Consider the following 135,503-nt stretch of genomic DNA (forward strand, 5'->3'; position numbering starts at 1 on the left):
AAATACAGGAGTATGTAGCACTTTAAAGACTAACAAGATGGTTTATTAGATGATGAGCTTTCGTGGGCCAGACCCACTTCCTTGGATCAAAAAAAATTGATCCGAGGAAGTGGGTCTGGCCCACTAAAGCTCATCATCTAATAAACCATCTTGCTAGTTTTTAAAGTGCTACATAGTCCTGTACTTGTAAATGAAGTTCAGTTCTAAGGCTTCCCAGTGGAGTTGGCTTGTGAAATTGGCCTGAAACAATGTGGTGACTTTCAGATCCATGAGGGCCTGGGCAAGTTAATGATTTTGTAATTATTTTTAAATGATTTTAAAAAATGGCTCCTAACATTCTATTTGCTTTTCTGACGGCTGCTGCCCGTTGCGTGGCTGTTTGCAGAGAACTCTTCACAATAACTCCAAGATCTCTCTCTTGAGTAGTTGTAGCCAAATTAGTCCCCATCATATTGTACAGATAGTTGGGATTATTTTTTCCAATGTGCATTACTTAACATTTATCCACATTCAGTTTAATTTGCCATTTTGTTGCCTAATCACATAGTTTGGTGAGATCTTTTTGAAGCTCTTCTCAGGCTGCTTTGGTCTTAACTATTTTGAGCAGTTTGGGATCATCTGCAAATTTTGCCACCTCGCTGTTTACCCCTTTCTCTAGATCATTTGTAACTAAGTTCAATAGGTTGGGTCCTAGGACAGACCCTTGGGGGACCCCACTAGTTACCGATCTCCACTCGGAAAACTGACCATTTATTCCTACTCTTGTTTCCTGATTTTTAACCAGTTACCAATCCATGAAAGGATCTTCCCTCTTATCTCATGACAACTTATTTTACTTAAGAGCCTTTGGTGAGGGACCTTGTCAAAGGCTTTCTGGAAACCTAAGTTCACTAGATCCACTGGATCCCCCTTGTCCACATGTGCGTTGACAACTTCAAAGAACTCTAGTAGATTAGTAAGGCAGGATTTCCCTTTACAGAAACCATGTTGACTTTCCCCCAACACATTATATTCTTCTATGAGTCTGACAATTTTATTCTTTACTACAGTTTCAACTAATTTGCCTGGTACCAATGTTAGACTTATTGGTCTGTAATTGCCAGGATCGCCTCCAGAGCCCTTTTAAAATATTGGCATCACGTTAGCTATCTTCCAATCATTGGGTACAGAAGCTGATTTAAAGGATCGGTTACAAACCACAGGTAACAGTGCTGCAATTTCACATGTGTGTTCTTTCAGAACTCTTGGGTGACTTGTTTCTATCAATTTGTTCCAAAACCTCCTCTAATGACACCTTAATCTGGGACAATTCCTCAGATTAAGGAATTGTCACTTAAAAAGAAAGGCTCAGGTTTGGGAATCTCCCGAACACCCGCAGCTGTGAAGACTGAAGCAAAGAATTCATATAGCTTCTCTGCAATGACTTTATCATCTTTGAGTGCTCCTTTAGCATCTCGATTGTCCAAGGGCCCCACTGGCTGTTTAGCCAGCTCCCTGCTTCTGATGTACTTAAAAACATATTTTGCTTACTTTTTGAGTTTTTGGCTAGCTGTTCTTCAGACTCCCTTTTGGCTTTTCTTATTACATTTTTACACTTAATTTGACAAAGTTTATGCTCCTTTCTATTTTCCTCACTAGGATTTGACTTCCACTTTTTAGAAGACGACTTTTTATCTCCCACTGCTTCTTTTGCTTGGCTGTTAAGCCACAGTGGCACTTTTTTGATTCTCTTACTGTATTTTTTTAATATTTAAGTTGGGCCTCCTTTATGGTGTCTTTGAAAAGTTTCCACGCAACTTGCAAGGATTTTACTTTTGTCACTGTCTGTGCCTTTCATGTCTGTTTAACTAACTTCCTCGTTTTTGTGTAGTTCCCCTTCTGAAATGAAATGCCACAGTGTTGGGCTGCTGAGGGGTTTTCCCACCACGGGGATGTTAAATGTTATTATATTATTTCCAAGTGGTCATTATATTTATCTCTTCGACCAGATCCTGCGCTCCCCTTAGGATTAAATCAAGAACTGCCTCTCCCCTTGTGGGTTCCAGACCCAGCTGCTCCAACAAGCCGTCATTTAAGGTATCAAGAAATGTTCTCTCTGCATCCCGTCCTGAGGTGACGTGGGCCCAGTCGATATGGGGACAGTTGAAATCCCCCAGTATTATCGAGTTTTTATGTTGTTAGCCTCTCTAATCTCCCTCAGCATTTCATAGTCACTAGCACCGTGCTGGTCAGGGGGTCGATAGTCACTATTACATGCTCGGGCTGGGGCCGGTGCAGACACCCATGTGTCCGGCTCAGACCCTTGTGTGCCCCCAGACCTACGTGTCCTGCTCACACCTTTGGGTGTGTCCCCCCCCCGGGCTGGGAGCCCCATGTGTCACGCTCAGACCCTTGTGTGCCCCCAGACCTACGTGTCCTGCTCACACCTTTGGGTGTGTCCCCCCCCCGGGCTGGGAGCCCCATGTGTCCTGCTCAGACCCTTGTGTGCCCCCAGACCTACGTGTCCTGCTCACACCTTTGGGTGTGTCCCCCCCCCGGGCTGGGAGCCCCATGTGTCCTGCTCAGACCCTTGTGTGCCCCCAGACCTACGTGTCCTGCTCACACCTTTGAGTGTGTCGTCCCCCCCCCCGGGCTGGGAGCCCCATGTGTCCTGCTCAGACCCTTGTGTGCCCCCAGACCTACGTGTCCTGCTCACACCTTTGAGTGTGTCCCCCCCCCCCGGGCTGGGAGCCCCATGTGTCCGGCTCAGACCCTTGTGTGCCCCCAGACCTACGTGTCCTGCTCACACCTTTGGGTGTGTCCCCCCCCCGGGCTGGGACCCCCATGTGTCCTGCTCAGACCCTTGTGTGCCCCCAGACCTACATGTCCTGCTCACACCTTTGGGTGTGTCCCCCCCCCGGGCTGGGAGCCCCATGTGTCCTGCTCAGACCCTTGTGTGCCCCCAGACCTACGTGTCCTGCTCACACCTTTGGGTGTGCCCCCCCCCCCGGGCTGGGAGCCCCATGTGTCCTGCTCAGACCCTTGTGTGCCCCCAGACCTACGTGTCCTGCTCACACCTTTGAGTGTCGTCCCCCCCCCCCGGGCTGGGAGCCCCATGTGTCCTGCTCAGACCCTTGTGTGCCCCCAGACCTATGTGTCCTGCTCACACCTTTGAGTGTCGTCCCCCCCGGGCTGGGAGCCCCATGTGTCCTGCTCAGACCCTTGTGTGCCCCCAGACCTACGTGTCCTGCTCACACCTTTGGGTGTGTCCCCCTCCCCCCCCGGGCTGGGACCCCCATGTGTCTGGCTCAGACCCTTGTGTGCCCCCAGACCTATGTGTCCTGCTCACACCTTTGAGTGTCGTCCCCCCCGGGCTGGGAGCCCCATGTGTCCTGCTCAGACCCTTGTGTGCCCCCAGACCTACGTGTCCTGCTCACACCTTTGGGTGTGTCCCCCTCCCCCCCCGGGCTGGGACCCCCATGTGTCTGGCTCAGACCCTTGTGTGCCCCCAGACCTACGTGTCCTGCTCACACCTTTGAGTGTCGTCCCCCCCGGGCTGGGAGCCCCATGTGTCCTGCTCAGACCCTTGTGTGCCCCCAGACCTACGTGTCCTGCTCACACCTTTGAGTGTGTCCCCCCCCCCCCGGGCTGGGAGCCCCATGTGTCCTGCTCAGACCCTTGTGTGCCCCCAGACCTACGTGTCCTGCTCACACCTTTGAGTGTCCCCCCCCCCTGGGCTGGGACCCCCATGTGTCCTGCTCAGACCCTTGTGTGCCCCCAGACCTACGTGTCCTGCTCACACCTTTGGGTGTGTCCCCCCCCCCCGGGCTGGGAGCCCCATGTGTCCTGCTCAGACCCTTGTGTGCCCCCAGACCTACGTGTCCTGCTCACACCTTTGGGTGTGTCCCCCCCCCCCGGGCTGGGAGCCCCATGTGTCCTGCTCAGACCCTTGTGTGCCCCCAGACCTACGTGTCCTGCTCACACCTTTGGGTGTGTCCCCCTCCCCCCCCGGGCTGGGAGCCCCATGTGTCCTGCTCAGACCCTTGTGTGCCCCCAGACCTACGTGTCCTGCTCACACCTTTGGGTGTGTCCCCCCCCCGGGCTGGGAGCCCCATGTGTCCTGCTCAGACCCTTGTGTGCCCCCAGACCTATGTGTCCTGCTCACACCTTTGGGTGTGTCCCCCCCCCGGGCTGGGAGCCCCATGTGTCCTGCTCAGACCCTTGTGTGCCCCCAGACCTACGTGTCCTGCTCACACCTTTGGGTGTGTCCCCCCCCTGGGCTGGGAGCCCCATGTGTCCTGCTCAGACCCTTGTGTGCCCCCAGACCTACGTGTCCTGCTCACACCTTTGGGTGTGTCCCCCCCCCCCGGGCTGGGAGCCCCATGTGTCCTGCTCAGACCCTTGTGTGCCCCCAGACCTACGTGTCCTGCTCACACCTTTGGGTGTGTCCCCCCCCCCCGGGCTGGGAGCCCCATGTGTCCGGCTCAGACCCTCCACTTCCCTTCCCATCCCCGCTGGGCCAGGCTGGCTGCAGAGAGAGACCTTGCAAGCAGTTGGGCTCTGACCACAGAGGGACCCCAGCCTGACTGTCCAGTTTCCTTCCAGGCAGCCCCTGGGATTCCTCAGCTCTCTCCCATTTGCCTCCCTCCTCCCCAGGACCCAATATGCAGCCCTTGGAGCTGGGCATCCCTCACCCTGCCCTGCTGGTCAGGTTTGCTGCACATGCTGCTGGCTGTCCGCCCTGCCCGGGGGGCTGAGCTCTGGCCGTGGGGAGCACGTGGGAGGAGAGGGACCTTGGGGAGCCCTGCAGTGCTCCCTCCACACCTGGGGGTCACTCCTGGCGAGGCTGCCTGGATCCCAAAGCAGAACCAGGGAAGGGCGCTCAGAGCGGGAGGCCAGCTGGCCGGGCATCAGAGAACTGACGCTGCGTGCTTGCCAGACGAGGAGCTGGACCCGCCTGGCAGGTCCTGCCGAGGGGCTGGAGGCAGCGCAGGGCCTCGCCAGAGGAGCACGTGGGGGGTGCTGGTGCCAACGGGATAAGGTGTCGTCTCATCCCTTACACAACCAGGGCTGAGCTCAAAGTCAACAAAGGTTCACTGAGTAATTGCAGGGGCACGCGCCACCCCCCAGGGGTCTAATGTCCCAGGATGACAAGGCAGAACTCTCCCCAGTTAATTATTAGAGGCGTCGCTGATTAAATCACCTGCCTTTCCCCACCCACGCTGGGCCCTTTCCACAGGGTTTTTCAATGCCTGCTCCCTGGAGCCGGGCCGGTCTCAGTCTCCCTGCCACAGGTTAGGAAGGCAGGGTGAGAAACACCCTGTGCAGGAGCCAAAGCGTTCCTGAGGGATACCCAGCAATCTGGGAGAGCTAACACAACCAGTGCAGAACCCCCACCTGGAGCACAGCCTGTGACCTCAGGGACCTGCAGCACAGCCGCCCCTGCCTGCCTCTCCCGATCACCACAGACAACTCCACCAGCCTTCCCAGAACTCCTGCCCCTAACCTGGACCCCGCATCATCTCTGACTTGGCTCTCTAGCCCTCCCAGCCAGTTTGGGTAAATCTAACCAACTCGTGCGGCAGAACTTCTGTAAGCTCTGGCCCCTGCCATCCCTCCACGCAGCGAAAGCGCTGTCCGAGCTCTCTCCTCTCCCCTCTCAATGCCCCAACCTTCTCTCCAGCCTTCTAGACCCACCCGTCCCCACTCAGCCATTCAGCATGATTGGAAAGGCTGTTTTCCTTGGCACGGCCTTGGCCCCGTCACCCCTCCACTGGCTCCCCGTTCTCCAGTTGGGCAAACACACTCGGCTTGTCCCTTTTCACAGCCCTTCACCATCGCTCATGGACTGCTGAGAGGCTGCCTCCCACGTCACTGGGCCAGTGGCTTCAGCCCCCATGCCCACCTGTCACAAGCGCCTCTGCATTCCCCCTCGCTAGGGATGAGCTTCTCCTGGGCACCTCCTCCTTGGCCCCCTCAGGCCCCTCCTTTGCTGGGGACCTACAACGCCCATGAAAACAACGTGGCAGCTGGTCTGCTGGGGCCGCAGCCCGGCCTGCTGATGGAGATTTCTTCACTTCTGAGTGCTGGCTCTCCATTGCGCAGCCAGTGAGTTGAGTTTATGGGTCACTATTGTGTGGCTGTGATGACCAGCATGCCACATGTGGTCTCTGTGTGCTCAAGAACACGAACCGGTAGGACTGTAGACGCGTGAAGAGAGAATTACATATCTGGTACCTAAGCAAGCAGGGCTGAAACGCAAGGCCAACAGGCTGAGGCCTGAGAGACGTCTGCTAAGAAATGTGTGACAGAAGTGACCACGGAACGACCCCATGCCTCAGGACTACAGGAAAAACGTGGACCAAAGAGTGGAACTGCAAGAACAAGGTCCCTGTGTCCTAACACGCCCCCGCTGCAGGGCACACAGTGTCTGCGAATGCTAATGAGGTAGTTAGAATTGCATGATAAATGGTGGGGGGCAGAGTGAGGCAACTGAGCTCCTGGTGTGAAACCCCAGCAAGAACCATCCCTCAGCTGCTCAATCCACGAGACACTCCCCAGACCCTGCCGCTATCTAGGCGGGTGGGAGTGGAAGTGCATGTGTAGCTTGTGCACAGGCCTGCAGAGACTCTCTCTGCTTGGGTGATCCCAACTGGGCTGGTAACCGTAACAAAGGGTCAGCCCCTGTACTGGCAAAGGCCTATGAGGGCCCTGCCCCTGGGCTTTCCATGGCCCTACCAACTCCAACGAAGCAAGCCGCAGAGATGACCCTGTGGCCAGCAGAGCCGATCCCATGGAGCACAGCTCGGTCTCCTCCTCTCACCCGCTGGCGCCACCGCTGAGCCGAGCTGCTAGAGAAACCCAGAGGTCACGCCAAGTTACCAAACTGCTGCAAACAAAAGGCTACAACCAGGTGTTCTTTGTATTAACTCCTGCTTTCTTAAATGAATTGCCCTGGATTTTCCTTAAGGAAAAGGATGAAACCTGAGCCTTCTTATTACAAGCCGGACCAGAGTTGTCAGCACAACCTGGGGCTGTTTCAGGCCTAGTTCCCAGCTCAGTGTCCCCCAAACACCTCTGCCAGCCTGAGCCTCAATTGCCAAATCAGCGTGCCAGTGAGTCCTGAATGCAACCCACCTGAACTCAGGATGAAATCAGCCTCGTTCCGAGGGCACGTGGCAGAGTCCCTGGCCTGAGGCACGTGCCATAGGACTCGGCAGACAGATACCAGCAAGCCCCCTCTGCCAGGAAGAGCTGCAGCCACATGGGAGCAGCTGCAGGGTTTATTTGACCATCACTGCTGGTGCACACAATTGAGCTACCCCCTAAGCTAAGGGCCCCCTTCCCAACTGCTGAATGGTTTGTGCCACCACCCCAGCCAGGAACGAGCCTGTTGGAGACGCCTGCCTCAGGGACAGTGTCCAGGTGAAGCCAAGGGAGGGGCTGCAGGTTCCATCACAGGATCTGCTTCCTTGACAGCCCAGCGTGAGCCACAGCCCGTCTGTCCAGCCTGGCCGGGAGAGTCCCAGGGCCTGCTGGCTCCAGCCCCACGCAGCCCTGCCCGCTACAGGATGTTCTTTGCAATAGCGTTCAGGGTCCTCACTGTAGCCACGTCTGCCACCTTTACGGCGTACTCGGAGGTAGAGAGCGAGGCTCCCATGGCAACGCTGCTGTTTCTGTCAGGGAAACCAAGAGGCCACCGGTTACTGTCTGGAACGTGACAGAGCTGGACACGGGCCCTGCCAGGAGACATCCGGGGGCACTGCCGGGCTCCAGCTCTGTCTCCTCTTCTCCCAGCTGCTGGCAGAGGGTCTCCTGGCACCCCTTGGAGCTCACAGAGGCTAGAGAGTGACAGCAGGAGAGAGGAGCCGCAGGGCAAGGAAAGGGTCTTAGCTCTGGGCAGGAGGCACCAGCCCAAGGAGGAAGTGGTGCAGACCTCCTAGAAACAGGCAGGGGGCAGGGGGTATGAGGTCTGTACTAGACCCCCTGGCAGCACACCATGGCACCAGTGTCAGGGCTCCATTCTCACCCTGGGGTGCTAATGCTGGAACCATGTGCCCAGTGGCTGAGCACAAGGGGTTAACATCTCCCAGGGCACCTCATCACGCACAGGACTTGCGCCCCCAAACACTGAGCCCAAACGGAGTCACTTGTCCAGCCCCCCGACGCACAATTCTCAGGATCGGGGACTGCTCTGCCTGGCCAGCGGACTCGCTTTCACAGCAGCAAAGCTGTGGGAGGACCAAGCCAGACCCCACCTCCCGACCGACTTAGTACAGAGACAACCTCTTCCTTACCTGAACTTCATCCCCGAGTCCCGGGCTGAGCGCGCAGAGCAGTGAAACTCAGGGGCACCCGAGCCCTCAAGAATCCGCTGCAGGTTCCTCTCTGTTATCCCGCCCCCTGGTGGGAAGAATAAGTTCAGACCTCACATCCAGACGGGCTCAGACCGAAGGTCCATCCAGCCCAGCATCCTGTCTGCCCACAGTGGCCAATGCCCGATGCCCACAGGGAGTGAACAGAACAGGGAATCTTCAAGCAATCCCTCCTCTGTCACCCATTCCCAGCCTCTGACAGAGGCTAGAGACACCGTCCCTACCCATCCTGGCTAATAGCCATTGAGGGACCTAACCTCCAGGAATCTATCTGGCTCTTTCTTGAACCCTGTTAAAGTCCTGGTCTTCACAACCTCCTCTGGCAAGGAGTTCCACAGGTTGACAGTTCGCTGTGTGAAGAAAAACTTCTTTTGTTTGTTTTAAACCTGCTACCTATTAATTTCATTTGGTGGCCCCTAGTTCTTATGTGATGGGAACAAGTAAATAACTTTTCCTTATTCTCTTTTCCCAGACTCATGATTTTATAGCCCTCTATCATATTCCCCCTCAGTCTCCTCTTTTCTAAGGTGAAAAGTCCCAGTCTTTTTAATCTCTCCTCATATGGGACCTGTTTCAAACCCTTCATCATTTTTGTTACCCTTCTCTGAACCCTTTCCAATGTCAAGAGGTTTGAGATGAGGCGCCCACATCTGTGCGCAGTATTCCAGATGTGCGCGTACCATGGTTTTATATAGAGGCACTAAGATATTTTCTGTCTTATTTTTTATCCCTTTTTTAATGACTCCTAACATTCTATTTGCTATTTTGACTGCCACTGCACATGGAGTGGATGTTTGCAGAGAACTCTTCACAGTGACTCCAAGATCTTTCAAGAAAGATGTGGAGAAATTGGAAAGGGTACAGAGAAGAGCGACAAGAATGATTAAAGGTTTAGAGAACATGACCTATGAAGCCAGGCTTCATGAACTGGGCTTGTTTAGTTTGGAAAAAAGAAGATTAAGGGGGGACATGATAGTGGTTTTCAAATATCTAAAAGGGTGTCACAAGGAGGAAGGCGAAAATTTGTTCCTCTTGGTTTCTGAGGACAGGACAAGGAGTAATGGGCTTAAAGTGCAGCAGGGGAGGTTTAGATTGGACATTAGGAAAAAATTCCTAACTGTCAGGGTGGTCAAATATTGGAATAAATTGCCAAGGGAGGTGGTGGAATCTCCCTCTCTGGAGATATTTAAGAACAGGTTGGATAGACATCTGTCAGGGATGGTGTAGGTGGAGCTTGGTCCTGCCTTGAGGGCGGGGGGCTGGACTCGATGACCTCTTGAGGTCCCTTCCAGTCCTATTATTCTATGATTCTATGATCTCTCTCTGGAGTAGCTGTAGCTAAATTAGCCCCCATCTAGTTGGGATTCTTTTTTCCAATGCGTATTACTTTACATTTACCAACATTCAATTTCATTTGCCACTTTGTTGCCCAGCCACTTCATTTGGTGAGATCTTTCTGAAGCTCTTCACAGTCTGCTTTGGTCTTCACTATCCATGCAGGACACTCCTGAGCTCACCCAGCGACTGGCCCCAAAAACCAGACCCAGCCCGGCCAGGAAAGGGAAACTGCCTTGGGGAGCTGCATGGTAACCCTGGTGGATCCAGTCACCCCAGACCCCCCGGAAAGTGACAGCTGTACAGAGCTTCCCTGCTTCCAGCAGGCAGCCCCTGGCGGGAGGGAGAGCCACTCCCCAGTGAGGCAGCAGCATGGCGCAAATCCAAAACACAGATCTCAAGCGCCTGGGAGCCCTGAGCCAGGGACGCATTCAGCCCCCAGTAGGTACACGGTAGCAGCTGAGTCATTACCTGGCACCACCACAATCCTGCCCTTTGCCTGAAAAGGAGCAGAGTGACAGGGGTTAATGCTCTTGCCCGTGGTACCGGCATGCACCCGTTCAGACACAGCCTTGCAGGAGAGGGATCTTGGAGCACCACGAGGGATACGCACTCACGCGGCCCAGGACATGCCCGGTTACGGAGCTCACTGCGCCCTCTCCCAGACACCTCAGAAAAAACCACTGACCTTGTGATTCTGCAGGGCTCTCACTCCTGGGCCTGGTGCCTCCACTGCCTTTCATGCTGGAAACTCATCTAGCTCTCTGAGGCAGGCTGGCTCAGGGCCTGCTACTTAACATGCTCCAGTGCGGGAACCTCGCAGACCCTGGGGCGCTGCACTCACCTCTTTCCAGAGCCCCGAACTCCGGTCACGTACAAGCCAACCACGTCTGTACATGTGTGCAGGCATACACACAGGGATACTAGTGCGAGCGCTGTGCCGAGCAGCACCAAAAGGCACACGTCTGGGTGTGTGCGTGCGTACATGTGTGCAGGCATACACACAGGGATACTAGTGCGAGCGCTGTGCCGAGCAGCACCAAAAGGCACACGTCTGGGTGTGTGCGTGCGTACATGTGTGCAGGCATACACACAGGGATACTAGTGCGAGCGCTGTGCCGAGCAGCACCAAAAGGCACACGTCTGGGTGTGTGCGTGCGTACATGTGTGCAGGCATACACACAGGGATACTAGTGCGAGCGCTGTGCCGAGCAGCACCCAAAGGCACACGTCTGGGTGCGTGCGTACATGTGTGCAGGCATACACACAGGGATACTAGTGCGAGCGCTGTGCCGAGCAGCACCCAAAGGCACACGTCTGGGTGTGTGCGTGCGTACATGTGTGCAGGCATACACACAGGGATACTAGTGCGAGCGCTGTGCCGAGCAGCACCAAAAGGCACACGTCTGGGTGTGTGCGTGCGTACATGTGTGCAGGCATACACACAGGGATACTAGTGCGAGCGCTGTGCCGAGCAGCACCAAAAGGCACACGTCTGGGTGCGTGCGTACATGTGTGCAGGCATACACACAGGGATACTAGTGCGAGCGCTGTGCCGAGCAGCACCCAAAGGCACACGTCTGGGTGTGTGCGTGCGTACATGTGTGCAGGCATACACACAGGGATACTAGTGCGAGCGCTGTGCCGAGCAGCACCAAAAGGCACACGTCTGGGTGCGTGTGTACATGTGTGCAGGCATACACACAGGGATACTAGTGCGAGCGCTGTGCCGAGCAGCACCAAAAGGCACACGTCTGGGTGCATGCGTACATGTGTGCAGGCATACACACAGGGATACTAGTGCGAGCGCTGTGCCGAGCAGCACCAAAAGGCACACGGCTGGGTGTGTGCGTGCGTACATGTGTGCAGGCATACACACAGGGATACTAGTGCGAGCGCTGTGCCGAGCAGCACCAAAAGGCACACGTCTGGGTGCGTGCGTACATATGTGCAGGCATACACACAGGGATACTAGTGCGAGCACTGTGCCGAGCAGCACCAAAAGGCACACGTCTGGGTGTGATGTGCGTACATGTGTGCAGGCATACACACAGGGATACTAGTGCAAGCGCTGTGCCGAGCAGCACCAAAAGGCACACGTCTGGGTGTGTGCGTGCGTACATGTGTGCAGGCATACACACAGGGATACTAGTGCGAGCGCTGTGCCGAGCAGCACCAAAAGGCACACGTCTGGGTGTGATGTGCGTACATGTGTGCAGGCATACACACAGGGATACTAGTGCGAGCGCTGTGCCGAGCAGCACCCAAAGGCACACGTCTGGGTGCGTGCGTACATGTGTGCAGGCATACACACAGGGATACTAGTGCGAGCGCTGTGCCGAGCAGCACCAAAAGGCACACGTCTGGGTGTGTGCGTGCGTACATGTGTGCAGGCATACACACAGGGATACTAGTGCGAGCGCTGTGCCGAGCAGCACCCAAAGGCACACGTCTGGGTGCGTGCGTACATGTGTGCAGGCATACACACAGGGATACTAGTGCAAGCGCTGTGCCGAGCAGCACCAAAGGCACACGTCTGGGTGCGTGCGTACATGTGTGCAGGCATACACACAGGGATACTAGTGCGAGCGCTGTGCCGAGCAGCACCAAAAGGAACACGTCTGGCTGTGTGCGTGCGTACATGTGTGCAGGCATACACACAGGGATACTAGTGCGAGCACTGCGCTGGACAGCACCAAAAGGCACATGTCTGGGTGTGATGTGCGTACATGTGTGCAGGCATACACACAGGGATACTAGTGTGAGCACTGCGCTGGACAGCACCAAAAGGCACATGTCTGGGTGTGATGTGCGTACATGTGTGCAGGCATATACACAGGGATACTAGTGCGAGCGCTGTGCCGAGCAGCACCAAATGGCACACGTCTGGGTGTGATGTGCGTACATGTGTGCAGGCATATACACAGGGATACTAGTGCGAGCGCTGTGCCGAGCAGCACCAAATGGCACACGTCTGGGTGTGATGTGCGTACATGTGTGCAGGCATATACACAGGGATACTAGTGCGAGCGCTGTGCCGAGCAGCACCAAAAGGCACATGTCTGGGTGTGATGTGCGTACATGTGTGCAGGCATACACACAGTGATACTAGCGCTAGCACTGCGCCAGCCAGCACCAAAAGGCATGCACACAGGGATACTAGTGCGAGCACTGCGCTGAACAGCACCCAAAGGCACATGTCTGGGTGTGATGTGCGTACATGTGTGCAGGCATATACAGGAATACTAGCGCGAGCGCTGCGCTGGCCAGCACCCAAAGGCACACGGCTGGGTGTGATGTGCGTACATGTGTGCAGGCACACACAGGGATACTAGCGCGAGCGCTGCGCTGGCCAGCACCCAAAGGCACACGGCTGGGTGTGATGTGCGTACATGTGTGCAGGCATACACACAGGGATACTAGTGCGAGCGCTGTGCCGAGCAGCACCAAAAGGCACACGTCTGGGTGCGTGCGTACATGTGTGCAGGCATATACAGGAATACTAGTGCGAGCGCTGCGCTGGCCAGCACCAAAAGGCACACGTCTGGGTGTGTGCGTGCGTACATGTGTGCAGGCATATACAGGAATACTAGTGCGAGCGCTGCGCTGGCCAGCACCAAAAGGCACACGTCTGGGTGTGTGCGTGCGTACATGTGTGCAGGCATACACACAGGGATACTAGTGCGAGCGCTGTGCCGAGCAGCACCCAAAGGCACACGTCTGGGTGCGTGCGTACATGTGTGCAGGCATACACACAGGGATACTAGTGCGAGCGCTGTGCCGAGCAGCACCCAAAGGCACACGTCTGGGTGCATGCGTACATGTGTGCAGGCATACACACAGGGATACTAGTGCGAGCGCTGTGCCGAGCAGCACCCAAAGGCACACGTCTGGGTGCATGCGTACATGTGTGCAGGTATACACACAGGGATACTAGTGCGAGCGCTGTGCCGAGCAGCACCCAAAGGCACACGTCTGGGTGCATGCGTACATGTGTGCAGGCATACACACAGGAATACTAGCGCGAGCGCTGTGCCGAGCAGCACCCAAAGGCACACGTCTGGGTGCATGCGTACATGTGTGCAGGCATACACACAGGAATACTAGCGCGAGCGCTGTGCCGAGCAGCACCCAAAGGCACACGTCTGGGTGCATGCGTACATGTGTGCAGGCATACACACAGGAATACTAGCGCGAGCGCTGTGCCGAGCAGCACCCAAAGGCACACGTCTGGGTGCATGCGTACATGTGTGCAGGCACATACAGGAATACTAGCGCGAGCGCTGCGCTGGCCAGCACCCAAAGGCACACGTCTGGGTGCATGCGTACATGTGTGCAGGCACATACAGGAATACTAGCGCGAGCGCTGCGCTGGCCAGCACCCAAAGGCACACGGCTGGGTGTGTGTGTGCGTACATGTGTGCAGGCATACACACAGGGATACTAGCGCGAGCGGTGCGCTGGCCAGCACCCAAAGGCACACGGCTGGGTGTGATGTGCGTACATGTGTGCAGGCATACACACAGGGATACTAGCGCGAGCGCTGCGCCGAGCAGCACCAAAAGGCACACGTCTGGGTGTGTGTGTGCGTACATGTGTGCAGGCATACACACAGGGATACTAGCGCGAGCGCTGCGCTGGCCTGCACCCAAAGGCACACGGCTGGGTGTGTGTGTGCGTACATGTGTGCAGGCATACACACAGGGATACTAGCGCGAGCGCTGCGCCGAGCAGCACCAAAAGGCACACGTCTGGGTGTGTGTGTGCGTACATGTGTGCAGGCATACACACAGGGATACTAGCGCGAGCGCTGCGCTGGCCTGCACCCAAAGGCACACGGCTGGGTAATGTTCCCCAACAGCTCCTTGCCATGTTGGAGTGAAGGCTGCAGATCTCCCGGAACAGACCAGCCACAAAATGAGCAATCCTGGTTCACAGCCTCACCCGCCCACTCCTAGCCCATCTTCTCACCCTGCACAATCAACGCCCGAGCACCCCAGCCAGCACCCCAACAGCAACGTTCATCAGCCACCGCCCTGCGCTGGCCTCTGGTGCCTTCCCTCTGACAGCCCCCTGCCCGGCTCTGCTCTCCGGCGAGGCACGGAGCGATTTGACAGATGTCTCACAGGGGAACGCACACAGAGGTGCTGGCCTCAGCAAAGCCACACGCCAGAGAATCTGTATCGGTGGGGTCCAGCCACCATTCTGTCCTCCACTCTCCTTGCCCTGAACCCTGCTTACTCCCGTTTGCGGCATTTCCTCTTCCATGGGACGGGGGCCGTGCCTGAGACACGAGGAGGGTGGGTGTGCTTGTGGCACCTGGCACCAGGCGCCCTGACCCCCAGGGGCTCCCAGCGTGACTGCAATAGGAATATGGTGTGAAGAACAAAGAGAGGGGCTGTCACCAGCTGGGAGAGCAAGTCAGGGACAAGGCCCCACCCCAGGGACGTCCCTCCAGCAAGAGGCCCAAAGGCAGGTCAGACCCCTGGGGCCAATGCTCCCTGCCAGCGACTCTGGAGGGGCCGCCAGCCAGTGCCAGCTCCTCCCCAGGGCAGCCCCCGGGAGCGGCGAGTGGCCAGGGCAGCTGGAAGCTGCAGCAAGGGAGAGGGGCTCACCTGCTCTGTGAGCCTCTTTATCAGGGGCAACCCCTCGAGCGCGGAGCTGTCACAGCCGCTGGTCAGCACCCGCTCGAACCCCAGGGACACCAGCGTCTCCAGGGCCACGAGGGGATCATGGACCATGTCGAAGGCTGCAAAACCAAACAAGTCCCACCCTCAGCCAGCTCGCCAGCCAGGTGGGGGCAGACCAAGGACCTACCTCGCAGCCGCCAACCCTGCACAGAGCCTGGGTCCCCCCCGCCCCCACCCAGGGACAGCAGCCCAGCCAGTGAGCCTGGGTCCCCCACCCCCACCCAGGGACAGCAGCCCAGCCAGAGAGCCTGGGTGCCCCCCGCCCCCACCCAGGGACAGCAGCCCAGCCAGAGAGCCTGGGTCCCCCGCCCCCACCCAGGGACAGCAGCCCAGCCAGTGAGCCTGGGTCCCCCGCCCCCACCCAGGGACAGCAGCCCAGCCAGTGAGCCTGGGTCCCCCGCCCCCACCCAGGGACAGCAGCCCAGCCAGAGAGCCTGGGTCCCCCGCCCCCACCCAGGGACAGCAGCCCAGCCAGAGAGCCTGGGTCCCCCGCCCCCACCCAGGGACAGCAGCCCAGCCAGAGAGCCTGGGTCCCCCCCCCACCCAGGGACAGCAGCCCAGCCAGAGAGCCTGGGTCCCCCGCCCCCACCCATGGACAGCAGCCCAGCCAGAGAGCCTGGGTCCCCCCCGCCCCCACCCATGGACAGCAGCCCAGCCAGAGAGCCTGGGTCCCCCGCCCCCACCCAGGGACAGCAGCCCAGCCAGAGAGCCTGGGTCCCCCGCCACCACCCATGGACAGCAGCCCAGCCAGAGAGCCTGGGTCCCCCGCCCCCACCCATGGACAGCAGCCCAGCCAGTGAGCCTGGGTCCCCCCCGCCCCCACCCAGGGACAGCAGCCCAGCCAGTGAGCCTGGGTGCCCCCCGCCCCCACCCAGGGACAGCAGCCCAGCCAGAGAGCCTGGGTCCCCCGCCCCCACCCATGGACAGCAGCCCAGCCAGAGAGCCTGGGTGCCCCCCGCCCCCACCCAGGGACAGCAGCCCAGCCAGAGAGCCTGGGTGCCCCCCGCCCCCACCCAGGGACAGCAGCCCAGCCAGAGAGCCTGGGTGCCCCCCGCCCCCACCCAGGGACAGCAGGCCAGTCAGTGAGCCTGGGTCCCCCCCGCCCCCACCCAGGGACAGCAGCCCAGCCAGTGAGCCTGGGTCCCCTGCCCCCACCCAGGGACAGCAGCCCAGCCAGAGAGCCTGGGTCCCCCGCCCCCACCCATGGACAGCAGCCCAGCCAGAGAGCCTGGGTCCCCCGCCCCCACCCATGGACAGCAGCCCAGCCAGTGAGCCTGGGTCCCCCGCCCCCACCCAGGGACAGCAGCCCAGCCAGTGAGCCTGGGTGCCCCCCGCCCCCACCCAGGGACAGCAGCCCAGCCAGTGAGCCTGGGTCCCCCCTGCCCCCACCCAGGGACAGCAGCCCAGCCAGTGAGCCTGGGTCCCCCGCCTCCACCCATGGACAGCAGCCCAGCCAGAGAGCCTGGGTCCCCTGCCCCCACCCAGGGACAGCAGCCCAGCCAGTGAGCCTGGGTCCCCTGCCCCCACCCAGGGACAGCAGCCCAGCCAGTGAGCCTGGGTCCCCTGCCCCCACCCAGGGACAGCAGCCCAGCCAGTGAGCCTGGGTCCCCCCCGCCCCCACCCATGGACAGCAGCCCAGCCAGTGAGCCTGGGTCCCCTGCCCCCACCCAGGGACAGCAGCCCAGCCAGTGAGCCTGGGTCCCCTGCCCCCACCCAGGGACAGCAGCCCAGCCAGTGAGCCTGGGTCCCCCGCCCCCACCCAGGGACAGCAGCCCAGCCAGTGAGCCTGGGTCCCCCGCCCCCACCCAGGGACAGCAGCCCAGCCAGTGAGCCTGGGTCCCCCGCCCCCACCCAGGGACAGCAGCCCAGCCAGTGAGCCTGGGTCCCCCGCCCCCACCCAGGGACAGCAGCCCAGCCAGTGAGCCTGGGTCCCCCGCCCCCACCCAGGGACAGCAGCCCAGCCAGTGAGCCTGGGTGCCCCCCGCCCCCACCCAGGGACAGCAGCCCAGCCAGAGAGCCTGGGTCCCCTGCCCCCACCCAGGGACAGCAGCCCAGCCAGTGAGCCTGGGTGCCCCCCGCCCCCACCCAGGGACAGCAGCCCAGCCAGTGAGCCTGGGTCCCCTGCCCCCACCCATGGACAGCAGCCCAGCCAGAGAGCCTGGGTCCCCTGCCCCCACCCAGGGACAGCAGCCCAGCCAGAGAGCCTGGGTCCCCCGCCCCCACCCAGGGACAGCAGCCCAGCCAGAGAGCCTGGGTGCCCCCCGCCCCCACCCAGGGACAGCAGCCCAGCCAGAGAGCCTGGGTCCCCCCCGCCCCCACCCAGGGACAGCAGCCCAGCCAGTGAGCCTGGGTCCCCCCCCCACCACCCAGGGACAGCAGCCCAGCCAGAGAGCCTGGGTCCCCCGCCCCCACCCAGGGACAGCAGCCCAGCCAGAGAGCCTGGGTCCCCCGCCCCCACCCAGGGACAGCAGCCCAGCCAGAGAGCCTGGGTCCCCCGCCCCCACCCATGGACAGCAGCCCAGCCAGTGAGCCTGGGTCCCCTGCCCCCACCCAGGGACAGCAGCCCAGCCAGTGAGCCTGGGTCCCCTGCCCCCACCCAGGGACAGCAGCCCAGCCAGTGAGCCTGGGTCCCCTGCCCCCACCCAGGGACAGCAGCCCAGCCAGTGAGCCTGGGTCCCCCGCCTCCACCCATGGACAGCAGCCCAGCCAGTGAGCCTGGGTCTCCCGCCCCCACCCAGGGACAGCAGCCCAGCCAGTGAGCCTGGGTCCCCTGCCCCCACCCAGGGACAGCAGCCCAGCCAGAGAGCCTGGGTCTCCCGCCCCCACCCAGGGACAGCAGGCCAGTCAGGGAGCCTGGGTCTCCCGCCCCCACCCAGGGACAGCAGGCCAGCCAGGGAGCCTGGGTCTCCCCCTCCCCGACCCAGGGACAGCAGCCCAGCCAGAGAGCCTGGGTCCCCCGCCCCCACCCAGGGACAGCAGCCCAGCCAGTGAGCCAGGGCCACATAGCACTCAGATCCAAGCCCTGGCATGGCCATAGAGCAGTGGTTCCCAACCTTTACCAGATGGGGACCCATTCTGACAAGTCAGGAAGACTTGGTGACCCAGGGCAATTCAAAAAACGTGTGAATGGCTCCTTAAGAGCCACCTGGCGACCCATATTTGGGTCCCGACCAACAGTTTGGGAAACCCTGCCATAGAGCCTGGACCCTCACAGCCCTCACTCCTGGGCAGCAGCACGGCCACAGAGCCTGGGCCAGCCCCTTCACAGCAGACTTACCTCGGTGGAAGGTGACTGGCAGGGGGCGACAAACAGCTGCGAAGAGAAAGGTCACGCGGTCAGCAAAGGCCTCACTTGTGAGAGGCTCGTGCATTGGGGTGGGAGTCCCTGAAAGATGGGCCCAAGGACAACCTCCTGCACTGTCCTGGGAGAGCCCCGCAGGAGCACAGCCACGCTGCCTGCGCTCTGCACCAGCCTGCGGAGAAACCCAGGCTACCCGGGCTCAGGTACCGTGTGTCTCCTTGTGTCTGCTGTGACAGCACTTGCGTCTGGCCTCCCCTGCGGCACTGGGGCTACTCTGGGGCAGCGGCCCCTCCGTGTGGCTGAGCACTGCGACCCTACACTCCCGGAGACCTGAGCAGGCCTGAGTCAGAGACCAGCCCGTAACCATAGCTGAAAGGCCAGCTGGACTGCCAGCTTATGGCGCCTCAGCTAATGGCCCTGAGAAAGCGGGTTTGTGTCTAGAGTCCCTCTAGCATGGTGGAGCCTGGGCACCAGGGCACAGACCGGACACTGGCTGGGGTGTTACCAGTGTCTGAAGGGAGCACCCAGCCAACAGCCTGCTCCCTTGTGGGACACAGAAAGGAAGCAGTGTCCCAGAGACGTAGCCCCGCAGACGCACAGCTCTGTCACAGGGAGTGACCCCGTTTGCCAGACGCTCTCTGGAAGAACCCAAACGACTGGCCCCCAGCTCATGGGTCTCCAGGTGCTGACTTGGCCTCCCTGTGTCTTGGCTGCAGCTCCCAGATGAGGTGCTGGAGGGTCCCTCCCTCCCTCGGCTCAGGTCTCCTACAGCCCAGCTGCCCCTCCCGCTTTCTGCATGTTTTTCATGTCTCCTTTTTTTACCTGTTTTTCTCAGCTCTTTAGAAGACACAATTTCAGAGCAAGGCCTGGGCCAGGGTGCACAGAAGGCCAACACAGGCGCTTCCTGGGCACCTCTGCCAAGGCCTGAGCGCCAGGTCTGGTCTCGCCACAAGTACAGAGGAACGGAAGGTGTGGGAGGCGTCTGAGACAAAATGCGCAGATCTCTCCTGTGTGAGCCTCACCTTCCCTTACCACCTCACTGGGCCCAAGACGGCATCCCACTGCCACTGGGGACCCCGTAGGGCAGCTGTGCTGTCAGTCTGCCAAGTGCTCACCCCTGGCACTGTGGGACAGATGGCAGCAAGAAACTGGAGAGGCTGGATGAGGTGGCCACCCGGCAGCTATCACTAGCCAGCACAGCCTACATGGTGAGACAGCACCATGCTGCCTCGCACCTTCAGAGCACAGCCCCATAGCTGGGGGACTCCTTACCCAGCAAGGCTGTGCAGAGCTCTGTGTCAATGCGCCCGTCCTCAGTCAGGGCCCCAAACACCAGCCCATCGGCTCCATGCAGCTTGGCCAGGCGAATATCAGCCTTCATCACGTCCAGCTCCCGGTCAGTGTAGAGGAAATCCCCCCCGCGGGGGCGGATCATCACGAACACTGGGATCTGCACACACTGCTTCACCACCTGCAGGAGCCCTGCTGGGGCAGACAGAGGCAGAGCTCGCCCGGGGACGAGTGGGGCAGACACCCACCCTGCCTGCCACAGAGGCCTTCTAGCCCCCTCTCTCCCCTGCAGGGAAAGACTCCCCCGGGTCAGGGTGGGAAAGGACCTTTGACTCCCTTCGCCCTGAGACAGGCAGGAGTCCTGGGCCACCTGCCAGCAGGGCAGAGAAGAATGAGGGAGAAGGCGTGTGGAGGTGAGGTGCTGAAGGGACGGGGATGCAACTTCTAAGCCTGGATTACTGAGGCGCTGGCAGGCTCCCTGCCAAGCACAGGACATGCGATGCCTGCTCCCACATGGGCAGAGGCAAAGTTTGGACCCCCTGGACAGGCCTCCAAGAGGGTAAGAACTGGCTCTGATCACCAAGCAGACAGCCTGAGTCTTCCCCTTGCAGCCCTGGCCCCGCAGGACAAGCCCAGCCCTGGCACGCACTCCAGCAGGGTAGGCGCAGTGAGCAAGGAGCCTGGGGCACTCACCGATACTGGGCGTGGTTCCTCCTTCCAGCAGGCCAGCACAGAGCTCGATCCGGCCAGCGCCTGGGCAAGAGATTGAGTAACAGTCCCTGACCTACTCAACAGGCCTAGCCGTGGGCCCAGGAAGGGAAGTGGGGCTTACAGAAAAGGGCCATTGGGGACAGCAACGAGGCGCCTGTAGAGCCAGGCCATGGGATCAAGAGCCGGGCAATACGCCAGGAGGCCAGAGGACTGTGCCAAACAGAGTCCCTGCCCTGCTCTCTACAGCACACCGCCCCCAGCACGTGCTGGGCCCCAGGGCCCAGCGTCTCTCGGATCTCTGGGCTCTACGTCCCGGTTAGCTTGTGCGGGCTGATGCACACACCGACTGCTACATCTTCGCTGCATATTGCTAGTGCTACCCAGTCATAAACTCGACGGCCAGTCTGGCCCCTGGATCACACAGGAGTTTGGAAATAGTTCCTGTGTGAACTAGAGCAGAGCCGTTAAAAACACATCCGGAGTTTAAATGGCCGGTGATGGAGAATTCACCAGGACCCCTGGCAAATTATTCCAGTGGTAAAAATGTGTCTTATTTCCCATCTAGCTTCACCTTCCAGCCCTGGCCCAGGGCACTCCTCTGTCTGCTAGCTCAAAGGGCCCATTATTAAACATGTCTTTCCAGTGCAGATACTTCCAGATGGTTATCAAGTCACCCCTAAACCTTCTCTTGGTTAAGCTACCTAGATTCAGGCACGGTTTCTAGTCCTTCAGTCATTCTTGTGGCTCTTCCCTAACCTATCTCCAATTTCTCAACATACTTCTTGAGTTGCAGGAACCAGAACTGGGCCTAGGATCCCTGCAGCAGTCACGCTTTGTATCCATATCTATTGGACTGGGAGCTCCCTGGGGCAGGAGCTGTGTCTTCCCCAAGAGTCTGTATTACAAAGCCGAAGCTCCTGAGTGCTCAGCTGAAAAGACTGGAAACCCCTCTTTCAGGAGAGGGCTTGGCACCAGACAGGCCCCTGCCAGGGTTCATCACACTCAGGAGCAGGTCACGTCCCTCTTCCCTACCTCCGCGCTCGGCATTCACAGCAGACTCCACGGAGTCGACACACACTTCCATGAGAAAGCCATCAGCCATTCCTAGGAGGGAAACACAGCAGGGAGCTCAAAGCAGCCACAGATCGGGGGCAGGGTTTGCCCTGGCAACCAACCCTTCTCTCTTAAATCTCCTGCCCCACCTGAGGTTTCCAGTTGGCCCAACCTGCCGCCTCTCGTGACCTTCTTCCATCCACATTTCCCATCTCTAACACCCATTCCTGCTGGGCTTTTCACCGCTGCCCCTGTCATTTGTTATGTCCATGTGAGGAATGAATTGTGTTACGTGCCCCACTATGGAGATGGCGTGTGACTCGGAGGGTGTCATGTTATTGGATTTTAAGGGGAGGAGACAGATCACCCGGGGGGGTGTTTGCCCCAAAGTCTATACAAAGGGGGCCATGTGAGGTGTCAAATGAAAGCTCATGCTCTACTGATTCTGTGTCTGCCACTCATGTACATGTGGGATGTTTGTACGTGGAGTTATGAATATGGGCTCTGTGCTGATACTGGCCTGCAGTGCCTGTTGTAAAGGAGGATTGTCCAGTGAATGATTATGCTAATTAGCAGGGCCAGAAGGACAATGGCTCTCAAGGTGCCCAATACACACCTGAGGACTGCATCTGGGAACATGCAAACCAGCCAGGGCATAATGGCTGCCAGCATGTGAAACACAAACAGGCCACTTGACCATGTGACCTGCTGTGGCTGGGGGGGATGCCAGGAGAGATATATAAGTGCCATGAAGTGGACTCCATCTTGTCTTCAATCTTACTACTGATCCCAGATGCAGCCTTGCGAAGGACAGAGAGCCAGGAAGGATTATGGACCCTCCTGACACAGGATGTGCACCAGAGACTTTTAAGACAGCAGTTATAGCATCTCTGCTGAAAGCCTGCATCAAGACCTTGGTGACTGGTGCATGTAATGTATTCTCCATAGCAACCTTACTCTCATGCTTTTCTTTATTAGATTTTAGATTCTAAAGGATTGGCCCAGCGTGCTCTTGTGGGTAAGATCCAAAGTGTAAACTGACCGGGGATTTGTGGCTGGTTCTTTGGAACTGGAAAGACCCGTTCGAGGTAGGTGAGATTGGATTCTATAACCCCTCACCTGTGTTAGGTCCGGGGCCGATTGTGGCACAGGGAGAGCTGGGGTGTCACAGGGGTTTTGCTCATGAGGCTTCCTGCTGGCCAGACTGGCAGCTGGCGCACTTGTGTGGGACTGCTTTGTGGCCTAATTGGGAAAGGTCTCCAGTTTGGGGCTCTAAGGAGCCCTAGTTCTGAGCAATTTGTCCTGAGTGGACACCCTAAGCGGTGCCCAGATGCAGCCTGGTCCATCCCAGAGGGGGTGTGCGACACATCACCTCCATATTGCTGCACATAAAACATTCATGGACCATCTCTGGCTGGGGTGGCAGGACGGTGTGGAGGGGTTCACGCATGGCAGTGGGTCAGGGCAAGAAGTTGGTGTGGAGACGCAGGGTCTTGCATTCTTAACCATCTTAGGGAATAGCCATTGATGGACCTAACCTCCAGGAAATGATATCATTCTTTTTTAAAACACTTTTGGCCTTTACAATATCCCCTGACAACCAATTCCAAACACAGAGGCTACGTCTACATTGGCAAGACTTTGCGCAAACACTTTTAACGCAAGAGTTTTTGCGTTAAAGTACAGTATTTGCACAAGAGAGCATCTACACTGGCATGTGCCTTTGCGCAAAAGCATCCGTGCCAGTGTAGACGCTCTCTTGCGCAAGAAATTAACGTTGCCTCTCTACACTGGCCTCTTACGCAGGAATACTTGCACAAGAGGGCTTATCCCTGAGTGGGAGCATCAGAGTATTTGCACAAGAACCACTGATTTCGTACATTAGAACGTCAGTGTTCTTGCGCAAGTACTCACAGCCAGTGTAGACAGGTGGCAAGATTTTGTGCAAAATCAGCTGCTTTTGCACAAAATCTTGCCAATGTAGACACAGCCTGACTGTGCATTGTGTGAAGTACAATGGGAGTGACAGGAAGCTCCATCTCCGCAGCTTCCATTGGCCACAATTCCCAGGCAATGGGAGATGTCAGGGTGGGGGATGGGATAGTGCCAGGAAGTAAGTGTGGGGCCATGCTAACCCATCTGTTCTCCACCCCACAATGGGACCTGCCCCAGGTAGGTGCCCTGCACCCTAACTTTGTCCTTCCTTTTGTTTAAACCTGCCGGCTGGTAATTCCATCAAGCAACACCCAGTTTTTGTATTATGTGGTAGGCTAAACAGGCTCTTAGCTGCTGTCCTGCTAGTGCCCCAAATTATGGCAAAATTACTATACCCTGACTTTCCTAAAACACCGGGGGAGGAGAGGCTCCGACTCCAAGTGGCAGCCTCCTCAGAAGCTAGGCACTTAATCTCCTCCCCGCTGGACTTTCCCAGGCAGGTGCTGTGCTGTGCTGCACTGGCTCCAGGTAATGTGCCATGGGGGAGGTGATGGACAGGGGGAGTCCAGGGGGCCAGAGCTAGGGGGCAGGTATAAGTCATCACAGGGGAGGCAGGCGGTCAGATGGAAAAGGTGTGTGCGAGGCCTCAAATCCTAAGGGTGGCCCTGATCATATCCTCCCCTTAATACCCTCTTTTCCAAGCTGAACAGTCCCAGACTACGTCTAGACTGGCACGATTTTCCGCAACAAAGACTCTGGCTATCTTACCCATTACAAAGATAGCTTCCCCAATTATCACCTCTAATACCATTAGCTCACAGACATTTACCTCCCCCCCCCCCGCGTACCCCCTTCTGTTCTGAAATTTGATTCGTCCTTTTCATATGTGTTCATTTTTTAATTGTATCCTTTGGTATATATGGTTGTGACTATTTTCTTCCACTATTTGATCTGAGGAAGTGGGTCTGGCCCACGAAAGCTCATCATCTAATAAACCATCTTGTTAGTCTTTAAAGTGCTACATAGTCCTGTATTTTGTTTCAGCTACACCAGACTAACATGGCTACATCTCTATCGCTATTCTACATTGGCACGGACGCTTTTCTGAAAAAGCACTTTTTGCGGAAAAGCGTCCGTGCCAATCTAGATGTACTTTTGTGAAAAAAAGCCCCGATCGCCATTTTCACTATCGGGGCTTTTTTGCGCAAAACAAATCTGAGCTGTCTACACTGGCCCTTTGCGCAAAAGCTTTGCACAAAAGGACTTTTGCCCGAATGGGAGCAGCATAGTATTTCCACAAGAAGCACTGATTTCAGACAGTAGGAAGTCAGTGTTCTTGCAGAAATTCAAGTGGCCAGTGTAGACAGCTGGGCTACGTCTACACTGGCATGATTTTCTGGAAATGCTTTTAATGGAAAAGTTTTCCATTAAAAGCATTTTCGGAAAAGAGCGTCTAGATTGGCACAGACGCTTTTCTGCAAAAGCACTTTTTGCGGAAAGGCGTCCGTGCCAATCTAGACGCGCTTTTGCGCAAAAAAGCCCCAATCGCCATTTTAGCCATCGGGGCTTTTTTACGCAAAACATTACTGTGCTGTCTACACTGGCCCTCTTGCGCAAATGATTTGCGCAAGAGGGCTTTTGCCCGAACGGGAGCAGCACAGTATTTCCACAAGAACACTGACGATCTTACATGAGATTGTTAGTATTCTTGCGGGAATTCAAGCAGCCAGATGGTTTTGCGGAAAAACTTGCCAGTCTAGACACAGCCCTGGCAATTTTTTCCACAAAAGCAACTAGACACAGCCCCAGTGTTTTTAATTTCTCCTTATATGGAAGCTGTTGCATACCCCTAATAATTTCTACTGCCCTTGCCTGTCTTTTCTCCAATTCTAATATCTTGCACAAGAAAAGTTCTTGCGTAAGAGTGCATCCACACTGCCATGTCCTTTTGCACAAGAGCATCCATGGCAGCGTGGCTGCTCTCTCGTGTAAGAAAGCTCTGATGGCCATTTTAGCCATAGGGTTTCTTGCACAAGAGGGCTTATTCCTCGTAGGGAAAGGAATAATTCTTGCACAAGAAGCCCTCTGTTCCAACACTTTACTGTAAATTTACTTGCACAAGAATGCATGTGCAGCCTAGACGCTTTGCAAGTTTCTGCGCAAGAACACCTGTTCTTGCGCAAAAATCTGCAATGTAGACGTAGCCTCAAAGTCTGAGTGTACCAGGGATTTATCTAGCAACATATTTGCTATTTTACTATCTATCCCTGTCCTAGCAGTTCCTAACATTTTATTGGCTTTTTTAACTGCTGATGCACTTTGACCAGCTGTTCTCCAACAGAACTATCCCCCCTCACCCAGATATTGGTTTCCTGAATGGTAACAGCTAATTTAGACCACATCGTTTTGCACGTATAATTGAGATTATTTTTCCCAACGTGCATTACTCTGCACTTATCAACACTGACTTACATCTGCCATTTTGACAAGTTTTAGTTCAGATACACCCGTTAGTCTGTATCTGCAAAAACAATGAGGAGTCCTGTGGCACCCTAGAGAGATTCATTTGGACACAAGCTTTCGTGAGTAAAAACCTGCTTTGGTAGCTGCCTCGTCTCTGACGAGCCACAGGACTCCTCGGTTTATCTGCCACTTTCTTGCTCAGTGAGCGCCCATTATAACTCTTTTCAGTCAGTCTGGACACAACTCCCGGAGTCACTGGCTGTGTCTACACTGGCTGCTTGAATTTCCGCAAAAGCCCTGACGCTCTCCTGTAAGAACTCAGCGCTTCTGGCGGCAATACCGCGCTGCTCGCTCGGGCACAAGGCCTTGAGCGCCAAAGGGCCAGCGTGGGCAGCCCGGATGTGTCTGCACAAACAAGCCCGGTGGCGAAGCGGCGAGCGGGGCTCTACTGGGACACCGCGGCTCGGGGCCTTCCCGCACAGGGTTCTCCTGCCAGGCCGGACGCGGGGACCGGACCCCCCGCCCGAGCGCTGTGGGACACGACGAGCCGGGACTCGGGCCGCGGCCCAGCACCCGGGAACCGCAGCGGCTCCGAAGCGACGTGAGCCCCGTTCACACGCAGCCACGGCGCCCCCCCGCACCAGATCCGCCCAGTATCACGATTTCCGGCGCTAGCTCCGCCCCCTCACCCGCATTTCCGGCCCCCAAGCCCCGTTTCCGGTCCCGTCTCTCCATCGCCAGTTGTCCCGCCGCCCCCGGCTCCGGTCGCCATGAACCTGACGCGCCCTGCTCACGTGTCCGGAAAGGAGCCCCGCCTCCGTACCACGTGGCCCCGCCCCTAGGCTCGGGCCCCGCCCCCGCCTCGTCCTCACCTGTCCCCCACCGCGCGCGCAGTGCTCCCTAGTCTCTGTCACGTGCTGGATTGTCATGGCGACGGCAGGGCGGGCCCGGAAATGTGGGTTTTGTTTCCGGGTCAGAGGTGAAGGGATCATTTCCTGCTGCGCTCGCCATGCTGCGGGCGGGGCTGTTGGGCGCCCGGGTCCTGCTGCCGCGGCGGGGGGGCCCCGGGACCCCGGCACAGGAGGTGTCCGGGCTGCTCGCCCCCCGCCCGGCCCGCGCCCTGCCCCCGCACCGATGGGGGGTCGCGATCGCGACGGGGGCGCCGCCCGTGCGGCTCGTGGGGCGCTGGCTCGTGGCCTGCAGCGGCGCCGTGGCCGGGGCCGTGGTGCTGGGCGGCGTGACCAGGTGAGAGCGGCCCGGGCCCCCCCGTGTGTCCGCCTCGGGGCCCCCCGGCCTCCCCCCCCCCGTGTGTCCGCCTCGGGCCCCCCCCCGGCCCCCCCCCCGTGTGTCCGCCTCGGGCCCCCCCCGTGTGTCCGCCTCAGGCCCCCCTCGGCCTCCCCCCCCCGTGTGTCCGCCTCGGGCCCCCCCCCGGCCTCCCCCGCCCTCGTGTGTCAGCCTCGGGCCCCCCCGGCCTCCCCCCCCGTGTGTCCGCCTCGGGCCCCCCCGGCCTCCCCCCCCGTGTGTCCGCCTCGGGCCCCCCCGGCCTCCCCCGCCCCCCGTGTGTCCGCCTCGGGCCCCCCGCCCCCCGTGTGTCCGCCTCGGGCCCCCCGCCCCCCGTGTGTCCGCCTCGGGCCCCCCGCCCCCCGTGTGTCCGCCTCGGGCCCCCCCCCCCCCGTGTGTCCGCCTCGGGCCCCCCCCCCCGCCCCCCGTGTGTCCGCCTGGGCCCCCCCCCCGCCCCCCGTGTGTCCGCCTCGGGCCCCCCCCCCCCGCCCCCCGTGTGTCCGCCTCGGGCCCCCCCCCCGCCCCCCGTGTGTCCGCCTCGGGCCCCCCCCCCCGCCCCCCGTGTGTCCGCCTCGGGCCCCCCCCCCGCCCCCCGTGTGTCCGCCTCGGGCCCCCCCCCCCGCCCCCCGTGTGTCCGCCTCGGGCCCCCCCCCCCGCCCCCCGTGTGTCCGCCTCGGGCGGCCTCCCCCGCCCCCCGTGTGTCCGCCTCGGGCGGCCTCCCCCGCCCCCCGTGTGTCCGCCTCGGGCGGCCTCCCCCGCCCCCCGTGTGTCCGCCTCGGGCCCCCCCGCCCCCCGTGTGTCCGCCTCGGGCCCCCCCCCCCCCCCCGGCCTCCCCCGGCCCCCGTGTGTCCGCCTCGGGCCCCCCCCCCCCCCCCGGCCTCCCCCGGCCCCCGTGTGTCCGCCTCGGGCCCCCCCCCCCCCCCCCGGCCTCCCCCGCCCCCCGTGTGTCCGCCTCGGGGCCCCCCCCCGGCCTCCCCCGCCCCCCGTGTGTCCGCCTCGGGGCCCCCCCCCGGCCTCCCCCGCCCCCCGTGTGTCCGCCTCGGGCCCCCCCCGCCGGCCTCCCCCGGCCCCCGTGTGTCCGCCTCGGGCCCCCCCCCCCGGCCTCCCCCGGCCCCCGTGTGTCCGCCTCGGGCCCCCCCCCCCCCCGGCCTCCCCCGGCCCCCGTGTGTCCGCCTCGGGCCCCCCCCCCCCCCCGGCCTCCCCCGGCCCCCGTGTGTCCGCCTCGGGCCCCCCCCCCCCCCGGCCTCCCCCGCCCCCCGTGTGTCCGCCTCGGGCCCCCCCCGCCGGCCTCCCCCGCCCCCCGTGTGTCCGCCTCGGGCCCCCCCCCCCCGGCCTCCCCCGCCCCCCGTGTGTCCGCCTCGGGCCCCCCCCCCCCCGGCCTCCCCCGCCCCCCGTGTGTCCGCCTCGGGCCCCCCCCCCCCGGCCTCCCCCGCCCCCCGTGTGTCCGCCTCGGGCCCCCCCCCCCGGCCTCCCCCGCCCCCCGTGTGTCCGCCTCGGGCCCCCCCCCCCCCGGCCTCCCCCGCCCCCCGTGTGTCCGCCTCGGGCCCCCCCCCCCCCCGGCCTCCCCCGCCCCCCGTGTGTCCGCCTCGGGCCCCCCCCCCCCGGCCTCCCCCGCCCCCCGTGTGTCCGCCTCGGGCCCCCCCCCCCCCCGGCCTCCCCCGCCCCCCGTGTGTCCGCCTCGGGCCCCCCCCCCCGGCCTCCCCCGCCCCCCGTGTGTCCGCCTCGGGGCCCCCCCCCGGCCTCCCCCGTCCCCCGTGTGTCCGCCTCGGGCCCCCCCCCCCCCCGGCCACTCCCGCCCCCCGTGTGTCCGCCTCGGGCCCCCCCCCCCCGGCCTCCCCCGCCCCCCGTGTGTCCGCCTCGGGCCCCCCCCCCCCCGGCCTCCCCCGCCCCCCGTGTGTCCGCCTCGGGCCCCCCCCCCCCCGGCCTCCCCCGCCCCCCGTGTGTCCGCCTCGGGCCCCCCCCCCCCCCGGCCTCCCCCGCCCCCCGTGTGTCCGCCTCGGGCCCCCCCCCCCCGGCCTCCCCCGCCCCCCGTGTGTCCGCCTCGGGCCCCCCCCCCCCGGCCTCCCCCGCCCCCCGTGTGTCCGCCTCGGGCCCCCCCCCCCCCCGGCCTCCCCCGCCCCCTGTGTGTCCGCCTCGGGGGCCCCCCCCCGGCCTCCCCCGCCCCCCGTGTGTCCGCCTCGGGCCCCCCCCCGGCCTCCCCCGCCCCCCGTGTGTCCGCCTCTGGCCCCCCCCCGGCCTCCCCCGCCCCCCGTGTGTCCGCCTCAGGCCCACGCCCAGCCCGGCCTCCCCTGTATGTCAGCCTCATCCCCAACCCCCTCGTGTCATCCCCTGTCCTGCGCACCCTCTCCTCCTCTCCTGCCCTCCATGTCCCTGCCCTGGTTCTTCTGCCCTGGCCCGCCTTCCACAGCTCCCTCCTCTCCTCTCCTCTCTGCCATGCCCGGGTCCCGCCTTCCCTGTATGTCTGTCCCACCCTCGCATGTTGCCCCTCCACCCTCCCCGCCCGTCCCCCATCCCCTTCCCGCTTCCCACATCTCTCTGCTCTCCTCTGGCATGCCCGGATCCTGCATTCTTGCAACACCTGCAAGACTGGTTTTATAATAGGCCATCCAGTTAATGTCTTAGTTCAGGCCTAGGGAAATATGTCTGACAACTTTTCTGGCCCGGTTCATATTAGGGTCCTTCCTCACCATAATTTGCTGCTGAGGAGTGGCTCCGGTTCATCTCGGGAAATATTGCCAACACTCGTCTCATTTTGGTCAAGCAGCTCGCTCCGAAGGAATCACACTGGTGTGTGTCTGTCCCTCCTAGGTTGACAGAGTCTGGGCTCTCCATGGTTGACTGGCACTTGGTAAGGGAAATGAAACCCCCCCGGACACAGCAGGAATGGGAATCTGAGTTCCAAAAATACCAGCAATTTCCAGAATTTAAAATGTAAGTGCTGTAGGTTCCTGGCAGAAGGCATGGAATGGGAGAGGGAATACTTCTCTCTATAGTCACAGAGGCTGGCTATGAGTCAGCTGTATAAGGCTCTTTCTATGGCAGTGGTTCTCAAATTTTTTGTCTGTGGCTCACCCCACGCAACAGAGACCTTTCCACATTAAAGGTGTTAAGGACTAGTTGACTATCCAATAAGCAAATGCTTATCAGATAGTCAGACAACTAGTCGATTTCTCCCCCTCTTTTCCCCTTGCTGCCTTTTCAGATAGAATCCCCCATTGACCCCGGGCTCCCTGCTGCGCTTCCGCTTTGAAATGCACAAGAGCCCCGCTGGGTACTCTTGGACACTTCAAAGCTGGCACACTTGCGTGCAGCCCGGAGTCAGCAGGACTTCCGGCTGGCCCCGGGTTGCATGCGGAGGCTCTTGTACATTTCAAAGGAGGAAATTCCATCGAGTACTCGACTAGTAAAATAACTGATCGTTAACATCCCTATTCCATACACTACCAGCCAATCACCCATGATGATAAAATGGGTGGGGGGTGGGACGCAAGAGCGGGCAGGAGATTGCGTCTGGCCAGGAGGTTGGGCGCAGGAGCAGGCTGAGGGGAGTGGGGTCTGGGTAGGAAGGAGGATGCAGGAGCAAGGGTAGGTATAGAGTTCCTCCAGGAGGGAGGATTCATGAGCAAAGCAGGATGCAATGTCTGGCCGGGGGGAGGTGCAGGAGTGGGCTGGGGATGTGGGGTATCTGTGAGTAGGTGTATGAGGGTGATGGGGAGCTGAGTTGAGGAACGGGGGGGGGAGGCGGCACTTATTGGTTTTAGGCCCCCCCCGTCACTCCCAGGCATCATATCCCAGGCATTGCCTCCTGCTGCTCCCATTGTCGGAGAGTCCCGCCAGTGGGAGCAGGGGAAAAGCCTCCATGCACTTCTGTTCCCCCAGCCAGAGGACAGAGAAGGCAGCAGCGTGAAGGATGGGGGTGGGCAAGCAGGAGCCAATACATGTGGGGAGCCAGCTTTCAAGCAGGATCCCCCCATATGCCGGCTCTGCAGACCACCCCCACTTCTTCCTACCGAGGCGGGGGGGGGGGGGGGGGCGCAGACAGGAGCCGGTGCTCAGGGGAGCTGGCTGATAGAGTGGGGCAGCAATGCAGGACGGCAGGGGGCTCCCTGGGAGTGGGGCCAGAGCACACTGGCTGCTGGCCCCGCCCCCGGGGACTATCCAATAGTTGTGTAACTGTTCACATTTGCTGCGGTTACAGACTATTCAATTACATGTTCTCTAACATCACTCGTGAAATTGGGAGTGTGAAGAAGAGCCACTGTTTCAGACCATGGAGTTTCTTGTTTATTCTTTTGTTCTGCCTTTTCCAACAGCCTGAATCATGACATGACATTGACAGAGTTCAAGTTCATCTGGTACATGGAGTATTCACACCGCATGTGGGGCCGGGTTGTAGGTTTGGCCTATATTCTGCCTGCTGTCTACTTTTGGAGAAAAGGCTGGCTTAGCCGCCCAATGAAAGGACGTGTCCTTGCCCTCTGTGGGCTCGTCTGCTTCCAGGTAAGGGAGTTCTGCAGCTGCTGGGATGTGTAGCATTGGTGTTGGGCACTTCTGGGGGAATGCTGATGTGTAGAGGTGATGCCTAACTGTAAGTATTTCTTGAGTGGTGGGTTGAGATTGTGGCATCTGGCTCGTGGCCTGCAGCGGCGCCGTGCCTTCCCCCGCCCCCCCCAGCAGCACTCTGCATGAGGGGGGAGAGGCTGAGGATGACTCACCCCGGATGTGTATTGGGCCCAGGCACCTGAGGATCAGACACAGAGGATAACAACTCCTGGCCCAGAAGGGAGACAAGGCTAGCCGGGGCTGACTCCAGGCTGTGGGTAGGGCCTGTGAGAAGAGTCAGTCTCCTCTGAGCTGGGATGAGAGAGGAGGCTGAGAGCCGGAAAAGGGGGGTGTGGGACCCAGGAGCCCCTTACCCCCAAGAGGAATAAAGCTGCCTGCTCTGGGTGCCTGTGTTAACATCTATCCTGTGCTTCCCTGTGAGCCAATAAACCTTTCTGTTCTACCTGCTGGCTGCAGATGGGGGGTGCAGGGTCGGGGGTCCCCTGACACACCGTGACAGTGGTAGCAGAGGGTGGTTCGATTGCACCCCATGGATGGCACAGCTGGCAGTAAGTGACTGGGGCACAGTAGAAAGAAGGGGACTTGCTAGAGCCAGGTGTGCTGGAGGCAGTGAGAAGCGCAGGAAGCCGAGGGGCAGGCAGCTTAACCCGAGCGTGGTCTCAGAGAAGGAGTGTTTCCCAGGATCTTGGGAAGTTGCCCCAGAAGGCGGAGGACTCTACATCCCCTGGGGGGGAGTGATGCTCCAAGAGGCTGGCACACTGAAGGGTTCTTCCTGGGAATTGTGGGGCACTGCAGCATTGGCCTGTGAGTCTGCACTGCGGGGAACAGCAGGGAGACAGCCTACACCCGACTTCTGAAGGCAGGCGTTGTGGCACTGTGCAAGGAGAGAGGCCTGCCCGTGGGGAAATTGACCAAGGCCCAGCTAGCTGCCCAGCCAGAAGAGGGTGATCGTTCCAGGGGACTGGATCCTGTCCCGGCCAGGAGCAGCCAGACTGCCCCAGGGAGCGTTTCAGGCTCTGAGACAGGAGAAAGGGCAGGAGACCATGGTGCCCACCAGGCTGTGCTTGAACAGCAGTGGTTTGTCCCGGGCAGGGTCCCTCTCGGCAGAGCTGCAACAGCTGGAGGTGGAGCTACAGCTAAAGGAATTGGAGGCACAAGTGAAGGATCACGAGGACCTTAGGGGATAGCGGCAGCGTGAGTGGGCCATGGCGGAGCTAAGAGAGAGTGGGACCCCAGCTGCGGTGAGTGGGTAGGAGCCCAGAGGACCTGGGACTGCAAGTCATTTTGAGAGGTTGGTGCTGTCCCAGTGTAAAGACGTGGGGGACCTGGATGGATTCCTTAATTGCTTCAAGCAAGCCTGCGAGCTGCACCAGGTCCCCCCCCAGCCAACTGGCTCCAGCAGTTCACCCCCTTACTGGATCAGAAGGCCGCAGGGGTGCTCGGCCAGCTGCAGGGGCTGCAGCCGGGGGACTACGAACGGGTCAAACAAGCCCTGCTGCACAAGTTCGGACTGACCCCTGAGGCAAACAGGAAAATGTTCCAGGGTGCACAGAAGGGCCCTGAGGAGACCTACGTAGACCTAGCCTCGCACCTGGTGCAATACTTCCGCAAGTGGGTGTTCGGGGCGGAGCCCAGATGGCAGAGGACCTGGCGCTGCTGATGGTCCTAGAACGGTTCTGTGAAGAGCGCTCGCCCGACCTGAGGCTGTGGCTGAAGCACAGGAAGCTGGAGGACCCCCACGGCGCAGGGAAGCTGGCTATGAGTTCTCAGCCGTTCGGGGGTGAAAGGGAATCCTTGAGAGACTGGTTCTTGGCTGCACAACTGCAGGAAGTGCCTACGGGGCAAGTCCAGAACAGAGGGGGTCAGCAACCCCCCTCCTCCCTCCGGGTGGCCCGAGGGGACCAATGGGACCTGACCTGCCATCGCTGTGGGCAAAGGCTCAGTGCCCCAAAACCCCGGACAGGCTCCACAATCCGAGACTTCCCAGGGTTAACTGGCTGAGGCTGGAGGAGGAGCAGACTGCCCCGGGGGCAGGGGCTGGCAGGCAGACCTCAGCTTGGGAGGTGACGCTGACCTGGCCTGAGCTAATAGCCCTGGTGACCCTGAGGGGCATAGATGGGACCCCGTTCAAGGTGCCTGTAGCCTGGGTGCATCTGAAATAGGAGACTGAGAGCCCCAAGGAAGTGGTTGTAGCAGCATCTGCCTGCGGAGGTGCTGATGGGCCAAGACCTTGAGGATTGGCCAGAAGGACCCCACAGTGCTCTGGTTGCTACCCAGAGCCAGCCAGGGGCTCGCAGCCCTGATCCTGGGGAGGGCACCCTACGGGGGGCACAGTGTCCCATCCCAGCAGTCAGGAGAGGAGGTGTCAATGGGATGAGGGAGGGGACAGGGTGATGTGAGAAGAGGGGGAGGTGTTGGGAGAAGGGATGAAAGAAGGGATGGGCATGAGCAAGGCGGGGATGGAGCAAGTCGTGTGAAGGCACAGAGGGTCATGAGAGGAACTGGGGCAGAGGATGGTGAGGGGGTGGGCATCAGGGAAAAAGGGGGGCAGGGACAGTGAGGGAAGGTGGAGGCACTAGGAGGGTGCAGGGGTACGGGAAGGTGCAGATTCCATGTGAATCTGGAGGTGAAGCAGAAGGGCAGACACCTGCAGGGGAGAGACCAGAACCAGAGGAGGGAGGTGTTAGAGGGGATGAGGAGGGGTAGCTCACGTGATCGGAGTGGGCACGGGGGGGGGGGGGGGGGGAGAAGGGCTGGTGCAGGGAGCAGGTCCCAGGAGGGCTGAGGGCAGTGAGAAGGGCAGGAGTCAGGACAGCAGAGGAGGGTGAGGGGTTGGGGGACAGCAGGCACCAGGGGAGCTGATGGAGCAAGGGGAGGAGACATGGCGGCAGAAGGAAAAGGTAGAGGTTTTTAAGGTATTTATTAATAACTTGGGTGCCACAGTGGCACATTCAAACAAGCCACATGAACTCAGTACTGGTGCACAACACAATTCATTCTGCTCATGGGAGGAAACTCTTAGAGGGAACACTTCCCCCAGCCTCTCTGCCCCCAAGTTAGTCACACACATTGGGTTAATGTAATTGCAGGATAGTTGCATGAGGCTGGTTCGGTGGGGGCCAAACTCATCCCTCTTGGTAGGAGGATGGTGGGAAAAGTTCTTAGAGGAGGTCTCATGACACCATTTACTTCTGGTCATGTGTCCCTCTTGACCCACAAGTGTTACCTCCAGAGGTGTGGCTAACGGCGGTCAGAGGCATGATTAATGGGACAGGGGTGTGCCTAAAGTATCCCTCATTTTGGTTCAGAAAATATGGTCACCATGCTGTGGGGAGGCTGCCGGGAGAGATTCCTATGGGAGAGGGGATTCCTGTACCGGGAATGGCTCCCCCCCAGGAGAAATGGAGTCGTGGGGGTCCAGCGGCAGCTGGTGGTTCCCCAAAAAGATCGCCATTCTCAGGGCACAAGGGGATCCGGTGCACACGGATGAGGCTGCTGCAGAACTTTTACTGGCTGGGGACATTTGCAGCTGTGCAGCAGTCCTGCGACTCATCCCAGAGGAAGGGGAAAGCCCGAGATAGGAAGAAAGCTGCTCTGAGACCCCTGCCCATCATAGAGAAGCTTTTCCAGAAGGTGGCGATGGATTTAGAGGGGCCCCTCCGCAAGGCGACCTGTCCGGGGAAGAAATATACCCTGATCGTGGTGATTTCGCTATTCGCCACCCCGAGACCGTGGCTCTGTCCTCTGTTGAGACAGACGCACTGCTGGCTATTTTCAGTGGGGTGGGGCTCCCCGAGGAGGTCTTTACGGACCAAGGGTTCAACTTCACATCTGCCCTGCCCCAGTGCTTGTGGTAGTGTTATACCAAATAAAAGCAAGCAAGATCTTATGAGGGGGATAAGGCAAAAGACACACTTATTGTAAAGATGATGATAAAAAAATAAAGAAAAGATAGAAGCAAACAACGTTGTTTAACTACTTATTCCTGTCACTACTTAACCCTTATATATATATATATAAAATAACATTCATTCATACATCCATTCATTCAAGTTCTGTGTATAGTTCCCAGCCTGGAAGTTGCTTGTGACCGAATACTGGCCAGGTATTCTGTACACAAGTGATGGGAGTGGGGAGCGAAGTCCTGATCAGATGCGCATCTCAAGCTCCTGATGGGCTGGCAGGAGAACCTTGGACTCTGACTCCATAGTCTTTTAGTCCAGTTCTTATAGGAATTTCTTCCTATGCCAGTCTATGGAAATTGCTGCATCATGCTGATGTCTCCAGGGTGGCTGCCAGGTGCTCGTCAGTGATCTCATCGGGTGGATCTCCAGTACTTGGTTTTCTCCACTTGGCACCTTTTGGTTGCACTGGCACCTGACGCCTTCTTCAGTCCTTTGTTGCTGCATTCTCAGGCTGGCACCTCTCAGAACCATTCACTCATCATCCAAGCACTCTCTCTCTTACATACATTCCCTAATTAATGTTTCCCATACAGTATTTTTGTATAATAACTTTACATATATCAGAGTTGTAGTTACAAAAAGTTTCTGGGTGATATTGCTTAAAACATTGAGTGCTGAGTAAAGTTACAATGTTTTAAAGAGAACAGGCTCAATTAAGTAACAATGTCCTTAGTCAATTACAGGGCTTGGCTCCCATAGTAGTTAGTGGCTTGACAATGCATTGTTACAATGTATCTCTGCAATGTCAATTTCAAGCAGCCCCCTTGCACAAGCTTGAGCATGCCCTGGGGCACAGAGGGGGGGCTGTTTCTGGCTACATAGGATTATATTCTTAATAGTTCTAAGTTACATGACCTAATACATTATATTCTAACGGGGCAATAATAATAAATCTAAACATTTAATAATCTTAACTAATAAGAATAAGAATTAATAATAAATCTAAACACTTTAAGCTGTGGGGAACAAATTATGGGGAGTCACTTCCATTTGGGGGAATCATTTTCAATACATTAATATGTTATCCCTACAGTAGGAACATGAGGTCCAGCTCTCCTGGGCCTTGGCGTATTGGCTCCAGTCCAACAGACTGGTGGGGAGGTTCCATGGGACACTGAAGCAGATGCTGAAGACCTTTATAAACCAGCACCTGCAGGACTGGGACAAGTACCTGCCCCACCTGCTGTCTGCACACAGAGCGATGCCCCCGGGGTCCACTGGGTTTTCCCCGTTGGAGCTGTGGTGCTGATGGGGGAGGGGACCCCTGGGCTTGCTTCTGGGAGGGGGAGGCCTCCCCGGATGGAGAGTTGGGGGTGGAGGGCATCCTGGCTTTCCGGGAGAGGCTTGCTGAGCTTGTGGGCCTGGCCAGAGAGACCCTGGGCAGAGGGAAGCGGAAGGGCCCGCGCCTGCTTCACTGGGGGCCAGGGGATGGGTCTTGTTCCTGTGCGGAAGAACAAGCAGCAGGCAGCCAGGGACGGCCCCTCAAAGTCCAGCAGCCGACTGAGGTGGTGCCTGCTCCTGCAAGATGCCGCTGTGGTGGGCTCAAGCGAAGGGGAGTGCCAGTGTCATGGCCGATGCTTTATCCTGGCAGTGGGGATCTGAACTTCCCCCATGCCACGGGCAGAGTGACCCCGCTCAGCTCAGTCTCAAAGGGGGGAGAGAACTGCCATGGAGTGCCAGGGGGGTCCCTGACCCTCCACCCCGTCCACAGCCAGATGGGACTCTCAGCCAGCAGGGAGAACAGGTTTATTGGCTCATAGGGACACGGCAGCATAGACTTGATATTAACACAGGCCCCAAGAGCAGGCGGCCTTATTCCTCTTGGGAGGGGGCTCCTGGGCCCTTCACCCCCCTTTTCCTCCTCTCAGCCTCCTCTCTCATCCTAGCCTAGATGAGACTGACTCTTGTCACAGGCCTACCCCCAGCCTGGAGTCAGCCCCGCCTAGCCTTGTCTCCCTTCCGGGTCACTGTGTCTGACCCTCAGGTGTCTGGGCCCAATACGCATCTGGGGTGTGTCATCCTCAGCCTCTCTCCCCTCATGCAGAGTGCTGTGGGGGGAGAGGGGGGACTGAGGTACACTTACACACACACCAAAGAGTGAATATAACAACACCCCCACAATCGGAAACAGTGGCCACCTCGTTCCTGAAAAGACAACCAGTGGTCTGGTAGCACTTTCTAGACTAACAAAACATGCACAGCCCACTTCTTCAGATGACCGGAGTTCCTGTTCGTGTGTGACCAGAGCATGATTTGAGCCAGAGAGCAAGGCATGGAGTAGCCAGTGATATCCACGACTAAATCTTGAACCTAGGGACGTTAGCGTATAGTCGTGTAAACAGTTAGCCAATAAGGCTGGGGTTATCAGTTAATCCTAATGCCTACCCAACCCCCACCCCTTGCTGTCTCTGGATCAGAGAAAGCAAGTGGGGGGCAGGCGGGAGCTGATAAAACTCAGCTCCCTGGGTGTAAGCCAGCTCTCGTCTCCATGGAGCCGCCTTTCCTACCTCCCACAGGGGCAGTGGGGGGGAAGGCAGGTGCTTAAAAGCCAGCTCCCCACAAGCACCAGCTTTGGGGAGCTGCCTCCCCTGTGCTGCCACCTCTGTATCAGATACAAAGGCAGCTTCAGGGGCTGCCAGCCCCACCCCAGGGGCCTATCAAGTAATGTGATGCAGTTATACAATTATTCAATTAAACCATGTCCAACATCCCTACTTGAGACCATGGATATGTGAGTAGAAGAGGGAATGTTTAAACAGACACAAACTTCTTTTTGAGTTTGTTGGACTTCTCTCTGCTGAGCACATGTAGCAGCCCCCTTACCTTGTAACTTCTAAACTGAATCCCAGGGAAGCAATTCTCTGTGTTAATCATTGTTCAGTTGCTCTGTAACACATAGCAACTAAGTAATGTTTCACCAAGTGTGTTTTATTTGGTAATGAAGATCACCCTTTTTAAGACCATGATCTGATTCCTGTGCCCTAGGAGGCAGGAGGTTCTGTGTGCCTGTGAATAAGACTGCAAAAAAGAGAAATTACAGTTTTTCAGTCACTTTCCAGAGGGAGGAATAAAGCGCTTGAGGGTACGCCACAGGAAGGAATTCCCAAAAGCACCTTCCTGGGTTCTCAAAGGGGCTTTTGCATTTAGGTGGTGGAAGCAATACCAATCCAAGGCCAGGGAATCTGTGACCTGTTAAAGTCCCTTGTGGGCCTCCACATTCTGCACTCAAAGTGCCAGAGTGGGGAACAGCTTTGCCAGCGTCTGCGAAGGCTGTACGTGGTGGAAGCATGGTTATTGTACAGCTAACACCTGTATGATGATTGAGGTCAGTGCTGGGACAGGTAGCGTCTCCTGCCCGTTACCATGTTGAAGTGAACACACATGGGTTATTTTTTTCTCCAAACAGAAGCTATGGAAGGGGACTTGGTTTTGCCCCTCAGTAGCTCTCATGTTATCTCTTTGGTCCTTTGGCAGGGACTGCTGGGCTGGTATATGGTGAAGAGTGGATTGGAAGAGAAGCCGGATTCTCATGACATTCCCCGAGTCAGTCAGTACCGCCTAGCTGCACATCTAGGCTCTGCTCTAGTTTTGTACTGTGTCAGTCTGTGGAGTGGACTCTCCCTGCTGCTCCCACAACACAAAGTAAGCAGTCCATGCATGTTGGGGCAAGAACCTGGGGGATGCATGGATAGCTGAGGTTCCTAGGCTTCTTGGAATGTGTGTTTTAATGAGGCACTTACAGGCATGGGAAGGTGCAAGGTAAAAGCTCAGCCCTCACATCTTTGCTTTCCAGGATACAGGTAAGTCAGAAGCACACGGCAAAATATTCTGCTGTATAGAGTGACTTATCTGTGGGGTTGATTTCCTTCAGTGTCCCAGACCATCCAGACTGACAGGGATACCTCACCCGTAGCTTGCTCCCAGCACTAACTTACTTGCGTGTGTGGCTAACAGAAGATAGTTCTGAGTTCTTTGGCTTGCACCCTTTTTTCATTAACGAGGAAGTAACAAAAGGCATGGGGTATCCTCAGAGTCAGAATACTTGGCTCAGGAAGCAAGTGATTGTCCTTCATCAGGGTTGGATCTAGTGATAGGGCACTGTTGAGTCATTTTCTGCAGGATTAATGATTTCACAAGTAAATAAAAGGCTAGTTGTTGTGGTGGCAAAGAACCACCTCAGTGCGGCTCTATTGAACTGCTGTTGCTGAGCCTGATGTGGACGATAAAATACAACCAAGTATGGTCTCTAATGCACCTACTGGACCAATCCCCTGACCTGTATTCTGACTGCATGACTTCACAAACAAATAGTCCTGGAGCACTTGAGACTAACAAACGTGTATACAGTGTCGGGAGCTTTCGTGGGCACAACCCACTTCTTCAGATGCATCACTCTCATTCCCTCCTCTGAGGAAGTGGGTTTTGCCCATGAAAGCTCGTGATACTATATATATCGTACCCTGCACTCCCCTAAACTGCTTCTGTTCCCTGGGCCATTTCTCTGGGACCCTTGCACCTTCTTGGCCCTTCTATCAAAACCACACGTTGGGGCGCCTCTCCAGCTCCTATGAGCCTGCCCAGCGCTGCTTGAGGTAAGGTCTGGGAGCCAGTCCTTTTCCCTCACTGGTCAGGACCCAGCTGCCCTCTGATTGGTTCCCTGGAAGTCTCTCTCTGAGTGGAGGGAGTTTGTGCAGGCTCCCTCTGGCCTGCTGTTAATCCCTCCCTTGCCTACCCCACTACAGACGCCTTCATTTAACTGTTTCTCTTCAGTCCTCCGCTGCACTTTATCATCTTCTAGCCTATTGTCTTTACTAAGAGATGTAGTATTGCCCTTAATACAACTTCCCTTTACCGGACGTCTCTGTCCTTCACACCACTGATCGTTGTGCCCCCTTGCTATAAAAAGGGAGCAATCGGTGTCTCTTCAGTCACAGGAATTTCCCCGTTGACGAGTTGTCTGCAAGATGATTATTCACAAGATGACTCGCTCTGTTTCTGCATTGGGGGAACGTTCCTCGCCTGCGGCAGCCAGCTTATCCCACCAGGCGCATCAGTTCCCAGTCTGCTAGGCCCCTGGGAAGTTCGTTTTTATGACACTTTTCCTGATTTGTATTTTACAGTTACCCGAAACCCATCAGCTCCTCCGCCTGAGACGATTTGCTCATGGGACAGCAGGTCTTATCTTCCTCACTGCTCTCTCAGGTAAGGGCCTCTCCCATTGGGAGTCTGCCTCCTTTGTACCCTCCTCCCTTCCCTGACGCTGTCTTGATAGGATGCAATGCAGCAGATCCCCAAGAAGTCTGATGTCCCATTGGGGGTTTTGCTCTTTTCATATGCATAGGCACCTTAGAATTGCCCTTGATGGTCCCAGACAGAGCCAGCGGAACACCTCCTGCAGGGCAGCCTGTGTAATGGAGCACAGAGCACTGTCTGATCACCAGTGTGTTGCCTTGGGAGAAGTAATATAAAACCAGGCTGTCCTGTCCTCAAATCCTGCTCCAAACTTGTCTAACTCTGGAGGCTACCCTGGTGTGTTGGTCTCAGCTCTCCGCTCTGGAATTGCAGGTGCCTTTGTGGCAGGACTGGATGCAGGCCTTGTGTATAACTCCTTCCCCAAGATGGGGGAGCGCTGGATCCCAGACGATCTCCTCTCCTTCTCCCCAGTGCTGGGGAACGTCTTTGAAAATCCTACCACTGTGCAGTTCAATCACAGGATATTGGTAAGTGCCACCCAGCCTCTTCTGGGGAGCTATGCCATTCTGTCATAGCTTTTCCCTCATTGGGCTCTTAAAGTCAGACAGCTCCCTCTCAGACTGTCCCACAGTGAATAGAGTGAACTTTAGAATATCATAGGCATGGTTCCGATGTCCTGGGAACTCATTTCCTTCAAAAGGAGGACACGTGGTCTCTTATTTGGCATGAATCTCCTCTTTATCTGCAAGGTACCCTGGCTTGCTGGAGGAGTGCTGGTCTTTCTTTCACCCAGAAGGGACTTGTTGGGCACAGAAGAGAGTCTGGCCTTTGTGTGCCTCAGTTTCCCCAGTCTATAAATTGGGGATAAAGATGCCAGGCTCCTTCTTAAAGTGTTCAGATTTTATTTCACGCAGGGTTCTCAGGATATCCTTAAAGAACTGGATACTGTGAATCAGGGAGCCATTTATTTAAATGCCTTCACACAGAATGCTGTACACCTGCAAAGCTCCGTGCAAATTCTAACTCAGCTAGTTGCTTGTTCAAGATCATGTGAATGTTCCTAGCATGAGCACTGTCCTGGACTGAACAGCAATTAAGAGCACAGACAGAAGGGAAGATACAATGGTCAGGGTTGGGTCTGGTGTTACTGAACACCTACACTGATAGTATGGCATAGGTGGTGTCTGATGCTAGCTGCTAATAGGCATCTGAAGCTTAATGTTGCACCATAAAACTTCATTTTTGCTCTATGGAAAATGCCACCAAACAAGCGTGTGACAATCTGCTTCCAGCCCCCATGTTGGTCGTGGTGTCGGGTTCCTTCCCTCTGTCCCCGCCCTCCAAATAACTGCTGGTGTCTGTCCTCAGGGGGTCTCCTCAGTCACTGCCGTCACAGCACTGTATCTCCTCTCTCGGAAGATCCCCCTACCGCGCAGGACCAAGATGGCTGTGGCCTCCTTACTAGCTGTGGCGTATATGCAGGTATTGGCTCCTCTTCTCTCCTGCTAAGCTGCTGCGACACATTCAGCAGAAGAGTGTTATCTCCCCAGAGCCGACATGGGGAGCTGCAGAGTCAGTGGGCCAGGAACCTGTGGCAGTAGCTAAGCGGGGAGGTTGTACAGATCCAGTTTGTGCTCTAGGTGAGGACAGGGAGTCTGGGGTTTGACATTTTTATCTCCCCAGCTTCTCCTGGTGGGGAGGGTTGTGACTGGGAATGTGGGGATTGCTGGAAATGTATCGACAGGCACCCCTCAGGGCTGCTTTAAAACATCTGTGCTGTTCCTGCTTTTGCTGTTCTCACTCCTGGGTGCTTCTTGACAGGTGGGCCTGGGCATCAGCACCCTTCTCCTGTATGTCCCAACTCCTCTGGCTGCCACTCACCAGTCGGGCTCCCTGGCACTGCTCACCATGGCATTGTGGCTTATGAACGAACTGCGCCGGGTCCCAAAATAACTTGGCTTCAGCTGTGCTCTCCAAGGAAGTCTAGTTCTTTTCCCCACTGCACTGAGGTTGATGCTCTGGCTGGTTGTTTTTTTCTGTGGTGAGTGACTTTCTGGGATACAAAGGATCTCTGAGTGGAGCATTCTGCGAGCAGGAATTTAGACTGACCATTTGCTAGTCTGTTTACTGGGACTAATTTTTGACTGTAAGATCACGTGCACTTTTGATTGTACGCTTTGTAACATAAATTAATTTATCAAGATGCTTGTCTTTGGCTCGATCCCTGGATCATGGGATTGGGAAGTAAAGGAGTGGCTGGTGGGACGACATTCTCTGGGGGGACAGCTGTATGTGCTGTAGCATCTTAGCTCTTGTCTGCACTAAAGAGTTTTGTCTAAAGAAGTCAGGTGTATGCCCTACAACTCTCCTGTTTTGCTACTAGATAAAAACCAACTTGACAAGAGAAGTGGTTTTTGCAGCAAAGTTATAGCAACAGAATATCAGGGTAGACCAGGGGTTGGCAGCCTATGGCTCGCGCCAAATATGGGTCACTAAGGAGCCAGAGACAGCTCTTTTGAAGCTTGAGCCCAGGCCCTCTCCCCACCCCACCCCTGCTCCCTCCACAGCAGGGAACCCGCACTGGCACTACAGCCTCACAGCCCCCTGCAAGATTAGAGTGCCAGTGCTGGCTTCCTGTGGGGGCAAAGGGAGGAGGCCCCAAGGTAGCCAGAAATGGCTGTGCACTGCTGCTCCCCTCCCGTGGCTGCGGGAACAGCAGCATGCACATGCACTTCATAGAATTCTAGGGCTGGAAGAGACCGCAGGAGGTCTTCGAGTCCAGCCCCCTGCCCAAAGCAGAACCAATCCCAAGGAAATTAGTTTTTCCTAATGTCCAACCTAGACCTCCCCCACTGCATCTTGAGACCATTGCTCCTCGTTCTGCCATCCGTCACTATTGAGAACAGCCTCTGTCCATCCTCTTTGGAACCTCCCTTCAGGAAGCTGAAGGCTGCTCTCAAGTCTCCCCTCACTCTTCTCTTCTATGCGCTCCAGCTGCCTAATAATTTTGGTTGCCCTCTGCTGGACCCGCTCCAATGCGTCCACATTCTTTCTATAGTGCGGGGCCCAGAACTGGATGCAATACTCCAGATGTGACCTCACCAGTGCTGAATAAAGGACAATAATAACTTCTCTAGATCTGCTGGCAATGCTCCAATAGCAGCAGAGAAAGCCTGCAGTGTGGGGGAGCAGTGTTCAGCGTGAAAACAAGTGCCCCCCTTGCCCCTGCCTCTCATGACCAGGCTCTGCACCCCTGGCCCTCACATGCACCCCTACTGAGACCCCACAACACCAGTGTACTCCTGAACCCTTTCCCCTAGCCAGGCACCCTACCCCCAAACTGTTCCTGTCCCCTTCCCCTGGCCAGACACCCTGGCCAGCCTGCGCTTGCAACCCTCCCTCCTGACCAGACCTTGCAACCTCATCCCCATCTGCATCCCACCTCCCGCCCACATCCTGAAGCCCCTTCCCTATCCCAGTCACTGGCAGCCCTATCCTGCATACTTAACCCCTCTTTTTTGGCCCATTCCAGAGCATACAGGGGCCCACGTTCCACTAGCCATGGAACCCCAGAACAGTAAATCTGGCCTGAGTTCCTGAACCTCAGTCCCTCTTTGCACCAGGGGAGTGAGGTGTTTGTCCCACATCAGTGAGGGTGTGGCCCCCCCAACTGATCTTTTTTGGGGGGTCCCCACCCCTGCCATAAGTGAAACCAATGTTGAAATCTTTTGTGTTGAACATAATGTTTTAATTTAAAAATGAAACCTGGCCAACAAGCCCCTAATTGGGGCCCAAACCCATCTGGCTGCAGCATTATAACCTTCCTGTGTGCCCCCAGACCCCAACCCCACCCTATACCGGAACCCACTGCCCCGAATCCCAACCCCACCCTACACCGGAACCCACTGCCCCGAATCCCAACCCCACCCTACACCGGAACCCACTGCCCCGAATCCCAACCCCACCCTACACCGGAACCCACTGCCCCGAATCCCAACCCCACCCTACACCGGAACCCACTGCCCCGAATCCCAACCCCACCCTACACCGGAACCCACTGCCCCGAATCCCAACCCCACCCTACACCGGAACCCACTGCCCCGAATCCCCACCCCACCCTACACCGGAACCCGCTGCCCCGAATCCCCGCCCCGCCCTACACCGGAACCCGCTGCCCCGAATCCCCGCCCCGCCCTACACCGGAACCCGCTGCCCCGAATCCCAACCCCACCCTACACCGGAACCCACTGCCCCGAATCCCAACCCCACCCTACACCGGAACCCACTGCCCCGAATCCCAACCCCACCCTACACCGGAACCCACTGCCCCGAATCCCAACCCCACCCTACACCGGAACCCACTGCCCCGAATCCCAACCCCACCCTACACCGGAACCCGCTGCCCCGAATCCCAACCCCACCCTACACCGGAACCCGCTGCCCCGAATCCCAGCCCCACCCTACACCGGAACCCGCTGCCCCGAATCCCAGCCCCGCCCTACACCGGAACCCGCTGCCCCGAATCCCAGCCCCGCCCTACCCCGGAACCCGCTGCCCCGAATCCCCGCCCCGCCCTACCCCGGAACCCGCTGCCCCGAATCCCCGCCCCGCCCTACCCCGGAACCCGCTGCCCCGAATCCCCGCCCCGCCCTACCCCGGAACCCGCTGCCCCGAATCCCCGCCCCGCCCTACCCCGGAACCCGCTGCCCCGAATCCCCGCCCCGCCCTACCCCGGAACCCGCTGCCCCGAATCCCCGCCCCGCCCTACCCCGGAACCCGCTGCCCCGAATCCCCGCCCCGCCCTACCCCGGAACCCGCTGCCCCGAATCCCCGCCCCGCCCTACCCCGGAACCCGCTGCCCCGAATCCCAACCCCGCCCTACCCCGGAACCCGCTGCCCCGAATCCCAACCCCGCCCTACCCCGGAACCCGCTGCCCCGAATCCCAACCCCGCCCTACCCCGGAACCCGCTGCCCCGAATCCCAACCCCGCCCTACCCCGGAACCCGCTGCCCCGAATCCCAACCCCGCCCTACCCCGGAACCCGCTGCCCCGAATCCCAACCCCGCCCTACCCCGGAACCCGCTGCCCCGAATCCCAACCCCGCCCTACCCCGGAACCCGCTGCCCCGAATCCCAACCCCGCCCTACCCCGGAACCCGCTGCCCCGAATCCCAACCCCGCCCTACCCCGGAACCCGCTGCCCCGAATCCCAACCCCGCCCTACCCCGGAACCCGCTGCCCCGAATCCCAACCCCGCCCTACCCCGGAACCCGCTGCCCCGAATCCCAACCCCGCCCTACCCCGGAACCCGCTGCCCCGAATCCCAACCCCGCCCTACCCCGGAACCCGCTGCCCCGAATCCCAACCCCGCCCTACCCCGGAACCCGCTGCCCCGAATCCCAACCCCGCCCTACCCCGGAACCCGCTGCCCCGAATCCCAGCCCCGCCCTACCCCGGAACCCGCTGCCCCGAATCCCAGCCCCGCCCTACCCCGGAACCCGCTGCCCCGAATCCCAGCCCCACCCTACCCCGGAACCCGCTGCCCCGAATCCCAACCCCACCCTACCCCGGAACCCGCTGCCCCGAATCCCAACCCCACCCTACCCCGGAACCCGCTGCCCCGAATCCCAACCCCACCCTACCCCGGAACCCGCTGCCCCGAATCCCAACCCCGCCCTACCCCGGAACCCACTGCCCCGAATCCCAGCCCCGCCCTACCCCGGAACCCACTGCCCCGAATCCCAGCCCCGCCCTACCCCGGAACCCACTGCCCCGAATCCCAACCCCGCCCTACCCCGGAACCCGCTGCCCCGAATCCCAGCCCCGCCCTACACCGGAGCCCGCTGCCCCGAATCCCAGCCCCGCCCTACACCGGAGCCCGCTGCCCCGAATCCCAGCCCCGCCCTACCCCGGAACCCGCTGCCCCGAATCCCAACCCCGCCCTACCCCGGAACCCGCTGCCCCGAATCCCAACCCCGCCCTACCCCGGAACCCGCTGCCCCGAATCCCAACCCCGCCCTACCCCGGAACCCGCTGCCCCGAATCCCAACCCCGCCCTACCCCGGAACCCGCTGCCCCGAATCCCAACCCCGCCCTACCCCGGAACCCGCTGCCCCGAATCCCAACCCCGCCCTACCCCGGAACCCGCTGCCCCGAATCCCAACCCCGCCCTACCCCGGAACCCGCTGCCCCGAATCCCAACCCCGCCCTACCCCGGAACCCGCTGCCCCGAATCCCAACCCCACCCTACCCCGGAACCCGCTGCCCCGAATCCCAGCCCCGCCCTACCCCGGAACCCGCTGCCCCGAATCCCAGCCCCGCCCTACCCCGGAACCCGCTGCCCCGAATCCCAGCCCCGCCCTACCCCGGAACCCGCTGCCCCGAATCCCAGCCCCGCCCTACCCCGGAACCCGCTGCCCCGAATCCCAACCCCGCCCTACCCCGGAACCCGCTGCCCCGAATCCCAACCCCGCCCTACCCCGGAACCCGCTGCCCCGAATCCCAACCCCGCCCTACCCCGGAACCCGCTGCCCCGAATCCCAACCCCACCCTACCCCGGAACCCGCTGCCCCGAATCCCAACCCCACCCTACCCCGGAACCCGCTGCCCCGAATCCCAACCCCACCCTACCCCGGAACCCGCTGCCCCGAATCCCAACCCCACCCTACACCGGAACCCGCTGCCCCGAATCCCAACCCCACCCTACCCCGGAACCCACTGCCCCGAATCCCAGCCCCGCCCTACACCGGAACCCGCTGCCCCGAATCCCAACCCCGCCCTACACCGGAACCCGCTGCCCCGAATCCCAACCCCGCCCTACCCCGGAACCCGCTGCCCCGAATCCCAACCCCACCCTACCCCGGAACCCGCTGCCCCGAATCCCAACCCCACCCTACCCCGGAACCCGCTGCCCCGAATCCCAACCCCACCCTACACCGGAACCCGCTGCCCCGAATCCCAACCCCACCCTACACCGGAACCCGCTGCCCCGAATCCCAACCCCACCCTACCCCGGAACCCGCTGCCCCGAATCCCAACCCCACCCTACCCCGGAACCCACTGCCCCGAATCCCAACCCCACCCTACCCCGGAACCCGCTGCCCCGAATCCCAACCCCACCCTACCCCGGAACCCGCTGCCCCGAATCCCAACCCCGCCCTACACCGGAACCCACTGCCCCGAATCCCAACCCCGCCCTACACCGGAACCCACTGCCCCGAATCCCAACCCCGCCCTACACCGGAACCCACTGCCCCGAATCCCAACCCCACCCTACACCGGAACCCGCTGCCCCGAATCCCAACCCCACCCTACACCGGAACCCGCTGCCCCGAATCCCAACCCCACCCTACACCGGAACCCACTGCCCCGAATCCCAACCCCACCCTACCCCGGAACCCGCTGCCCCGAATCCCAACCCCACCCTACACCGGAACCCACTGCCCCGAATCCCAACCCCACCCTACCCCGGAACCCACTGCCCCGAATCCCAACCCCACCCTACCCCGGAACCCACTGCCCCGAATCCCAACCCCACCCTACCCCGGAACCCGCTGCCCCGAATCCCAACCCCGCCCTACCCCGGAACCCGCTGCCCCGAATCCCAACCCCGCCCTACCCCGGAACCCGCTGCCCCGAATCCCAACCCCACCCTACCCCGGAACCCGCTGCCCCGAATCCCAACCCCACCCTACACCGGAACCCGCTGCCCCGAATCCCAACCCCGCCCTACCCCGGAACCCGCTGCCCCGAATCCCAACCCCGCCCTACCCCGGAACCCGCTGCCCCGAATCCCAACCCCACCCTACACCGGAACCCGCTGCCCTGAATCCCAACCCCACCCTACACCGGAACCCGCTGCCCCGAATCCCAACCCCACCCTACCCCGGAACCCGCTGCCCCGAATCCCTCATACGCCCACGTCCCCGAACTCTTGCGCCTCCAGACTCTCCTGCACCCCCAGCCCCCGCCATAGGCCTGGCACAAGACAGCCTGAGGCGCGGCGCTGGATGGGACCGGCGATTTGCACATGTACGTCGCGTGCAGAGTCCCCTTCGGGCAGGCCGAGCGCAGCGCTGCGCCGAGCCTGGTGCGCTGCCGCCAGCAGGGCGCCCCGCCCCGCCCCCTGCTGCCTGCCCAGCGGGGACCCGCCTTCCTGGCCGGGCGGGGAGCGCGCGCCACTGCGTATCGATTGGTTAGTCGTAGCGCGGAGTGATCGGCGAGTGCGCCAATGGGCGGGAGCGAGCAGCCGCGCGGGCCAATGGGCCGCGAGGGGGCGCGGCCGCGGATCGCTACGGTGGCCGCGCTGGCGGTGCAGGGCTCGGTTCGCTCTCTCGGCAGCCATGACCGCGCACAGCTTCGCGCTGCCGCTGATCCTCTTCTCCGCCTTCTGGGGCCTCGTGGGCGTCGCCGCGCCCTGGTTCGTGCCCAAGGGGCCCAACCGCGGGTAAGAGCCGGGCCTTGCCCCCCTCCCCCCTCCCCCCGCGCCGCCCCCGCTAACGGCTCCCCCTCCCCCCGCGCCGCCCCCGCTAACGGCTCCCCGCGCGCCGCCCCGCCCCGCCCCCGCTAACGGCTCCCCCTCCCCCCGCGCGCCGCCCCCCCCCCCCCCGCTAACGGCTCCCCGCGCGCCGCGCCGCCCCGCCCCCCCCCGCTAACGGCTCCCCGCGCGCCGCGCCGCCCCCGCTAACGGCTCCCCCTCCCCCCCCGCTAACGGCTCCCCCTCCCCCCGCGCCGCCCCCGCTAACGGCTCCCCGCGCGCCGCCCCGCCCCCGCTAACGGCTCCCCCCGCGCGCCGCGCCGCCCCGCCCCCCCCGCTAACGGCTCCCCCCTTCCCCCTCGGCCGCGCCCCCCCCCGCGCTAACGGCCCCCCGCGCGCCGCCCCCGCTAACGGCTCTCCCTCCCCCCGCGCGCCGCCCCGCCCCCGCTAACGGCCCCCCCCCTTCCCCCTTGGCCGCGCCCCCCCCCCCCCGCTAACGGCTCCCCGCGCGCCGCCCCGCCCCCGCTAACGGCTCCCCCCGCGCGCCGCCCCGCCCCGCCCCCCCCCCGCTAACGGCTCCCCCCTTCCCCCTCGGCCGCGCCCCCCCCCGCGCTAACGGCCCCCCGCGCGCCGCCCCCGCTAACGGCTCTCCCTTCCCGCGCGCCGCCCCGCCCCCGCTAACGGCCCCCCCCTTCCCCCTTGGCCGCGCCCCCCCCCGCGCTAACGGCTCCCCCCTACCCCCTCGGCCGCGCCCCCCCCCCGCGCTAACGGCCCCCCGCGCGCCGCCCCGCCCCCGCTAACGGCTCCCCCCTTCCCCTCCGCGCGCCGCCCCCGCTAACGGCCTCTCTCCCCACAGGGTCACCATCACCATGCTGGTCACGGGCGCCGTGTGCTGCTACCTCTTGTGAGTGCGGGCGGGCGGGGCCGCTCGCTGGGGGGGGGCAGGAGGCTGGACGCTGGGTCCCTTGGCCGTGCAGCCCTAGGTTCTTCCACCCGTCTCTGAAGGGGGCTCGCACTCAGGGTGACACCAGCACCGAAAAGAACCTCGCAGACCTTCCTGCAAGTGCCTTTAGCTCCGGATCCCGACTCCAGGCCTGCTGTGTTCCTGGTGGAATGCACAATGCAGGATACAAGCACAGCGCCCAGATTGGGTGGTTCATGATGCATTTTTCATGCCTATGAATTTTGTAGGGCCCTACTTACAAAAAAGCCAACAATTTCACCTGCTTACCTGTATACTGAGCCCAATAACCTGTGTTTAGCTAATGTACACTTTCCAGACAGGCCTCCAGGATTTTGGTTTGAATATAGTAAGATGGAGAATCCTCAACTTCTCCTGGGAGTCTTCTGTTCAAGTGGTTAATCACCGTTTTTAAATCTTTTATTTCTAATATGACTCTCTGTCCTTCATAGGGATGTTAGATATTGGTTAATTTAACTATCATGTAATTGCCCCGAAACTGAGTGATTACATGATTATTTGATAGCCGCTGGGGGTGAGGCTGGCAGCCAGTGTGTTCTGACCCCACTCCCAGGGAGCCACCCCATGTTGCTGCTCCGGGCTCACTGCGGACAGAGGCTTCTCCCCCCCGCACCACTACCTTTCTCTCCACACACCTAATTTCAGATACTCCATCCTTCATAAGCAGGTTGTAACCAGTGACTCTCAACATTCTAGTCATGTGAATTGATCCACAGGGTCTCAGTAACTCCAGCTATAGCAAGGTCTGGTCTACATTGAAAATTTAGATTGGCATAGCTGTGTGGTTTAGGGGACTCCTGAGCACCATAACTAAGCCAACTAACAGAGTAAATATAGTTAGATTACTGGAAGAACACTGCCTGGGCAGCTGGAATAGTGATAGAAATGTAGCTGTGTTAGTCTGGGGTAGCTGAAGCAAAATGCAGGACAATGTAGCACTTTAAAGACTAACAAGATGGTTTATTAGATGATGAGCTTTCGTGGGCCAGACCCACTTCCTCAGATCAAATAGTGGAAGAAAATAGTCACAACCATATATACCAAAGGATACAATTAAAAAAATGAACACATATGAAAAGGACAAATCACATTGCAGAACAGGAGGGGGATGCAGGGGGAGGGGAGGAAGGAAGGTAAGTGTCTGTGAATTGACGATATTAGAGGTGGGGAGAGTGAGATGTTTGTGAGTAATGGTGTTAGAGGTGATAATTGGGAAAGCTATCTTGATAATGTGTAAGATAGTTCAAGTGTTTGTTCATTCCTTCCCGGAGAGTGTCGAATTTTAACATGAATGACAGTTCAGAGGATTCCCTTTCAAGTGCAGATGTAAAAGGTCTTTGTAGCAGAATGCAGGTGGTTAAGTCATTGAGAGAGTGTCCTTTCTGGTTAAAATGGCAAGAAACTGTTTTCTCTTTGTGATCTTGTCTGATATCTGTTTTGTGGGCATTAATCCTTTGGCGAAGTGTCTGAGATGTTTGTCCAATGTACATAGCAGACGGACACTTTCGGCACATGATAGCATAGATTATATTTCTGGATGCGCAGGAATATGTGTTCTTGATCTTATAACTCACTTGGTTAGGTCCAATAATGGTATCAGCAGAATAAATATGTGGACAAAGCTGGCAAAGGGGTTTGTTGCAAGGGAAGGTACCAGGGTTGGTATTAGTGTGGTATGTCCTGTGGTGGTTGGTAAGAATCATCTTGAGGTTAGGTGGTTGTCTATAGGAGACTATGGGTCTGTCTCCCAGAGCCTCTTGGAGTATGGTATCCTGTTCCAGTATAGGCTGTAGTTTATTGATAATGTGTTGGACAGGTTTAAGTTGGGGGTTGTAGGTGATGACAAGTGGTGTTCTATTGTTGGTTTTCTTGGGTCTGTCTTGAAGTAGATGGTTTCTAGGTATTCGTCTGGCTCTTTCACTTTGCTTTTTTATTTCTCCGGGTGGGTAGTTGAGGTTTATAAATGCTTGGTAGAGATCCTGAAGCTTCTGGTCTCTGTCAGTAGGATTAGAGCAGATGCGGTTGTATCGAAGGGCTTGGCTATAGACGATGGATCGTGTGGTGTGTTTTGGATGGGAGCTGGAAGCATGTAGGTAACTGTATGAGTCGGTGGGTTTTCTGTAGAGAGTGGTGTCTAATTTTCCATTGTTGATTTGTACGGTGGTGTCCAGGAAGTGGATCTCTCGTGTAGAATGGTCCAGGCTGAGGTTGATGGTGGGGTGTAGGTTGTTGAAATCTCTGTGGAATATCTCCAGTGTTTCTTGGCCATGCGTCCTGATCATAAAGATGTCATCGATGTACCATAGGTAGAGAAGGGGTGAAAGGGGACGGGAGTTGAGGGAAACGTTGTTCTAGCTCACAAACATCCCACTCTCCCCACCTCTAATATCGTCAATTCATAGACACTTACCTTCCTTCCTTCCCCCCCCCCCCCCCCCGCATCCCCCTCCTGTTCTGCAATGTGATTTGTCCTTTTCATATGTGTTCATTTTTTTAATTGTATCCTTTGGTATATATGGTTGTGACTATTTTCTTCCACTACTTGATCAGAGGAAGTGGGTCTGGCCCACAAAAGCTCATCATCTAATAAACCATCTTGTTAGTCTTTAAAGTGCTACATTGTCCTGCATTTTGCTTGGGCAGCTGGAGATCCTGCAGTGATGGGGAAAACCCTTCTTGTCATAGTGGGAAGTACAGGCATTATTACATTGCAGTGCCATGGTTGTCTGCTCTAGTGCCCATTGTCATTTCCAATTCCTCTCATTACCCAAATGCCTTGCACATTTCTTCACTCTTTGCCCCAGCCATGTTCAGCCTGAGTTTGAACCATGCATGCCCTCTTGGCAGACACCCTTTGTGGTGATCTGTAATGCCTGGCACCTCTAGAGTCACACTCTGTCTGTTTTGCAGCTGGCTCATAGCCATTTTGGCTCAGGCAAACCCCCTCTTTGGGCCCCAGCTGAAGAATGAGACCATCTGGTATGTGCGCTTCCTGTGGGAGTGACCTGGGACCAGCCCAGAAGATTCCAGGAAGGAGATGAGATCAGCACCCATATATCATGGTGAATGGCGCTTCCCATGGGACAGGCCACCTGGACTTAAGGAGTGGATGGGGGGGGGGTTTGTGGTATAAGGCCCTCCCCAGACTTGCTGCTTTGGCCCAGTTATAGATGGGGGCAAGGCTTACTTCATATTTGGCTCCACCCCAAAGCCTGGGGAGGGGGGAGCACCACATAATCTACTAGAGCCACCCCCGGAATCCAAGGGTGAAGCTCTGAGCCTTGGTATGTGTTCCCTCCCTTGCGAGGCTGGAGAGTGAGGGGAACCCTGGTGCCCAAAATTGAATGAGTGGGGTGAGGTTATGGCTTTTCTCCTGCTTACCAGTCAAGGGCCACATTTGTGAGGCTTTTTTGCTTCTCACTTGCCTGTGACCCTGACTGATTTTTTTTCCAGTGGGCCAATAGCTCCTGAGGGAAAGAAGGTTCCCCACCCCCTAGCTTACAAAAAGGCGTTGTGGAAGCCAGGGCACTTTACTCTGTGCAGCTTCCTAGGCAGTTTCTGGTTTGGGTTGGGCTTCCAGCAGAGGCTCTTTGGGAAGTGGCTTGCTGTTGCCTGTTAGTGCTCTGTACTGGAGCCAAACAGAGGGTCCCTGGATTCAGCCCAGGAGAGGGCCTCTTCTTGCCCGTGGTGAGTCCCTCCCTCTTTTGGGATGGCTGTTTAGGCCCCCTTCACAGGAAGGAGTTTGGACTAAACATCTCCCCATCTCTGTCTCTCAGCTCCTGCATTTCCTTCTGAAATCCAGATGTAGATCCACCCTCTGTACCCACCAGTGCTGTCCTGCCAGAGCTGGACCCCAGGTCAGACCAGCTGCAGCACCACCTCAGCCACTGCATCCAGGAACCAAAAGGCACAAGGGCCACTCATGTAGCCCTGAGGAGTCAGGTTTTCCTTCAGAGTTGAGCTTCCTCTTGAGCCAGGTGCTGCAGATGGAACCCCACCCCTCCTTAGCATGGGAGAGATTCCCAAGTGGCTAGCTGAGCTCTGTGGTTCCCAAGGAATTGGCTGGTGCAGAAGACTGTGCCTACCCCTACTCTTGGAGGGTAGGTACAGGGACCACAGCCCTCCTTTTGCCTCTGCTCTGTTCAGCCCTTAAAGCGAGAAATGGAGACAGAGTTCAGCCTCATGATGCCTGTTGCATGAATCCTGGTCCTGGCAGCCCGTTCTGTGGGCTGGTGCATGTGAGGACCACATCCTCTGCAGCCGGAGCCCCTTGGGAGATCCCTGGGCTCTGGAGCAGCATCCCTGCTTTCAAGCCTGCTCCTGATTGGTGGCTATTGCTATTTCTGGGAGGGTGGGCCTGAGGAACAGTGTGTGGCTGATGGAAGAAGTCCTAGTGAGTGGTAGGTCAGGGTGGGACTCTGAGTCAGTCTGCAGGGGAAAAAAAACCCTCTTTCCCCTGCGATCCTAGTACCACAGGCACCTGGCTCTTCTCTGCTCAGAGGGTTCCTACTCCTGCCCCTTCTTGTGTGTGGGCTGGTTGTGGGGCAGGTGCCGATAATCTGGACCAGACCCTGGTCTCCCCCTCCTATTTCCCGTATTTATTAACCACAGTATTTATTTGTTGTTTGGTGTTTAAATGTGTTGTGAAAATAAAAGTTTTTCTAGTATGCAGCGTGGTGGTCTCCCTTGTGGTGAGCTCTAGGTGCAGCTTCCTTCCTCTCCCCTACCCTGCTGCAGGGGCGAGGGAAGGGGGCTGGACCCGTGTGCAGCAGTGGAACTGTTTCAGGGAGGATGAAGCATATGCTCTGCCCTTGTCCCTGCTTCCAGGTACCATGCAACAGTTTCCCCCTCAAGTCAAAGCCTTAGCTGGGGCCTGGCTCCACCCCATGAAAGACTGAGTGCACTGCCTTGCTCTAACAGCTGTTGCCTACTTTGATCTAGCACCACCAGTGCTTGGGTGGCCCCTGGAGCACTTCTCTGCTCCAGCTGTGCAGGCCCCTGCCTGAGCCATGCTGGCAATTAACCCTCTTATTCAAGGATACCCAGAGGCTAGGCTGTGCGCTGCTGACTTCTCACCCAGGGGATTGATGGAAACTGCAGTAATCATTCCAGCAGGTGTGGCCTGGATCAGAGCTACCCCACTGCTCTGAGCACCCAGGGTGAGTGTGCTGAGCCGTGCCCTGGATGAGAGAAACTTCCAGCTAGGGCTCTTTCCCCACAAAGAGCATCTGTACATTCCCTTCCGCAGGGGGGTTAAGTCTGCAGCAGAGACTACAGGGGGTGCTGACCCTAACACAGATAAGCACAAACTGCTGGGGTGGCCTGTGGATTGTTTATTGCGCTAATCGGAACAGCTGGGGTTCAAGTAATCTGGGTTCTGTGGAGGCAAGGCCTGGGGGAGGGGAGGCAGCCTGCAGGATGAATTCCATGGCTGAATCAGGGCATGGATTGCTGCCCTGTACAAGGAAAGAACTTTGGTCTGAAATGGGTAGGGATGGCCAGGGGCAGGCCGGTACCTGCCTCAAATCACACAAGCTAGCATGTCTTAGCAGCCCCTACAGACATCACATGTGATCCCTCTGAGGTAGCAAAGCACCCCTCTGGGGGGATGCAGCATTTGGTCTGTGCCCCTCCTTGTTGAACAGCTGGGCTGCAGGGAAGCCTTCAAGGGGCTAAACTCAGGCAGCTGCTGGAGGGGACAAGGGCTACACCCCCTCTGAAGGATTTAAAGGGAAGCTGAAGCCCAGGATGAGGGAGAAGGCTCATTCAGATGGCTTCTGCTAGAAGAAAACCAATTTGCAATGACCCAGTTTCCACTTCTGGGCCCTGCCGTCAGCCAAGGAACCCCCCATGGCTGAGACTGGGGACTTGTGCCCTATGGCCCAGGGGGAAGCCTGCTGCTTGGGGGTAGGACACAGCCACAGAAAGATTCATGGAGTCTCAGCTGTGCAGAGGGGGTTAGGAACTCTAGCCCTCCCGTAGCTGCCCCTTGTCAAGGGAACATCAGGCACAGGAGCAACGTGATGCTAGGACTATGGTCCCACTCCTGCCCCTTGGACAGAAAAAACAGCAATGGTGGAGGGGGGCCGTGGGCTGCTCTGTGCTTCAAGAGAAGGTAAACAGACTTAGGGATTAAGGCTCCTTGACTGGCAGACATGTCCCTTATGATTGACTTTTCAGAGGTAATAGCAGGTGTGCTTATTGGCCCCTCAACGGTCCAGTTGGCTGCTGAGTCCTACTGATGCTTAACCTCACTATCTTATTGCAGTGAGTTCCATAGGTTTGCAAGCTAGGCTTTCCCCTGATGTGCTACACCTTTCTATTCCCATGAGTAGAGAGCTAAATCTGCCTTGCTGGTACCACCTGTTACTGAGTACCCACCTCTCCTGCCCAGCAGGGAGTCTCCAGGCCTGTGTGTCAAACAAGGGCCTGACTGGTGTTGGGGCTCTAGGAGAGGAGATGGAACCTAGGCAGCAGCCCCATAGGCTGGCTTTGGCTGCTTGTCACCCAGCCTAGGTTCCAGTTCAGGTGCTGGTGTTCCAGAGCCAGGTTAGGGCCCCAGTTCCTGGCCTGGCAGCAGCACGGCCTCTTCCAGCCACCGTAGGTTATGGGGAGCTAAACACAGCTGGCGGCTATGAATGCGGCGCAGCCGCAATAGGTAGAGGATGATGGCCAGCAGCACCACCAGGATGCAGACAAAGAAGAGATAGTGGTTGTAGACGAAGGAGAGGCGGAGCCAGGGGCTGTGGGCTTGTCGGCTGCTCTCCTGCCGGAGATCCCTGGGCAGGAAGGATAGAAAAGAGAAGAGGTCAGGTGACAGCATAGCACATGCACCTTGTCTTACTCCCTGCACTTACAGGGCCTCAGGATCACCCCCCAGAGCCAGCTTCCTGCAGTGCAGTGCTGGGACTGGAGTAGCCAGGCGCTCCAGCTGGTACAGTGGTACGTCAAGCTGGGATGGGTTTGCTGTGCTCTAAGAGTGACTGGAGGAGCAGGCTGTGGCCTGTGCTTTACCGATGATCCCAGTGGTTGCTTAGGGTCTTGGAATCTATAAATCCCCTGTATGGGCCAGGCAATGGAGGGCAGCCCGTGCTCCCTACTCAAATTTGCTTTACCTGAGTGGCAGAAAGCGGGTTTTATAGAGAATGGCTCCAAGGGTCCACTGCACCTCACGGTCGTCCACGAGCTGGGCCATGTGCAGGCTGGAGTAATCCAGGGGAAAGTGAAAGCCTTCATGAAGGACTTGGTACATCCAGGCAGATTTAAAGCACTGATACCTGCAGAGGGCACACGGGACAGGTAGTCAGATGCCAGGGCCCCAGCTGCTAGACACACTGCTCCTGCTGAGGGGAGGCTCCTTACTTGACCCGCTGCTGGTCTGCGTGTGGGGAGTACAGGCCCTCTTGGAACCGCTGAGTCAGCACTGACCAGCTCAGGCTGCAGTAATCCTGGGGCAGCAAGGGAGAGACAGCACTGTCAGTGGAGAGATTGGTGCCACCCCTGCTCCCCTCCAGCACAGCAAGCAGTCACAAATACTCCGGGGGAAGGGACCTCACGTCCAGCCCCTACATGGAAGCAGCCTCATGTCAAACCAGACCATCCCTGACGTGTTTGTCCAGCGATGGGGATTCCAAAGCCTGTTCCAGAGTTTAACTTCCCTAATCTCTAGCCACCTTTCCTGCCCATGCATGACTCCCTGTGCTACTGTCAGTGAGCATGGAAACCAATGGAGTCCCACTGGCTTGAACAGCCCGTACCAGATTGGTCAGCTACCCCTCAGTGCTCCTGGGACCAGTTACCCTTGACTCAGTCAGGCTGTAAGGTTCTAACCCTTCTGTCGCTCCTCTCTGGACCTTCTCCAGTTCATCTAGATGTTCCCACAAGTGCTCCAGCTGAGCCCTCCCCAGCATCAGGCACAAGAGAATTCTTTCCTTTGTCTCAGACCAGACTTGTCTTTATATACTGCAGAAGGAGACTAGCCTTTTCCACCTGCATCAGATTGACCCTCCTACAGTCTGGGGACCCCCCCCCCCCATTCTTCCCAGCAGCTAAGCACCTCTCCTGCTCCCACTGAAGTCAGGCCAGTTCTTTAACTTGTCAGTCATTTGGAGGACAGGATGAGAATTCAAAGGTGCTTGCAAGCCTCCCCCAGCTCAGCGTATCTGCAGATTCCATAAGCGCACTCGAACTGCATTAGCCGTGTCAGTAATGAAAACCATTGAACAGCACCAGACTAAGACACGCCCCAGAGGGGTACGCCCTCCCAGGTCTGTGCTCCTTTACTACATACCCGTTGGCTTAGGAGAATGCATCAGAAGGAGACCATGTCTAGTGCTTCCCCCGCCATCTACTAGGCCAGCAGGAGCCTCGGGAGCGAGAGAAAGTTCAGGGCAGCCCAGGTGAAGCCAGGCACCAAAGAACATGCTCATCCCCCGGCAGAGTGGCCGGTGCAACCCAGCCTCTACCCCCAAAGCCCTGGGTCAGCGCAGTGCTCACCTGGGCAGTGCGGGCAAAGCTGGGTGCATGGTAGTGGCCCCCGAGACGCAGCACGTCCTCAGTACAGTAGAAGAACTCCGAGAAGCCATAGAACTCGCTGTTGTTGAAGTCAATGGGTGCCTGGTAAGTGCTGGTCAGGGAGGCCTGGCTGCCATTGACCCCTGCCAGCAGAGGCTGCAGCAGCTGTGCACAGGCCTGCCAGTCCCCTCGCCCTCGGATATGCAGGGTCTGGCCCCCTCTTTCTATTGTGTCCTTGAGCCCCACAGGCAAGCAGGGATCCAGAAAAGGGGTCTCAGTACTTGCCCCCATCTGCTGGCTGTGCAGCCTAGAACATGAGCCAGGAAAGAGCCTTGTTAATCGATCAGGCTCTGCAGTGACAGAGCTGTGCCCCTGCTACGGGGAAGAGTCCCTGCTGGGCACACATGCACTCACTGCCCCTGCGAAGGCCACATTCCCCCTGCTGGCCACACTGTAGCAAGCCCAGCCCACCATTACACGTGATAGGTGGGTGCATGCGCGACACCCAGCGAAGAGCACACAGCTGTGCCAAGGGACACTCCGCTGACGTGAGCTGAGGGAACTGAGGCACAATGCCTTAGCATGCACGAGGTACTGGGAAAGGCGCTGCTGTGTGCTAGGATCACCTGTGGTCAGTACAGCTGCACTAGCTGTTACCCCATTGTCCACCTTCCTGAACCTGCTGCAGAATCTCACCTGGACTGAAACAAGCAAACACCCCTGCAGCCCACAAACCTCTGAGGAGGGCCATGGTGCTATGCCAGCCCATGGGGGAAGGGGGTCCAGAGACAGGCGGGATAGGCTGCAGGGAGGTGCCCACCATCGATCCCAGGACAGAATGGGCTGGAGGGGAGTTTTAACACCACAACTACACCCCTTCAGGGAGATCCAACACAACCGCATCCCATGAGAACAGATAGGCCCCCTGGCCAAGAACTGGGGAGTCCCCCAACCAAAGCCCTGGGCACATCCCTGCAACTGGGGTGAAGATGCCCTCCCTCAGGCCCTGGGCTGATCTCCATGGGAGAGCCTAGCCCCCAGACTCCCCTTGGCCCTGGGGAGGAGCTATCAAAGGAAAGACCAGGCTGCCTTGGTAGCATGAACCAACAGAACCCGCAGACACAAGAACGCCAGCTCCCACACACACGGGGATAACCCTGCCAGGGCCATTTTAAAGGCCCCCCCTTACAGCAACATCCTTTAGGGCTTCTGCAGCGTGCGCTGAGATTAGACCTTCCACTTGTGGCCCCTATAGCGCCAAGGGCTGGGATGTCTGAGGACCTTCCCCCAGCAGGCAGGTGCCTGGGGGGGCTGCTGAGCCCAGGGCAGCGTTACCTGTTGTGGGTGCGTGTCTGGTTCAGCACAAGCTCCTCGTAGCGCTGCCGTGCAAAGTTCCCCCCAAAGCCCAGGAAGGTGCTGACATAGACACGGTACACGTGCTCCGTGTGCTGCACGTCACAGCCCAGGTTGAACTCAGCCAGCAGGCTCTTGGCAGCCTCCTCCTGAGGCAGAGAGAGGGGTGAGCAGCCGGGCCAAGCGTGGGAAGCACAAGGGCTGGTTTCCTGCCCGGGGGGCTCGATACGCACCTGCTGTGGGGAGGAGAAGGCCTCCACGCTGGGCACCTCGTAGGCGATTTGCAGAGAAGCACCACCCATGTCCAAGATCCCCACTGTCCGCTTCCGCACCAGGGACTCCGCCTGACTCCCCAGAGCCACTGTGACCATCGCTTCCTCCTCTGCAGCCCACAGCAAGACATTAGCAGATCCCTGGGACCATGTGCCCAGGTCAGCCTCCCTGCCCTCACTCCCCAGATCAGGGCCTTGGCAACCCTGCTGTATGGGGGACAAGGGCAGTGTCCAGATCTCACCTGGCTGCTGCCTAACGCAGGGAGCTCCACTGAGGCATAGAAGGCTGATAGCAACGAACAAGACCCCACCTTCCCTGCGTGCCTCTGCTCTTACAGCTCCCAATACATAGCTCCATCTCATCTACCCTGCCCCTCCACCCACTTTCCTACTTCCTCCCTCTCCCCATCTGGCTGGGCTCAGGGACTCCATGGGGGGCCAGGACCTTCAGCACGCCAAGGCCCTGGTTTGCTCTGGGTGCGGAGTCAATTCTAACAGAGCTGCAACCGCCCCAGCCCCACAAGCCCTGGCTGGACTCACCCTCCTCGTGATCAAATCTCCCCAAGACAAAGTTGATCCCAATCCAGGCATAAACCCCTACGAGAGAGGCACAGACAGAGCGTTAGGCAACGCGCCGGCGCAGCCAGGACACTGGAGCCGGCTGTAGCTCTTGGAATCCGCAGAGGAGCCAGCACTCTGCTGTTCCCTTCAGTGCGTGACTCTCAAGCCTCTGGGAGCGCAGAGCCCGACGAATTCCTGAGTCTCTGCCTTAGCAGCTCTGGGGCAGATGGGGCCTCTAATGTTTTCCATGTGCAGAATACATTTTGTTCTGTGCAATGAGGCATGTGCGGATGTGCACCATCAGCAAAAAAAACACATGCTGCCACCTGGGGGCACTCTGCTAATCAGCTGGGAGGAATCTCTCTTGGGTGGCTGCTTACAGGGAACCTGGCTCCTGGGAATAGCATGGACCAAGAACCATTGTCTTCATGCTGCCTCTGCTGTTTGGGCTCCTGCAAGGTCTGCGCAGCATCTATGCCCACCCCCAGATGATCATTAGCACTGCCTGCCCCCAGAGCCATGCCTCTTCCGACATGCACCTGGGTCAATAAGGGCTGCAGTGACTCATCTCCCCCGGCTCACGACACACCTGCAGACCGAGGAGCTGGGACTATTACCTTCCTGCTTCCCTGAGATCACTTCAGCTTGCGACGCCGAGAAGAGGAAATCAAACTCCAGGGGCACATTCCTCACCAAGTCCGCCAGGATTGCAGCCTGCTGCCTGGGGAGGGCAGGGACAGCAGTGAACATCCCAGTCCCTGCAGCCTGCAAGGGCCATCCAACCCAGCAGTTGTGTGTTAGGGCTCAAGGAATCCCCCTCCACGCACCCATTCCAGTTTGCAGCTGGGGGAGTCTTGTGTTAAGACTGCCCCTGGTCACAAATCCTGCAGTGACTCCAACACTGCAGGATTCCTGGTGCCTCCCTGCCCCCGGACTGGGCTTTGCAAGCCATGCCCTCTGCTGGCAGCTGTGAAAGGAAGGTATTGAGGCCTACCCAGAATATGTCAAATGAGCACCAGTTTAATTGTAAGTGGAAAGGCAAGGCAGCACTCTCAGATACAGGAGATAAAAATAAAAACAAAATTGGATTGGTTGACCAACAATAACCCCGCTTTTAGGGAAGTAAGTAACTCAGACAGCAGTATGCAAGGAAGTGCTGATTACCCCAAATGGAGCAGACGAAAGTTTTTTGTAAGGGCAGAATGAGACAAAAATCTAACGTCAGCAATTGCCAGGTGAGTGGAGGATACCAAAATACCGATACAGGGTATATAAGGTGGCTGAAACAGACCACGAGCGGACGGGCTGCGAATCCAAAAAGCCAGGTCTGATCAACCAGGGCTCCCTCCCCGGCGGCTGCCGCACATAAGCTCCGACAGGGGAACGAATACCGGTCGTAAGTTGCAACGAAAAATCCAAAGAAAGGAAAAACAAAGAAAAGAATCTCTCCTGAATCTAAGCAATGCTTCTATCTTTCTTAACGTGAGTATTAAGTAATTGTTAACTCCATACATTGTTTAAAGGTAAATCAGGAGGGTATATCTGTAGGAGAAGTTATTATTTCTTGTTTTTTTACTGTACTGTTTTTCTACTTTTTCTTTGTATATTATATTGTCTTAAAAGAATCAAAAAATAATGAATTGATTTAAATAGAAAATTGATTATAAAGTAAATAGAAAAAATAAATAATTTTTTGTTTGACCCTAAAAAGAAGTATTCTTCTCTCTGTGGTTTCAAATCCTTTAAAGAACCAAACCCAGTTACCGAAAGCAACATGCTCCTGTCTCCCTTGCACCAGGCTTCGCTCAGGAACTCCCTGCCCTTTCTGGTTCTCCGAGTGCTTGGGTGCCTCTAATGCCAGTGGAACAGACACACAAGCAAGGTGCCTTGGGGGCACTCACCTCTCAGGCAGCAGCCTCATACCCGCCGTGCACAGGATGTAGAGTGGAGTCTCCTTGTGCTTTGTCACCGGCACATGAGCTGCAGCAAAGCTGAGCAGTGGGCGCATGTAGTGACTGGCTTGGTCCGGAGTGGTTGCCAGCACGGAGATCCCTGCACAGGGAAAAGGGAAACTGAGGAAGAAAGAAATGTCCCACACCCACTCCAGAGAAAGGGGCGGCCTCCAATCGCTGCTCTAGAAGCAAAGGCTCAAGGCTTGGGGGAGTCGGAGGGAGACCGTTGCCCCAGAGGGCAGAGCGAATAAGCACCAGCAGGAACGGAAAAGCCAGCGCTCAGCCTCTGCCCTTGCCTGGCCTCACGCAGGGAAGAAGGGGCACAGACCTGGCTTGATTTTCTTGACGACGGGCTGGCGGCTCTGGTCTCTCATCTGCTTGACATCCAACAGGTCATGAGGGTTCCCGTTGTGTGGAGGCCAGAAATACACAAAGACCCGGGAGCCGCTGCTCCCACAATCAACAACAATCCCATAGTTCAGTGTGGAGTCCCCTGTGTCCGTAGCTTCCAGGTCTCCCACCCGGGCCATGTACCTGGGAGAGCGGAAGAGGGATGGTCAACCCCAACAGGCAGGAGGGGCAGAGGCACAGCACCACAGCACCTTGTGCACAGCCCAGATCAGGCTAGCAAGAGCGCTGGGAGCCAGCCTGTTCCACACAGCCCTGCCCCTGTGCTAATGGGCAGTGCTCTGCTCCCAGAGGGTGACTGGGCTGGGCCTTCCACGGGGAGCAGGAGCAGGGGAAGCAAGGACTCAGTTCCACCCCAGTGACATTGGGAGGAGTCCCATGCAGTCAGGGCAGCCACAATGCTGCAGAAGTCCCACTCACAGCAGCTGTAGCTGGGCAAGCGCCCACACCCCAGCCCCCAGCAGAGGCATTGACCAGCTCTCATCTGCCCAGCACCGAGTGTCTGCACAGGCTGGAGAGAGGACTGAGTATCAGGAGGTCAGAGAGGAGTCCCTCCCCCCCCCAGCAGATAACAGCACTGTAGGGGTCTGGCCTTGCTAATGGCAGAGTCCAGAAAGGTGAATCTAGTGACAAACCCTAGGACAGGGTGTGACGTAGTGGGGGTACCTGGCTGGTTTCTATGCTGCTGGCTCTGGGGGAACCCCCACTGGCTGCCGTGGGTACCACGACCCAGCAAAACAGGATGAGTCACTATGCAAACCAGTGGCCAGACACCCCCCATGGAGAGGAACAAAGGAAGGTGGAATGCTGCCTTGGCTGGGGGGCAGGGCTGGAAGTGAGGGAGTTGGTTGCTGGCTGTCGGAGGGCATGGAGGAGAGCCTAGGAGAAGGGGCTGGAGTTTAGGGGCCCAGTCTCCCCCATCTCAAGGGGGCCTGAGGCATCCTAGCCCAGCTCTGGGACCAGACTACATCTGTGCTGTGCTGTATCCTGGAGAGGCAATAAACCACCCTCAATTCCACTGGCTGGTGCAGTCTGTTTGTGCCATTTCGGGGTGCAGGAGACGGGGAACCCCCAACGCGCCGTCACACTGGTGTCAGGGGTGGGATCCACTGCACCCCATGGATGGAGCTTCCAGCGGCAAGCGACAAGGCGCAGTAGAAGCAAGGGCCCTGGAGCCAGGCGTGCTGGAGACAGAGCGAAGCGGTTCCTGGGAATCGTGGGGCGCTGCAGCACTAGACTGGTGAGTCTGCACCGAGGGGCCCAGCGGGCAGATGGCCTACGCCCGACTCTTGAAGGCAGAGCTGGTGGGGCTGTGCAGAGAGAGGGGCTTGCCTGTGCGGAAAGCAACCAAGGCCCAGCTGATTACCCAGCTGGAAGAGAATGACCAGCCACAGGGCCAGGATCTTGTCCCCAGGGGAAGCAGCCAGACCCCACCTGAGAGTGTGTCAGGCTCAGAGAGGGGGAGGAGCGCTGGAACCCACCGGAGAGATGAGACAGCGTCTCCCGGGAGGCCTGCAAGCTGCAGCCCATCTAGGGCAGGGGCCAGCCCAGCGGAGCTGCGGCAGCTGGAGATCCAGCTGCGGATCAGGGAATTGGAAGTAGAGGACCGAGAGAAGGACCGCCAAGATCGAGAGAAGGAGCGCCAAGATCGAGAGAGGCAGCGACAGCATGAGCTGGCCATGGCAGAGCGGAGAACCGGCGGGGCACCGGCTGCACCAAGTGCGGATGGGCCCCAGGGTCCCAGGACTGCCAGGCGCTTGGAGAGGCTCGTGGTGGCCCAATTGAAGGACATGGGCGACATAGACGGGTTCCTCAGTGCCTTTGAGAGGGCCTGTGGACTGCAACAGGTCCCCCCAGCTGACTGGCTGCAGGAGCTCATCCCCGCACTGAACCAGGAGGCGGCCGGAGTGCTCAGCCAGCTGGAGGACCTACAGCCAGGGGATTACAACCGAGTCAAGGAGGCCCTGCTGCACAAGTTCGGGCTGACCCCCGAGATGTACAGGAAGAAGTTCCGGGGGGTACAGAAAGGGCCACGGGAGACCTATGTGGACCTGGCCTCCCGCCTGGCGCAATACTGCCGCAAGTGGGTGTCTGGAGTCGGAGCCCAGACCGCAGAGGAGCTGCTCAAGCTGGTCATGATGGAGCAGTTCTATGAAGTGTGCCCACCCAAACTGAGGCTGTGGCTCAAGGACCGGAGACCAGAGAACCCCCAGGAGGCCGGGAGACTGGCGGATGAGTTCACGGAGAGCCGGTCCGGGTGTGAACGGGAGTCCCGGAGAGAGAGGGAACCGCGCAGAGACCGGATCTCGGCTGAGCGACGGAGGGAGTCAACTACGGGGCGAGACCAAGGAACAGGTCGTCTGCGCCCCAGAGAACCAGCCAGGGCCTGGACAGAGACAGCCCAAAGCCTAACTTGCCATCGCTGTGGGCAAAAAGGCCACAAGAGGGCTCAGTGCACCAGGTCCCAGGACCGGGGACTTTCCAGGGTTAACTGGCTGGGGCGGGAGGAAGGGCAGGCTGCCCCAGAGGCAGGGGCTGGCAGGCAAACCTCAGCTCAGAGAGAGGGGAAGGATGCTCAGTGCACCTCCCCTGGGAGGTCTGATTCTCAGGAGGCGGATTTCTCCGTGTACCGGGTGGGGGCAGGACGGCCCCTGCGGAGCGAGTGCCTCATACCCCTGGAGGTGGATGGTAGGAAGGTGACGGGCTTCTGGGACACGGGGGCGGAGGTGATACATAGTGGCCCCGGAGCGGATACTACCCCACGCGCAGCTGACCCTGAAGGGCATAGACGGGTCCCCGTTTAAGGTGCCTGTAGCCAGGGTGCATCTGAAATGGGGGGCCAAGGAAGGCCTCAAGGAAGTGGGGGTGCACCCGCACTTGCCCACCGAGGTGCTGATGGGGAATGACCTAGAGGAGTGGCCCCATGAATCCCAGCGGGCTCTAGTCACTACCCGGAGCCAGAGCCAGCGGGGGGCTGACAACGTGGGTCCAGGGAAGGACTCCTGGCAGCGTCCTCAGGGTCCCATCCCAGTGGACACGGGGTCCAGCCAGGCTGGGACTCCGGACCTAGGCAAAGGTGGGGGACAGGTCCCGATCCCTGCCTCAGCAGCTGAATTCCAGGCTGAGGTGCAGGCAGACCCCTCCTTGCAGAGGCTGAGGGACCAGGCTGGCCTCCGTGCAGCTCAGCCCCGGGGGAGAGGTGGCCAGGAGAGATTCCTGCGGGAGCGTGGGCTCCTGTTCCGTGAGTGGCTCCCCCCCAGGAAGGCGAGGGCATGGGGGGTCCAGCGGCAGCTGGTCGTCCCCCGAAAGTATCGCCTCAAGCTGCTGTATTTGGCCCACGACGTCCCCGTTGGGGGCCACCGGGGGATCCGGAGCACCCGGCTGAGGCTGCTCCAGCACTTCCATTGGCCGGGAATCTTTACAGCCGTGCAGCGGTACTGCCGGTCCTGTGACTCCTGCCAGAGGGGCGGGAAGGCCCAAGACAGGAGGAAAGCTGCTTGGGGGTCTCTACCCCAGATAGACCCTCTGGGCTTGCTGAGAGAGTTATGGGAGGGGAAGTCCTCCCTGGATGGAGCGTCGGGGGTGGAAGCCGCCCTGGTTGTCCAGAGAAGGCTCACTGGGCTCATGGCCCCAGCCCGAGAGACCCTGGCCAGAGATCAAGGCCAGCGGAAGGGTGGGTGTGACCCCCGAGGACAGGCCTGCGCCAGTCGCCCTGGAGCGGGGCGGCGAGTGGACAGAGGGAAGCCAGCTCATGTGGGGCCTTGCCACGGCCGGCCTGAGTCAAGGGGAGCACCCATGTCCCCGGGGCGGGTTCCCACGCAGAGGACCCGAACTTCCCTAGGTCACGAGCGGAGTGACTCTGCTCAGTTCGCTCTCGGAGGGGGGAGAACTGTGACGTAGTGGGGGTACCTGGCTGGTTTCTATGCTGCTGGCTCTGGGGGAACCCCCACTGGCTGCCGTGGGTACCACGACCCAGCAAAACAGGATGAGTCACTATGCAAACCAGTGGCCAGACACCCCCCATGGAGAGGAACAAAGGAAGGTGGAATGCTGCCTTGGCTGGGGGGCAGGGCTGGAAGTGAGGGAGTTGGTTGCTGGCTGTCGGAGGGCATGGAGGAGAGCCTAGGAGAAGGGGCTGGAGTTTAGGGGCCCAGTCTCCCCCATCTCAAGGGGGCCTGAGGCATCCTAGCCCAGCTCTGGGACCAGACTACATCTGTGCTGTGCTGTATCCTGGAGAGGCAATAAACCACCCTCAATTCCACTGGCTGGTGCAGTCTGTTTGTGCCATTTCGGGGTGCAGGAGACGGGGAACCCCCAACGCGCCGTCACACAGGGCTTTGCCCCTGCACAGGCCCTAGGACAGAGATGGGCCTTCTCTGCTCATTAGCCATGCTGCAGGCTCTGCTGACGCTACACAAAGCGTTTGCCTTCAGAACTCTGCTCGCCACTTCCAAAGTTGCAGGAAGGCTCCAGACGCCCCCTGGGCACCGCTGAGCTCCTCTGGACCCTCAGGGCAGGAGATCAATGGGGATGATCGATCCCTTCCCTCACAGGCCCCCCGGGGGGCTGCACATGCAGCTGAGCCGTTTGGCCGAGTCAGCACAATGCTAGCTGCCCACACGCAGAGTCAGGGCAGAACCAGGGGGCTGCAGCTTCTCCTTTCCATTAGTAGGAGCCCTAACAGAATTAGGATGCCCTGGCTCAGCACCATTACCCAGCCCAGAGCATCCGCTTCCACAAGGCTCCACTGACCCCGGGGCTGCAATACAGACAACAACCAACCTCAATTCAATTATGGAGGCACCAACGGGACTGGCCTTCCCCTCCCTGAGCCCCAGAAGCTGGTGCTGAAAGTGGAGCTGTCCAGAGCCGAGCTGGCGCCTCTCTCACCCTGCGCTACCCGAGTAATTGTGTTATAGCCAGAGCCTTTGGCATGCTGAGCAGGGGAAAACTGCATCCCTGGAGAGGCTGTTCTGGCAGGACTCTCAGCCCCACCACACAAGCTCCCTGGAGCTCCCCCAGAGCTTATGGGCAGCAATAGCATCACCCCTCCCGAACATACCGCCTAGTCCCTCCGTTATGCAGGACAAAGTCTCCAGGAACAACAGCCAAATGGAGACACTCAACGTCCAAAGAGCAATGAAAACTAATGGGCCGAGCGTGAGTGGCCCCTCCAACCGAGGGGTGGTGGAAGGGAGTATCCTACTGGAAAAGCCAGCCAAGGCCCCAATCTTGTCACTGGCTCAGCACGGGCAGTGCCCTGCCTGACTGGCCATTTCCCCACCTTTCGATTCCATCTATGCAGGATTCTCCCTCAGGGGATGCGGGAACCAGGAGAGGGTTACAAGGAGAAGCAACAACCAGCAGAGGGATTTCTTTACTCAACTCAGAGAAACACAGACCCACAAAGCAGCAAGTCCCTTCTTGCAAGTGCAACATCAGACAACGCTCAGCGTGCAGGACAGACAATTGGGGACACGGCCCTATGCAAATGGATGGCACACTACCAATACAGGGCTCCCCAACAGAGCAAAGCTTTCCTTGGGGGCAGGAGAGTTCGGCCTCTCTGCCTTGGAACGCGTTCTCGAGGGGGGACAAACTGAAACAGGATTTCTTCCTGACAGCTGGTGCAAGCAGTGACACTTGGGGACATGCGTGGAGAGAACCACAGAGCAGCTTTGCACATATTTCTGATGGCGATGCCTGAGACAAGCCAATGTGGCAGCCTAGAGTAGCCTTCTAGTTTCAGGCCAGCCAGGGGACTGCTGCAATATGACATGCAGCTAGCTATCCACCGTGCTCTTGGGCATAGCCCTGTCCAGCAAACTGGTGCCTGGAGAAAGAAACTGGGTAGACAGATTTAATCCACTCCAAGTAGAGCACCAAACACCAAGAGTCTTTTAACTTTAAATTCCAGTATCGTCTTGGAGAGGAACTGTGGGTAAATGCAAAGCACTGGATGCTTGCCCACCAGAATATATGGGGGGGAGACCCTGGACTCAAGACCAGGGTCACCCAGAGAGAAGTGAACTGCGTAACATTTCTGTCGAACAGAAAGGGCTAAGTGGCTGGGAAGTCAAACACATGTGCCTGTCAGGATTATCTGCCTGATAAATCCCAGAGGCAGCAGTGTTAGTAAGAATGAAGGCAAGAGCTCAGAGTAGAGTGAAAGCATGGCACAGTGCTCCCATTTCTCTCAACAATTTACTATGAGCCATGGTCTAACCACAGAGGAGGGTGTGTTGTGTGCTAGCAGCTTCCATGCAGTCTAAAGAATTTCATTTTATTTTACTGTAAATCCCAGTTTCTGAAGCTTATTATCCCAACCTTCTCTCTCCTGAGAATGCTGAACTTGATTATACTGCCGTCAGACAGCAGTAATCAAGAAATGATTTCTCTACACCTTGTCCTTCTGAGACACGTCACTGGCTTGTATCAAGAAGTCACACAGTATTACTGTTTTCATTGGACTCTGATCCCCCCTGCTTTATGAATACAGTTTCCAGTCTCTTGAGGCTGCTAACCTGACATATAATCATATTCTTACAAGTTAGAATTTGTAGCCGTTTAGAGCCTGCTGTGGCCCCTTGCCCTCAGAAATGTTCTTGTCAAATTCTACTGAATTTTCTCTATGTCCTGGTCTGCTGCCCTGCCTTCATGGCCTGATCTGTCCTGCCTGTACAATGCGTAGCCAAGTCTCGGAGCGTCCCACGTCTGTGATGCCAGACCCAGCAAAACCATCCAACCCAGGTTCACTCACCTCTCAAACGGCCGGTCTGGGGGGGCAGAAGAGCCCCAACGGCGCAGATCTGTGGCTGCCACAAGGAGCAGCAGGCAGACTCCAAAGAGGAGTGCCAGCAGGGCCAGGCGCTGACGGGCACACGGGCTCACGGTGGGCACAGTGAGGCGCCATGAGGTTGGGCAGAGGCAGGAAAAGCTGATCCTGGAAGAGGCCAAAAGGTGCGGGGAGCAGGCAAAGTCACGTTCCGAGGCAGGGGAAGAAAGCATCGCGCTGCCCACTCCAGCCCCCGGAGCCTGCACAGGCGGCTGGGCCCGGAGAGGTGGGCTCCCCGCCACCCCCCCCCAGCGGCCGGGCCCGGAGAGGTGGGCTCCCTGCCGACTCCCCCACCCCCCAGCGGCCGGGCCCGGAGAGGGGGGCTCCCTGCCGACTCCCCCCCCCCCCAGCGGCCGGGCCCGGAGAGGGGGGCTCCCTGCCAACTCCCCCCCCCCCCCAGCGGCCGGGCCCGGAGAGGTGGGCTCCCTGCCGACTCTCCCCCCCCCCAGCGGCCGGGCCCGGAGAGGGGGGCTCCCTGCCGACTCCCCCCCCCCCCCCAGCGGCCGGGCCCGGAGAGGGGGGCTCCCTGCCGACTCCCCCCCCCCCCCAGCGGCCGGGCCCGGAGAGGGGGGCTCCCTGCCGACTCCCCCCCCCCCCCAGCGGCCGGGCCCGGAGAGGTGGGCTCCCTGCCGACTCCCCCCCCCCCCAGCGGCCGGGCCCGGAGAGGGGGGCTCCCTGCCGACTCCCCCCCCCCCCCCAGCGGCCGGGCCCGGAGAGGTGGGCTCCCTGCCGACTCCCCCCCCCCCCCCAGCGGCCGGGCCCGGAGAGGGGGGCTCCCTGCCGACTCCCCCCCCCCCCCAGCGGCCGGGCCCGGAGAGGGGGGCTCCCCGCCGACTCCCCCCCCCCCAGCGGCCGGGCCCGGAGAGGGGGGCTCCCTGCCGACTCCCCCCCCCCCCCCAGCGGCCGGGCCCGGAGAGGGGGGCTCCCCGCCGACTCCCCCCCCCCCCAGCGGCCGGGCCCGGAGAGGGGGGCTCCCTGCCGACTCCCCCCCCCCCCCAGCGGCCGGGCCCGGAGAGGTGGGCTCCCTGCCGACTCCCCCCCCCCCCCAGCGGCCGGGCCCGGAGAGGTGGGCTCCCTGCCGACTCCCCCCCCCCCCCAGCGGCCGGGCCCGGAGAGGGGGGCTCCCTGCCGACTCCCCCCCCCCCCAGCGGCCGGGCCCGGAGAGGGGGGCTCCCCGCCGACTCCCCCCCCCCCAGCGGCCGGGCCCGGAGAGGGGGGCTCCCTGCCGACTCCCCCCCCCCCCAGCGGCCGGGCCCGGAGGAGCCGCGGGGGGGGGCGGACACTGGCCCAGGCCCCGGCTCGGGCCCCCCAGGCGGAAGCGCCGCGACGCTCCAGCCGGGTCACGGCCCCGCGCTCACCTGGCCATGGGCCCGCTCCCGCTCGGCGCCGCGTCACCTCCCCCCAGCCCGGGCCCGCCCAGGGCCCCCCCCCGGCCGCCGGGACATCGCCGCGCCGGACTGCGGCAGGGAGTTCCCCAGGGCACAGGTCCGCGGCCACGTCACCAAGGCGACAGGAGGAAGGGGCGGGGCTTCCCGAGACTCGAGCGTGCTGGACCCGCCCCGCCTTCTAAACCAATCAGTGCCCGCCCCGGAACCCCGCCCTCGCCGCGAGAGCAGCCAATCAGAACGAACGGGATGCTGAGGCGCCCCAAGCAGCAAAGGCCAAAATTTCCTCTCTCGTGACCCAGGGGACCAATCAGCGCTGTCCAATCGCAGAGCTCGTTACATGAGCCCTGCCCCCTGGGCGGGGCTATCTGAAAATCCGCGATCAACTTTGTGCAGCGTGGTCCGAGCGCGCGCGGCGCCGCCCCCTTCCTCACGTGACCGCCCCCTGCCCTCTTTGGCCACGCGGCCCCGGGGCTGTGGAATTAGCTGAGGCTCCGAATGACACGTGATTCCGCCTCGACAAGGCAATGGGAGGGGCGGTCACGTGAGCAAGGGGGCGGTGCCGCGCACGCTCTGTCCCGGCTGAACGTGCTGCGAGTCCGTAACGCGCTGCCCGACGTTCGCCCGGTTCTACATCCCTTGGGCGTCATCACCTTGAGAGAGCCAATCAGCGGCTCTGGAACACAGAACACGCGCCCTGGCCCTTGAAACAGCAGCCAATCAAGGCCAGAACCAATAAAACTCGAAGAAGACGAAAGGGCAAAGATCTGCTGCCCAATCAGAAGGGCGGACAAAAGGATCAGTTGGCCAATAGGCGGCGCGGATGGGCGGGCTGAAAGATATTCTCGGCCAATAGGCGGTGCGGATGAGTGTGTCGAAGGGAGTGGCTGCCCAATAGGAGCAGTGCATGTATAGGGCGCTCTGCGCGCCTAACCAATAGGAGTTGTCGGTAGGATGGCGGCCGATGGCTCTGGCCAATAGAGGCCGACGGTGGGCGGGGCGGACCGTGCGGCTGGCCAATGGGCGCGGGGGGGCGTGGCAGGCTGAGCGGGAGCCTCCGGCCGGTCGCGGCCCGTAGTGGTTACGGCGGGGGCTGGCTCGGAGGCCCCGCGCGGCGCCATGGAGCTGGGGGCGGGCGCGGGGGCGGGCGCGGGCCCCGGGGGCGGGCCGGAGCCGGGCCGCGTCCTGCTGCTGCTGGGCGGGGGCCCCGCGTGGGCCCGGCGGGGGGGGCCGGAGGCCGGGCCGGGGCCCGGGGGCGCGGAGGCGGCGCGGCGGCCGGAGCCCGGCTCCGACCCGGACTACGAGGCGCTGCCGCAGGGCGCCGCCGTCTCCACCCACATGCTGGCCGGGGCCGTGGCGGGGGTGCTGGAGCATTGCGTCATGTACCCCATCGACTGCGTCAAGGTGGGCCCCGCCCCCCGGGGCCACTCCCCCCGCCCCCCGGGCCGCCCCCCCGCCCCCCGGGCGGCCCCCCCGCCTCGCCCCCCGGGCCGCCGCCCTCCCCACCCCCCTCCGAGCGGGACCCCCCGGGCCTTCCCCCCTCCCCCGAGCGGGACAGGACCCCCCGGGGCCACTCCCCCCCGCCCGAGCGGGACCCCCCCCCACCTCACCCCCGGGGCCACTCCCCCCCCCGAGCGGGACAGGACCCCCCGGGCCGCCGCCCCGCCTCGCCCCCCGGGCCTCCCCCCCCCGAGCGGGACAGGACCCCCCGGGCCGCCCCCCCGCCTCGCCCTCCGGGCCTTCCCCCCCCCCCCCGAGCGGGACAGGACCCCCCGGGCCGCCCCCCCGCCTCGCCCTCCGGGCCTTCCCCCCCCCCCCCCCCCCCAGCGGGACAGGACCCCCCGGGCCGCCCCCCCACCTCGCCCCCCGGGGCCACTCCCCCCTCCCGAGCGGGACCCCCGGCCCGCCCCACCCTCCCCCTCCTGGCGGGACGGGACCCCCCCCCCCCCCCGGCAGGAATGGAAGCCCAGGTCCCTGGGCTGGGCTGCTGCCGAGCACGCGTAACACCGTCTCTTGCTGCGCTTTCAGACGCGGATGCAGAGCTTGCAGCCGGAGCCTGCCGCCCGCTACCGGAACGTGCTCGAGGCCCTGTGGCGGATTGTCCAGACGGAGGGTTTCTGGAGGCCGATGCGGGGCATGAACATCACAGCCACGGGGGCTGGCCCTGCCCACGCCTTGTATTTCGCCTGCTATGAAAAGTTAAAAAAGACATTGAGTGATGTCATCCATGCTGGGGGCAATAGCCATGTGGCCAACGGTATTGATCCTTCCTGCACCGCCATCCCTGATGGGCTAGAGCAGCTGAGAGCGGCCCTGCTGGCTGGGGTGGTAAAGTCATTGGCATCCCCAGAAGTCTGGGCCCCTGTGTTCGGTAGAACTCAGACTGGCTGTCAGTGGTTCTTTTCCCCTGTGTGCCATCTCCCAGACACTGCCCTGACCCGTACTGCTCTGTACCAGCCCTGCGGGCTTCCCAGTGGCTGTGCAGCAGTGGCTGCAGTGCACCCAGGGAGAGTATGCGTGGCACTGGTGGTGCTTGCTACCTATTTAGACCTAGTTCTGGAGCCAGGTGCAGCAATGGGGAAAACAGATGTGTCCCAGTAAATGGAGGGGGGGGGGTGCTAGTTCTTTGGGCAGTGAGAAAGAGGATCTGCCCCACATAGGGTAGGGCTTGCTTGCCGTGTCTATCTTCAGGGTGCTGTTATGGCACCCATTTCCTCTGCAGCCTGGGGCGGGGTTTCCTTGGTGATGGTAGTGAACAGCCAGGGAGACAGGGTTGATAGGAATGGCTGGGCTGACACCTAATCCCACCACACCAAAGCAGTCAGTTTCAGGATGGCGCAGGTGGCCTATAGCAATGTCCTCTCGCCAGTCACTAGCTAGCACCCATCTTCACAGTGCTCTCTTCCACTCCACCCGTCCCTCCCACCCGGCGCTGGGCAGGGGGAGTGTTGTACTCATGCTGCACCTCTTCGTAGACCTGTCTGAGCTGTTCCTAGGTATCTGGCTTTGAGGAACAGGTTAGTGGGGCTGGGAGCTGGTCAACACCTGCCCCTTGCTCACAGCAACACCTGTGGATGGGAGCTGCCTGCAGGACTCCCCTCGTCTCTGAGCTGGGATTGACTGCAGCCTTGTGGGTAGGTAGAGCGGAGCAGGGTCTAGGATGCAGCCCTCATTCCCGGTGGGGCCTTTGACGTTCTCAGGCTCCCCACATTGCTGTGCTCAGACAGACTTGGGACTGGTTGAACTTATTGGGGGGGGGGGTTCACCCTGTGGGTCCTGGGCGCAGGGGGTCCTGGCTGTGGAGTGGTTTCTCACTCTGGTGGTGGGCCACATGGTCCCTGTACGTCTGTTGTTTGCACCATCTCGACCGGGTGCTGGGATTAAATGAAGTTTCGTGGTCTCCATAAGGACCCGGCACATGATAACACTGCCTGCCCCTGCCGCCCCAGTTTGTGGGCTCTGAGGCTGGGGGTTGATGACACCAGCTCTCCTCGTGGGCGGCATGTAGGGCGACGTGAGGCTTCATCAGTCTTCTCCTTGTTGGCCCTGGAGCCCTGGCAGACAGTGTCTCCCTCTTCTCTGCTGAGGGGCTCTGGGGCTCTCCCCCTCTACTCCCCTCACATGTCTCAGTTCTTGCTTTACAGGTGCAGCAGGGTGTGTAGCAACATTGCTCCATGATGCAGCTATGAACCCTGTGGAAGGTAATGCTGACCCCATCCCCTCTGCAGGGGAGGCCCCATAAGTGGGAGAGTGAGGTGATCCCCTCTGTGCAGGAACCAAATTCACCTCTGTGCTGTGCTCCTCACTCTGTCCTATCTAGAGAGAGCCCTGCAGAGAGCAGCAGCCCCTGCCTAGGGCCCAAGCCTGGATAATCCAGGGTATCCAGCTGGGGCATTGAGTAACCAGCAGGTTTTGATCCTAGGAGAGAGGAGCCAGTCTCTGCCTCAGGGATCTGGGGGAAGAGCGTGAGGGAGCCAGCCCTCCCCCCCCCCCCCCCTCCCCAGGGACTTGTCGTGAGGCTGGGCAGAGAAAGCAACAGCTCTAGCTAATGGATCTGAGTTCAGATCACCAGGGATCTGGTTTGTGGGGAGGACAGTTTTCACCAGGGGGCACCTGTGCTGAGGCTGCCAGCAAGGCAGAAAGCGAGAGTGCTGGGAGAGCATCTTCCCTCAAAGCCACGTCCCCTTGGCAGGGAGGCAGCTTCCCAAGGTGCAGACTAGCAGCCTTAGTGCTGGGCTTGCCCACTGCGTGGCTACTCCCCCCAAGGCCAGGCAGGGCTTTGGGCTCAGGAGACGCTATTTCCACCCCGTGGTGGTGTGCAGCACAGGGTGAGCACCAAGGTGTGCTCTGGCCCTTTCTGCAGGGCACTGGGTTTGGCCTGGTGTCCCAGCCACATGCATCCTGCCTCCTGAGCCCCCTAGTCGCCATCCGAGTCGGGTCTGTTCTGCTGTGTGGAGTTGGACCTTGGCTCTCTTCCACCTGGGGGCCATCCGGGCTGGGGCTGTACTGAGCCTGTGTGTCTGCTGGCTGAGCTAGTGAAACCCTTGGGGACATTCTGTAGAGATGCAGGGATGTGCCCAGGTGCTGAGAGCGATGTGGGCTCTGTACCAAGGGAGGGCCGGATGTGGCTGCAGGGCGCTGAGCTCAGTGCAGATGTAGCCCTTGGGTGTGCTGCCACGTGCTAATAGGTGAAGTGGCTGGCACCCTTCCGAGAGCTGTGCTAGCTCGATTCCTGGCAGGGCGTGGGGACGCTGGGAGTCACAGACCTTGACCTGGGAGTTCCCTGGTCTGTCTTGTCAGTGGTCTCTGACGCCGGTGAGACTAGAAACCGGGGCTCCCGAGCCCTGTTCTTATCCTTTCTCTCTGCTTCTCTCCTCGGTGGCTTGGCCGCTGGACACCGTTGCTTGCTGCTGCCGTCTGCCCCAAGTGGTCAAGCAGAGGATGCAGATGTACAACTCCCCATACCAGCGGGTGACGGACTGTGTGCGAGCCGTATGGCGCAATGAAGGGGCTGGAGCCTTCTACCGCAGCTACACCACCCAGCTCACCATGAACATCCCCTTCCAAGCCATCCACTTCATGACCTATGAGTTTCTGCAGGAGCAGCTCAACCCCCACAGACAGTACAACCCTGGCTCCCATGTGGTCTCGGGGGCCTGCGCAGGTGCCGTGGCTGCTGCTGCTACCACGCCATTGGACGTTTGCAAAACGCTGCTCAACACCCAGGAGTCCCTGGCCTTGAACTCCAACATCAGTGGACATATCACAGGCATGGCTAATGCCTTCAGGACGGTGTACCGAGTGGGCGGTGTGACCGCCTACTTCCGTGGGGTCCAGGCCCGGGTCATTTACCAGATGCCCTCCACAGCAATAGCTTGGTCTGTGTACGAGTTTTTCAAATACATCCTCACCAAGCGCCAGGAGGAGCGCCGGGCTGGGAAGTGAGTCAGAGCTCAGCCCTGCTCTGGGCCCACTTAATCTCCCCTCCCTGCCTCCGCCTCTCAGTGTCTCCCTTTGGTTTGGCTTGTGCTGGAGACCAGGAGGCAGGAAAGCCCTGGGGGTCTCGCAAGGCCATCTCTTGCTTGGGGCTGCTGCAGCCTGCCCAGACAGCACAGCCTGCCCGGTCCTCAGAATCCATACGTGATGTCATCCTGGAGCCTACCCAGGTTACCTGCCCCTGCACTTCTGCCTAGGAGCCATGTTCCTGCTCTTCCCCCCCCAAATCTCCCTGCCCTATCGCTTTGTCTCTCTGGTGATGACACACGCCGTGAGCCACACTGGCAAGTCAAAGCTGTGGTGTTCGGGAAAGGTTCTTGCTGTTGCCTGGAGTGCCGAGGGCTATTGGCTAGTTTCTGGCTGGGGGAGTGTGAGCCTAGCCATTGTCTAGTAGCACGCACACAGTGAACACCTGACGCTGCCCACCCTGGTGCCAGCTGACAGGCAGGATTGCCCGGGAGGGGAATTCGGAGGGTTGTGATTGTTCCTACTCTTGGCGCCTCCAATAAAGAATTCTGCTTTATTGTCCTGTCCCTTGTTACTCTTGGAAAGGCCAGCTCCCGCAGCCTGGCTTGGGCTTTTCAGCGGCTCCGCAGCCAGTGCTCCATGCCGCACAGGCCACAGCTGGTCTCCCCTTTTGCATGATCAGCGGGTGTCACTAGTTGCTGAGAATGCCCTGCCTGGGGCTGTGGCAGGACGGTCTGCCAGCAACCAGAAAGCTGAGACCCGGCCAGGAGGACGCTGAGGCCTGGCCAGGGCGATGGGCGAAGGACAGTGACTGGGAGAAGGGGCGGAAGCAGGAGCTGGCCCCCAAAGGGGAGACGGGCTGGAGAGGTGGGGCTAGGGGGCTGTTGGGGGATGCTCACTCAAGGTGTGGCAGAGGCTGGGTTCCTGCAGCTGTGGGAAGGGTAGGGAGCAGTGCTGAGCGGGGAGGCCGGGCTGCTCGGGTGGAGGGGGATGGTTCTTTGGTCCCCGCCCTGCGGAGGGATGGGCTAAAGGCCAGGCCCTGTGATGTGTTGCTCAGCAGCTAGTGTGAATGATGCTCGGGGGAGGGGGGGAGGCTGCAGGAGATCTGTCTGGGCTACAAGCCGCTTGGCTGCCTGCATCTGCCCGACAGGTGGGCTCAGGACAACTCACCTGCACAGGGAGGTCAGCTGGCAGCAAGGAGCATGGCGGAGGTGGAGAGGGACGGGCGGCTCATGGCAATGCTGCAAGAGGGGGCTGCAGCGTCCTGGCCAGTCCGTGGCCTTTGGCCAAGTCTACATAAGGCACCGCCCCGGGGCTGCCTCCCGTACGGCACAGGCGTGCGCCCAGGCTGATTCAATGGGAAAGCTGGGCTGGCCTTTGGGTCAGGGCCTCCCTGAGGAGCACGTCTCCTGAATATTTAACTGATCCTCTGGGCGCCCTCCCCCCGCTCGGCTGGCTGGGAACGTGGGCGCTGCTGTCAGACCGGAGCAGTGAGCCCCCCGTCCGTGCCCATGTGCTGCTTGCCCTGGTGCTTGGGTAGTGAGCAGGGCTCAGCTGCCTGCGAGGGAAACTTCCTTGGCAGCCCCGCTCAGAGGCTGGCTCTTGCCCCCCGGGCTGTCTACACGCGCGGCGCCTTGTGCAGGTAATATGCAAATGAGGCTAAGCATGGAATATCACGGAGCCTCATTTGCATACCTAATGAGCCACCATTTTTTCAGAAGAGGCTCTTGCGCAGGAAGGAGCGTCTGCTCTGCCCCCTTTCCCAACGCCGTTCTTCCTGAAAACGAATCGGTGTAGCGGCGCCGCGCAAGAGGGGGCAGTGTAGACGCTCCTTCCTGCACAAGAGCCTCTTCTGAAAAAATGGTGGCTCATTAAGTATGCAAATGATGATATTCCACGCTTAGCCTCATTTGCATATTACTCACACAAGAAGCCGCGAGTGTAGACAGCCTAGACGTTGGGTTGCTCCCCTAACTCCTCTCTACTCTTACTACAGCTTCTGGCTCCAAGCTAGAGACCGACACAATCAGCGTTTCCAAACCCTCCCGAGTGCTTGACCTCAGTGGTTACACAGCAGCAATGGGGACGTGGCATGGAAAGGGTTCCCCGTTCTGCATGTTCCTGGAAGCTCGCACATGGTGGCAGGAGGGAAGAGCCGCTTTCGGTGGCCAGAGGCTCTGCAGGAAGGACGCTTTCGGCTTGCTCGTGGGAGAGTAGGGAAAAGGGGCTGAACGAACTGGCCTCATTTGTGTTTCCATCATGTGACTGGCTGGGCCATGTTGCTTTCATGCCTCTGCGCTTTGAGTTGGGGGCAAACCAGGGTCACTGAGCTCTTTGGAGATAGGGACACACCAGTGGCCCAAAGGTTCTTGTGGCCAGGCCAGGCGCGTGGTGGAGGGAGGAGGGGGTTTGAATTGTTCCAGAGCCGGATCGACGAGGAGTCCTGTGGCACCTTATAGACTAACTGAAGTGTAGGAGCATAAGCTTTCGTGGGCAAAGACCCACTTCGTCAGATGCATGTAGTGGAAATTTCCAGAAGCAGGAATAAATATGCAGGCCAGGATCAGGCTGGAGATGACCAGGTGGATCCAATCAAGGAGGATGAGGCCCACTTCTAGCAGCTGATCTGGAGGTGTGAATTCCAAGAGAATAGAAGCTGCTTTTGTAGTTAGCAAGCCATTCACAGTCTTTGTTTAATCCAGAGTTGATTGTGTCAAACTTAAAGATGAACTGTAGCTCAGCAGTTTCTCTTTGAAGTCTGGTCCTGAAGTTTTTTTGCTGCAGGATGGCTACTTTTAGATCTGCAATTGTGTGTCCAGGAAGATTGAAGTGTTCCCCTACAGGTTTTTGTATGTTGCCATTCCTAATATCAGATTTGTGTCCATTGATTCTTTTACGTAGGGACTGTCCTGTTTGGCCGATGTATATAGCCACCATGGATGTAGAGGCTCTCTACACAAACATCCCACATGCAGATGGAGTACAAGCTGTCAGGAACAGTATTCCTGATGATGCCACAGCACAACTGGTGGCTGAACTCTGTGAATTTATCCTCACACACAACTATTTCAGATTTGGTGACAACATATACCTCCAGACCAGTGGCACTGCTATGGGCACCCGCATGGCCCCACAATACGTCAACATTTTTATGGCTGACCTGGAACAACGCTTCCTCAGCTCTCGTCCACTTACACCCCTTCTCTACCTACGCTACATCGATGACATCTTCATCATCTGGACCCATGGGAAGGAGACTCTGGAAGAATTTCACCATGATTTCAACAGCTTCCACCCCACCATCAACCTCAGCATGGACCAATCTACACGGGAGGTCCATTTCCTGGACACCACGATACAAATAAGTGACGGTCATATCAATACCACCCTATACAGAAAACCTACCGACCGCTATACTTACCTGCATGCCTCCAGTTTCCATCCCGGACACACCACACGATCCATTGTTTACAGCCAAGCACTGAGGTACAACCGCATATGCTCCAACCCCTCAGACAGAGACCTACACCTACAAGACCTTCAACAAGCATTCTGTAAACTGCAATACCCACACGAGGAAGTGAGGAGACAGATTGACAGAGCCAGACGTGTACCCAGAAGCCTCCTGCTACGGGACAAGCCCAAGAAAGAAACCAACAGAACACCACTGGCCATCACCTATAGTCCCCAGCTAAAACCTCTCCAACGCATCATTAGTGATCTTCAGCCCATCCTGGACAATGATCCCTCGCTTTCACAGGCCTTGGGAGGTAGGCCGGTCCTTGCCCACAGACAACCCGCCAACCTGAAGCATATTCTCACCAGCAACTACACACCGCACCATAATAACTCGAACTCAGGAACCAATCCTTGCAACAAATCTCGGTGCCAACTCTGCCCACATATATACACCAGCAACACCATCACAGGACCTAACCAGATCAGCCATACTGTCACTGGTACATTCTCCTGCACATCCACCAACGTAATATATGCCATCATGTGCCAACAATGCCCCACTGCTATATACATCGGCCAAACAGGACAGTCCCTACGTAAAAGAATCAATGGACACAAATCTGATATTAGGAATGGCAACATACAAAAACCTGTAGGGGAACACTTCAATCTTTCTGGACACACAATTGCAGATCTAAAGGTAGCCATCCTGCAGCAAAAAAACTTCAGGACCAGACTTCAAAGAGAAACTGCTGAGCTACAGTTCATCTTTAAGTTTGACACAATCAACACTGGATTAAACAAAGACTGTGAATGGCTTGCTAACTACAAAAGCAGCTTCTATTCTCTTGGAATTCACACCTCCAGATCAGCTGCTAGAAGTGGGCCTCATCCTCCTTGATTGGATCCACCTGGTCATCTCCAGCCTGATCCTGGCCTGCATATTTATTCCTGCTTCTGGAAATTTCCACTACATGCATCTGACGAAGTGGGTCTTTGCCCACGAAAGCTTATGCTCCTACACTTCAGTTAGTCTATAAGGTGCCACAGGACTCCTCGTCGCTTTTGCAGATTCAGACTAACACGGCTACCCCTCTGATACTCCAGAGCCGGATGTGGCTTTGCTGTGGCTGCGTGGGGTGTTTGAAGATAAACCCGCAGAGTGGAGGGCTGTGCAGCCCTTCTCAGCCAGTCCTGAAAGCTGAAGTTGTCCCAGGTGAGTCATGAGATGGAGTCCCATGAGGAGCAGGGGCCTTGGGGAGTTCTTGGATGTCTCCAATCCAGGACAAATGCTGCCTGGGGAGTAGTGGCCGAGGGAAGTGGTAGAAGGCGCTGGCCAGGTTGCTGCTGAGACATTGGCACCCCGTCGCCCTGGGCCCACAGAGCTGCCCGCGCATGCTAGACGTTCTCCTTCACACCCTGGCTCCCGGAGTCAGCGGCTCTGGGACTGCAGCCTTCGGAAAAGGGTTTCTAGCCCTTGTGGCCTCAGTGCAGCCTCGAGGCACAAAAAGCAGCAGGCAAACCACAGGGGCCTCACATCTGTTTTCCATCGTCTCCTGGGTGTGGCGCGCCTCTCCTGAGGCCGAACACCTGGGGGTGGCATTACTGCCAACAGGGCTTCTGCTCCCTGCTGGGGCTCAGCCAGCCCCTCCGTGGGGAGGGCAAGGTGGTGGCTAACGGATGGAGAGATGGGGGCTGCTCAGCCCTGTACAGAACGGCTCACCGGGCTGAGAAATGTGAGTTAATGTTGCAGGGGTGAGACCTTTCCCTCTGGCCTCTCCCCAGAGCCAGGGAGGGGCCGCAGTGCCGCCTGTAGGGTCGTCAGGCGGCCCGTGTCCGGCCCTGGCCAGCTAGCCCCAGGCAGGCGAACGGCTGTGTGGGCAAACAGGCAAAGCTGCTGGGGCCGTGTCCAGGAGTCAGGCTGTAGCCCAGGGCAGGAGATGTCTGGGGGAGGATCCGTGGGGAAGGCCGGGAGCTGGATGGGCCCTGCTCCCAGGTGAGAGATGCAGGGCTCCAGCAGAGAGGAGCTAGAGCCCTTTGCTGGCCACTAAGGGGCACTACAGGTTCAGTTGCTGGGGTCTGGCTCTGCTGCTCTCACTCCTCTGAGCCTGCTGCTGGGAGGCCGCAGTCCCAGACCCCGGGGGAGGCCGCTCCTGTGAGGGCTGCGGGTGGATGTGCAGCCTGAGGCCTGGCAGCTTCCCCCGGAGCATGGAGAAGAGCTGGGCTGGGGTGGGCAATGGGCTCCTCTTCAGTGCAGCAGAGAGGGTCCGGTGCACCCGCCAGCTGGCACTTGGAGCTGCCCACTGCCCTGGGATTCTCTATCACTGCCCTGGGGAGCAAGGGGCGCACGTCTAGGGCTGAGCGTAGGTAGCCAGAGGGGCGCTGTGCCAGGGGCTGTGGGGATTCTCTATCACTGCTCTGGGGAGCAAGGGGCGCACGTCTAGCGCTGAGCGTAGGTAGCCAGAGGGGCGCTGTGCCAGGGGCTGTGGGGATTCTCTATCACTGCCCTGCGGAGCAAGGGGCGCACGTCTAGCGCTGAGCGTAGGTAGCCAGAGGGGCGCTGTGCCAGGGGCTGTGGGGATTCTCTATCACTGCCCTGGGGAGCAAGGGGCGCACGTCTAGGGCTGAGCGTAGGTAGCCAGAGGGGCGCTGTGCCGAGGGCTGTGGGGATTCTCTATCACTGCCTGGGGAGCAAGGGGCGCACGTCTAGGGCTGAGCGTAGGTAGCCAGAGGGGCGCTGTGCCAGGGGCTGTGGGGATTCTCTATCACTGCCCTGGGGAGCAAGGGGCGCACGTCTAGGGCTGAGCGTAGGTAGCCAGAGGGGCGCTGTGCCAGGGGCTGTGGGGATTCTCTATCACTGCCCTGGGGAGCAAGGGGCGCACGTCTAGCGCTGAGCGTAGGTAGCCAGAGGGGCGCTGTGCCAGGGGCTGTGGGGATTCTCTATCACTGCCTGGGGAGCAAGGGGCGCACGTCTAGGGCTGAGCGTAGGTAGCCAGAGGGGCGCTGTGCCAGGGGCTGTGGGGATTCTCTATCACTGCCTGGGGAGCAAGGGGCGCACGTCTAGGGCTGAGCGTAGGTAGCCAGAGGGGCGCTGTGCCGAGGGCTGTGGGGATTCTCTATCACTGCCTGGGGAGCAAGGGGCGCACGTCTAGGGCTGAGCGTAGGTAGCCAGAGGGGCGCTGTGCCGAGGGCTGTGGGGATTCTCTATCACTGCCCTGGGGAGCAAGGGGCGCACGTCTAGGGCTGAGCGTAGGTAGCCAGAGGGGCGCTGTGCCGAGGGCTGTGGGGATTCTCTATCACTGCCCTGGGGAGCAAGGGGCGCACGTCTAGGGCTGAGCGTAGGTAGCCAGAGGGGCGCTGTGCCGAGGGCTGTGGGGATTCTCTATCACTGCCTTGGGGAGCAAGGGGCGCACGTCTGGGGCTGAGCGTAGGTAGCCAGAGGGGCGCTGTGCCAGGGGCTGTGGGGATTCTCTATCACTGCTCTGGGGAGCAAGGGGCGCACGTCTAGCGCTGAGCGTAGGTAGCCAGAGGGGCGCTGTGCCAGGGGCTGTGGGGATTCTCTATCACTGCCCTGGGGAGCAAGGGGCGCACGTCTAGCGCTGAGCGTAGGTAGCCAGAGGGGCGCTGTGCCAGGGGCTGTGGGGATTCTCTATCACTGCCTGGGGAGCAAGGGGCGCACGTCTAGCGCTGAGCGTAGGTAGCCAGAGGGGCGCTGTGCCGAGGGCTGTGGGGATTCTCTATCACTGCCTGGGGAGCAAGGGGCGCACGTCTAGGGCTGAGCGTAGGTAGCCAGAGGGGCGCTGTGCCGAGGGCTGTGGGGATTCTCTATCACTGCCTGGGGAGCAAGGGGCGCACGTCTAGGGCTGAGCGTAGGTAGCCAGAGGGGCGCTGTGCCGAGGGCTGTGGGGATTCTCTATCACTGCCCTGGGGAGCAAGGGGCGCACGTCTAGCGCTGAGCGTAGGTAGCCAGAGGGGCGCTGTGCCAGGGGCTGTGGGGATTCTCTATCACTGCCCTGGGGAGCAAGGGGCGCACGTCTAGCGCTGAGCGTAGGTAGCCAGAGGGGCGCTGTGCCAGGGGCTGTGGGGATTCTCTATCACTGCCCTGGGGAGCAAGGGGCGCACGTCTGGGGCTGAGCGTAGGTAGCCAGAGGGGCGCTGTGCCGAGGGCTGTGGGGATTCTCTATCACTGCCTGGGGAACAAGGGGCGCATATCTAGCGCTGAGCGTAGGTAGCCAGAGGGGCGCTGTGCCAGGGGCTGTGGGGATTCTCTATCACTGCCTGGGGAGCAAGGGGCGCACGTCTAGGGCTGAGCGTAGGTAGCCAGAGGGGCGCTGTGCCAGGGGCTGTGGGGATTCTCTATCACTGCCCTGGGGAGCAAGGGGCGCACGTCTAGGGCTGAGCGTAGGTAGCCAGAGGGGCGCTGTGCCGAGGGCTGTGGGGATTCTCTATATCTGCCTAGGGAGCAAGGGGCGCACATCTAGGGCTGAGCGTAGGTAGCCAGAGGGGCGCTGTGCCAGGGGCTGTGGGGATTCTCTATCACTGCCCTGGGGAGCAAGGGGCGCACGTCTAGGGCTGAGCGTAGGTAGCCAGAGGGGCGCTGTGCCGAGGGCTGTGGGGATTCTCTATCACTGCCCTGGGGAGCAAGGGGCGCACGTCTAGGGCTGAGCGTAGGTAGCCAGAGGGGCGCTGTGCCGAGGGCTGTGGGGATTCTCTATCACTGCCCTGGGGAGCAAGGGGCGCACGTCTAGGGCTGAGCGTAGGTAGCCAGAGGGGCGCTGTGCCGAGGGCTGTGGGGATTCTCTATCACTGCCCTGGGGAGCAAGGGGCGCACGTCTAGCGCTGAGCGTAGGTAGCCAGAGGGGCGCTGTGCCGAGGGCTGTGGGGATTCTCTATCACTGCCCTGGGGAGCAAGGGGCGCACGTCTAGGGCTGAGCGTAGGTAGCCAGAGGGGCGCTGTGCCAGGGGCTGTGGGGATTCTCTGTCACTGCCCTGGGGAGCAACGGGCGCACGTCTAGCGCTGAGCGTAGGTAGCCAGAGGGGCGCTGTGCCAGGGGCTGTGGGGATTCTCTATCACTGCCCTGGGGAGCAAGGGGCGCACGTCTAGCGCTGAGCGTAGGTAGCCAGAGGGGCGCTGTGCCGAGGGCTGTGGGGATTCTCTATCACTGCCTGGGGAGCAAGGGGCGCACGTCTAGGGCTGAGCGTAGGTAGCCAGAGGGTCGCTGTGCCGAGGGCTGTGGGGATTCTCTATCACTGCCTGGGGAGCAAGGGGCGCACGTCTAGGGCTGAGCGTAGGTAGCCAGAAGGGCGCTGTGCCGAGGGCTGTGGGGATTCTCTATCACTGCCCTGGGGAGCAAGGGGCGCACGTCTAGGGCTGAGCATAGGTAGCCAGAGGGTCGCTGTGCCAGGGGCTGTGGGGATTCTCTGTCACTGCTCTGGGGAGCAAGGGGCGCACGTCTAGGGCTGAGCGTAGGTAGCCAGAGGGGCGCTGTGCCGAGGGCTGTGGGGATTCTCTATCACTGCCTGGGGAGCAAGGGGCGCACGTCTAGGGCTGAGTGTAGATAGCCAGAGGGGCGCTGTGCCAGGGGCTGTGGGGATTCTCTATCACTGCCCTGGGGAGCAAGGGGCGCACGTCTAGGGCTGAGCGTAGGTAGCCAGAGGGGCGCTGTGCCGAGGGCTGTGGGGATTCTCTATCACTGCTTGGGGAGCAAGGGGCGCACGTCTAGGGCTGAGCGTAGGTAGCCAGAGGGTCGCTGTGCCGAGGGCTGTGGGGATTCTCTATCACTGCCTGGGGAGCAAGGGGCGCACGTCTAGGGCTGAGCGTAGGTAGCCAGAGGGGCGCTGTGCCGAGGGCTGTGGGGATTCTCTATCACTGCCCTGGGGAGCAAGGGGCGCACGTCTAGGGCTGAGCATAGGTAGCCAGAGGGGCGCTGTGCCAGGGGCTGTGGGGATTCTCTATCACTGCCTGGGGAGCAAGGGGGGCACATCTAGCGCTGAGCGTAGGTAGCCAGAGGGTCGCTGTGCCAGGGGCTGTGGGGATTCTCTGTCACTGCTCTGGGGAGCAAGGGGCGCACGTCTAGGGCTGAGCGTAGGTAGCCAGAGGGGCGCTGTGCCGAGGGCTGTGGGGATTCTCTATCACTGCCTGGGAAGCAAGGGGCGCACGTCTAGGGCTGAGCGTAGGTAGCCAGAGGGGCGCTGTGCCAGGGGCTGTGGGGATTCTCTATCACTGCCCTGGGGAGCAAGGGGCGCACGTCTAGGGCTGAGCGTAGGTAGCCAGAGGGGCGCTGTGCCGAGGGCTGTGGGGATTCTCTATCACTGCCCTGGGGAGCAAGGGGCGCACGTCTAGGGCTGAGCGTAGGTAGCCAGAGGGGCGCTGTGCCGAGGGCTGTGGGGATTCTCTGTGTCTGCCCTGGGGAGCAAGGGGCGCACGTCTAGGGCTGAGCGTAGGTAGCCAGAGGGGCGCTGTGCCGAGGGCTGTGGGGATTCTCTATCACTGCCCTGGGGAGCAAGGGGCGCACGTCTAGGGCTGAGCGTAAGTAGCCAGAGGGGCGCTGTGCCAGGGGCTGTGGGGATTCTCTATCACTGCCTGGGGAGCAAGGGGCGCACGTCTAGCGCTGAGCGTAGGTAGCCAGAGGGTCGCTGTGCCGAGGGCTGTGGGGATTCTCTATCACTGCCCTGGGGAGCAAGGGGCGCACGTCTAGCGCTGAGCGTAGGTAGCCAGAGGGGCGCTGTGCCAGGGGCTGTGGGGATTCTCTATCACTGCCCTGGGGAGCAAGGGGCGCACGTCTGGGGCTGAGCGTAGGTAGCCAGAGGGGCGCTGTGCCGAGGGCTGTGGGGATTCTCTATCACTGCCCTGCGGAGCAAGGGGCGCACGTCTAGGGCTGAGCGTAGGTAGCCAGAGGGGCGCTGTGCCGAGGGCTGTGGGGATTCTCTATCACTGCCCTGGGGAGCAAGGGGCGCACGTCTAGGGCTGAGCGTAGGTAGCCAGAGGGGCGCTGTGCCAGGGGCTGTGGGGATTCTCTATCACTGCCCTGGGGAGCAAGGGGCGCACGTCTAGGGCTGAGCGTAGGTAGCCAGAGGGGCGCTGTGCCAAGGGCTGTGGGGATTCTCTATCACTGCTCTGGGGAGCAAGGGGCGCACGTCTAGGGCTGAGCGTAGGTAGCCAGAGGGGCGCTGTGCCAAGGGCTGTGGGGATTCTCTATCACTGCTCTGGGGAGCAAGGGGCGCACGTCTAGGGCTGAGCGTAGGTAGCCAGAGGGGCGCTGTGCCGAGGGCTGTGGGGATTCTCTATCACTGCCCTGGGGAGCAAGGGGCGCACGTCTAGGGCTGAGCGTAGGTAGCCAGAGGGGCGCTGTGCCGAGGGCTGTGGGGATTCTCTATCACTGCCCTGGGGAGCAAGGGGCGCACTTCTAGGGCTGAGCGTAGGTAGCCAGAGGGGCGCTGTGCCGAGGGCTGTGGGGATTCTCTATCACTGCCCTGGGGAGGAAGGGGCGCACGTCTAGGGCTGAGCGTAGGTAGCCAGAGGGGCGCTGTGCCGAGGGCTGTGGGGATTCTCTATCACTGCCCTGGGGAGCAAGGGGCGCACGTCTAGCGCTGAGCGTAGGTAGCCAGAGGGGCGCTGTGCCAGGGGCTGTGGGGATTCTCTATCACTGCCCTGGGGAGCAAGGGGCGCACGTCTAGGGCTGAGCGTAGGTAGCCAGAGGGGCGCTGTGCCGGGGGCTGTGGGGATTCTCTATCACGGCCCTGGGGAGCAAGGGGCGCACGTCTAGCGCTGAGCGTAGGTAGTCAGAGGGGCGCTGTGCCAGGGGCTGTGGGGATTCTCTATCACTGCCTGGGGAGCAAGGGGCGCACGTCTAGCGCTGAGCGTAGGTAGCCAGAGGGGCGTTGTGCCAAGGGCTGTGGGGATTCTCTATCACTGCCTGGGGAGCAAGGGGCGCACGTCTAGGGCTGAGCGTAGGTAGCCAGAGGGGCGCTGTGCCGAGGGCTGTGGGGATTCTCTATCACTGCCCTGGGGAGCAAGGGGCGCACGTCTAGGGCTGAGCATAGGTAGCCAGAGGGGCGCTGTGCCAGGGGCTGTGGGGATTCTCTATCACTGCCTGGGGAGCAAGGGGGGCACATCTAGCGCTGAGCGTAGGTAGCCAGAGGGTCGCTGTGCCAGGGGCTGTGGGGATTCTCTGTCACTGCTCTGGGGAGCAAGGGGCGCACGTCTAGGGCTGAGCGTAGGTAGCCAGAGGGGCGCTGTGCCGAGGGCTGTGGGGATTCTCTATCACTGCCTGGGAAGCAAGGGGCGCACGTCTAGGGCTGAGCGTAGGTAGCCAGAGGGGCGCTGTGCCAGGGGCTGTGGGGATTCTCTATCACTGCCCTGGGGAGCAAGGGGCGCACGTCTAGGGCTGAGCGTAGGTAGCCAGAGGGGCGCTGTGCCGAGGGCTGTGGGGATTCTCTATCACTGCCCTGGGGAGCAAGGGGCGCACGTCTAGGGCTGAGCGTAGGTAGCCAGAGGGGCGCTGTGCCGAGGGCTGTGGGGATTCTCTGTGTCTGCCCTGGGGAGCAAGGGGCGCACGTCTAGGGCTGAGCGTAGGTAGCCAGAGGGGCGCTGTGCCGAGGGCTGTGGGGATTCTCTATCACTGCCCTGGGGAGCAAGGGGCGCACGTCTAGGGCTGAGCGTAAGTAGCCAGAGGGGCGCTGTGCCAGGGGCTGTGGGGATTCTCTATCACTGCCTGGGGAGCAAGGGGCGCACGTCTAGCGCTGAGCGTAGGTAGCCAGAGGGTCGCTGTGCCGAGGGCTGTGGGGATTCTCTATCACTGCCCTGGGGAGCAAGGGGCGCACGTCTAGCGCTGAGCGTAGGTAGCCAGAGGGGCGCTGTGCCAGGGGCTGTGGGGATTCTCTATCACTGCCCTGGGGAGCAAGGGGCGCACGTCTGGGGCTGAGCGTAGGTAGCCAGAGGGGCGCTGTGCCGAGGGCTGTGGGGATTCTCTATCACTGCCCTGCGGAGCAAGGGGCGCACGTCTAGGGCTGAGCGTAGGTAGCCAGAGGGGCGCTGTGCCGAGGGCTGTGGGGATTCTCTATCACTGCCCTGGGGAGCAAGGGGCGCACGTCTAGGGCTGAGCGTAGGTAGCCAGAGGGGCGCTGTGCCAGGGGCTGTGGGGATTCTCTATCACTGCCCTGGGGAGCAAGGGGCGCACGTCTAGGGCTGAGCGTAGGTAGCCAGAGGGGCGCTGTGCCAAGGGCTGTGGGGATTCTCTATCACTGCTCTGGGGAGCAAGGGGCGCACGTCTAGGGCTGAGCGTAGGTAGCCAGAGGGGCGCTGTGCCGAGGGCTGTGGGGATTCTCTATCACTGCCCTGGGGAGCAAGGGGCGCACGTCTAGGGCTGAGCGTAGGTAGCCAGAGGGGCGCTGTGCCGAGGGCTGTGGGGATTCTCTATCACTGCCCTGGGGAGCAAGGGGCGCACGTCTAGGGCTGAGCGTAGGTAGCCAGAGGGGCGCTGTGCCGAGGGCTGTGGGGATTCTCTATCACTGCCCTGGGGAGGAAGGGGCGCACGTCTAGGGCTGAGCGTAGGTAGCCAGAGGGGAGCTGTGCCGAGGGCTGTGGGGATTCTCTATCACTGCCCTGGGGAGCAAGGGGCGCACGTCTAGCGCTGAGCGTAGGTAGCCAGAGGGGCGCTGTGCCAGGGGCTGTGGGGATTCTCTATCACTGCCCTGGGGAGCAAGGGGCGCACGTCTAGGGCTGAGCGTAGGTAGCCAGAGGGGCGCTGTGCCGAGGGCTGTGGGGATTCTCTATCACGGCCCTGGGGAGCAAGGGGCGCACGTCTAGCGCTGAGCGTAGGTAGCCAGAGGGGCGCTGTGCCAGGGGCTGTGGGGATTCTCTATCACTGCCTGGGGAGCAAGGGGCGCACGTCTAGCGCTGAGCGTAGGTAGCCAGAGGGGCGCTGTGCCAGGGGCTGTGGGGATTCTCTATCACTGCCTGGGGAGCAAGGGGCGCACGTCTAGGGCTGAGCGTAGGTAGCCAGAGGGGCGCTGTGCCAGGGGCTGTGGGGATTCTCTATCACTGCTCTGGGGAGCAAGGGGCGCACGTCTAGGGCTGAGCGTAGGTAGCCAGAGGGGCGCTGTGCCGAGGGCTGTGGGGATTCTCTATCACTGCTCTGGGGAGCAAGGGGCGCACGTCTAGGGCTGAGCGTAGGTAGCCAGAGGGGCGCTGTGCCGAGGGCTGTGGGGATTCTCTATCACTGCCCTGGGGAGCAAGGGGCGCACGTCTAGGGCTGAGCGGAGGTAGCCAGAGGGGCGCTGTGCCAGGGGCTGTGGGGATTCTCTATCACTGCCTGGGGAGCAAGGGGCGCACGTCTAGGGCTGATCGTAGGTAGCCAGAGGGGCGCTGTGCCAGGGGCTGTGGGGATTCTCTATCACTGCCCTGGGGAGCAAGGGGCACACGTCTAGGGCTGAGCGTAGGTAGCCAGAGGGGCGCTGTGCCAGGGGCTGTGGGGATTCTCTATTACTGCTCTGGGGAGCAAGGGGCGCACGTCTAGGGCTGAGCGTAGGTAGCCAGAGGGGCGCTGTGCCGAGGGCTGTGGGGATTCTCTATCACTGCCCTGGGGAGCAACGGGCGCACATCTAGGGCTGAGCGTAGGTAGCCAGAGGGGCGCTGTGCCAGGGGCTGTGGGGATTCTCTATCACTGCCTGGGGAGCAAGGGGCGCACGTCTAGGGCTGAGCGTAGGTAGCCAGAGGGGCGCTGTGCCAGGGGCTGTGGGGATTCTCTATCACTGCCCTGGGGAGCAAGGGGCGCACGTCTAGGGCTAAGCGTAGGTAGCCAGAGGGGCGCTGTGCCGAGGGCTGTGGGGATTCTCTATCACTGCCCTGGGGAGCAACGGGCGCACGTCTAGGGCTGAGCGTAGGTAGCCAGAGGGGCGCTGTGCCGAGGGCTGTGGGGATTCTCTATCACTGCTCTGGGGAGCAAGGGGCGCACGTCTAGGGCTGAGCGTAGGTAGCCAGAGGGGCGCTGTGCCAGGGGCTGTGGGGATTCTCTATCACTGCTCTGGGGAGCAAGGGGCGCACGTCTAGCGCTGAGCGTAGGTAGCCAGAGGGGCGCTGTGCCGAGGGCTGTGGGGATTCTCTATCACTGCCCTGGGGAGCAACGGGCGCACGTCTAGGGCTGAGCGTAGGTAGCCAGAGGGGCGCTGTGCCAGGGGCTGTGGGGATTCTCTATCACTGCCCTGGGGAGCAAGGGGCGCACGTCTAGGGCTGAGGGTAGGTAGCCAGAGGGGCGCTGTGCCGAGGGCTGTGGGGATTCTCTATCACTGCTCTGGGGAGCAAGGGGCGCACGTCTAGGGCTGAGCGTAGGTAGCCAGAGGGGCGCTGTGCCGAGGGCTGTGGGGATTCTCTATCACTGCCCTGGGGAGCAAGGGGCGCACGTCTAGGGCTGAGCGTAGGTAGCCAGAGGGGCGCTGTGCCAGGGGCTGTGGGGATTCTCTATCACTGCCCTGGGGAGCAAGGGGTGCACGTCTAGGGCTGAGCGGAGGTAGCCAGAGGGGCGCTGTGCCAGGGGCTGTGGGGATTCTCTATCACTGCCTGGGGAGCAAGGGGCGCACGTCTAGGGCTGATCGTAGGTAGCCAGAGGGGCGCTGTGCCAGGGGCTGTGGGGATTCTCTATCACTGCCCTGGGGAGCAAGGGGCAGACGTCTAGGGCTGAGCGTAGGTAGGCAGAGGGGCGCTGTGCCAAGGGCTGTGGGGATTCTCTATCACTGCCCTGGGGAGCAAGGGGCGCACGTCTAGGGCTGAGCGTAGGTAGCCAGAGGGGCGCTGTGCCGAGGGCTGTGGGGATTCTCTATCACTGCTCTGGGGAGCAAGGGGCGCACGTCTAGGGCTGAGCGTAGGTAGCCAGAGGGGCGCTGTGCCAGGGGCTGTGGGGATTCTCTATCACTGCCCTGGGGAGCAAGGGGCGCACGTCTAGGGATGAGCGGAGGTAGCCAGAGGGGCGCTGTGCCAGGGGCTGTGGGGATTCTCTATCACTGCCCTGGGGAGCAAGGGGCGCACGTCTAGGGCTGAGCGTAGGTAGCCAGAGGGGCGCTGTGCCAGGGGCTGTGGGGATTCTCTATCACTGCCTGGGGAGCAAGGGGCGCACGTCTAGCGCTGAGCGTAGGTAGCCAGAGGGGCGCTGTGCCAGGGGCTGTGGGGATTCTCTATCACTGCCTGGGGAGCAAGGGGCGCACATCTAGGGCTGAGCGTAGGTAGCCAGAGGGGCGCTGTGCCAGGGGCTGTGGGGATTCTCTATCACTGCTCTGGGGAGCAAGGGGCGCACGTCTAGCGCTGAGCGTAGGTAGCCAGAGGGGCGCTGTGCTGAGGGCTGTGGGGATTCTCTATCACTGCCCTGGGGAGCAAGGGGCGCACGTCTAGGGCTGAGCGTAGGTAGCCAGAGGGGCGCTGTGCCGAGGGCTGTGGGGATTCTCTATCACTGCCCTGGGGAGCAAGGGGCGCACGTCTAGGGCTGAGCGTAGGTAGCCAGAGGGGCGCTGTGCCAGGGGCTGTGGGGATTATCTATCACTGCCCTGGGGAGCAAGGGGCGCACGTCTAGGGCTGAGCGTAGGTAGCCAGAGGGGCGCTGTGCCAGGGGCTGTGGGGATTCTCTATCACTGCTCTGGGGAGCAAGGGGCGCACGTCTAGCGCTGAGCGTAGGTAGCCAGAGGGGCGCTGTGCCAGGGGCTGTGGGGATTCTCTATCACTGCCCTGGGGAGCAAGGGGCGCACGTCTAGGGCTGAGCGTAGGTAGCCAGAGGGGCGCTGTGCCGAGGGCTGTGGGGATTCTCTATCGCTGCCCTGGGGAGCAAGGGGCGCACGTCTAGGGCTGAGCGTAGGTAGCCAGAGGGGCGCTGTGCCGAGGGCTGTGGGGATTCTCTATCACTGCCCTGGGGAGCAAGGGGCGCACGTCTAGGGCTGAGCGTAGGTAGCCAGAGGGGCGCTGTGCCAGGGGTTGTGGGGATTCTCTATCACTGCCTGGGGAACAAGGGGCGCACGTCTAGCGCTGAGCGTAGGTAGCCAGAGGGGCGCTGTGCCAGGGGCTGTGGGGATTCTCTATCACTGCCCTGGGGAGCAAGGGGCGCACGTCTAGGGCTGAGCGTAGGTAGCCAGAGGGGCGCTGTGCCGAGGGCTGTGGGGATTCTCTATCACTGCCTGGGGAGCAAGGGGCGCACGTCTAGGGCTGAGCGTAGGTAGCCAGAGGGGCGCTGTGCCAGGGGCTGTGGGGATTCTCTATCACTGCCCTGGGGAGCAAGGGGCGCACGTCTAGGGCTGAGCGTAGGTAGCCAGAGGGGCGCTGTGCCAGGGGCTGTGGGGATTCTCTATCACTGCCCTGGGGAGCAAGGGGCGCACGTCTAGCGCTGAGCGTAGGTAGCCAGAGGGGCGCTGTGCCAGGGGCTGTGGGGATTCTCTATCACTGCCTGGGGAGCAAGGGGCGCACGTCTAGGGCTGAGCGTAGGTAGCCAGAGGGGCGCTGTGCCAGGGGCTGTGGGGATTCTCTATCACTGCCTGGGGAGCAAGGGGCGCACGTCTAGGGCTGAGCGTAGGTAGCCAGAGGGGCGCTGTGCCGAGGGCTGTGGGGATTCTCTATCACTGCCTGGGGAGCAAGGGGCGCACGTCTAGGGCTGAGCGTAGGTAGCCAGAGGGGCGCTGTGCCGAGGGCTGTGGGGATTCTCTATCACTGCCCTGGGGAGCAAGGGGCGCACGTCTAGGGCTGAGCGTAGGTAGCCAGAGGGGCGCTGTGCCGAGGGCTGTGGGGATTCTCTATCACTGCCCTGGGGAGCAAGGGGCGCACGTCTAGGGCTGAGCGTAGGTAGCCAGAGGGGCGCTGTGCCGAGGGCTGTGGGGATTCTCTATCACTGCCTTGGGGAGCAAGGGGCGCACGTCTGGGGCTGAGCGTAGGTAGCCAGAGGGGCGCTGTGCCAGGGGCTGTGGGGATTCTCTATCACTGCTCTGGGGAGCAAGGGGCGCACGTCTAGCGCTGAGCGTAGGTAGCCAGAGGGGCGCTGTGCCAGGGGCTGTGGGGATTCTCTATCACTGCCCTGGGGAGCAAGGGGCGCACGTCTAGCGCTGAGCGTAGGTAGCCAGAGGGGCGCTGTGCCAGGGGCTGTGGGGATTCTCTATCACTGCCTGGGGAGCAAGGGGCGCACGTCTAGCGCTGAGCGTAGGTAGCCAGAGGGGCGCTGTGCCGAGGGCTGTGGGGATTCTCTATCACTGCCTGGGGAGCAAGGGGCGCACGTCTAGGGCTGAGCGTAGGTAGCCAGAGGGGCGCTGTGCCGAGGGCTGTGGGGATTCTCTATCACTGCCTGGGGAGCAAGGGGCGCACGTCTAGGGCTGAGCGTAGGTAGCCAGAGGGGCGCTGTGCCGAGGGCTGTGGGGATTCTCTATCACTGCCCTGGGGAGCAAGGGGCGCACGTCTAGCGCTGAGCGTAGGTAGCCAGAGGGGCGCTGTGCCAGGGGCTGTGGGGATTCTCTATCACTGCCCTGGGGAGCAAGGGGCGCACGTCTAGCGCTGAGCGTAGGTAGCCAGAGGGGCGCTGTGCCAGGGGCTGTGGGGATTCTCTATCACTGCCCTGGGGAGCAAGGGGCGCACGTCTGGGGCTGAGCGTAGGTAGCCAGAGGGGCGCTGTGCCGAGGGCTGTGGGGATTCTCTATCACTGCCTGGGGAACAAGGGGCGCATATCTAGCGCTGAGCGTAGGTAGCCAGAGGGGCGCTGTGCCAGGGGCTGTGGGGATTCTCTATCACTGCCTGGGGAGCAAGGGGCGCACGTCTAGGGCTGAGCGTAGGTAGCCAGAGGGGCGCTGTGCCAGGGGCTGTGGGGATTCTCTATCACTGCCCTGGGGAGCAAGGGGCGCACGTCTAGGGCTGAGCGTAGGTAGCCAGAGGGGCGCTGTGCCGAGGGCTGTGGGGATTCTCTATATCTGCCTAGGGAGCAAGGGGCGCACATCTAGGGCTGAGCGTAGGTAGCCAGAGGGGCGCTGTGCCAGGGGCTGTGGGGATTCTCTATCACTGCCCTGGGGAGCAAGGGGCGCACGTCTAGGGCTGAGCGTAGGTAGCCAGAGGGGCGCTGTGCCGAGGGCTGTGGGGATTCTCTATCACTGCCCTGGGGAGCAAGGGGCGCACGTCTAGGGCTGAGCGTAGGTAGCCAGAGGGGCGCTGTGCCGAGGGCTGTGGGGATTCTCTATCACTGCCCTGGGGAGCAAGGGGCGCACGTCTAGGGCTGAGCGTAGGTAGCCAGAGGGGCGCTGTGCCGAGGGCTGTGGGGATTCTCTATCACTGCCCTGGGGAGCAAGGGGCGCACGTCTAGCGCTGAGCGTAGGTAGCCAGAGGGGCGCTGTGCCGAGGGCTGTGGGGATTCTCTATCACTGCCCTGGGGAGCAAGGGGCGCACGTCTAGGGCTGAGCGTAGGTAGCCAGAGGGGCGCTGTGCCAGGGGCTGTGGGGATTCTCTGTCACTGCCCTGGGGAGCAACGGGCGCACGTCTAGCGCTGAGCGTAGGTAGCCAGAGGGGCGCTGTGCCAGGGGCTGTGGGGATTCTCTATCACTGCCCTGGGGAGCAAGGGGCGCACGTCTAGGGCTGAGCGTAGGTAGCCAGAGGGGCGCTGTGCCGAGGGCTGTGGGGATTCTCTATCACTGCCTGGGGAGCAAGGGGCGCACGTCTAGGGCTGAGCGTAGGTAGCCAGAGGGTCGCTGTGCCGAGGGCTGTGGGGATTCTCTATCACTGCCTGGGGAGCAAGGGGCGCACGTCTAGGGCTGAGCGTAGGTAGCCAGAAGGGCGCTGTGCCGAGGGCTGTGGGGATTCTCTATCACTGCCCTGGGGAGCAAGGGGCGCACGTCTAGGGCTGAGCATAGGTAGCCAGAGGGTCGCTGTGCCAGGGGCTGTGGGGATTCTCTGTCACTGCTCTGGGGAGCAAGGGGCGCACGTCTAGGGCTGAGCGTAGGTAGCCAGAGGGGCGCTGTGCCGAGGGCTGTGGGGATTCTCTATCACTGCCTGGGGAGCAAGGGGCGCACGTCTAGGGCTGAGTGTAGATAGCCAGAGGGGCGCTGTGCCAGGGGCTGTGGGGATTCTCTATCACTGCCCTGGGGAGCAAGGGGCGCACGTCTAGGGCTGAGCGTAGGTAGCCAGAGGGGCGCTGTGCCGAGGGCTGTGGGGATTCTCTATCACTGCTTGGGGAGCAAGGGGCGCACGTCTAGGGCTGAGCGTAGGTAGCCAGAGGGTCGCTGTGCCGAGGGCTGTGGGGATTCTCTATCACTGCCTGGGGAGCAAGGGGCGCACGTCTAGGGCTGAGCGTAGGTAGCCAGAGGGGCGCTGTGCCGAGGGCTGTGGGGATTCTCTATCACTGCCCTGGGGAGCAAGGGGCGCACGTCTAGGGCTGAGCATAGGTAGCCAGAGGGGCGCTGTGCCAGGGGCTGTGGGGATTCTCTATCACTGCCTGGGGAGCAAGGGGGGCACATCTAGCGCTGAGCGTAGGTAGCCAGAGGGTCGCTGTGCCAGGGGCTGTGGGGATTCTCTGTCACTGCTCTGGGGAGCAAGGGGCGCACGTCTAGGGCTGAGCGTAGGTAGCCAGAGGGGCGCTGTGCCGAGGGCTGTGGGGATTCTCTATCACTGCCTGGGAAGCAAGGGGCGCACGTCTAGGGCTGAGCGTAGGTAGCCAGAGGGGCGCTGTGCCAGGGGCTGTGGGGATTCTCTATCACTGCCCTGGGGAGCAAGGGGCGCACGTCTAGGGCTGAGCGTAGGTAGCCAGAGGGGCGCTGTGCCGAGGGCTGTGGGGATTCTCTATCACTGCCCTGGGGAGCAAGGGGCGCACGTCTAGGGCTGAGCGTAGGTAGCCAGAGGGGCGCTGTGCCGAGGGCTGTGGGGATTCTCTGTGTCTGCCCTGGGGAGCAAGGGGCGCACGTCTAGGGCTGAGCGTAGGTAGCCAGAGGGGCGCTGTGCCGAGGGCTGTGGGGATTCTCTATCACTGCCCTGGGGAGCAAGGGGCGCACGTCTAGGGCTGAGCGTAAGTAGCCAGAGGGGCGCTGTGCCAGGGGCTGTGGGGATTCTCTATCACTGCCTGGGGAGCAAGGGGCGCACGTCTAGCGCTGAGCGTAGGTAGCCAGAGGGTCGCTGTGCCGAGGGCTGTGGGGATTCTCTATCACTGCCCTGGGGAGCAAGGGGCGCACGTCTAGCGCTGAGCGTAGGTAGCCAGAGGGGCGCTGTGCCAGGGGCTGTGGGGATTCTCTATCACTGCCCTGGGGAGCAAGGGGCGCACGTCTGGGGCTGAGCGTAGGTAGCCAGAGGGGCGCTGTGCCGAGGGCTGTGGGGATTCTCTATCACTGCCCTGCGGAGCAAGGGGCGCACGTCTAGGGCTGAGCGTAGGTAGCCAGAGGGGCGCTGTGCCGAGGGCTGTGGGGATTCTCTATCACTGCCCTGGGGAGCAAGGGGCGCACGTCTAGGGCTGAGCGTAGGTAGCCAGAGGGGCGCTGTGCCAGGGGCTGTGGGGATTCTCTATCACTGCCCTGGGGAGCAAGGGGCGCACGTCTAGGGCTGAGCGTAGGTAGCCAGAGGGGCGCTGTGCCAAGGGCTGTGGGGATTCTCTATCACTGCTCTGGGGAGCAAGGGGCGCACGTCTAGGGCTGAGCGTAGGTAGCCAGAGGGGCGCTGTGCCGAGGGCTGTGGGGATTCTCTATCACTGCCCTGGGGAGCAAGGGGCGCACGTCTAGGGCTGAGCGTAGGTAGCCAGAGGGGCGCTGTGCCGAGGGCTGTGGGGATTCTCTATCACTGCCCTGGGGAGCAAGGGGCGCACGTCTAGGGCTGAGCGTAGGTAGCCAGAGGGGCGCTGTGCCGAGGGCTGTGGGGATTCTCTATCACTGCCCTGGGGAGGAAGGGGCGCACGTCTAGGGCTGAGCGTAGGTAGCCAGAGGGGCGCTGTGCCGAGGGCTGTGGGGATTCTCTATCACTGCCCTGGGGAGCAAGGGGCGCACGTCTAGCGCTGAGCGTAGGTAGCCAGAGGGGCGCTGTGCCAGGGGCTGTGGGGATTCTCTATCACTGCCCTGGGGAGCAAGGGGCGCACGTCTAGGGCTGAGCGTAGGTAGCCAGAGGGGCGCTGTGCCGGGGGCTGTGGGGATTCTCTATCACGGCCCTGGGGAGCAAGGGGCGCACGTCTAGCGCTGAGCGTAGGTAGTCAGAGGGGCGCTGTGCCAGGGGCTGTGGGGATTCTCTATCACTGCCTGGGGAGCAAGGGGCGCACGTCTAGCGCTGAGCGTAGGTAGCCAGAGGGGCGTTGTGCCAAGGGCTGTGGGGATTCTCTATCACTGCCTGGGGAGCAAGGGGCGCACGTCTAGGGCTGAGCGTAGGTAGCCAGAGGGGCGCTGTGCCGAGGGCTGTGGGGATTCTCTATCACTGCCCTGGGGAGCAAGGGGCGCACGTCTAGGGCTGAGCATAGGTAGCCAGAGGGGCGCTGTGCCAGGGGCTGTGGGGATTCTCTATCACTGCCTGGGGAGCAAGGGGGGCACATCTAGCGCTGAGCGTAGGTAGCCAGAGGGTCGCTGTGCCAGGGGCTGTGGGGATTCTCTGTCACTGCTCTGGGGAGCAAGGGGCGCACGTCTAGGGCTGAGCGTAGGTAGCCAGAGGGGCGCTGTGCCGAGGGCTGTGGGGATTCTCTATCACTGCCTGGGAAGCAAGGGGCGCACGTCTAGGGCTGAGCGTAGGTAGCCAGAGGGGCGCTGTGCCAGGGGCTGTGGGGATTCTCTATCACTGCCCTGGGGAGCAAGGGGCGCACGTCTAGGGCTGAGCGTAGGTAGCCAGAGGGGCGCTGTGCCGAGGGCTGTGGGGATTCTCTATCACTGCCCTGGGGAGCAAGGGGCGCACGTCTAGGGCTGAGCGTAGGTAGCCAGAGGGGCGCTGTGCCGAGGGCTGTGGGGATTCTCTGTGTCTGCCCTGGGGAGCAAGGGGCGCACGTCTAGGGCTGAGCGTAGGTAGCCAGAGGGGCGCTGTGCCGAGGGCTGTGGGGATTCTCTATCACTGCCCTGGGGAGCAAGGGGCGCACGTCTAGGGCTGAGCGTAAGTAGCCAGAGGGGCGCTGTGCCAGGGGCTGTGGGGATTCTCTATCACTGCCTGGGGAGCAAGGGGCGCACGTCTAGCGCTGAGCGTAGGTAGCCAGAGGGTCGCTGTGCCGAGGGCTGTGGGGATTCTCTATCACTGCCCTGGGGAGCAAGGGGCGCACGTCTAGCGCTGAGCGTAGGTAGCCAGAGGGGCGCTGTGCCAGGGGCTGTGGGGATTCTCTATCACTGCCCTGGGGAGCAAGGGGCGCACGTCTGGGGCTGAGCGTAGGTAGCCAGAGGGGCGCTGTGCCGAGGGCTGTGGGGATTCTCTATCACTGCCCTGCGGAGCAAGGGGCGCACGTCTAGGGCTGAGCGTAGGTAGCCAGAGGGGCGCTGTGCCGAGGGCTGTGGGGATTCTCTATCACTGCCCTGGGGAGCAAGGGGCGCACGTCTAGGGCTGAGCGTAGGTAGCCAGAGGGGCGCTGTGCCAGGGGCTGTGGGGATTCTCTATCACTGCCCTGGGGAGCAAGGGGCGCACGTCTAGGGCTGAGCGTAGGTAGCCAGAGGGGCGCTGTGCCAAGGGCTGTGGGGATTCTCTATCACTGCTCTGGGGAGCAAGGGGCGCACGTCTAGGGCTGAGCGTAGGTAGCCAGAGGGGCGCTGTGCCGAGGGCTGTGGGGATTCTCTATCACTGCCCTGGGGAGCAAGGGGCGCACGTCTAGGGCTGAGCGTAGGTAGCCAGAGGGGCGCTGTGCCGAGGGCTGTGGGGATTCTCTATCACTGCCCTGGGGAGGAAGGGGCGCACGTCTAGGGCTGAGCGTAGGTAGCCAGAGGGGAGCTGTGCCGAGGGCTGTGGGGATTCTCTATCACTGCCCTGGGGAGCAAGGGGCGCACGTCTAGCGCTGAGCGTAGGTAGCCAGAGGGGCGCTGTGCCAGGGGCTGTGGGGATTCTCTATCACTGCCCTGGGGAGCAAGGGGCGCACGTCTAGGGCTGAGCGTAGGTAGCCAGAGGGGCGCTGTGCCGAGGGCTGTGGGGATTCTCTATCACGGCCCTGGGGAGCAAGGGGCGCACGTCTAGCGCTGAGCGTAGGTAGCCAGAGGGGCGCTGTGCCAGGGGCTGTGGGGATTCTCTATCACTGCCTGGGGAGCAAGGGGCGCACGTCTAGCGCTGAGCGTAGGTAGCCAGAGGGGCGCTGTGCCAGGGGCTGTGGGGATTCTCTATCACTGCCTGGGGAGCAAGGGGCGCACGTCTAGGGCTGAGCGTAGGTAGCCAGAGGGGCGCTGTGCCAGGGGCTGTGGGGATTCTCTATCACTGCTCTGGGGAGCAAGGGGCGCACGTCTAGGGCTGAGCGTAGGTAGCCAGAGGGGCGCTGTGCCGAGGGCTGTGGGGATTCTCTATCACTGCTCTGGGGAGCAAGGGGCGCACGTCTAGGGCTGAGCGTAGGTAGCCAGAGGGGCGCTGTGCCGAGGGCTGTGGGGATTCTCTATCACTGCCCTGGGGAGCAAGGGGCGCACGTCTAGGGCTGAGCGGAGGTAGCCAGAGGGGCGCTGTGCCAGGGGCTGTGGGGATTCTCTATCACTGCCTGGGGAGCAAGGGGCGCACGTCTAGGGCTGATCGTAGGTAGCCAGAGGGGCGCTGTGCCAGGGGCTGTGGGGATTCTCTATCACTGCCCTGGGGAGCAAGGGGCACACGTCTAGGGCTGAGCGTAGGTAGCCAGAGGGGCGCTGTGCCAGGGGCTGTGGGGATTCTCTATTACTGCTCTGGGGAGCAAGGGGCGCACGTCTAGGGCTGAGTGTAGGTAGCCAGAGGGGCGCTGTGCCGAGGGCTGTGGGGATTCTCTATCACTGCCCTGGGGAGCAACGGGCGCACATCTAGGGCTGAGCGTAGGTAGCCAGAGGGGCGCTGTGCCAGGGGCTGTGGGGATTCTCTATCACTGCCTGGGGAGCAAGGGGCGCACGTCTAGGGCTGAGCGTAGGTAGCCAGAGGGGCGCTGTGCCAGGGGCTGTGGGGATTCTCTATCACTGCCCTGGGGAGCAAGGGGCGCACGTCTAGGGCTAAGCGTAGGTAGCCAGAGGGGCGCTGTGCCGAGGGCTGTGGGGATTCTCTATCACTGCCCTGGGGAGCAACGGGCGCACGTCTAGGGCTGAGCGTAGGTAGCCAGAGGGGCGCTGTGCCGAGGGCTGTGGGGATTCTCTATCACTGCTCTGGGGAGCAAGGGGCGCACGTCTAGGGCTGAGCGTAGGTAGCCAGAGGGGCGCTGTGCCAGGGGCTGTGGGGATTCTCTATCACTGCTCTGGGGAGCAAGGGGCGCACGTCTAGCGCTGAGCGTAGGTAGCCAGAGGGGCGCTGTGCCGAGGGCTGTGGGGATTCTCTATCACTGCCCTGGGGAGCAACGGGCGCACGTCTAGGGCTGAGCGTAGGTAGCCAGAGGGGCGCTGTGCCAGGGGCTGTGGGGATTCTCTATCACTGCCCTGGGGAGCAAGGGGCGCACGTCTAGGGCTGAGGGTAGGTAGCCAGAGGGGCGCTGTGCCGAGGGCTGTGGGGATTCTCTATCACTGCTCTGGGGAGCAAGGGGCGCACGTCTAGGGCTGAGCGTAGGTAGCCAGAGGGGCGCTGTGCCGAGGGCTGTGGGGATTCTCTATCACTGCCCTGGGGAGCAAGGGGCGCACGTCTAGGGCTGAGCGTAGGTAGCCAGAGGGGCGCTGTGCCAGGGGCTGTGGGGATTCTCTATCACTGCCCTGGGGAGCAAGGGGTGCACGTCTAGGGCTGAGCGGAGGTAGCCAGAGGGGCGCTGTGCCAGGGGCTGTGGGGATTCTCTATCACTGCCTGGGGAGCAAGGGGCGCACGTCTAGGGCTGATCGTAGGTAGCCAGAGGGGCGCTGTGCCAGGGGCTGTGGGGATTCTCTATCACTGCCCTGGGGAGCAAGGGGCAGACGTCTAGGGCTGAGCGTAGGTAGGCAGAGGGGCGCTGTGCCAAGGGCTGTGGGGATTCTCTATCACTGCCCTGGGGAGCAAGGGGCGCACGTCTAGGGCTGAGCGTAGGTAGCCAGAGGGGCGCTGTGCCGAGGGCTGTGGGGATTCTCTATCACTGCTCTGGGGAGCAAGGGGCGCACGTCTAGGGCTGAGCGTAGGTAGCCAGAGGGGCGCTGTGCCAGGGGCTGTGGGGATTCTCTATCACTGCCCTGGGGAGCAAGGGGCGCACGTCTAGGGATGAGCGGAGGTAGCCAGAGGGGCGCTGTGCCAGGGGCTGTGGGGATTCTCTATCACTGCCCTGGGGAGCAAGGGGCGCACGTCTAGGGCTGAGCGTAGGTAGCCAGAGGGGCGCTGTGCCAGGGGCTGTGGGGATTCTCTATCACTGCCTGGGGAGCAAGGGGCGCACGTCTAGCGCTGAGCGTAGGTAGCCAGAGGGGCGCTGTGCCAGGGGCTGTGGGGATTCTCTATCACTGCCTGGGGAGCAAGGGGCGCACATCTAGGGCTGAGCGTAGGTAGCCAGAGGGGCGCTGTGCCAGGGGCTGTGGGGATTCTCTATCACTGCTCTGGGGAGCAAGGGGCGCACGTCTAGCGCTGAGCGTAGGTAGCCAGAGGGGCGCTGTGCTGAGGGCTGTGGGGATTCTCTATCACTGCCCTGGGGAGCAAGGGGCGCACGTCTAGGGCTGAGCGTAGGTAGCCAGAGGGGCGCTGTGCCGAGGGCTGTGGGGATTCTCTATCACTGCCCTGGGGAGCAAGGGGCGCACGTCTAGGGCTGAGCGTAGGTAGCCAGAGGGGCGCTGTGCCAGGGGCTGTGGGGATTATCTATCACTGCCCTGGGGAGCAAGGGGCGCACGTCTAGGGCTGAGCGTAGGTAGCCAGAGGGGCGCTGTGCCAGGGGCTGTGGGGATTCTCTATCACTGCTCTGGGGAGCAAGGGGCGCACGTCTAGCGCTGAGCGTAGGTAGCCAGAGGGGCGCTGTGCCAGGGGCTGTGGGGATTCTCTATCACTGCCCTGGGGAGCAAGGGGCGCACGTCTAGGGCTGAGCGTAGGTAGCCAGAGGGGCGCTGTGCCGAGGGCTGTGGGGATTCTCTATCGCTGCCCTGGGGAGCAAGGGGCGCACGTCTAGGGCTGAGCGTAGGTAGCCAGAGGGGCGCTGTGCCGAGGGCTGTGGGGATTCTCTATCACTGCCCTGGGGAGCAAGGGGCGCACGTCTAGGGCTGAGCGTAGGTAGCCAGAGGGGCGCTGTGCCAGGGGTTGTGGGGATTCTCTATCACTGCTCTGGGGAGCAAGGGGCGCACATCTAGGGCTGAGCGTAGGTAGCCAGAGGGGCGCTGTGCCAGGGGCTGTGGGGATTCTCTATCACTGCCCTGGGGAGCAAGGGGCGCACGTCTAGGGCTGAGCGTAGGTAGCCAGAGGGGCGCTGTGCCGAGGGCTGTGGGGATTCTCTGTCACTGCTCTGGGGAGCAAGGGGCGCACGTCTAGCGCTGAGCGTAGGTAGCCAGAGGGGCGCTGTGCCGAGGGCTGTGGGGATTTTCTATCACTGCCCTGGGGAGCAAGGGGCGCACGTCTAGGGCTGAGCGTAGGTAGCCAGAGGGGCGCTGTGCCAGGGGCTGTGGGGATTCTCTATCACTGCCCTGGGGAGCAAGGGGCGCACGTCTAGGGCTGAGCGTAGGTAGCCAGAGGGGCGCTGTGCCGAGGGCTGTGGGGATTCTCTATCACTGCCCTGGGGAGCAAGGGGCGCACGTCTAGGGCTGAGCGTAGGTAGCCAGAGGGGTGCTGTGCCAGGGGCTGTGGGGATTCTCTATCACTGCCCTGGGGAGCAAGGGGCGCACGTCTAGGGCTGAGCGTAGGTAGCCAGAGGGGCGCTGTGCCGAGGGCTGTGGGGATTCTCTATCACTGCCCTGGGGAGCAAGGGGCGCACGTCTAGCGCTGAGCGTAGGTAGCCAGAGGGGCGCTGTGCCGAGGGCTGTGGGGATTCTCTATCACTGCTCTGGGGAGCAAGGGGCGCACGTCTAGGGCTGAGCGTAGGTAGCCAGAGGGGCGCTGTGCCAGGGGCTGTGGGGATTCTCTATCACTGCTCTGGGGAGCAAGGGGCGCACGTCTAGGGCTGAGCGTAGGTAGCCAGAGGGGCGCTGTGCCGAGGGCTGTGGGGATTCTCTATCACTGCCTGGGGAGCAAGGGGCGCACGTCTGGGGCTGAGCGTAGGTAGCCAGAGGGGCGCTGTGCCGAGGGCTGTGGGGATTCTCTATCACTGCCCTGGGGAGCAAGGGGCGCACGTCTAGGGCTGAGCGTAGGTAGCCAGAGGGGCGCTGTGCCGAGGGCTGTGGGGATTCTCTATCACTGCCCTGGGGAGCAAGGGGCGCACGTCTAGGGCTGAGCGTAGGTAGCCAGAGGGGCGCTGTGCCAGGGGCTGTGGGGATTCTCTATCACTGCCCTGGGGAGCAAGGGGCGCACGTCTAGCGCTGAGCGTAGGTAGCCAGAGGGGCGCTGTGCCGAGGGCTGTGGGGATTCTCTATCACTGCCCTGGGGAGCAAGGGGCGCACGTCTAGGGCTGAGCGTAGGTAGCCAGAGGGGCGCTGTGCCAGGGGCTGTGGGGATTCTCTATCACTGCCTGGGGAACAAGGGGCGCACGTCTAGCGCTGAGCGTAGGTAGCCAGAGGGGCGCTGTGCCAGGGGCTGTGGGGATTCTCTATCACTGCCCTGGGGAGCAAGGGGCGCACGTCTAGGGCTGAGCGTAGGTAGCCAGAGGGGCGCTGTGCCAGGGGCTGTCGGGATTCTCTATCACTGCCCTGGGGAGCAAGGGGCGCACGTCTGGGGCTGAGCGTAGGTAGCCAGAGGGGCGCTGTGCCGAGGGCTGTGGGGATTCTCTATCACTGCCCTGGGGAGCAAGGGGCGCACGTCTAGGGCTGAGCGTAGGTAGCCAGAGGGGCGCTGTGCCGAGGGCTGTGGGGATTCTCTATCACTGCCCTGGGGAGCAAGGGGCGCACGTCTAGGGCTGAGCGTAGGTAGCCAGAGGGGCGCTGTGCCAGGGGCTGTGGGGATTCTCTATCACTGCCTGGGGAGCAAGGGGCGCACGCCTAGCGCTGAGCGTAGGTAGCCAGAGGGGCGCTGTGCCAGGGGCTGTGGGGATTCTCTATCACTGCCCTGGGGAGCAAGGGGCGCACGTCTAGCGCTGAGCGTAGGTAGCCAGAGGGGCGCTGTGCCAGGGGCTGTGGGGATTCTCTATCACTGCCCTGGGGAGCAAGGGGCGCACGTCTAGGGCTGAGCGTAGGTAGCCAGAGGGGCGCTGTGCCGAGGGCTGTGGGGATTCTCTGTGTCTGCCCTGGGGAGCAAGGGGCGCACGTCTAGGGCTGAGCGTAGGTAGCCAGAGGGGCGCTGTGCCGAGGGCTGTGGGGATTCTCTATCACTGCCTGGGGAACAAGGGGCGCACGTCTAGCGCTGAGCGTAGGTAGCCAGAGGGGCGCTGTGCCAGGGGCTGTGGGGATTCTCTATCACTGCCCTGGGGAGCAAGGGGCGCACGTCTAGGGCTGAGCGTAGGTAGCCAGAGGGGCGCTGTGCCAGGGGCTGTGGGGATTCTCTATCACTGCCCTGGGGAGCAAGGGGCGCACGTCTAGGGCTGAGCGTAGGTAGCCAGAGGGGCGCTGTGCCGAGGGCTGTGGGGATTCTCTATCACTGCCCTGGGGAGCAAGGGGCGCACGTCTGGGGCTGAGCGTAGGTAGCCAGAGGGGCGCTGTGCCAGGGGCTGTGGGGATTCTCTATCACTGCCCTGGGGAGCAAGGGGCGCACGTCTAGCGCTGAGCGTAGGTAGCCAGAGGGGCGCTGTGCCAGGGGCTGTGGGGATTCTCTATCACTGCCCTGGGGAGCAAGGGGCGCACGTCTAGGGCTGAGCGTAGGTAGCCAGAGGGGCGCTGTGCCGAGGGCTGTGGGGATTCTCTATCACTGCCCTGGGGAGCAACGGGCGCACGTCTAGGGCTGAGCGTAGGTAGCCAGAGGGGCGCTGTGCCAGGGGCTGTGGGGATTCTCTATCACTGCCCTGGGGAGCAAGGGGCGCACGTCTAGGGCTGAGCGTAGGTAGCCAGAGGGGCGCTGTGCCGAGGGCTGTGGGGATTCTCTGTGTCTGCCTTGGGGAGCAAGGGGCGCACGTCTAGGGCTGAGCGTAGGTAGCCAGAGGGGCACTGTGCCAGGGGCTGTGGGGATTCTCTATTACTGCCCTGGGGAGCAAGGGGCGCACGTCTAGGGCTGAGCGTAGGTAGCCAGAGGGGTGCTGTGCCGAGGGCTGTGGGGATTCTCTATTACTGCCCTGGGGAGCAAGGGGCGCACGTCTAGGGCTGAGCGTAGGTAGCCAGAGGGGCGCTGTGCCGAGGGCTGTGGGGATTCTCTATCACTGCTCTGGGGAGCAAGGGGCGCACGTCTAGGGCTGAGCGTAGGTAGCCAGAGGGGCGCTGTGCCAGGGGCTGTGGGGATTCTCTATCACTGCTCTGGGGAGCAACGGGCGCACGTCTAGGGCTGAGCGTAGGTAGCCAGAGGGGCGCTGTGCCAGGGGCTGTCGGGATTCTCTATCACTGCCCTGGGGAGCAAGGGGCGCACGTCTGGGGCTGAGCGTAGGTAGCCAGAGGGGCGCTGTGCCGAGGGCTGTGGGGATTCTCTATCACTGCCTGGGGAACAAGGGGCGCACGTCTAGCGCTGAGCGTAGGTAGCCAGAGGGGCGCTGTGCCAGGGGCTGTGGGGATTCTCTATCACTGCCCTGGGGAGCAAGGGGCGCACGTCTAGGGCTGAGCGTAGGTAGCCAGAGGGGCGCTGTGCCAGGGGCTGTGGGGATTCTCTATCACTGCCCTGGGGAGCAAGGGGCGCACGTCTAGGGCTGAGCGTAGGTAGCCAGAGGGGCGCTGTGCCGAGGGCTGTGGGGATTCTCTATCACTGCCCTGGGGAGCAACGGGCGCACGTCTAGGGCTGAGAGTAGGTAGCCAGAGGGGCGCTGTGCCAGGGGCTGTGGGGATTCTCTATCACTGCCCTGGGGAGCAAGGGGCGCACGTCTAGGGCTGAGCGTAGGTAGCCAGAGGGGCGCTGTGCCGAGGGCTGTGGGGATTCTCTGTGTCTGCCCTGGGGAGCAAGGGGCGCACGTCTAGGGCTGAGCGTAGGTAGCCAGAGGGGCGCTGTGCCAGAGGCTGTGGGGATTCTCTATTACTGCCCTGGGGAGCAAGGGGCGCACGTCTAGGGCTGAGCGTAGGTAGCCAGAGGGGCGCTGTGCCGAGGGCTGTGGGGATTCTCTATTACTGCCCTGAGGAGCAAGGGGCGCACGTCTAGGGCTGAGCGTAGGTAGCCAGAGGGGCGCTGTGCCGAGGGCTGTGGGTATTCTCTATCACTGCCCTGGGGAGCAAGGGGCGCACGTCTAGGGCTGAGCGTAGGTAGCCAGAGGGGCGCTGTGCCGAGGGCTGTGGGGATTCTCTATCACTGCTCTGGGGAGCAAGGGGCGCACGTCTAGGGCTGAGCGTAGGTAGCCAGAGGGGCGCTGTGCCGAGGGCTGTGGGGATTCTCTATCACTGCCCTGGGGAGCAAGGGGCGCACGTCTAGGGCTGAGCGTAGGTAGCCAGAGGGGCGCTGTGCCGAGGGCTGTGGGGATTCTCTATCACTGCCCTGGGGAGCAAGGGGCGCACGTCTAGGGCTGAGCGTAGGTAGCCAGAGGGGCGCTGTGCCGAGGGCTGTGGGGATTCTCCGTCGTTGCCCTCTTGCAAGTCAAGGTGGGGCCGTCTAAAAGCCCTGCTCCAGGAATTCCCCTGTGGACAGGCTCTGGCCTGTTTTATGGGGGTATCAGACTGGACAGTCCCTCCTGGCCTTGGCAGCCGTGTGGGGTTTGTTGGGGAGCTCCGGGCTGAGGTGGTGGGGGAGGCGCAGGGGCTCCCTGGGGGCCGGTGTGATCCTGCTGGCTGATGTGGTGGGGGCGCAGCTGGGAATCTGCCCTGGCTTAGTGGGAGGAGTGTCAGGCCCACACCAGCCCTGGCTGGGTCTGAGGCACGTCTGGGCTGTGGCAGGAGACGCCAGGCAAGGCCAGAGAAGATCAGGTGCCGACAACTTGCCCAAACACCCTGAGTCTTAGAACAACAAACCTGGCCACGCTGGTTCCCCCCAAAGCCAGCTGCTGGCGAAGGCAAATCTCAGCCTGGTCTCCAGTCCCTGCCTCCCACCCGCCTGCCATGGGACTGAGGGCGGGTGCCTAGGAAACATGGCTAGGGACAGGGCACTGAGCCTCCCCCTCCGCCTCTGGGCACTGGGCCAGCCCCCTCCCCAGACACTGCCCCCCGAGCATCCCGCAGCCTGCCTGCTGCCCCACAGGCATTCACGCAACCTGGCAGCCCCCCCGGCAGGGAAGTGGCTTCACGGTAACAGTTCCAGGAGCTGGGGCCTTCTAATAAACCCAAAGACGTGTTGCCAGCCCCATTCCTCCTGCACCAGGGGAGAGAAACCGGAGCAGCCAGACTGGCTGGAGGAGTGAAGGGAGGATTAATGGGCCTGCGTTTACCATGTGATAGGGCAGCAGGAAGCCAACCCAATCCTATGTGGGCCTGAAAGTGCCTCCTAGGCCAGAGCGCGGGGCCTGGGTCTACTCCAAGCAGCAGTGCCTGGCCGTTTGGCAACCTGGAAGGAAATGCACAAAAATGCTGGGGCATTGTGTTTGAAACAATCTTGACAGCCTTAGGCACGTTCAGTCCTTTTCTGAAACTTGCTAAGTTCTTTGCCTTTGTGACGTCCTGTGGCTGTGAGTTCCATTGGTGAATGTGTGAAAAATTGGTTTAAAATGTGCCACCGTGTTAATGTATTCGAATGTCCCTTTGTTCTTGTGCAAGAGAGAGGGAGAACAGCAGCTCCTAATCTGCTGTGTCTCCCAGTCATCCCCACGGTGGCATGCCTGCGTCGCTAGAGTTATGGGTGGGTCAGGGTGTCTGTTTAAAGTTCAGGCTTCTGAAGTCTTCTGAAATCTGGGGGGGCCTCGGGTATTGCAGGAAGAGTTTAGGCCCATTTGGCGACATTGAGCCAGGGTTTTAGAGACATGAGCCCTGAAAAATAGCCCGTTTTCAGCTGTGCTGCAGCTTCGCAGAGTGTTAGGCAGACAAGGGGAGTGAGGGAACATCTGGCCTGCTGCTTCTGGGAGGGAGGTGAGTTCTGGAGCTCCCCGGGGCTCTGCCTTGGCAAGTTTGTGGATGCCACATTGGCCTGGTGAAAGGAGGCACTAGAGGTGAGGGGCTGCCCTGCGGGAGGGAGTCTTGCTTGGGCCCAGAGCGGACGTTCTCTCTCTGGCTGCAGGCAATGCCCCGAGCCACCGGGAGCTCTTTCCCACCCCAGCTGAGCAGGGCACACACCCACTGTGGAGCACCCTGCCCCTTGCAGCCTGTGCGCCGCGTCCAACCCCACGGCTTCCCCTCAGGTAAGTGCAACCTGAGCACAAGCCTCAGCCTGGCCCCGGGGAAAAGCAAAGGTTACTCTGGGGGGGGGGGCGCTGGAGTTCTTTCCCCTCCCCCACTACAAATACTCCAGATCCTGATCCAGACCATGAGCCACAGCACCTGAGAGACTGGAGAGCCTGGAGTACACAGGGCTGGCCAATTACTCTGTAAAGAAACTTTTCTAACTTCCGTGGAGCCCAAACAAGCCTCACTGGGCCCGCTCTGCCCTGGCCCTGCACTTCCAGTGAAGCCCTTTGTCTCTCAACTGGCTAGCGGCCCGTGTGTGTAGGACGCTCACGTTACCATGTGGCCAGTTATAAGCTGCGGGGGGGGGGGGCAGCCGAGTTGGTCTGGAACAGGAAAAACGTAAAAAGCAACGATGGTGTAGTGGGGGGGGCTGTGCTCTCTTGTGCCTTGGCTCTGCGCTGGTTTGGCATTCTCTGGTTGCTGAGTGTGCCCCCTACTGGCCTACGCGGCTCTGCAGAGACTCTGGGGGGCGGGGAGGAGGGGGGCGGTGCCCAGTGGGGGGTGCTCCCTGATGGGGGCAGGTAGGCACGGCCTATCTGCCTGACACCTGGGCTAGGTGGTGGATCCTGAACAAAGCGATGGGTCTGGCTGCCTGGGGGCGGAGGGACGAGTTGCTGGGGGCTGGGGCAGTCTTGGCGGGGGAGGCATGAAGGGAGCAGACGAAGTCCAGGAGAGGGGGGTTCAGGGGCCTGTGACCCCTCCCCCCAAGAGAACTAAGGCTCTGCCCTTGCTCCGGTGGCCACGGCGAGCCGGTGCTGCGCTGTAGCTCTGAGAAGCAAATAACCCTTCTATGCTACAGCCTGACTGAGTCACACCTGGCTGCAGACGGGGGTGCAGGGTCGGGGGTGCCTGATGCGCCATCACAGAGGTGCTGGGGAGGGATGCGCTGCACCCCATGGAGGGAGCCCCCGTCTCCTGCACCCCGAAATGGCACAAACAGACTGCACCAGCTGGTGGAATAGAGGAAGTTTATTGCCTCTGCAGGATACAGCACAGCACAGATGGAATCTGGTCACAGAGCTGGGCTAGGATGCCTCAGGCCCCCTTGAGATGGGGGGAGACTGGGCCCCTAAACTCCAGCCCCTTTCCCTAGGCTGTCTCCTCCATGCTTCCAGCCAGCCACTAACTAACTCTCTTCCAGCCCTGCCCCCCCAGCCAGGGCAGCATCCACCTTCCTTTGTTCCTCTCCATGGGGGGTGTCTGGCCACTGGTTTGCATAGTGACTCATCCTGTTTTGCTGGGTCGTGGTCCCCACGGCAGCCAGTGGGGGTTACCCCAGAGCCAGCAGCATAGAAACCAGCCAGGTACCCCCACTACGTCACAAGCTTCCAGCAAGGGACAGGGTGCAGAAGGTGGAAGGGGCTCGCAAGAGCCGGGCGTGCTGGAGTCAGAGCGAAGCGATTCCTGGGAGTCGTGGGTGCTGCAGCATCGGCAGGTGAGCCTGCCCCGGGGATCGGCGGGGAGATGGCCTGCGCCCGACTCCTGAAGGCAGAGCTTGTGGGGCTGTGCAGAGAGAGGGGCCTGCCCATGGGGAGATGGACCCAGGCCCAGCTGATCGCCCGGCTGCAAGAGAATGACCAGTCCAGGGGCCTGGATCCTGTCCCAGCGGGGAGCAGCCAGGCCCCCCTGGGAGCGTCTCAAGCCGGAGGGAGGGCTGGAGTCTGCCACACGAACACGGTGCCCACCATGCCACGCTCTGCCAGCAGCGGTTTGTCTCGGCCGGGGTCCCCCCCGGCAGAGCTGCGACGGCTGGAGATTGAGCTGCGGTTAAAAGAACTGGAGGCACAAGAGAAGGTGCGGCAGGAACGGAAGAAGGAGCGTGAGGACCATAGGGAAGAGCGGCAGCATGAGGGGCCCTGGCTGCGGTGAGTGGGGAGGGGCCCACAGGGCCCGGGACGGCCAGACACTTGGAGAAGCTCGTGTTGGCCCAGAGTAAAGACGTGGGGGACACGGACGGTTCCTTAGCTCCTTTGAGCGAGCCTGCGAGCTGCACCAGCTCCCCACAACTGACTGGCTCCAACAGCTCATCCCCTTGCTGGATCAGAAGGCCACGGGGGACTCAGCCAGCTGGAGACACTGTTGCCAGGGGACTACGAACGGGACAAGGAGGCCCAGCTGCACAAGTTCAGGCTGACCCCCAAGACACAGGAAGAAGTTCTGGGGGGCGCTGAAGGGGCCACGGGAGACCTATATGGATCTAGCCTCCCACCTGGCGCAATCCTGTGGGTGCGCGGGGTCGGGGCCCAGGCCGCAGAGGAGCTGCTCAAGCTGATGATGCTGGAACAGTTCTATGAAGCGTGCCCGCCCGGCCTGAGGCTGTGGCTCAAGGACTGGAAGCCAGAGGACCCCATGGAGCAGGGAGGCTGGCGGACGAGTTCATGGACAGCCGGTCCAGGTGCAAAAGGAAGTCCTGGAGAGAAAGAGAATTGTGCAGAGACTGGTTCTTGGCTGAGCACTGGGGGTACGTCTAGACTACAGGCTTTTGTCGACAGATACTGTCCACAAAGCTTCTGTGGACAAAGAGCGTCCAGACTACGTCCATTCTGTCGACAAAGAGCGTCCAGACTACGTCCATTCTGTGGACAAGCAAGGCGCTTTGTCGGCCTGCGAGTGTGGACGCACAGGACAGTGCAGATGCAGTAACGCCTTCTGGCCACAGAACTCCGTCGACAAACGGCGTTGTCCTCGCAGAATGAGGTTTACCGCCGGCGACAAAACTGCCGAGAAGTTCTGTGGATGGAACTCGGCGGCAGTGTAGACGCAGGGATAGTTTTGTCGACAAAAGTCCACTCGGGTCTGGACACACCCCAGAAATCACCTAGAGGGCAAGCCCAAGAGAGAGGGTCCAGCCACCCGCCCCCAGAGGGCCAGCCAGGGCCCAGACAGAACCAGCCCGAGAGGCCCCGCGGTCCCTGACGTGCCATCACTATGGGCAAAGGGGCCACAATGGGCTCAGTGCCCCAGGCACCGGGTCATGCCCCACAACCCAAGACGTCCCAGGGTTAACTGGCTGGGGGAGTGGCAGGCTGCCCTGGAGGCATTAAAAGCATTTGCGGAAAATCCTGCCAGTGTAGACGTAGCCTGGGAGCGCAGGATGAATTACAGCAGTGGATATCCCTGGCCAGGAGAGGAGCTATCAGCCTGCATCGGGCACAGGGCAGCAGGTGCTGGGGGAGGGACGACCCACGGAAGCAGAGCAGGGGTGGGAAGCTCACGCAGCCTTGGCAGCCCTTCCCAGAGAGCTGCCCGGGCTGCTCTGTCTGCCTGAGTTTGCAGGCAGCCTGGAGCATGACTCCCAGGGCCCTGCTATCCCCCTGGGTGCCCATGTCCCAGGGCCAGGGGGGTATGGGTCAGTACTGGAGATTTCTAAGAGCAGGTCAGGGATAGTGTAGACGGTGCTTGGCCCTGCCGTGAGGGCAGGGGACTGGACTCCATGACCTCTCGAGGTCCCTGCCAGCCCTGTTTCACTGCTGGGGATTGTAGCAGGCGGGGTGGGGCAGGGTGGTGGGATCGTGATGAGAAGGCAGGCGGAGCGGCACAGCCAGGGAGGGGAGGAAGACAGGTGGGGAAGCAAAGCAAACCCGGGCAGACCCAGCGGTGGCCCAGGGCAGCAGATGGCCTGCTGGGTGATACTGGCTGTGACCTAAGCCCCCAGGAAACCAGCTGAGGGTTGGCGTTCGTTGGGCTCCTGCAGCTCCCGGTGGTGTTGCTGGGAGCTCTGCTGCGGGAGGAGGCCAGGCCGGGGCCACAGTCCATATGTGATGGGAATTCTCAGAGCGGCGGCCCCCAGCCACCAGGCCGTGAGCCGCAAACTACTGGCTGCCAGGCTGAAAGCAGCTGTTCGCTGTGGCCCTGGGGGCTGGGATACACATTCTGGCAGCCCGGTAACATTTTCTCGGCATATTTGCATATTCATTAGTTGCATAACAAATATGCAAAGAAAATGTTACCAGGCCGCCAAAAGTTTGTGACTGGGTTTGTCGGGCCGCAGCCTGAACAGGGTTGGGAACCAGTCTCAGAGCACGGCCCCAATTTCAGCCTCTGCTCCCAGCCCGCTTCAGGTCACTGTGCTGGTTTGAGCTCAGTGTGTTCGTCAGGAGCGGCACGGAAGCCCTGCCCAAAATCCAGCAGCACCTTCCTTCTCTGGCTCCCAAACCACGTTCACCCCAGCCCCCCCTCGCAGGAACTCAAACCATGACCTTTGCCCTTCGCCCCTCCCTCACCCCCCACCTTTGCAGGCTAATGCCCCACTGGGCTTGCATGCATGATGGGCCCGACAGAAGCCAGGGCTGCAAGTTAATGAGACGTTGACTTTTGAAGGTGCAGTTTTGCACAGAACTGTAATAGTCTGCTGCCTTTCTGCCAGCGCCCCTTGCTGCAGGGGCAAGGTGAGTAGGAGGCAGGCCGGTTTCCCTTGCTTAGACCAGGCAGTCACTTCCTTCTGCCTGGCTTCGCCCTCTGGCCAGTCCTCCCTTCAGACTGGGAACCGCCTTTCCCCTCTGGCCGCTACTCTTCCTCTGCTGGAGTTTCCCTTTCTGAGCTGAAGCCACAAGCTGAGGACTCCCGCCCTGAGACCGGCCCCGCTGGGTTGGAGCAGGGGTCCAGCTAGGCCTGTAGCCTGTCGTCTGAGGACTCCCGCCCTGAGACCGGCCCCGCTGGGTCGGAGCAGGGGTCCAGCTAGGCCTGTAGCCTGTCGTCTGAGGACTCCCGCCCTGAGACCGGCCCCGCTGGGTCGGAGCAGGGGTCCAGCTAGGCCCCTGTCGTCTGAGGACTCCCGCCCTGAGACCGGCCCCGCTGGGTCGGAGCAGGGGTCCAGCTAGGCCCCTGTCGTCTGAGGACTCCCGCCCTGAGACCGGCCCCGCTGGGTCGGAGCAGAGGTCCAGCTAGGCCCCTGTCGTCTGAGGACTCCCGCCCTGAGACCGGCCCCGCTGGGTCGGAGCAGGGGTCCAGCTAGGCCTGTAGCCTGTCATCTGAGGACTCCCGCCCTGAGACCGGCCCCGCTGGGTCGGAGCAGGGGTCCAGCTAGGCCCCTGTCGTCTGATGACTCCCGCCCTGAGACCGGCCCCGCTGGGTCGGAGCAGGGGTCCAGCTAGGCCCCTGTCGTCTGATGACTCCCGCCCTGAGACCGGCCCCGCTGGGTCGGAGCAGAGGTCCAGCTAGGCCTGTAGCCTGTCGTCCGACAGTGCCTGGTGCTTCGGAGAGAACAACCGTGGCATGAGCCTCAACGGTACCAGTTCCAGCTCCTGGCAGTCCGTGGCTTGGGGCACTCAGTGCTTTCCATGCGCCTGTCTATCCCCTTGCCAGGCCAGCCCGCACCTGTGTCACGTTATTGGATTCTAAAGATCACTGCTGCACCCATGGGGGTGTGTTTGCCCCATTGGTTGCTACAAAGGGGGCCATGTGAGGTTTCACATGAAAACTTGTGATCTCCTGATTCTGTACATGCTATTCATGTACTTGTATGATATCTGTGTGTGGAGTTAGAAATATGTGCTCTGCGTTGATGCTGGAAAATTCTCTGTCTCAGAGGGTAAGTCTACACTAGCTTGTTAGTTCGAGCTAGGTAGGGTAATTAAGGCAAGCGGAGTTGCAAATGAAGCCTGGGATTTAAATAGCCCGGGCTTCATTTGCATGTTCCCGGGTGCCACCATTTTTAAATCCCCCTTAGTCCAAACTCCGTGCCCACGGGTACACGCAGCACGGAGCAGGTAGTTCGAATTGAAGATCCTAATTCCAACTACCATTACTCCCACCCCCCTTCTGGCCAGCCCCACTCCCTGCCAGCCGGTTCCCCCCTCCCGCTCCCACACCCAGCCAGCCCCGATCCCCACCAGCCGGTTCCCCCCCGGCCAGCCCCGCTCCCCCCAACCCCATCCCGGCCAGCCCTGTTTCCTGCTGGCTAGTTCCCCCCACCCCGCTCTCCCCCCGCTCCCCTCCCGGCCAGTCCTGCCCCCCCCCCTTCAAGATCAAGTGTGTCTGGTATTTTTCTTAAACCATCTGGTAACCCTGGTGGCTACCTGGGGGATGTGTGTTCAGTGGCTGTGGGAGAGGCAGTCTTGGCTGGGAAATCAGGGGAAGAGTCTAAGCGGAGAACGGGCATTCAGGGCCTGTGGACCCCACCCCAAAGGGTCTGAGGCGGCCTGGCCCTGACTCCGATGGTCACATGGAGCCCGGGCGGGGCTGTATCTCGGAGCAGCGATAAATCCTCCATTCGACTGGCTGGCGGGGTGCGGGGTCGGGGGATCCCCGAGGTGCCGTCACACCGGAGCCCGACCACCTCTAGCACATTTGCCAGGGAGGTTACAGCTCATTGCGCAGCAGGGGAGTTTCACTCACCCAACAGGCCTTGCCTAGCACTTCTTTCCAGTGAATTTCATCTGTCCCGTTACCGAATCGGGGCTGGAGTTGGCGCTTACCTGCCCCCCGCACTGAACCCCAATGGGCCTGCACAGATGTGCATGAGATTGGAGGTGACCTCGGTGTGAATCTCACTAAATCTGCTCACAACCCTCCTTGGTCTTCTCTAACCACAACAATTCTGTTTCATTAGTAGGGCTGCCAATTAATCACCATCAACTCACACAATTAGCTCAGCATTAACTGCGATTACTTATTCTATTAAACTATAGAATACCACTTGAAATGTATTAAATATATTGATTTCTATTACAACACAGAGTACAAAGTGTAGAATGCTCACTTTAGAGTATTTTTATTACAAATATTTGCACTATAAAATGATAAAAGAAATAGCATTTTTTCCATTCACTTCATACAAGTATTGTAGTGCAGTCTCTTTATCATGAAAGTGAAATTTACAAATGTGGATTTTTTTTTTTGTTACATAACTGTCCTCAAAAACAAAACCATGTAAAACTTTAGCGCCACCAAGTCCACTCAGTCCTATTTCTTGTTCAGCCAATGCTCAGACAAACAAAGCTGGCTCCTGCTGCAAACTGTAACCAGTGCTGCCCCTTTTCATTTACAATGTCACCTGAAAGTGAGAACAGGTGTTTGCATGGCACTATTGTAGCTGGCATTGCAAGGTGTTTACGTGCCAGATATGCTAAACATGTGTAGACCCTTTCATGCTTCAATCACCATTTCAGAGAACATGCTTCCATGCGGATGTCATCCATTAAAAACATGTTAATTAAATTTGTGACTGAATTCCTTGGGTGAGAACTGTATGTCGCCTGTTCTATTTTACCTGCACTCTGCCATACATTTCATGTTATGATGGCCCAGAACATATTCATTATAAGAATGTTTTCATAGCAGATTTGACTAAATGCAAAAAAGTATCAATGTGAGATTTCTAAAAATAGCTCCAGCACTCGACCCAACATTGAAGAGTCTGAAGTGCTGTCCAAACGCTGAGTGGGGTGAAGTGTGGTGCATGTTTTCAGAAGTCTGAAAAGAGCAACACTCTGATGCAGAATCCATAGGACCCAATCAACCAAAAAAGAAATCAACCTTCTTCTTCAGGTGGCATATGACGTTGGTGAAGAAAATGAACATGCATCGGGTCTGCACTGCGTTGGATCATTAGCAAGCAGATTCTGTCATCAGCATGGATGCAAGACCTCTAGAATAGTGGTGGAAGCCTGAAAGGACATATGAGTGCACCTGCCATGTAAATGTCATGCAATGCTGGTGCAACAGTTCCAGCAAACACCTGTGCTTTCTTTCAGGGGACAGTGTAAACAAGAAGCAGGCCACACTGGCTCTTGCAACCAAACTTGTTTGTCTGAGCGATTGGCTGAACAAGAAGTAGCACTGAGTGGACTTGTAGGCGCTATAGTTTTACATTGTTTTATTTTTGCACATTATTGTCCGTGTGTAAGTTTAACTTTCATGATAAAGAGATTGCACCACAGTACTTGTATTAGACGAATTGAAAAATACTATGTCATTTGTTTTGTACAGTGTAATAGTACAAAATACATATAAAATAATCAAAACACATATAAAATAAATATAAAGTGAGCCTTGTGCTCTTTGTATTCTGCTATAAGTGACATCAATGTATTTGAAAATGTAGAAAACATCCAAAATATTTAAATAAATGGTATTTAGTATTGCTTAACAGCACTATTAGTCACAATTTTTGAAACTGCTTGATTAATCATAATTAATCTAAGTCTAATCTAAATCTAAACTATTATAAAAGGAGAGGTGTCCGTCACGCCATCTGTCACAGAACATTTGAGAACACACTGAGAAGTGTCTAGAAAATGCCAGAATGAGTGAGAAAACTCCAGAAAACCTGGATTGCGTTGCACCAAGTGACTGCAGAGCCACTGAGGGTGCGTCCAGGCTGTACTCATGGAGCCTGCAGCGAAGCAGAGCTGGGGCCTGCAGCCCGACCTGAGAGGTGGAGGGGCCCGCACCCTGGCTATCTCCCAAACGCGGCCCTTTCCCCAGCCGGGTGCTGTGAGCCAGAGCTAGGAGCAGGGCGAGCCCAGCAAAGCCCCAGCCCTCAATGCAGAGGGAGAAGCTGGGGCTGCGCACTGGGGTGGAGTGAAGCCTGGCAGCAGTGGGGCTCAGAAGCAGAGGTGCACGCACCCCTCCTTGCCAGGCCATGGGGCGGGCTGCAGGCCGTGGGGCACGGCACCCCCCGTCACATGCCCATCGCCGCCCACTCACAGATGGCGGCTCGATCCTGCCCTGCAGGGCTGCTGGCGGCAGCTGGGGTGACGACCGGGAGCGACCCCAGGCCAGGCGGCGGAGCAGCCTGCAGGAGACGGGGACCCCTACAGAACCCCCCTTGGGTCGAGTGTACCCCAGGCAAGGACCCCTCCCAACCCCCCTCAGGACTCGGGCAGGAGCCTGCCTGCGGCCCTCAGACTGGGACTCCGATTGGCTTTCCTCATTCCCTGGGCCAGGAGCCCCCCGACAGCACTGGGGACCCCGTGCAGGGAATCCCCCCCAGCCCCCAGGCAGGGACCCCTGCAGCCTTGTGTACCCCTCCCAAAGAGGACCTGAGGCAGCACTTCGCCCCTCCCCCCAGGGGAGCCCCATCAGTGCCAGTGCTGGGAGCCTTTGGGCTCCCCCCCGGCGGGGGGGGCTCCCCCTGCACTGCGCATCGCTAGCGGAGCGAGGGGACTCTCGGCGTCACTGGGTCCCCCTGGCCCGGCGCCGAACCTGCGCCCCGAGCTGCGCCGCCGCACCAGGGCCGGCGGGGTCCCTCGGGGCTGGCAGACGGGGTGGGAGTCTGGACTCTGCTCCTGCCCATGGGGAAGCGGCCTCCCCTCTCGGGGCCTCTGGTCCCCCGCGCTGCGTTTGTTCGACCGAAAGGGCCCTGGGCAGACAGTGGCTCTTGCTACGGGGCCCAGGCGGGGCCCAAGCCCCGGGGCCACTCGGGCTGGCTGACTTCTCGCCACCTCCCGGGCAGGCACGGACGGGGCGCTGAGCTGGGAGCCAGGCGACCCGAATGGGCCCCGGCCCCGCCAGCAGCTGTGCCTCTCGCTGCGCACCAGGCCCTTGGATTCAGCCAGCCTGGGCGCGCGGCTGCGGGCCCGGCCCTCCCTGCTCCCAGCCCCCGGCCCAGCCCCAGAAGCCCAACGCGTGTCCCGAAAGCAGGAGCAGAATCCAGGCTGGCCATGGCGGGGTGAGGCGCTAGCGGGGCGCGGCTCGGAGACAGGCCCGGGGCCAGACGTCGGAGGGAATTTCCCTGGCTGCTTTGGTTCGCCCCGGAGGGACAAGGAGCAGCCCCCTGGCAGCGGAGAGACCGGCCAGTGTCGGTGAAACCGCCTCGCTGGGAGCCCGGGAGCCCAGCGACTGGCAGGTGCCGGGGGCCGCTCCTTGTCTGTTGCCAATGTCCCGGGCGGAGGCCCCAGTGTCAGTCCCCAGCGCGTTTGCCTTCATCCTGCCCCGCGGAGGCAGCAGATCCAGCGAGACGGACCCTTCCTGGCCCTCTCCCGGCGGGTGGACCCGGCCCGGGGACCCTGCGCGCAACTAGCTCCATCCTCCCCCACTCCTCCGGCTGGCGTCCGCCACCCTCTCGCACTGCCCCGACTCATCCCCCAACCACCCCCCCGCATCCCCCGGGCCCCGACATCCGCCGCCGCCCCCGCCCCCGCCACTTTCTCCGCCGCGCACGCTCCGGCCCCGTCACCCCGCGCCAGGCAATCCCAGCTCCCCTGGACCTGCCGTCGCGGCCCTGCGCAGCCACCTCCCCGGCCGCCTGCGCCCTCCATGCCCCCATTAGGAGCGGCCATGCCACGGGCCCAGCATCCTCTCCTCACCTCGGGCCGCCGGCGGCGCTTCGAGGGGCAGGGACCAGAGAGCCGTCTGGCGGAGTAGGGGTGTCTGCCCCCTTGCGCTCCGCGGGGCCCCGCCCCGCCCCCTCCCTTTTGGGCTTTTACGTTCGGAAAGTGGCTCAGACACCTCGGAACCGGCCCGGAGCCGGGGCTGCTCCCGCCCCCTCGTCCCCCCCCCCGACCCTCGGCTCCCGCTCCCTGCGGCCCCTCCCCCTACCCCAGCGAAATTGCTAAACTTGTAGCAATAATGACCCGGCCGCCCCTAATCAGCGCGCCCCGCGGACCCCCCTCCTCTGCCCCCGCGCTCCCAGCCAGGGGAACAAAACCCAGCACGTTTCTCAGCCCGCGCGCATAAAGCGCCGGGCCCGGGCCCCAGCGGGGGGCCGAGCGGCCCGTCAATCTCGGCGCCTGGGCCCCTTTGTCCCTCGCCTCCCTGCCACCCCTTTTGTTCCCGAATCCAATAAGCGCCTATTCGCGCCCCCTTCCCCGGCGGCTCCTTTCAGAGCCGGCCCGGCGGCCACAATGGCCCGGCTCTGCGCCGCGGCTCCCCATTCAGCGCCTTGGCAGCTCACAATCTGCGCCGCGCCCGGGCCGCCCGGCCCCTGCGGGACACCGGGATTACAGCGCAGCAGGCGGGGCCCGCAGCCTCCCCTCGCCGGCCCGGCGTCCCCCGGATCAGCCGCCGCCGGCCCTGGCTCCGGGGCTGGGGGAGCCGCTTTGTCCAAGAGGCTCCCCTCTCCCTGCCTCGCCCGCTTCTCAGCCCAGGCCTGGGCGCTGGGCCTGGAGCGGAGCTGGGCCAGGGACTCAGACGAGCGCAGGGAAATGCCCAGCTCCGGCTATTGCACCTGGTTTATTAACCCCCCGGCTGCTGCGGGGCTGGCACGCACAGCGGATACAGAGCAGATACAGGGCCCGGCCCCGCCCGGCGGCCGCCCCCAGGCCCCCACTTTGGCTTTTTACAAGCGAAGCTGCTTGGACGGTGCGCGGTTGTCAGCTCCCTGCTGCGGAGCCGCCGCGGGACGCGCCCCCATCCCCGGCCGCCGCGAGGGATCGGACGGGTTTGGGCCGAGCCCCCGTCAGTCCTGCGGCCCAACAGATGCCGCACCGGCTCCTCCCGCGCTGGGCTCCGCCGAGTGCGGCGGCGACGGCCGCCCAGCCTGGAGCAAGGCTGGGCGCATCGCTGGCCGCTGCTTGCGGCTCCCGCCCTCGGCGAAGCGGCGCGGAGAGATGCGCTGGGCTCCCGCCTGCGCCGGCCTTGGGCGCCAGCCGCGGGGCGCAGCTCCCGGTCCTTCCCCGAGCTCCCAGCCCCGCGCTGGCCCGGAGTGTCCGGCGCTCCGCGGCTACCAGGCCCGGATGCCCTGCAGAGCGCCCTGGCCGCAGGAGGGCCCCGCGGACCCCTGGTGCAGGGGCTGGGCCGCGCCGCCGAAGCCGCTGACGCTGCCCATGTTCACGAAGGGGCCGGCGGCCGCGCCCGGGCTGCAGGCGGAGGGCTGCCCGGCCGCGCCGCCCGCGGGGTAGCTGCAGCCGTAGCTGGCGCTGTAGGCGGCCGAGTTGCCGTAGCCATAGGCGGGGAGGCCGGTGTAGGCGTAGGGCGCGGTGTAGGGCGCGGCGTAGCCTGGCGCTCCCCCCACGCAAGGCTTGCCGTCCCGCACCAGCACTGGCACGGCCACCCGGCGCGGCGGCGGCTGCGCAGGGCCCAGCTCCAGCGACTTGTCCTGCCGCTGCCGCTTGCACTTGTAGCGCCGGTTCTGGAACCAGATCTTCACCTGCGTGGAGGTGAGCTGCAGGCTGCTGGCCAGGTGCTCGCGCTCCGGCGCCGACAGGTAGCGCTGCTGCTTGAAGCGCCGCTCCAGCTCGAAGACCTGCGCCTGCGAGAAGAGCACCCGCGGCTTCCTGCGGCTCCGCGGCTTCTGCCTCTCCGCTTCCTCCGGCTTCTCGGCGGTGCCCGGCGGCTGCGCTAGCGCGCAGCGCTCTGCGCGGGGAGAGGAAGGGTTAGGACCCGGGCCTGGCTGCGGCGGGACTCGCTCCGGCCTCTGGGCGCTTGGCCTTAGAACAGGCCCAGGACCAGTGGCCGCGGCCGGGAGAGGGGAGCTGTCCGGTCAGCAAGCGGGGAGCCGGGTGTGGGATCCCTCGGTGCAGAGTGGCGTGTCTTGTCAGCGCCTGCCCTGCTACCGCGGGGTTGGGGTAGACACGGCCAGGCTCTGGGTGTGTGAGAGCTCAAGGTGTTGGTGTAGGCCCTAGGTGGCTGTGTGTGTGTGAGATAAGGGTGTTGGTGTAGGCTCTGGGTGGCTGTGTGCGTTGGTGTAGGCTCTGGGTGGCTGTGTGTGTGTGGTGAGGGTGTTGGTGTAGGCTCTGGGTGGCTGTGTGTGTGTGGTGAGGGTGTTGGTGTAGGCTCTGGGTGGCTGTGTGTGTGTGGTGAGGGTGTTGGTGTAGGCTCTGGGTGGCTGTGTGCGTTGGTGTAGGCTCTGGGTGGCTGTGTGTGTGTGGTGAGGGTGTTGGTGTAGGCTCTGGGTGGCTGTGTGCGTTGGTATAGGCTCTGGGTGGCTGTGTGTGTGTGGTGAGGTTGTTGGTGTAGGCTCTGGGTGGCTGTGTGTGTGTGGTGAGGGTGTTGGTGTAGGCTCTGGGTGGCTGTGTGTGTGTGGTGAGGGTGTTGGTGTAGGCTCTGGGTGGCTGTGTGCGTTGGTGTAGGCTCTGGGTGGCTGTGTGTGTGTGGTGAGGGTGTTGGTGTAGGCTCTGGGTGGCTGTGTGCGTTGGTGTAGACTCTGGGTGGCTGTGTGTGTGGTGAGGGTGTTGGTGTAGGCTGTGGGTGGCTGTGTGCGTTGGTGTAGGCTGTGGGTGGCTGTGTGTGTGTGGTGAGGGTGTTGGTGTAGGCTGTGGGTGGCTGTGTGCGTTGGTGTAGACTCTGGGTGGCTGTGTGTGTGGTGAGGGTGTTGGTGTAGGCTGTGGGTGGCTGTGTGCGTTGGTGTAGGCTGTGGGTGGCTGTGTGTGTGTGGTGAGGGTGTTGGTGTAGGCTGTGGGTGGCTGTGTGCGTTGGTATAGGCTGTGGGTGGCTGTGTGCGTTGGTGTAGGCTCTGGGTGGCTGTGTGCGTTGGTGTAGGCTCTGGGTGGCTGTGTGTGTTGGTGTAGGCTCTGGGTGGCTGTGTGCGTTGGTGTAGGCTCTGGGTGGCTGTGTGCTCGTGCTGCTGTAGGCCCCAGTGGCTCTGGGATACCTTTAGGGCTGTGCTCAGCGCTGCAGGATCCCTGCTGGAACTGCCCGTGTGGCTGCTCTGAACGCCTCGCAACCGAAGAGCAACCCCCGCAGGCCCAGCCCGGTAGCTCCAGCACCTGCGCGGTAGCTGCAGGGAACGGGTCTCCCTGCTGGCCGCTGTGTCACTGGGGGCCCGGAGGCAGCTCCCAGACCCGGGCCCTCTGTGCGGGCCGGCGAGACCTCTCCGCCGTGTGCGGGGCTCAGGCCCGGGCAGAGGGCGGGAAGCGCCGCCAGGTTGGCAGCGCGGCACGAAACCTGGGGACCGAGCGGGGCGCGGGCCGCCCCTTTCCCTCCCCCAGCCGGAGCGGGAGCCGCCGGCTCCCTTCGCCTTTCGCCTTCCCGCGCCGCCGCCGGGCCCGACTCTGCCGCTGCCGGAGGCCTCGCGGCGCAGGAGCGGGCCCGGTGCGCGCCCAGCGTCCGCCTGGCTTCCAGCTGCCGGGATGGGGGGCGAGTTCCCGGCGCCCAAGCCCGCGGCGGGGGGCGCCCGACTGCAGCTGCCCAAAGCGGCGAGTGACAGTCCCGGGCCGGGGCTCGTCCCGTCGCGACAGGGCAGCGCCAGCCTCGATCCGAGCGCAGCCCGCCCGCCCCACGAACCTTCCGCAGCGCACGGCGGCGCGGGGACTCCGGCCCCACCGACCTGGCCGGGAGACGCGCTGCGGGGTGAGGGGGGTTGCAGGGCTGCCTGGTCCCTGCCCCGCGCCGGGTTAGCTCCGCGTTGCTACTCACTGGGGTCCCGCTCCCCCGCAGGCTCCAGCTCCTCGGGCAGGCCGCGGGGCTCGCACGACGCCCGCAGCACCGCCTGCACGTAGCGCTCCGGGGAGAGCCCCGCGTCCCCCTGGCTCTCCGCCGCGGCCATGGAGCTCAGGTAGGGCAACTTCTCCTCTTCCTCCTCCTCCTCCCCGTCGGAGAAGCGCGCGGCGGAGTGGAAGTAGGGCTCCAGACGCGCCCCATAGTGCGGCTCCCGCTCCAGCTGCAGGATGTCTTTGACCGAGAAGGGGGTGGACGTGACGGGGCTCGGTAACATCATCCGGGCAGCGCGAGCAGCCAATGAACCGGGGTGCCGGGGGGCGCAGAGTCCAGGGAGGGGCAGCACCGCGCGCGGAGGCACCAGGGGCCGCGCCTGCTCCTGGCTAAGTTGCCTCCATTAGCCTGGCGCTGGGGGTCTGCGTTTTGTTCCAGCCTCTGCGGGGACCAGCCAAGGGCTCGGGAGCCTCCTCTGCCCCGGGCCAGCACGTCACGGCGAGGAGGGGCCGGGGCCCTGTGGGCAGCCTCCCCATTGGAGGGTGGGGGCGGCTGAGCCGGCCCCCTGAGCCCCGGCTGGGATCCCCTGCCCGGCCAGAAATAGCAATGTCTTAAGGGGCGGCAGGGGGGCAGAAGCCGCGGGACGGTGTGGGGGGCAGGGCGCCCCATCGGTGCGGATCCGGGGCGCCCGGGACAAAGCCGGTGCGGTGCCCATGTCAGTGCTAAGCACGTGTAGGTAGGTAGGCACATCACCCCGCGCCGGCCGGGCGCCCAGAGACCCCGGAAGCGGCGGGTGCACGGGGGTCTCCGCACAGGGCTGCCCCAGCGAATCGCCGCAAGGGGACACCCCTCGGCCCCTTCATGGCCTCGGGCCGGCTGGAAAGTAGCCAGAAGCGGCGGCGGGTCCTGCCCCGCACCCTTTCTCCTCCCTGCGGCTCCCCCGATCCTGCCCCCGGAGAAGGCGGCTCACGGCCCCGGGTGAAGGCGCCCGGCGCTGCGGGCTCGAAAGGCCCGAGGGGCTCCCTCGCCGACGGGGTCTGCTGGGGTGGGGGATCCCCCCGAGGTTCTGGCGCCTGGAGGGGAGAAGCGGCCCCGGGGGAGATCCCGGCTCCCCCGAACATAGCGCATCGGCCGGGCCCGGTGACTCGGGCTCTGCTGGTTACACCGCGGCTCTGGCCCCGCCAGCGGCCTAACTCGGCCCTGCGCCCGTGGCGCCAGCACCGGGCTCCGCTGGCGGCGCGGTCAGAGCCTGCGCGGCCAAAGGGACCCGCAAACGAGCCGCGCGCTGCGGGGAAAGTCCCGTCAGCCCCGGAGAAAGTTTCCTTCGTTTTTATGCTCGCGGCGGCGAGTTCCGGCGTCGAGGGGAGAAGGGCGCAGCCCGGCCGCAGTGGCTGCGAGGGACCCCGCAGGGCACAGCCTAGCGCCCTTTGGCGCCCGCCGGGAGGAAAGGCCCGAAGTCCGGGAACGAGGGGCCCCGCTGCCTGCAGCGTTGGGGGAAGCAGCCAGTCTCCTCCCGGCGGCCCAGGTGGGACGCTGCGGTCCGGGCCCTGCAGCCGCGCGGTTTCGCTGCCTGCGGGGCCGGGCAGCCGCTTCCAGCGGCGCCAAAGGGAAACGCAAACGGGGACGCAGCTCGCGGAGCGTATTTCGTTTTAACGAGCAATTCTGGTGCCCCGCAGGCCCGCGGGAACCGAGACCCGGACGCCGCGCGCGGCGCAGCTGGGCCCGGAGCTGGATCCGCGTGAGTACCCCGCACCCCGGCCGGGCCAGTTCCGCGGGCCTCGGATCCCGTTTCTCGCTCCACCGGCTGCTAAGTACCCGGTTATTTCCCTGTCCTTCCCCCGCCCCGCTGGGGGTTTGGGGCGAGGAAACTCGCCGCGGCCGCGGAAGTTCTGCGGTTTGTTTAGATGTGAAAGTTAAACCGGATTTCTCCGGGCGATTCGGACCCGGGGGTGGCCGCAGGCAACGACCCCCCCCCCCCCCCGTTAGAGCGAAACTATTTGCGCGCGAACGGTAGGTTCCGATGCGTCTTTTCGGCCGAACCCCTCGGGCTGCGGGAAGCGATCGAGTCTAGCGCCCGCGGGGGGCAGTTGGCTGCGGGAGGGGGCTGGGGAGGGTCGGAATTTGTCGCCCACCGCCCGGGCGGGAGCCGGGAACGAGCAATCGCACCTTCCAGCGGCATTCGATAGCCCCGGGCCCGAGCTCTCCTCGCGCCGCCGCGGGACAACGGCTGCTCCCGGCTCGGCGGCACAGACCCGCCCTTCACCGGGGGCTCCCCTTCGGTTCCCTGCCCAGGCGAGCTCACCTCCCCGGGCAGTGGCAGGGCCGGATCCGGGCGGTAGCGGCTCCCTCAGCCTCGGCCGCCTCCAGCCGGATCGGCCCCACTGCCCGTTAACCTTTGCTCCGCGCGCTGCTGGGGAGCGGGGACCCGAGACCGGAGGCTGGAGTCCCAGGCCTGCTCCCCCCCCCCCCTGCGAGGCCCGGACTGCGCCGGGACCCTGCAAGGGCCCGTGAGGCTCCGGCTGCCCCGACAGCAGCCTGCTCATGCGGCCGAGCCTGGCGCAGGCCCGGGGAGAAGGGGCGCTTCCCGGGGCCCCGGCCCAGCGCTGAGCCCCGCTTTTCAGTTTGGGAAGGCCGGAGCACCCCGAGCGGGTCCCCGAGCCTCGCGGGGCAGTGGCCGCGGGGCACAGGCGGACAGGCCCGGAGCAGGGTGAGCGCAGGAGCCGCGGGCGCCCTTCTGTCGGGCTATTGCGCCGGGGAGATGCGCCCCCGCCCCCCACGCGTGTTCCCCGAAGCTCCCAAGTGCGGGTCACTGCGAGCGGGGGCTGGGTCCTCACCGCGGCGCGTGGCGACCCCGGTCTGGTCTGTCCCCGGCCGGGCGAGCCGCCTCCGGACCCACAGCCCGGCCCGCGCGGGCCGCTTCCCTCCCCTCGGGCGGCAGCTTTGGCTGCGCGCGTCGGTGGCCCCTGGTTCCGTCTCCCCGAGGCTTCGATCGATGGCACCGCGTGGGCCTGAGCGCGCCTGGGTGCGGCCCGACCGCTCCGCTTCGGGTTCGGCTGCAGGAAGTTCCGACCTCTGCTCGGCCTCGCCTCTTTCCCTGGCCGGGCGGGGAAGAGCCAGGCCCGCTGGAGACAGGGGCCCACACCCCGCAAAGGGCCCGAGTCCCTGGCGGCGGCCCTGGCAGCCGGGACTGGGCCCGGCTCCCTGCCCAAGGGGGTAGCGGGCAGCGGGGCCAGCACCTCTCCCCACGTGGCCCTCAAAGGGGCAAGGAAGCGCCACGCCCTGCCCCCCAGTGGTGCCCCGAGTGCGGGGATCGAGCCCAGGTCGCTTTTTGGCTGCTAAGGCAGAAATGCGGCGGCTCCCGCGCTGGGTCGCGCTGCGCTGGGAGACCAGAGTCTCAAATCGAGTTCCCACGCGCCGGACCCGCGGGGCCCCGGGGGGGGGGGGGAGGGGGAGTGTGTCTGTAGCTTTAAAAACAACGCGCGTCCCGAGTCACCTCAGAGAATGACAAATACAGACAGAGAGAGGGGGGTGCAAGGAGATAGATAGATGGGTGCAAGGGGAAAGCTAGCTCGCTAGAGGGGGCGTACGGGGCAGATAGACGGCGGGGACGCAAGGGGAAAGCTAGCTAGCTAGAGGGGGCGTACGGGGCAGATAGACGGCGGGGACGCAAGGGGAAAGCTAGCTCACTAGAGGGGGCGTACAGGGCAGATAGACGGCGGGGACGCAAAGGGAAAGCTAGCTAGCTAGAGGGGGCGTATGGGGAGGATAGACGGCGGGGGTGCAAGGGGAAAGCTAACTAGCTAGAGGGGGCGTATGGGGCAGATAGACGGCGGGGGTGCAAGGGGAAAGCTAACTAGCTAGAGGGGGCGTATGGGGCAGATAGACGGCGGGGGCGCAAGGGGAAAGCTAGCTAGCTAGAGGGGGCTTATGGGGCAGATAGATGGCGGGAACGCAAGGGGAAAGCTAGCTAGCTAAGAGGGGGCTACGGGGCAGATAGATGGCGGGGACGCAAGGGGAAAGCTAGCTAGCTAGAGGGGGCGTACGGGGCAGATAGACGGCGGGGACGCAAGGGGAAAGCTAGCTAGCTAGAGGGGGCGTATGGGGAGGATAGACGGCGGGGGTGCAAGGGGAAAGCTAACTAGCTAGAGGGGGCGTACGGGGCAGATAGACGGCGGGGGCGCAAGGGGAAAGCTAGCTAGCTAGAGGGGGCGTATGGGGAGGATAGACGGCGGGGGTGCAAGGGGAAAGCTAACTAGCTAGAGGGGGCGTACGGGGCAGATAGACGGCGGGGGCGCAAGGGGAAAGCTAGCTAGCTAGAGGGGGCGTAGGGGGCAGATAGACAGCGGGGACGCAAGGGGAAAGCTAGCTAGCTAGAGGGGGCGTATGGGGCAGATAGACGGCGGGGACGCAAGGGGAAAGCTAGCTAGCTAGAGGGGGCGTATGGGGCAGATAGACAGCGGGGACGCAAGGGGAAAGCTAGCTAGCTAGAGGGGGCATAGGGGGCAGATAGACGGCGGGGATGCAAGGGGAAAGCTAGCTAGCTAGAGGGGGCGTAGGGGGCAGATAGACAGCGGGGACGCAAGGGGAAAGCTAGCTAGCTAGAGGGGGCATAGGGGGCAGATAGACGGCGGGGATGCAAGGGGAAAGCTAGCTAGCTAGAGGGGGCGTATGGGGCAGATAGACGGCGGGGACGCAAGGGGAAAGCTATTTAGCTAGAGGGGGCATACGGGGCAGATAGACGGCGGGGACGCAAGGGGAAAGCTAGCTCACTAGAGGGGGCGTACAGGGCAGATAGACGGCGGGGACGCAAGGGGAAAGCTAGCTAGCTAGAGGGGGCGTATGGGGCAGATAGACGGCGGGGACGCAAGGGGAAAGCTAGCTAGCTAGAGGGGGCGTATGGGGCAGATAGACGGCGGGAGTGCAAGGGGAAAGCTAGCTAGCTAGAGGGGGTGTAGGGGGCAGATAGACGGCGGGGACGCAAGGGGAAAGCTAGCTAGCTAGAGGGGGCGTACGGGGCAGATAGACGGCGGGGACGCAAGGGGAAAGCTAGCTAGCTAGAGGGGGCGTACGGGGCAGATAGACGGCGGGGGTGCAAGGGGAAAGCTAGCTAGCTAGAGGGGGCGTACGGGGCAGATAGACGGCGGGGACGCAAGGGGAAAGCTAGCTAGCTAGAGGGGGCGTAGGGGGCAGATAGACGGCGGGGACGCAAGGGGAAAGCTAGCTCACTAGAGGGGGCGTACAGGGCAGATAGACGGCGGGGACGCAAAGGGAAAGCTAGCTAGCTAGAGGGGGCGTATGGGGAGGATAGACGGCGGGGGTGCAAGGGGAAAGCTAACTAGCTAGAGGGGGCGTATGGGGCAGATAGACGGCGGGGGTGCAAGGGGAAAGCTAACTAGCTAGAGGGGGCGTATGGGGCAGATAGACGGCGGGGACACAAGGGGAAAGCTAGCTAGCTAGAGGGGGCTTATGGGGCAGATAGATGGCGGGAACGCAAGGGGAAAGCTAGCTAGCTAAGAGGGGGCTACGGGGCAGATAGATGGCGGGGACGCAAGGGGAAAGCTAGCTAGCTAGAGGGGGCGTATGGGGAGGATAGACGGCGGGGGTGCAAGGGGAAAGCTAACTAGCTAGAGGGGGCGTACGGGGCAGATAGACGGCGGGGGCGCAAGGGGAAAGCTAGCTAGCTAGAGGGGGCGTAGGGGGCAGATAGACAGCGGGGACGCAAGGGGAAAGCTAGCTAGCTAGAGGGGGCGTATGGGGCAGATAGACGGCGGGGACGCAAGGGGAAAGCTAGCTAGCTAGAGGGGGCGTATGGGGCAGATAGACAGCGGGGACGCAAGGGGAAAGCTAGCTAGCTAGAGGGGGCATAGGGGGCAGATAGACGGCGGGGATGCAAGGGGAAAGCTAGCTAGCTAGAGGGGGCGTAGGGGGCAGATAGACAGCGGGGACGCAAGGGGAAAGCTAGCTAGCTAGAGGGGGCATAGGGGGCAGATAGACGGCGGGGATGCAAGGGGAAAGCTAGCTAGCTAGAGGGGGCGTATGGGGCAGATAGACGGCGGGGACGCAAGGGGAAAGCTATTTAGCTAGAGGGGGCATACGGGGCAGATAGACGGCGGGGACGCAAGGGGAAAGCTAGCTCACTAGAGGGGGCGTACAGGGCAGATAGACGGCGGGGACGCAAGGGGAAAGCTAGCTAGCTAGAGGGGGCGTATGGGGCAGATAGACGGCGGGGACGCAAGGGGAAAGCTAGCTAGCTAGAGGGGGCGTATGGGGCAGATAGACGGCGGGAGTGCAAGGGGAAAGCTAGCTAGCTAGAGGGGGTGTAGGGGGCAGATAGACGGCGGGGACGCAAGGGGAAAGCTAGCTAGCTAGAGGGGGCGTACGGGGCAGATAGACGGCGGGGACGCAAGGGGAAAGCTAGCTAGCTAGAGGGGGCGTACGGGGCAGATAGACGGCGGGGGTGCAAGGGGAAAGCTAGCTAGCTAGAGGGGGCGTACGGGGCAGATAGACGGCGGGGACGCAAGGGGAAAGCTAGCTAGCTAGAGGGGGCGTAGGGGGCAGATAGACGGCGGGGACGCAAGGGGAAAGCTAGCTAGCTAGAGGGGGCGTACGGGGCAGATAGACGGCGGGGACGCAAGGGGAAAGCTAGCTAGCTGGAGGGGGCGTACGGGGCAGATAGACGGCGGAGACGCAAGGGGAAAGCTAGCTAGCTAGAGGGGGCGTATGGGGCAGATAGACGGCGGGGACGCAAGGGGAAAGCTATTTAGCTAGAGGGGGCGTACGGGGCAGATAGACGGCGGGGACACAAGGGGAAAGCTAGCTCACTAGAGGGGGCGTACGGGGCAGATAGACGGCGGGGACGCAAGGGGAAAGCTAGCTAGCTAGAGGGGGCGTATGGGGCAGATAGACGGCGGGGACGCAAAGGGAAAGCTAGCTAGCTAGAGGGGGCGTATGGGGCAGATAGACGGCGGGGGTGCAAGGGGAAAGCTAGCTAGCTAGAGGGGGTGTAGGGGGCAGATAGACGGCGGGGACGCAAGGGGAAAGCTAGCTAGCTAGAGGGGGCGTACGGGGCAGATAGACGGCGGGGGTGCAAGGGGAAAGCTAGCTAGCTAGAGGGGGCGTACGGGGCAGATAGACGGCGGGGACGCAAGGGGAAAGCTAGCTAGCTAGAGGGGGCGTAGGGGGCAGATAGACGGCGGGGACGCAAGGGGAAAGCTAGCTCGCTAGAGGGGGCGTACGGGGCAGATAGACGGCGGGGACGCAAGGGGAAAGCTAGCTAGCTAGAGGGGGCGTAGGGGGCAGATAGACGGCGGGGACGCAAGGGGAAAGCTAGCTAGCTAGAGGGGGCGTACGGGGCAGATAGATGGCGGGGACACAAGGGGAAAGCTAGCTAGCTAGAGGGGGCGTACGGGGCAGATAGATGGCGGGGACACAAGGGGAAAGCTAGCTAGCTAGAGGGGGCGTACGAGGCAGATAGATGGCGGGAGTACAAGGGGAAAGCTAGCTCGCTAGAGGGGGCGTAGGGGGCAGATAGACGGCGGGGACGCAAGGGGAAAGCTAGCTAGCTAGAGGGGGCGTAGGGGGCAGATAGACGGCGGGGGTGCAAGGGGAAAGCTAGCTAGCTAGAGGGGGCGTACGGGGCAGATAGACGGCGGGGACGCAAGGGGAAAGCTAGCTAGCTGGAGGGGGCGTACGGGGCAGATAGACGGCGGGGACGCAAGGGGAAAGCTAGTTAGCTAGAGGGGGCGTACGGGGCAGATAGACGGCGGGGACGCAAGGGGAAAGCTAGCTAGCTAGAGGGGGCGTAGGGGGCAGATAGACGGCGGGGGTGCAAGGGGAAAACTAGCTAGCTAGAGGGGGCGTACGGGGCAGATAGACGGCGGTCAGTTTTGGGGAGCATAACCACTTCACCCTCCTGGACTGTATCGGGCGTAGCTGAAATCGGCCCCGGCCGGGCCCCGCGGGCTCTGTCGAGCCGGGGGTGTTCCAATGTGCCCGGCGTGGGGCAGGGCCCGCTCTGTCGGAGCTCGAGGGCGTCTGCCCCGGCGCTTCACCCGTCCCGTTTGCAGCGCCCTAGCGCCGCTCCCGCAGCCGGGCACCTCCCCGCAGGCCGCGCTAGGCTGGCGGGGCCCCGCGAGCTGTTTCTCGGGCGGGGCGGTCCGATGGCGCCAGGGCAGCGGAGCCCGGGGCTTGTCGGCCGGTTCTGCGGTCGGGCCCGGCGGGAGGGACCCAGCGACAGCCGCCGCTGATGGCCGCAGCTCTTAGGCACCCGGCTGCTGGCAGGAGGCGAGGAAGGCCGCGGCGCTAGGGACTTCCCTGGCGGGCTGCGAGGCGCTTACGGCGCCAGAAGGCAGCAAGCGGGCTGCCCTCACAGAGCCAGTGTGTGTGTGTGTGGGGGGGGGGTGTCTGTACGGATCCGCTGGCTGGTCCGGGTGTGCGCACAGGTCCTGGAGGTCGCACTCTGGCGGGGCGGCTGTACACGGGGCTGTGCCGTGGGGGGGCTGTGCCATGGGGCTCTGTACACGGGGCTGTGCCGTGGGGGGGCTGTGCCGTGGGGGGGCTGTACACGGGGCTGGGCCGTGGGGGGGCTGTGCCGTGGGGGGGTGTGACGTAGTGGGGGTACTTGCTGGGCTGTGGTGACCCCTGCTGTCTGGAGCAAGACCCAGCAGGGAAAACCTCGCTAGGCAGAGGTAATGCCAAACTTGTTGAACCAGTGGCCAGACACCCCCCATGGAGAGGAACAAAGGAAGGTGAAGGCTGCCCTGGCTGGGGGGCAGGGCTGGAAGAGTGAGTTGGTTGGTGGCTGTCTGTGAGGATGGATGAGACAGCCTAGGGAGAGGAGCTGGAGTTTAGGGGCCCAGTCTCCCCCATCTCAAGGGGGCCTGAGGCATCCTAGCCCAGTTCCTGTAACCAGATTACATCTGTGCTGCGCTGTGCTGGAGGAGCAATAAACTTCCTCTATTCCACCGGCTGGTGCAGTCTGTTTGTGCCATTTCGGGGTGCAGGAGACGGGGAACCCCCAACGCGCCGTCACAGGGGGCTGTACACGGGGCTGGGCCGTGGGGGGGCTGTGCGGGGCCACGGGACGCTGCGTCCAAGCAGTGGAATTACAAAGCAAGCGGGTTGACGCGTCCCGCGCCGCGGTCCCGGAGCCGGCCGGTCCCGGGGAGCTGGTTCATTCAGTTCTGTCCAGCGGCAGCAGCGGTCCCGGAGCCCGGACGCTCCTCTGAGGCCGGTTCCTGCCCACGGGGCCCCGTCCCGCCCGGCTCACAAGCGGGAGCAGACGCTGCGAGTCACCCGGGGGAGACTGGCAGGGCCGCGCGGCCCCGCTCCTGGCTGCAAACAAGCACTTTGGTCCTGCGAGTCTCCAGCTCCAGCCTGGTGCCTTTGATCCGCGGAGCCCCGGGCTCGGCGCGCGAACCCTGCGGGGCTCTCGCCGAAGAAACACGGTGGGGCCGGGCGGTGGCTCCCCCGCCGCGAATCTTCCTCAGCCCCGCAGGGCTCCCGCTTCTGCGGCCGAGGGGCCCTGGGAGTCGCGGGCGCCCGCCCGGCTCATTGCTCCAGCGCCTGTGCCCGCAGGTGCGGGTGAGCCGTGCTGCTGAAGCGGGTGCGCGGGGTCGGGAGCTGAACCCGCCGTAGCTGGTGCGGGAGGGAGGAAAAGGGGACGCGTGGTGGGAGAGCCGCGGGGAGCCGGCCCGGCCCAGCATCCCCCTCCCGCCTGCGCCATCCCCTGCGGAACCGCGTCTCTGCTGGGCCCGCCTGACCCCTCGGGGCAGAGACCGCGGGAGGCGCCCAGGGCCCAGGCGTCCGACAGCAACTTCCCGCCCCCTGCTCCAGGCGCTGACCCGGCCCTAACGGGGTCACGCTGCTGCGGGTGCCCGGCCAGGCCCGCCCAGAGCTGCCCCGCGCCGCTCTATTTACACAGAGCTGGGCCTTGTGTAAACGCGCCCGCTCCGGCGTTTATCTCCGGGCCCGTCTGTTTCTCCTCCTGTCAGCAGCGGCCGCTGACAAATGGGCCCTTCCCAGGGGCTCCGGCCGCTGATTTATGTGGGAACCGCAGGGACTGGGGTCCCGGGACGTCCCCAAACGGCGCTTCCCTTTCCCGCCTAGTTCGAGGCCCTGCGCACACAGCGGTCGCCACGGGGAGACGAGAGGGGGCGGATACGCCGGGGCCTCGACGCTCCCACCAAGACCGGGCCCCCGAGCGACGCCGGGGAGACCCAGCTCCTGCTCGGACCCCTCGCCACGTGCCCGAAGCCCCCTCCCTCTCTACGCCCTGCTCCGGCCGGGGCAGCGACGGACTCACCCCCCCCCCTCGCCGGCTGCCCGCAGCACCCAGTGCTCGGACCGCCCGGGGAATCCGGGCCCGGGGCTCCGGGCATCCCGCCGCGGGGGTTTCCCGGGCAGCTGCCAATCAGCCAGGAGCAGCGCAAGCTCCCGCTCATTTGCATATTTAATTGGGGGCGCGGAGCGCGCCGGGCCCGGGCTCTGTGGGCTCCCCGCGGGCAGCTGTACCGGCCCCTCGTCTAGCAGGCGGCCGCGAAGCTGCGTCCGGGCGGGCCCGTGCGCCCAGCCCCTGCCGCAGAGGCCGCGGCTCTAGGGCCGGTGCTGGGCCGCGAGCGAGCGGGCCGGGGCCTGCTCTTCAGGGGGCTGTCGGGCCCGGCGTGTACGGCGGGGGGCGGGGGCCTTGGAACCCGGTTGCAAAGGCGAGATCTGGTGAGACCGCTCCAAGCCAGGGTGCGGCAGCCCCGACGGGCACCGCCGTGCCGGGCACCCTGGCGGGCAGCAGGCGGCCCTTGGCGGCCCGGCCCGGCCTTGAAGGCGCTGCCACCGGGCGAGCGTGGGGAGCAATCGAACAGCGGGTGCTCTGGAGTCGCCGCCCTACAGCCTCCGTGTGGCCGCTTGGCTGCTCCGCGCGCGGGGCTGGGGCCGGCGATGGAGGAACAGGGCGCGGGAGAAGCCCGACCTCGCAGCAGCAGCCTGCCCGGGGAGCGGACAC

The 135,503-nt window shown here is 61.5% G+C and overlaps 6 protein-coding genes across 10 annotated transcripts; 3 read left to right on the forward strand and 3 right to left on the reverse strand.

Annotated features, from left to right (window-relative positions):
- Positions 1 to 7,221: 7,221 nt before the first annotated feature.
- CUTC (cutC copper transporter) lies at positions 7,222 to 27,085 on the reverse strand. 3 transcript variants are annotated; one of them, XM_075934457.1, is made up of 9 exons: positions 27,005 to 27,085; positions 21,714 to 21,785; positions 20,664 to 20,723; positions 19,953 to 20,165; positions 18,657 to 18,692; positions 15,305 to 15,438; positions 10,161 to 10,188; positions 8,277 to 8,382; positions 7,222 to 7,655 (listed from the first exon to the last, which is right to left on the reverse strand). In XM_075934457.1, exons 2-9 carry the CDS (start codon positions 21,781 to 21,783, stop codon positions 7,544 to 7,546), a joined length of 759 nt encoding a protein of 252 aa, XP_075790572.1. In that variant the 5' UTR covers positions 21,784 to 21,785; positions 27,005 to 27,085; the 3' UTR covers positions 7,222 to 7,543. The 3 variants fall into 3 exon arrangements, with proteins under 3 accessions (XP_075790572.1, XP_075790570.1, XP_075790571.1); XM_075934455.1 differs by lacking the exon at positions 27,005 to 27,085 and adding an exon at positions 26,822 to 26,965; XM_075934456.1 differs by lacking the exon at positions 27,005 to 27,085 and adding an exon at positions 26,822 to 26,964 and having other exon boundaries at positions 19,953 to 20,162.
- Positions 27,086 to 27,110: 25 nt separating this feature from the next.
- On the forward strand, positions 27,111 to 43,337 carry COX15 (cytochrome c oxidase assembly factor COX15). Of its 2 annotated transcripts, XM_075934451.1 has the most exons (8): positions 27,113 to 27,377; positions 30,222 to 30,344; positions 31,727 to 31,913; positions 39,416 to 39,583; positions 41,062 to 41,143; positions 41,507 to 41,661; positions 42,503 to 42,616; positions 42,956 to 43,337. In XM_075934451.1, the coding sequence occupies exons 1-8, from the start codon at positions 27,142 to 27,144 to the stop codon at positions 43,085 to 43,087; spliced, it is 1,197 nt and encodes a 398-aa protein (XP_075790566.1). In that variant the 5' UTR covers positions 27,113 to 27,141; the 3' UTR covers positions 43,088 to 43,337. The 2 variants fall into 2 exon arrangements, with proteins under 2 accessions (XP_075790567.1, XP_075790566.1); XM_075934452.1 differs by lacking the exon at positions 39,416 to 39,583 and having other exon boundaries at positions 27,111 to 27,377.
- Positions 43,338 to 49,326: 5,989 nt separating this feature from the next.
- On the forward strand, positions 49,327 to 55,259 carry ATP6V0E2 (ATPase H+ transporting V0 subunit e2). Its single transcript, XM_075934458.1, has 4 exons — positions 49,327 to 49,580; positions 50,467 to 50,514; positions 53,503 to 53,654; positions 54,369 to 55,259. The coding sequence occupies exons 1-3, from the start codon at positions 49,477 to 49,479 to the stop codon at positions 53,594 to 53,596; spliced, it is 246 nt and encodes an 81-aa protein (XP_075790573.1). The 5' UTR covers positions 49,327 to 49,476; the 3' UTR covers positions 53,597 to 53,654; positions 54,369 to 55,259.
- A 651-nt stretch (positions 55,260 to 55,910) lies between these two features.
- Positions 55,911 to 72,038, reverse strand: ENTPD7 (ectonucleoside triphosphate diphosphohydrolase 7). The gene is made up of 12 exons (XM_075934450.1): positions 71,846 to 72,038; positions 70,413 to 70,595; positions 63,573 to 63,778; positions 63,194 to 63,344; positions 61,910 to 62,013; positions 61,272 to 61,328; positions 60,693 to 60,841; positions 60,442 to 60,608; positions 59,089 to 59,413; positions 57,955 to 58,040; positions 57,708 to 57,869; positions 55,911 to 57,371 (listed from the first exon to the last, which is right to left on the reverse strand). Exons 1-12 carry the CDS (start codon positions 71,851 to 71,853, stop codon positions 57,143 to 57,145), a joined length of 1,827 nt encoding a protein of 608 aa, XP_075790565.1. The 5' UTR covers positions 71,854 to 72,038; the 3' UTR covers positions 55,911 to 57,142.
- Positions 72,039 to 72,934: 896 nt separating this feature from the next.
- SLC25A28 (solute carrier family 25 member 28) lies at positions 72,935 to 77,891 on the forward strand. 2 transcript variants are annotated; one of them, XM_075934453.1, is made up of 4 exons: positions 72,935 to 73,276; positions 73,901 to 74,129; positions 75,517 to 75,573; positions 76,800 to 77,891. In XM_075934453.1, exons 1-4 carry the CDS (start codon positions 72,992 to 72,994, stop codon positions 77,315 to 77,317), a joined length of 1,089 nt encoding a protein of 362 aa, XP_075790568.1. In that variant the 5' UTR covers positions 72,935 to 72,991; the 3' UTR covers positions 77,318 to 77,891. The 2 variants fall into 2 exon arrangements, with proteins under 2 accessions (XP_075790568.1, XP_075790569.1); XM_075934454.1 differs by lacking the exon at positions 72,935 to 73,276 and having other exon boundaries at positions 73,955 to 74,070.
- Positions 77,892 to 120,772: 42,881 nt separating this feature from the next.
- On the reverse strand, positions 120,773 to 124,910 carry NKX2-3 (NK2 homeobox 3). The gene is made up of 2 exons (XM_075934459.1): positions 124,493 to 124,910; positions 120,773 to 122,491 (listed from the first exon to the last, which is right to left on the reverse strand). The coding sequence occupies exons 1-2, from the start codon at positions 124,791 to 124,793 to the stop codon at positions 121,860 to 121,862; spliced, it is 933 nt and encodes a 310-aa protein (XP_075790574.1). The 5' UTR covers positions 124,794 to 124,910; the 3' UTR covers positions 120,773 to 121,859.
- Between the last annotated feature and the right edge of the window lie 10,593 nt (positions 124,911 to 135,503).

Source organism: Pelodiscus sinensis, chromosome 8, assembly GCF_049634645.1.
Source record: "Pelodiscus sinensis isolate JC-2024 chromosome 8, ASM4963464v1, whole genome shotgun sequence".
Classification (NCBI taxonomy): Eukaryota; Metazoa; Chordata; order Testudines; family Trionychidae; genus Pelodiscus; species Pelodiscus sinensis.

Bases quoted from the DNA above. Each gene is read 5' to 3' on its own strand.
- CUTC (XM_075934455.1), bottom strand. From the start codon at position 26,867: ATGGAGAGACGGGACCGGAAACGGGGCTTGGGGGCCGGAAATGCGG. The intron at 20,166-20,663 runs GTGAGTGCCCCA...TGTCTGCCCCAG, and splicing joins AGGAACCACGCCCAGTATCG to CAGGGCTCCTGCAGGTGGTG. The intron at 18,693-19,952 runs GTAAGGAGTCCC...TTCTCTTCGCAG, and splicing joins GCTCTGCACAGCCTTGCTGG to CTGTTTGTCGCCCCCTGCCA.
- NKX2-3 (XM_075934459.1), bottom strand. From the start codon at position 124,793: ATGATGTTACCGAGCCCCGTCACGTCCACCCCCTTCTCGGTCAAAGAC. The intron at 122,492-124,492 runs GTGAGTAGCAAC...CTCCCCGCGCAG, and splicing joins TGCGGGGGAGCGGGACCCCA to AGCGCTGCGCGCTAGCGCAG.
- ENTPD7 (XM_075934450.1), bottom strand. The intron at 61,329-61,909 runs GTAATAGTCCCA...CCTCTCTCGTAG, and splicing joins GATCTCAGGGAAGCAGGAAG to GGGTTTATGCCTGGATTGGG. The intron at 57,870-57,954 runs GTAAGGAGCCTC...TGCCCTCTGCAG, and splicing joins GCAGACCAGCAGCGGGTCAA to GTATCAGTGCTTTAAATCTG.
- SLC25A28 (XM_075934453.1), top strand. From the start codon at position 72,992: ATGGAGCTGGGGGCGGGCGCGGGGGCGGGCGCGGGCCCCGGGGGCGGG. The intron at 74,130-75,516 runs GTATTGATCCTT...CTTGCTTTACAG, and splicing joins CAATAGCCATGTGGCCAACG to GTGCAGCAGGGTGTGTAGCA. The intron at 75,574-76,799 runs GTAATGCTGACC...GTCTGCCCCAAG, and splicing joins AGCTATGAACCCTGTGGAAG to TGGTCAAGCAGAGGATGCAG.
- ATP6V0E2 (XM_075934458.1), top strand. From the start codon at position 49,477: ATGACCGCGCACAGCTTCGCGCTGCCGCTGATCCTCTTCTCCGCCTTC. The intron at 49,581-50,466 runs GTAAGAGCCGGG...CTCTCCCCACAG, and splicing joins CCCAAGGGGCCCAACCGCGG to GGTCACCATCACCATGCTGG. The intron at 50,515-53,502 runs GTGAGTGCGGGC...TCTGTTTTGCAG, and splicing joins GCCGTGTGCTGCTACCTCTT to CTGGCTCATAGCCATTTTGG.
- COX15 (XM_075934451.1), top strand. From the start codon at position 27,142: ATGCTGCGGGCGGGGCTGTTGGGCGCCCGGGTCCTGCTGCCGCGGCGG. The intron at 31,914-39,415 runs GTAAGGGAGTTC...GTCCTTTGGCAG, and splicing joins GTGGGCTCGTCTGCTTCCAG to GGACTGCTGGGCTGGTATAT. The intron at 41,144-41,506 runs GTAAGGGCCTCT...CTGGAATTGCAG, and splicing joins CTTCCTCACTGCTCTCTCAG to GTGCCTTTGTGGCAGGACTG.